This window comes from Argentina silus (assembly GCF_951799395.1).
Source record: "Argentina silus genome assembly, chromosome: 14".
In the NCBI taxonomy this organism is placed as follows: Eukaryota; Metazoa; Chordata; class Actinopteri; order Argentiniformes; family Argentinidae; genus Argentina; species Argentina silus.
Window position 1 is genome coordinate 14,792,986 of NC_139668.1, and position 130,807 is coordinate 14,923,792.

A 130,807-nucleotide genomic window follows, 5' to 3' on the forward strand; every position below is an offset into this window, starting at 1 on the left:
ACAGAAAAATCTAATATAGAAGCTAATGTTGTGGTCTTGAGGAGAACCCTTTGTAGTCAGCCAATATGTAATCATAACTTTGACAAGTATAGTATAGGAAGTGCTGCAACACCATACATATTTTATGCCTTCATACCGATGTCTTACAAATGCACAGGTAAAGAAACAGATACGCCGAAAGCATAGCTTCCGTTTTTTTCAAACGTTATGTCAGACATTAAGAACCCCCCAGAGGAAAGGCGTGTGGAAGGTAGTCTCAGGAATGTAAAGAGCCTGTTATGCTGTCCACGTATGGATAAGATTAATGTTTTGTTGTCCTTGCAGACAGTTGCTACGGCTGCCGAGAGATGAATGAGCTATGATGCGATGTGTCTTTCTCTGGGCACAAGGATGCTTCCTGGGGGATGCAGCAAAGAGGCTGGCTCTAATTGGACAGTTCTTTGTCATCAAACATGGGCTGGTCTTCTTATTATCAGTCCAGGCAGATTCTCTCTTTGTGAGGATAGGGATGCAGGCAAGCATCAATGAATAATGACATTATCCTTCACCTCTGACTCCCCCATGTTACCACAGTGTTTTGCAGCGGTCACAGACCATATGCAGGCGGGCTGCCTATTTTCCGCAGATGAGAGAGAGACAATTTGGAAAGTACACACCTTGAATCTTGACCTTTCTTTTTTTGAAGACTGAGCAGTGTGTGCACTAACAATGTATTTTTTCCTTTTCCTTTTTTTCTTTCTCTTTCTGTCTGAATGGTTGGAATCCCGTATATGCAGAGGCAGGCATTTGTGTGTGTGTGCATGCATGCGTATATATATTTTTGTCATTTAATAATTTAATAATAATTAATTTTAATTAAGTTATTTTTTGTCTAATTTCTGTCTCACAATGTACATTTTAGACTAGCCACAAATAACAGTTCTTTGTTGGGGGTTTTTTTAGTATACATTTACAGTGCCAGTATTCAGACCCCTTCACTTTCACCCCTTCACCAGAATGACAAAGCGAAAACAGTTTTTCAGTATTCAGTATTCAGACCCTTTGCTATGACACTCTTAAAATGAGCTAAAATGCAAAAATATCATCCAAAAATCACTCAATAGGTTGAATTGATCTTAATCTTAATGCAAGGATAATAGTTCATGTAATTTTGGAATTTATATCTTTGTTTTTATAGGGTCTCTGATTTGCATAGGAATCAATTACACATTGTGTAGATTAGAATGTCACTGCCAACTCAGCAAATTTCATAATTTTCTCTTGATCCTGACAAACTACCCAGTCCCTGCCAGTGACAAACATACCCATAACTTGATGCAGCTACCACTATTCTTCACACGAGAGATGCATAGCATGTGCTGGATTTGCACCAAACGTAATGCTTTGAAGTAAAAACCAAATAAACACATTTCCAGCCAGTTTCTTTACTGTGTCAATTGAATTCATTGTTGCAAACACAATCTTGATTATAGACCAATTTTGTAGAGTGACTGAGATGATGTTGTCCCATCGACTGTGCTTTTTCCTCTCCACCATTCAACTATGTAGATTTTTGTAAGTCTCCCCAGGCCTCAGGGTTGCATTCCTGAGCAGTTTTGTTCCTCTCCATTTGCTCAGTTTGTAATGACAACCTGATCCACACAGTGTGTAATTGATTCCTATGCAAATCAAAGACCCTATAAAAATAAAGATATTAATTCCAAAATTACATGAACTATTATCCTTGCATTAAGATGGACTCAGTTCAACTTATTGATGGGTGATTTGTTGAATACATTTTTGCATTTTAGCAAATTTTAAGAGTGTCATAGCAAAGGGTCTGAATACTTATGTACATGAGGTATTTCTGTATTTCAATTTTAATACATTTACTGAAATTTCTAAAAACCTGTTTTCACTTTGTCATTCTGGGGTATTGTGTGTGGATTGATGGCAAATTCTTTTAATTTAATCCATTTTAAATTGAGTCTATAACACAACAAAATATGGGAAAAGTGAAGGGGTCTGAATACTTTCCGAAGGCACTGTACGTCAGACGTGTGTGCGCAAGTTAGAATTCCACCCTATGAAAGGTGCATGCAGAAATGAAATAAACAGTCTGAATCAATCAATCAATCAAATGTATTTGTATATTGCTTTTTACAAAAACAATTCTTAAAGTGCTTAACAACAAGAAACATACAAACAATATAAACAAGAAATACAATACAAACAATATGAACTAACACTGAACCATATACCTCCAAAAAGCAAGAAAAGGAAAAACTCAGCATAGCAGAGAAAAACACAGGGCACAGTGGCAACAGTGAACGCAGTCTTAAAAATTGTAAAACACTATTAATTCACAGTTGAATTTAGTAGGCTATTCACTGGAAAAATCCATAGTGAAGAATAAGACTATAAAAGGAATAATTAATTAAAGTATATCATGTCATACTATCTGAGGCACTGCACACCTATGCTCACCATGTCTTCTATTGTCTGATGAAAGAGAGAATTTTCTTGACTTGACATCTTGTGAGATGTCTTGTGGCATTGCCCTTTTTATCAGCATGAATACAAAGTACCTTGCATTGCTATGGATTTGGAAAGCAAAAGTATAGCCACATCTTCGATACTTCTCTTGCACAATTTTGGATTACATACATTTAATCATGGACCAATGATCTGAATCGGTGAAATACAGAGTGAGCTATCCAGATAAATGTGTATTAATCACACCACTCATGTATTTTACACTAATCCTACCTCAGGGGCCCATTGTGGAGACGCAGCATGTATTACATGGCCTATCCTGTCCCTTTACAAAGGCCTGCAGGACATTATATTCCCAATGGAGCTGGAGGCCCTTAGATCATAGAAACAGAATTCATAAGATGCACATTCCCATTTAAATCAATATTCTTTGGTAAGTGTACTGGCGACCATCTTTGGTGTACCATTTGATGATTTATGTTAAAATGAAGACTACTGCATGACGGAGTATTCATTTTAACGTACATTTATCCGCGGGCCTGTATTCCCAGCACCATGAGTAGAGACATGGTGGTGTACGTGTTTCTTGCATTTTGAAAAAACATTTGCTGATTACCATGGCAATTATGTGTCATAATTCCATGCCAGCCATATTTGGTGTACTAGCAATATTGTCATGCCTCGGAGGGCTATGTCCATTCTAGGAATTCTATTTCTCGGGCCTCAGATGTCCTCCTGGGGGGCAGCTGAAGAGGAGTGATTAGTTCCTGGGCTCTCAGCTCAGGGCCCTGGGCTCGGGACAGCAGGATGTGCAGAGAGGAACACAGTGATCCTGACATTTTCAACATGGCCGTGGATCCACTTAATGGCTGGCCCTGTGTCAGCCGGCAGCAAAGCTCCCAATCGATGATTGCTTCATTAGTTAATCTGATTGAGTGTGTGAGTGGCCAGTGGTCGATTGCAGGTTAGTTCTGTCTCTGCGAAGAGTCAGTGTTGTATTGATTTCATTGTTCTCTCTGTAGGAAGCTCAACTTTTTTCAAACTCATCCTCATACAGTATACTAACAGAAAAAAAAGCTTATGTATTTCTGTATTTCTTCCCTTTGAAGTCCTTTGTGCCTCAATTATACTTAGGTAATCAATAGAAATTATGTGGGAGAGACAAACATAATTTCTTATGTCGTTCCACCCAAGATTCCCAGACTCTAATTCTGCATTCTCAATCAGTGCTCCGTGTTGTTGTTCAAAATGTCTGCTGCACACTCTTGTCTTAGTCTGTCATGCTGCTGCTGTGCCTCTGGCTGGGTACCTGTTCAATGCCTAAATGTAACTTGCTGGCAGCCAGAGAGGTGGTGAAATTATTCATGAAGACATACGCATGTCTGTGAAAAGCAGAGGCAGCTGTCAGCTGTCAGTAATGTTTCTGCCTCAACCCAGCCTGCAATTATTTGTTGGTTTGTCAGCTAATGATGGCACAATGTTGGAATCAACAGTATTTACGTTACTCATGCTGCAGGTTCACACTGACAACAAACCAAAAAAATACACAAATGAGTTTTTGAAAAATGTGTGTGTTTAGTTAAAGGCCCACTAAAGTGAAAATTGTCATTTCCAGTTTGGTTCGAATTTTTGCTTCACCACATCAAATTTTGATTGAATGTTGTTGTTTCCAGTACTATTTATGTAAAAGTCTAGCACTGCTACTCTCCCTCAAATGCTGAATGGTAAATACCATTCTAACTACCTTAGGGGATGTTTCAGCATATGACTATTATTTGACTCTAACAAGTCCCAACATATTTTTAAATGCCTTTGAGGTTACTGTTTAATCTCCATTATTGACTCCAAAGAAGCAGTATACAGTAATGTAATGACAGATGTACAAAATAAGGATTAAGCTTTAGGTCGTGAATCAATGTTTCATAAAAAAAAGGCTTTTGCTTCTAATCATTCATTTCTATTTCAGAGAGAGCCAAAAACAAGAAAGCATTGGAGGACATTTGCCTGCTAATCCTCCATCTTTGACCCAGCTGTGCATCTTTGTTTGACTTCTGAAGTGAATACGTGGAAATAGACTCTAACTTTCTTTTCGCTGTCATTCCCTGGAACACATTTCAAACAAAAACAGAGTTCTTTGAGAGAGAGAAAGCAGGATGACATTCTATTAGCAATTTAATCTCGAAAGCAGAGGCAGGGAGATACCAGCCAAACCAAGATAAAGCCTTCTGATAGATTTGAGTGAAAAGGGCATGTCAAAAATATCAAAGAGATGACACAGGAGAAATATGACTATTTTTCAACCACAGACCATGCAGCTGATGAGTTTGAGAGAGCTGTCATTACATTTAGAAGTACTTTTTTCTCTTCAAGGAACAACATAGCTTGAAACCACTTTTCTGAGCCTGTGATTTTCTTTGTTTTTAAGCTTTGCATATCAGAATTATTCCCATGTACAAGGATTCTGTGACACTGACAGTGAATCTTGTCTTGGCTCGAAGACATTGTTTCTGGCACTACAGGGAATTCTTGCGTGTTTGAGCTGATCAACAGCTGTAAGAGTGTTGATCAACCTGATAACTGAGGAGAAATAAATCTTAGGTATAATGACTTCCAAATAACGGCCAAAGATGATTGGAAGATGAAAGGTAATGCCAAGATATTCTACGAGGTTTGGCCCTCACAAACGGCAGTTTCAAGGCTATATAACTTTGAAAGTTAGGTAACTTGCATATCAAAAGGTAATTTTGTTTTGTTGTAGTCACATGAGGAGTGACATGAACCCTCTGGGGAAAATGACTGTACACGCCCATACCTTACCTCCAACCGCTCTTTTTTACATCCAGGTAACACCCGATCCAGTTCAACATTCTGCCAATGACTCAGTCAAACAGAGGGTGATATAGAGATTGGTTAAACACAGAGAGTTTGGCCTGGGGGACAGAGAGAGCCGAGGGGAGGTGAGTAAAGCCTTTGACATTTGAAAGGGGAGGGGGGGTGGCTTAAGCCTTCAGGGCTGTTACTAGTAGAAATACCAGTTTTGTGTTTCTACAACAGTACAGGAGCTGAAGTCTGTTTGGTGTGAAAAGGGTCCCAGCCAGGCTGAGGTTATCTCTATGGACCGCCCTGGGGCACTGCATAACAACGTGATGGCCAGCGCATTCATGCGCTGACTGCCACTTACGACCTACGAGAACACAATCAGAGGAGGCCTCCCTCACACGTTGCCTTGAAACAAGCTAACATTAGCATGGCAATCACTCATGTGGTGCCTATAACAATGCATGCAAGCACTTCACGGCCGAAAGAGACAGTTAGCCTAGAACACAACTGGCTTTGGAAGAGGGAGATAATATATAAGACGTCTCTGTGTTTGTCATTGTTGAGTGTGACGGTTTGAAAGAATGTAAACAGCACTTGCCTGGAGTCTTTCCTTGGAATTCAACTTGTGATGTGCAGACACAGAGCGCATATAGTTGTACACGTGTGTATATAGTATGTGTACCCAATAGCATGTTCTCTACTGCTAATGTACTGTATGTATGTCTAAAGTACACACACGCCCTAGGTTACATTTTGAAAACTTGCTGTTTGCATTGTGTTAAAGCCTTTCCATACTCATCCATCATTTGAATTCATCTGAATGCAGTACCTTGTGGTGACAACCATGTTTTGAGATCCCAAGGCATTTCCACAATGAGGCATTTTCATTGATTCCACAATGAGGAACTGCATAAGACATCACCGCTGCTAAACAGACATGGACTTGAATGGCTCATTGAGCCTTTCGGCTATTTATCAAACAACAAACGTTTTGCAGTGCATTTTGAAGAAGTGGTCACACTTCAGAAATCAAAATGGAAATTAATCTTGTTAAGTGCTTGCTGCATGATTTTAATTACCTTTTCGTATAAATGTTTTCTGGTGTGAGTGAACACATGGGGGTGTTAGCCTATTGAGTAATCCAGCACTTGATATGAGCCCTGGTGTCCCTGCACTGGAGCCGTCTCACTCCCTCCAATGCCTCCAATCAACAGTCCATTTGAAACAATTTAGCTTTGTGGCTTATTTTATCCGTTAACATTAATTTCACATGGAGATTATCTAACTGTGCCATTCAAAACTGCTCTGGTGAAATTTTATGACCTCTTTTTCACAGGGGTTGATTTGTCTCTGTTAACTTTACAAAGGAGTAGATAACAATATCAATATTCCTGAGAAGTGCCTCATCATGACCCCAATGGCAAGGTTGTTTTACAGCAGGGTAATATTTGTTGAATAAATATTTGTTGAAATCTAGACAGCGTAACAATGCAATAGAAACTGGTGAGTCCAATTCTATGTAGTTAGCGGAGGAACACAAACAATGACTAAGTCTCTGGAATATTATTCCAGATGCACTCTGTGTATTGTATTCCTACGTTATAATATTTTTGCATGTACATATATATATATATATAATTTCCATGTTTTACACTGATTGTTACAGCCGTGATAAGAAGCCCTGTAAACAATGCCATGTAATGGCAGTAAAATAACTCAACTATATCAGACACCCCGACCTCAGTTCCAATAATCGTAACCTACTGTGATATAAAGAGACATTACAGTCTCCTCTTTCATACTGTAAGTTTTATAGTCTTTTATCAGATGTACTTTTTAATCTCTTTAGAGTGTTGTTTTATCAATGAAAATGATGTTTTGATTTGACTGTAAAAGTCTAAAGTAAAAAAAAAAAAAAAAAAAAAAAGTGTAAAGTATAAATGTTTAATATGTTTGCCCTGTGTGGCTCTTTAATACAGCTCCAAAACGTCATTTTACAAATTCAAAAGCTACTTGTGTAGCAACTACAGTATATGTCCTCTGAGGGCTGTAATCCAGTCAGCAGACAATTGTGGGACAGATCTGGTTGTATGGTGCCAGGAACTGGCAAGTAATATATGGGTCAGACCTGGTCCAAACGTGGGGGGGCCAGGTGAGATTTGACAATATGCTATGGGCCAGCTCTAGTATGAGGAATGTGGCCCTGATACGTTCCTGCAGTAACTGGGCCATCTTTGGTCTGAGTGTGGTTGAACAGTACTGGGGAACAAAGTCGTACCTGGGCCACATCCACATGCTGGCGAAGATCTGGTCTTTTCATGGCAAAGATACGGCTCAGGAAATGCAGCCAGAGCCAGCCCATATCTGGCCCGGGATCAAAGTTGTACCTGGGCCACATCTGGATGAAAACAGACGTGGGCCAGATCTGGGCTGCTATTACTCTGCTGACAGGGAATTGGGCATATGTCCAAATAATTCTTGCGAATTAATGTTTAAAGGAAAGAGCATCTTATTTACTTTCCTGATTACGTTACATTACGTCTCAGTGTGCCAAAACACCCCAGTCAGAATTGCTGTCAGAACTCAAACTTTGTCAACAAAGCTCAGATTTGTGAGAGAACACGACAACAGAGATTGTTTATATGTGCAACATCTAGATCGCTGACCTACAGGAGCTTTGGAATTTCTAAATGCAAGTTTTGGTGCTTAATGAACCAAGAAGCTTTGTTCCCTGTTTAATCTCCAAGCTGAGCGATCGTAGCTGCTGGACTTACAGTAACTAAATAACAAAATAGTGCATTGCTACAATGCACTATTGCACTATTATTTTTTTATACAGAATACACAGTATTTGGCTGCTATTTACTGTCTTTACTGACTGCTCTTTTTGCACTGTTTAAATTATTTTTATTGAATGTTTTACTTTTAGTATGTGTTATCTGTTGTGCCTGGGCACTTTATCTGTCTCACCGTGGGAGAGTGAGAAACGTCCTCTCGATTCCTTTGTATGTCTTGACATGTGAAGAATTGACAATAAAGCCACTTTGACTTTGACTTTGAAAGGTAAGCACTTAAAAACCATTCGGGTCGATCGTCAACATGGGTGATATATTTAAAAATGAATGTTAGTGTCCACATCCTGAACCAACCCTTTAATCTGTCACATGCCTTAGATGTTGTCTGTTGACCAATAGTGACACCACCTGCTAAGCGCCTGTCATTCCATTTGCCACAGCAATTTAGAGTATAGCATAGGTTTGGCTGTCAGTTTTACATGGATTGTCAATCCAGCCCAACAGTATTGTCTGCATTACAAGCCTAAATCTACTCATATTGTCATAAAATAGAACATTGCAGCAATGTTATCCCTTTTCGAATCCGTATATGACTTTCGTAACTATGACATCATTGTTTTCACAATAATAATGCTATATAGCCATTGATTCTTGAAGAATAACATAACATAAATGCCTCATGAGCTTAGTTCAATTGTCTTAACTATACAGTATATCATGATTTGTGCACTTCCCTCTCCTAGCGGATCCTAGATTAGATTAGATTAGATTCAATTTTATTGTCATTGTGCAGAGTACAAGTACAGAGACAATGAAATGCAGTTAGCGTCTAACCAGAAGTGCAAAAAAGCAGAAAAGTGCAGTGTGAACAATATATACAGGTAGTGCAGTATATGGGCAGTATAAGTAGTGCAGTATAAGTATAAGTATAAGTAGTGCAGTGTATGTATTAGCAGTAACATTATAAGCAGAATAAATAGAATGCAGTATGAACAGTATAAGCAGCATATGAGCTGTATAGGCAGTGCAGTATAAGCAGTATAACCTCGTCCCCACGCTTTTGTGTACAGTCCAGATAAGCCTAGAATATCTGCCATATAAGCCTAGAATATCTGCCATATAAGCCTAGAATATCTGCCATATAAGCCTAGAATATCTGCCATATAAGCCTAGAATATCTGCCATATAAGCCTAGAGTATCGGCCTCAAAGGAGTCTAATCAGTGGAGAATAGGGGAAAACAGGGCTCTGCAATTGGATTCTCCATTGCATTGATCATTGCCAATGTAAACACTGTCCTGAAGTCTCTATACTGAAATCTTACTATGCTGGTGTTCGTCTCTGCCAGCAATCGCAGCGTGTATCCATTTATCATGCAACATCTTGGCTTGATCCTCCATGATCGACAGCAAAGGACGTAACACTAGTAAAATGTAATTGTCTGGCCCTTGATGGTGGTGGTCTTCGGCTTACATAGAGCACAGTGTTTGGCCATGCCTGGTAGATAAAGATGGTAGATTAAGCTTCTCTTTTGGAGACTAGTTTTCTTAAACAAACCCTCTGTACATCGTTTATTGATGTTACCGTGTGCAGTTTGCACACTCGTGACAGAAGTGCATCATAAACTTCTTCTGAAATGTCCATGTTGCATAGTAGCATACCGGGGCAACGTAAACATGGGGAGGTAAGGGGAAGGTGTTGTTGAAGATGTTTGGTTGATAGATTAACCCGATTAAGCCAGTGGATATGCGCCGTCCGTTTTCAACGGTCTTTCTGTTGGATTAATGAAGGCCAAGTTTAATGTGTTGGTCCACCAGACCTCTTGGGAAGGAGACTAAGTAGATCCTAACTTAAGTGCTTAATTAAATGTGTGTCAGATATGTGGTTGTAGTTCAGTTGAACAAAAACAGAGATGTGTCATGTTGATAAGTCAGATAAGATAAGATAAGATAATTCTGGTTTTACGCACTGTTTCTCCTGCCACCTTTGTTCATGTGAGAAGGTGGATATACAGTGTCCTGCCTAAGTAATGGGACAGTGAATATTTTTTTCTTCTCTTTACTCCAAAAGTTTGGCTTTTAAATCAAATTATTACTATTAGGTTAAAGTAGAGATTCTCTGCTTTTATTTGATATCAGCACGGCTACCGAATCACTTTCACTTACAAAATGTGTACATACGCCATAAACACTCTTCAGGATTTTTAAAAACATGTTGTCAGCACGACGTGCCTGATTAGGCCATTAAATGTGTTAATTTGAGTCTCTCACCAACACAAATGTAGCTCTCAGGTACCTGGAGAGCAGAACAAATCCTAGATTGTGCGATTAAACATCAGGTACTCTTTGAGTCTTGAGTTATGAGTGACATGTTTCAGGCAGTAACCCCCCCAAAAAATCTACCGTTTGAACAAAATGTTTTGGAACATATGCTTATTCTGTATTAGCCCTGTGACCTCTCTAGCCAGCACATTTAGTTCTAGCCCATACATAGCACACCTGATTAAACTAGTCAACCCTTGATCAGTTGAATAAGGTGTGCTAATGTGGGGTTAGAAAACTGTGTTGGCTGTGGAAGCTCCATGACTGAAATCACTGCTGGTTTACAATTCACTTTTCCACATCTACAATGAGAGCATCTGCCCAGTGAGAGAGAAAAGCATTTTGTCAGAAGAATTTTTGCCTTATATATCACCTGTGCCTCTTGTAATGTTCAAAATAAAGTTGGAAATGGTGCTGAGTATGTTGAAGTAAATGCACGCTAAAGGCAAAGCTGACACTTCTGACATGAAAATTTGCTTGCCAAAAAACTCATTTTTGTTGGCCTCTCCCACCACAAGAACAATTTGCATTCTTTGCCGGTGTTGTGTCAGATCGTGTTCCCTTGTCAGATAGTGTGCCCAGTCTGACAGAAAGTGTTTTTTTTTTTTAACATAATCGAATGACATATTAAACATAACAATGATAGTGGCTTACACTTTGTCCTTCAAAGCAGTTTCATGATGACTTATTATTGATACCATGAATATTAATGTTATATTAGTCAACTTTTGCAAATATGATGAATTACTAATTCAGTGATGATTGCCATGTTATATACCCTTGTTCATCACAGTTTTGTAAATATTCTAACATTGATTTTGATATTCCCATGAACTTGCTTTATTGGTTAGATTGGCTCTATTAATATAATTATGTATTAAAATATGCATATTTTTCATCTGTAAGAGGTTGCTGATGCTTGCAGATGACATATTATAGATTACATCTGTAATCTTATATCATTCAAGTCAAAAGTTTTACCTTAGATACCTCTTAAAACCACAATTAATACAGGGGGAACACTATCTGACAGGGGAACACATACTGACACGACACCGGTACCTCCCATATACTGAGCGTTTGCCTAGTCAGTTTCCCTTTATAAAGTCTAAGTCTCTGAAGACCCCAACTCAGATCCCAATTACACCAAACCCCAAACCTCTAAGGCCTTGTCGTCATTCAGTCTCAATCATTCACACCCTGTGGAGAAAAAACAAATAGTTCTCGTTTTATTCCTGTGCAGTCAGGCATCCCTCTATGAGAGAATATTGCTTTGTGCTTAACTCCTAATTAAATTGTATTCCGTTTTTTCTCTCAATATATCCCCTCCTTGAAATCGTTCCACAGGCTGATCGATTCTCACCCAATTCGCACAGTAAGAGGTATGTTCACCATGTATGTTTTTGTCTAACTAAAGTCACATCTCTTTCACTTTAGATTCTTCATACCCTTGATGTTCAATCGCACAATCTGGGATTTGTTCTGCTCTCCAATGGTCATTTATATTCATAGTATATACTCATTGATTCTCTTAGAATATTACTTATATATGCTAAATCGCCATTTGGCTGAAAAAGTAATTAAGGATAGCGCCTTTAAGCACAGAGAAGATACGCTGCATCAATGATTAGAACTCAACCCACAAGTTGGTGGAATGTCGCTGACAGGATGATACTTTACAGACTCAAAAATAAATCAAGCTGTCTGCATTTATAACTAGCCATCCGCTCATCGCTACCTCAGTTACCTTATATGACACACCTCAGCTTCGAAATATAATTCAAAGCATAAGAAGTAAAGCCAGAATCACAGTCTAGGAGTATTTATAGCGCTGTGCTAACCTGAAAGCTGACATCCACTCAAACCATTTAAATCACTTCAAGCTTATATTTGTCAACATATCATATTTGATGTGTTGTGTTGTATAGTGCTGAGTCTCATAGTGAAGGTGTATTAATTTAAACACCTTTAATTTCATTGGGATTCAGGGGTAAGGGAGGGGCTGTGTAATCTGCACACATTCGATTTTCTTACCTATTAGCATCAGAATGTAAGATGTCATGTTAATTAGCCTCTTTACCATTAGGAGTCACAATAGACACTAGCAGCAGTGAAGACTATAGTGTCTGCCCACACCTCACCCTTTACCCTCACCCCCCCCCCCCACACACACACACACACACACACACTCATGACACAGTTTCAGGTATGGCAAGAGTTAGAGTTAGCAAGAGGCTAGTGTGTCTCCCAGTTGCCTATACAGTATTTTATTGGCTTCATACTGTAAATGCCAAAGTCCAAATATGCACCTCATGCAGTGCAAGAACTACTATGTGTGTGTGTGAGAGAGAGAGAGAGAGAGAGAGAGAGAGAGAGAGAGAGAGAGAGAGAGAGAGAGAGAGAGAGAGAGAGAGAGAGAGAGAGAGAGAGAGAGAGAGAGAGAGAGAGAGAGAGAGAGATGGATGTGTGAATATGCAGGAGGGGTGTTCACAAGAGCCAGGGGTGGATCTTGGGCGGAGTTGCTGCACAAGCCTACCTTCAGTCACCATTCATTCGTGATCGCACATTTCAGATTTCACCTGTTACCCGAAACAAGTGAAGGAGCACATGTTCTACTGTAGTAACTGAACACAGTTAGTGAGTATCTCAATATTAACCATTTAGGGCACGAGTAGAAAATACGCTATCAGATATTTCTAAGAACATAGTAGTGACTCGTACTAAACAATCTAAAACAAGGATCTTTGACATTCGCAAGGATGCACTTTTCTGCTAGCTTCGTGGGGACCCTCATCATCGCGGTCGCATGTCAAGGTAAAATCAATATGTCATCTATCGTTTTAAATACTTTGTTTTATTATTTCATGACATTTACATTTTTCTCAAACATCTATATCTTCTTTACAACTGTTCACGTGGTAAAACGCATGGGGGTCTTTGATGATCTGAAAATGACCTGACTATCATTCTGATGAGCTTTGTGATGATAAATCATAGTTTTCCGATGCATGAGTATTTTGACACCATTGCGCACATACTGTAACTGTAATTTGTATTAACAGTAGATCCTATTGAGTCAACCTCTGGCCAGTGGCTACTTAGGGGCGAGCGCACAGCAGGTTGCGTTCATGTGCTCCCAATTTGGGATAGTTTATCCCATCGGTATTATAATAGTCGGCAATAGTTTTAAGGATACCGTAAGCCGATGCGATGTATTGGTGCTGTAACGGAACTAGGGATAGGCAACTCCTTCCCCGAGGTGCGTCATTTTCAGAGAGTTCTTTATTAAACATAGCCCAGAGTCTGTAGCAGGCTAGATCTTATTTGATGACTAGTCAACTGCATAGCCAAAAATCTTTTGTGCCCTTTAGGTCCATAGCTCTGTTCGTGAGGACACCCCTCCTCCTCCACCACCCTCACAATGTGCTTTTGTGTTCTAAAGGGCTCTTGAAAAGACCTCAATGCTAATATGATATTGGTATGACATATTGCAACCTTGCATCTTCATATTTCGAATGGTGTGTGTTATAATAGTGATTTGAAGCATTGCTTTGTTTAGAACCAGGTATCTGACAGTAAATCTAATTGTGTTCCATACACCCTTTTGAAACACAAGATAAACATAATGAACACGTGTTAATCTCAGGAGGCCCTTAAAGCAGGAGTTATTTCAAGCCTAAATGCTAAGGGCTACCTTTTCCCCCAAAGTAAATGGGTGCAAGTGAATGAATGCCGGAGAGGAGGGGGGTAAGGGGTTAATTTTATGGTTCTATAGGGCCAGGGCTTGGTGGGTTGGGTTGGGGGTTAGGGGGGTCAGGGTTGGAGTAGGAGAGTAGAGATGGGAGTTCAGTGGAAGGAGGGAGGGGGGATTTGCGGATTTTGAAATAGAATTATTGGTGAATGATGATGCTGTGGTGTTGCTTTAAGCTTTACATGCCTTTTTTCAGAATAAAACTTTATCTTACCAACCAACAATAACAAGTGTGTACCGTGTGTTAAATCGCTTAGTCTCTCACCATTTAACACAAACTGCAGAGAAGCTCGGAATAGTCCTTTGGGAGGGGAGAGGGAGCGAGAGGTTGATCCCGCTTACAGTTCCTCATCTCACGAACACCTCGTCACATGACAGTGATTCCTGCCAGTGTAAATTACAGCACGTCTCACCTGTCACTCAGTCTTAGGTGTTTTTGAACTGGTTGAAGAGCAAAGTGAAAAAGAGCGCCGCCATGACAACAGGAAGTCACATGTTGTATGATGTCACAGTTACAGGTTGTTGCAGAGTTTTCCCCTTAGGGTGGCCCTGTATGGTCCTCATACACATTATTTGATGAGTAAACATGATGTTTGTGGGGAGGTGGATCTTAAATGGTGAAACCATGTGTCTGTATGTTTATACTACTGAATACATGATGAGTTGTCCATGTGGTTATGCATTAGAGTATGATATTCTAACAACCACCATTCAAACAGTAGTTATCTTAAACATGGTGTTATCTTAAACTGGAAATATGGTTTCACTTTTTTTTTTTTATCACAACAGCTTTTATTAAATGTTCGAAATGGGCTTCAGATTCAGAATAGTCATCACTTAGTAATACGATACAATGTTTATTTTCTATTTGTTTTGGAGGGAAGGGGCGCTTAGAAAAACATGTTTTTTTTCAAGGCAGTTCCTCTGGCTCAACCATTGACGAGCTGTGACCCCTTAGGCCAAGACCAGATAGTAGTGAAAAACAGGGCTCTGAAAGAGCTTTTAGAACAAATAGTCTGGAGAGATGCATCTGTTTTTTGTTCCCTCCGCTCCCTCCACCCCTCCCCCACCCCCACGCTTCCCCTCCTTGAACAGACACCACTCAGTGTCACACCTGGTAATACTCGTCAGGCAAGTGGCCCTCTTCATCTTGCTAATGGACTAATCTGGTCCCTGTTCTCAAGGGGGACAACGCTGTTCAGTTGTTGTTGTTTTTTAAATCTATTAAATTGAAGGTTCTACTCAGCCTATTTCCTGGTCTTGATCAAGGAATGTAATCCTTTGTCTCGATAACCCGTTTTTTAGCCCTGACATGACAGAAAAATGGTATGATGATAGTGCAGGGGAAGAACACTGGGCTGATATGTAGATTGAGTTTGAGGCATTTGGGGTTTTGTGTGACTGCTTTTTGTGTGACTGCTTTTTGTGTGGCTGTGTGCTCGTCTGGTCTTGTTTAGAGGCGGATCGTTCGGGATGCTTGTGGTTGTTCTGTTTCTTTGTGACATCTTATGCAATGTGACCCTTCATGAGAATTGGAGTTGCATGAAAATCATAGCAAAGTGAAAATCATTGTCATACTTTTGACAAGAATAATGTACCCAGATGTTATTGGTAAACAGATGGTGTGGGGATGGAATAATATCTCACAATATGGCTAGAATCTTGTTTTTTAGAATCTTTTTTTTTTTTTTAGTTTCTCTGGCTTTATATAACAAACATATAGCCAGCTGTACAGATTCTCATCTCACACCAACAGAATTACATTTCCTTCAAAAATCACGGTCTGTAAGAGCTGACATACAGTGCCCTCCCTAAGTAATGGGACAGTGAAGCATTTGTTCTTCTTTTGGCTCTATTCTTGGTTAAAGTAGAGATTCTCAGCTTTTATTTGATGGTATTTGTGTACATATTGGTTTCACCATTTAAAAATGACAACAGTTTCTATACATAGTCCTCCTATTTCAGGACACCAAAAGTAATGGGACAATTGGCTTGACAGGTGTTTCTGGTTAGTCAGGTGTGTTCTGTCACATCATTTGTGCAGGCATAAGAGAACTAGCAATTTCCCCAACACCCCCTAAAAAGAACACACAACCCCCCGATAAAGGGTTTCTCTTACTGTTTTTGGCAATCTGGGGGGATGTTTCCTGGTAAAGCAATTATACTCCTGCAGCTCCTTCTTTATTTGATTATTGGATTTCATCCAGATGAGGGTCACAGAGGCGAATTTCTTTTTAATCCACTTTAGATCCTCTTATGGAGAAGGTTGGGTTAAAGAGGTCAGCTAAATAGACGATCCCTGTTCCCAACACAGTTGTTCAGGGTTAGGTATAGGGTGTCACCATGCTTTACTATTGTCAGGACCTTCACAGCATAGCACAGGTGGAGGATAGGCCTTTGTCTCTCCATGGTCCAAATGAGGGCACTGCTGTCTTTAATGATCCTTGTCAGTGTGTCTCTCTGTCTACATATCATTAAGATAACTGCTTGTGAAACGGGCCATGATTTATCGAGCCATTTGAAATAGAATTCCAACTTTACTCCTCATACTACAAGTTAGAGAGAGACCATACAGCTCCATGAATGATGACTCCATAAATCATCCCTCCTCCTCAGTAGGAATGGGATGTGATGAACACATTCAGCATACCAGATTAATTCACGCCCAATTCTATCTCTTGATTTCCCCCTAGTATTTTTCTCAGCATTCACTCAGGCTGAATTCCTAACTTGAGATCCTCACGCGAAACTCAATGTTATGGTGCAAAACTCTCATTGACCTCAGTAGTGATTTACGTAAAAGTCAAGAGTTACATGCGCAGATCTCAAGATAGAATTTCGGCCTCAGCTCAGAGAGAAGTGTGCTTGGGAGTCACTCAAGAAGCATTTATTGTGAGGAGTGAGAAAAGTCCAGAATAGTGTTCTGTTTCAGTCCTTCAGGACTTCCAGTAGTCAGACAGACGACAGTGAGAGAATGTAACCCCACCACTGAACACAGTGCATTTCGTTATGTAAAAGAATTGATTAGACACATGGTGAGGAGATGTACGTTTTTTTGGGGGTGGTGAAAATGAAAGGACTTGTGTGACAAATGCAATCAGTCACCAGAAATGACTCGCTGGAGAAAAAAAGTATTTTGTCCTGCTGTGACAGTTTTACACACAAGGGTATCAGTAAAAAAAAAACAGCACCAAGGGACTCTCAATTACACCATGGTGACGGCTCGCTCCACTTCTAGAGGGGAGCGGCAGATATATTCTGTTTCAACAGTAACGATTGAGATTTACCTCTAATCCCCCCCCTTATCTGAAAAACCCACGACTCAGCTTGTATTGTCATTTGTTAGACAGGTTAAGATGGCCTGGGTGGGTTTTTTTCACTGGTTTTTAAAGGCTGGTGACTTAAGACATATGACTTGTTTTACATATAGATTACATTTTCAGTGAGACATTCCTTTTTGAATCCCAAACATGTTGGAATTTTCAGGAATTCCACAGGACACCAACCAGAGTATTGGACTGGATGGAGATACCAGCCTCAGAGTTCCTATCTTTTTTTGGTGTCTTCCACTACTCACTTTCCAACAGCAATCTCAGCCCTGCCACTTACACACACACAAAGAAATGCATTATTTTCTATTCCAAGGGAGGGAGTAAGTCTCATTGTTTCAATGTTAAAAAGAAAGGCTTTACAACAGGAGAGCAATGACTGTGCTCTATACACCGGCTCCCTTCCCTATGCAGGAATTCCTCCATTGAAATGCATGAAGGTACCATTGGTTTTGGGTAAAAGCCTTACAGCCCACTAGAATCGGTCAGCCCTTGTTTTGGGACAAAAAAGTCGGGTTGTTTCTCCCTATTGTTATTCATACCGACTGCCCCCTGCTACTGCATGAGTCCTCCAGATCCCTGCCGACTGTATTGTGAATCAGGCTTTTTAAACAAATGCGTGTATGATCACGACTTCTCCTGCCGACTCCTCTCTTTGTCGTGAAGACGGAACAGCACACACCCCTCCGGATGGGCCCCTCCTGTCTTCTCACTTCTCTTATGCGCAACCCTACCAGGGGAAAATGTCCTCCAGACCCATCCTAAATGAGACAACAGTCTTAGTTAAAATATTCTATTGAAAGCCTTTTTCCCTAGTGGGACAGTGAAAGAGGCATAGCTAGAGCTCACCATTAACTGTGTTTCATGCATGAATGAATGAATGAATGAATGAATAAATACATAAATTCATTCATCATTATTTTACACATTTGAAATACATACTTAAGGGATTGTTAACCCAATTGTGTCTGTCTGTACACTAGCAGTGGAACCAGTTTTGCTGAGCCTTTCATAACATTTCCATAGCAGGCACAAGTTGTTTTTATCGCCCCTGTCCAGTCTATATATACATGCCTACATTGACTCAAACTCTCACAAAAAAACTATTATTCCTTCAAAGTATGTTTTAGGACATACATTATGAATATATTGTCATGGAAATTATTATATTTGCTAGAAAGAAAGAGGCTTCATAGTCTGGTTGTAGAACAGTTTTTCACTACAGCTACACAGACATAGGATGGGACGCTAGAGTACTGAAAAGTAGTAAAAGTACTGTTGTCATGTAGCGTATAAGCAATGCCTCTACAATATTTAGTTTGAGGATGATTAATGTAGCCATATGTATGTAAACAAAGTACAGGGGAGAACGCTAGTGGTTGCTAACTACACTTTCCAGTGTTGTAGAAATGTAATGAAACGCAAAGCACAGATTGTTCCACTACTGTTATTCATGTAAGGTATGTGACATGATAACACATTATGAAAATTGGGTGAACCCCTTTAAATTGCTTCAACCATGTGAAATCGACAACATACACATTAAAAATCATCAAAGATAAAAAAACAGACTGATTTCCATTGTGGTTTGGTAGTGTGGCCTAAAGACTCCCCATAGGAACAGCTCATTTGTGCGCGTGAGGTGTTCAGAAACTCTTTGTTCTTTGAACTTAGCGAATTTCTCTCCTTCCTCACAATGCCTCATGCTGGCTGTAAAGGGACAAAGCGTAACGGTTTGTCCCATTATGCAGACCCTATATAGCCACACCCCATGGGAGCTGCAGCAGCAGGGCCTCAAACTGACCCATCAAGGGGTCAATGGTGAAACCTCCGAGATTTACACCCTCCATAAAGTGATTATTGCCGCCTATTTACACGAGGCAAGCTTAGGGTGGGGCTGAGTTGGATGGAGCAATTGTATTAAATCCATTTCTGACTTTCTCTCTAAAGGTCCGATAGTGGACTATTGAGCTGTCACGGCTTTGTCGGAAAGGTAAAGCACACAATTGAACCTCTAAGGCAGCCCCGAATAAAATGACGTACAATTTGGTGCATCAATTCATTTTAAACTCGGCCTCTGTTAGGTTCAAAGACATATGGCAGCAATAGTGACTGGTCTGTCTGTTCATTCAAATTCTTCAACTGCAATTTTTCAGCCATGAAAACAACAGTATGGCTCTGTGAAGAGTCCACACAAGTGTTTTGTGTCTGTGTTTGACCTCAGTATCCTTCCATTCCATTTTCAAAAACTGTTTCTTTGTGAGCTACTGATGTCCCCTCGTCTGTCCTGTGGTGCCCGAAGCTATCTATGATTACATGCTGCTTCAGATGAACTTGCAGCAGAGAGAGAGAGAGAGAGAAAGAGAGAGAAATATATCTTCACTTTCACAAGGGACAAACACTAACTGCTGCATATCTCTCTGGTTGAGATTAAAAGCCTGTCACTTTTGCCTTCCTGGGTATAAACTCTGGTGAAAAACAGAATATTCAGCCCCCTTCCAGCCCCCTCACATGTCAGGAGTGCAGAGTCAAGAGTGTGCCTTTGAAGAGTTCTTATAGGTCCAAAGCATGTTGATCCTCATGCATTAGATTCCTGTAAGGCAGGTGACAGCTGGTTTTTTAGAAGAGTGGTATTTTTGCTGACACTTAGCGTTGTCTATCTGGAATTTAAAGTGAGGTGTTAGTTACAGATGTATGTAGAGTACTAGTAGCTGTGCACCCTATGCAAACCTAAACCAAATTGCTGATAATAATTTGTTATGAATCTGTTTCAGATTCCAAATATATGAATCCTAAATGGTCTTACCATGTGATTTGATGACAGTTTTAGAGACAGTTGCTGTGCTTGAATGCTAGACTCTAGATATTCACTGTTATACTGTGTTTGTACCTTTCATTCTGGCCTTGAGGGGATGTACTTACGATATAATACTCATAAAGTTTTCTTTTCAGCACTGTAATGAAAGGATAAATCTTTTTTCCTAGTAGGCTACTGTTAATAGCATGTTTTCTTAGAATCGTCTCTAAATACATAAGTAAAATGCATCACCAGCGGCAGGCACTATTGTACCACTTAAAATTCAATTTAGTCAAATGATGCCCTTTGCATGGCAATTATGCCACTGTAGATGCAATTGGTGATAAGTGCCTAGAATTAGGTGTTTTATCATAATCCACTACTCTGCAGTATTCTTACGCCTCCATTGTCTACATGCAATTGGATGCAATGTCTAATTGACTGATGGGTCATATTAACAGGTCAAGTAGCCCTGTGTTCCTGCACAGAATTTCTGAGAAGTATTTCACCTCCCATAGGTGCTGTTAAACACTGACACTTACCCTCTTTGGAGACAACCTTAGCACAGGAATTGCAACCACAGACAGCATGTGCTGAGAGACACTTAAGAACTTCACAGGAACATGGCTGTCGATCAGCAACATTTCAGGCTCATGATAAATGATTAAATGCATTAACTCATAAATGATAAAAAAAAAACTGCTTTACTGAAGACTGTTGAAAACCCCTCCACTGTGGGTTGGAGAGCTCTTGGACCAGGCTTGCTGCATTAGAATAACAAGTCATATTAAAACACTCTAGTCTACTCTGTCTCTGAAGTTGTTTTGCTTGAGAAACATACTGTTTGTAATACAGAGCAGGATTATGCTTTGTATAGGTGTCACAAACAAATTCAGCTTGCATAGTTCCCTGTCAAATAAAGGCAGCATCATTCGAAGTGCCGGTATATGAGAGCGAGGACATTGTAAAATAAACTTCCAGACATTTCATTTTGAGTAATGGAGCTGCCATAACCCATTATGAAATCGTTTATTTCTTCACCTGCTGCCTGTTAATGCATTAGTGTATAAGCAGTCAACATGGTGAGGGGAGGATATCTCCTTTCCTAATGCAATGAATGACAGAGGTGATTTCATTTCATTCAGGGATCATGCAATAAGACGTTTCAGAGAAGGAAAAGGCACAACAAACATGGTAGTCAGATTAGTTTGTGTGTTCTTGCAGATAAATGGTTATGGCATTTCCATTCGCTCTCTCTCTCTCTCTCTCTCTCTCTCTCTCTCTCTCTCTCCCCCTCCGTCCCTCCCTCTCTCTCTCTCTCTCTCAGGAAATGGTAGGATTACCTGTACCATGCTCCAGGGCAGGCCATTGTGTGTGTTTGTCCATAAACATAAACATAGTTGACACTAGGCAATGCATCTCACTAGAGAGCATCACAGCCCCCTGTCTTTCATAACATGCGCTACTAGTAATTGGATCACTTTGTCCACCCGTTGCACCAGTCCTCTCATATGTACATACATTTCTCATAGTCTTTATTTGTATTTTCGTGTTACCTTGTAATACCAGAATACAGAATGTTGCTGTTGTTTGTTTTTGTCCGTGGGGAGAATGCTCTAGAATGTTTTGATATGACTTGTTATTCATTCAGTCCAGTAGCTCTCCAAACCTCAGTGGTGGGGTGTTCAACACTGTTCAGTAAAGTGTATATATATATATATATATATATAGATATAGATATATATATATATATATATATATATATATATATATATATATATATATATATATATATATATATATAAAGAATCTTTTATCATTTATCTTGAGCCTGAAATGTGGCTTATCGACATCCAGGTTCCCTGTGAAGTTGTTGCGTGCCTCTCTGCTGCTAGTGGTGGAGTAAAATCTGCTCATTATCAGGGGAATCTCTAAAGCTCCTGTTCAAAAGCACCATGGGGTTGAATATATACGGCGCACAGACAGACAGGAGGGGGGGTCACTAGTGAAAGACACGTGGCGCCAGACTAGATGGGTCGAAGCATTTATGTTGATCTATGCCTGCTCTTCATGTCATAATGGTCTAGGACCATATAACGGCCAATGACTCATCTCTGTAGTGACTAATGAAAATGTGTTATGCCAAACAAAGGGGGGCGAGCATAGAGTTACATCTTTAAAGTGAGATCTTCTTCTTCTTTCTTCTAGAGTTCTCATCTTTAAAGTTATCTAGCCACAGAGAGAGAAAAAAAAAGAAAGGAAGGAAAATATGGTGGTATTTTGCAAGTGCATTTTGTGCAGTTCTACATAGTTTTGAAGGTTTGCTTATTATATACTTAAGCCACATCAGCCACGCTTACTCCACATGAGGACATGTCCCCCCTATTACTAGTGAAACCTATGCCCATGTTTTTTTGACAGTAAGCATTTCACTTAGGCAATCATTGTTGCCTTGACATTTGCAGTTCTAACCCTCCATGCAATCCCATGCATTTCCTTGACAAAGGCACATTTTGCTAAAATGAACACACAAAAAGAAGTTGAAAAAAAATAACCATGCAGAAAAGCCTATTACATTGTGCTGTCAGGGAATTCAAACAAGTGAGCTTTTAATCATATCATATTAAGTCAGATACTAAATTAATTATCTGTACAATTGCCTATAGGGGAACAGTTTTGTTCACTGAAAGCTCGCTTAAATTGAACATCTCCTCTGCATATTTGTATTATGTTGGAAGCCTTTAAGCAGCATGTATATAAGCCCGCCCCCCAGAGGTGAACAAACTGCTCAACCAGTTTGAACCAGTTGGGGGTTTTTTTTCAGTCAAAACTTCCAACCACTGCTGCCTCTCCTGCAAGGCCAGGCATGCCGCCAGTGATCGTTGAGTTACTGTGTAGTAATCCTCTTGTAGTGCAGCGTCACAGTGGGGGTTTTCAGCCGAACTAGCATGGTCGCTTCTCCTGTTCCAGAGGCACTCTCCAGAGCTCTTCAGTGGGATCAGTCTGTTATTGGACCTGCATAGCGTCCCCTCTATCTCCTTTATCTGAGTGTTTATCTCTCTCTGAGGGAGCAGTGGAGGGGGGGATCCAGGCTTAACACTGATCTTAGGGTTGACAGGCAGAACCTTTTGGCAGCCGAGTCCAGGATGGAGCCAAGTGGAATGACTGGCTGGCTGTGACCTGGGGGCGTTGGGGAGGTTAAGGCTGAACAAGCTCTCCTTTGAGCAAGTCGGGTCATCATGAGGCCCCCCATGACATGCAGGGTCAGCACTCGGGTCATCAGTGATGGACGTTAGTCACACCTGGCCCAGGTGAATGACCCCCACACACAGATCCCACAGCACCAGAGGGGGTGTCTTTCACTAACGCCCGCCAAAGGATAACACAGTCTTCCGCCCTCCCTATTTGTTTTCTTTTAAACAGTGGGCTAAAGTGGGAGGCGTTTCAGTTTATTTAACCGCATGCCGTGTGTCATCTCACTTGTTACACTTTAACTGAATCAGCGTAAACATCGGTTTGTCTGTAAGGGACACTGCCAAGACGTAAGAAGCAACAGTGCCTTTTTTTTTTTTCATTGATAGCAACAGTAACTAGGAGTGTGATGTCCCCCTCCCCCCACCATAAATCCACTAGACTTTGGGAGAACTCACTGATGTGGCAGCCGTGGTAATCTTTAACCTTTTACAGCGAGTCCATCACAAGATACGTTGGTATGCCAATGTGCAGGTATTGAATCCTCTGTGTGTATTATCTGCATTCCTCGTTGCTGCTTCTCTCTGTTATCTGGTCTGTGTTGCCTTTTGAGAGGCTTTAAGACCCCCCAGTGTTAGAACAGAATGTGAAGCAGGACACTAATTCAAACCCTCATGCCATCGTAATACCAACCAGGTTGTAATGTGCCTTATTAGAATGGGAGAAGGTAGGCCTGGTCTCTCTCACAGTGAAGGGTTAGAATGTCAGCTCTGCCATTAAGAGTCTCCACAACACACTGGGACTACTTACTCTGGTAAATGTGAAAGCATCAGCTCCTCTTGCTACATGGCAATTAGCCGGAGATGAAAGCCATTGCATTGTAGTCAAATGAGCAAATGGGAATATTAGTATTTGCCAACATAATAAGACGTACATTATTGATATGGCAAAGTATAGGCCAATAATTAAACTGCAGGGTGTTCTGGCGTGTAGGCACCCATTCGTCATTCATTTTGCATTGGGGAAATGTCAGCCCCCTTGCTTCTTACAGGACAATGTCTAACGACGCTCTTTGGGATCAATAGCTGGATGCTGTTTTGTTAACCCACAGATAGAGAAGTGATCAGCCTCCGGGGCTTATAACCTGACTCACTCTCTCCACATCCACTGTCCAGTCAGAGCTAAAGCTAGGGGTGGGGTTGGGTGGGGTGGGGTGGGGGCTAGCTACTAACTTCTGGTAGTGGTGTGTATAAAAGGTTTATTTTCCCCTCAACAGAGGCATGTTATGGCACCATATTCAGATAGCATAATTTCAAGGGGCCCCTTTCAGGCCCAATGGAATGCAAATGTTCAAAGCATAGCAGTGAGTGGGGGCTAGGGAGAAGGGAGGGTGGGCTGGGGGGAGAGGGAGGGGGGGGTTCTGCCCCAGGGACAGCCGAAGAAGCCTTTATGGTTCTAGATAGCATCTTGTTTAGCACCAAGAGTGTACTGAAACAAAGGTTTCAGGAGGAGACACGGGTGGTGAAAGAAAGGTGCCTGAGCGCAAAGTAAACAGTAGAGTAGAGACTTCTATCTATGTTCCATCCAGTCATAGGAGAATGGGTTAAGAGTCTATAGCCCAAGTCAGGTTCTCTCCTGGTCTCTCATATATCCACTCCAAAGGGGCTTTTCTTGCCACTGTTATATATAATAGACTTGCCATGGCTTTGGGGTCTTGCCTTGCTTGTGAAGTGGTCTGTTACAAGCACATTGTTGAAAGCCCCACGGGCTACTAATGAAATTGAACTGAATCGAAAGTTGAATGTTGTACCCCAGCACCCAGGAAGGGGGACACTGACCCCAGAAATTGTGCATCGTGCTCTACTGCTTGCATGCCACTGTAGCTTTGCCTCAGGCAAGGGAGTGCTGGAGCTAAGAGTTCTATGGCTAACAGTACGCAAAGAAATCACCTTTTGTCTGATGCAATACCAGTTGAAGAGCCATGTTGAGGGCAGGAACTCTTTAATGTTAAACATCTTGTCTTGGAAGTGTCAAGTGACCAATTTGAAGTTTCCTAATAACACATTTGATAGAGCAGCCAGACCATGTATGTCTAAAAGGATCAATACAAGTATGTGATGGTGATATATTACTGAAAGACCAAAGACATGGGAACATCAGTTCAATTTCTGCAGCAATAAACAGTCACCCTTTGAAACTGTTTTTTTAGTGAACAAGCCAGATAGAGAACACAAAAAATAAATCTCTTGAAATCTGTTCTCCTCCTCATTGAATAAGGAAACTAAGATCTGTAATGTCATCAAGTTAATTCCGATCCAGACTCCAAATCACGTTCCGCAGTAATGACGATGCCAGGACTATTAGTCCTCCCACACTGTTCTCTCTCTGTTGTTTAAGTAGTTCCAAGGAACATGAATTGCTTCCGTAACAAACATACTGTAACTCATATACCATAAGAGTGAGGTAATCCCACCTTCTGCCGAAACAGCAGAATGAAGTCATTACTAAAGACCCGGAGGCAGTGAATTAGATAAGGAGTTAATGGAGCTAGGGGAAGTGATGTGGCTGGGTTTTGTTAATGGCCTGACATTGGGTTTATTAGCGGGCGGTTAATGGGGAGAGGTTGGTTGATCTTCTGGGTCAGTACTGAGAGCCTCCAATGATCTGGTTGGCCCATCCGTCGTCTGGAAAGAGACATCCCATAACCAGCCCTCCCCTGGGGTCTCCTCCCCTGCACCCCTCAAATACATAATTCACAACATAATGGATGGGATTGCAGAGTGCACTTACCCCGCCGAACCCAACAGAAGGTTGCTGTTTTTTTTGTTTTTTTAAAGCAGTTCCTGTACCCTTGCAGTTCATCCAGGCAGATGTAATTAATTAATTTTTTCATAGAGGTTTTTGTTTTTGTGTTTGAGTGCATGGAAGAGGACATTTGAAAGACTAATGAAGCCACAAGATCACTTTCAGGCTCATTACTTGAGTCATAGCATGCCTTGTAATGTGCTTTATCTCTTCCTGTCGGTCTGTCCCACATGCATGTACATATTCCACACCCATTTGTTCTAACGTTGGAGACCATCCTAATTGTCCTCTTTACTGTACAGCAGAATGGGTCTATACAGTCCTCAGTGTGCACACCATTTTCAGAGCATTTGTAGTTGGCAGCAGAAGTGTTCTCGATATATTTTTTCGGTTACACACAGCTACCGTAGAGCTTGAATGCTATTGAGAGGGAACATGTCTGATGGGTCTATTTTTATTCTCTGTGACAATGGGACATGCTGGAGGACTACTCTCTGGGGAGAGCAGGTGGAGGGAAAACGAAGCACCTGTTCACAAACAATGCACAGGCTGCTGGGTAATTTGTTTGCCTCACCTGGTGATGGCTTAGGGCTCAAAGTTGGCAGGAGTAGTGAGAGGCTTCATATTGTCTGTCTGTCTCTGTGTGTTTACTCTCATAACAAAACGCACATGATGAGTTTGATGAGAACTCACAGAATTTAGAACAGACTTGTCAAATGTGTTGATGTTATTTGGGTAAAATAATGGATTGTCTGCGAGCATTTTTCCATTTGATTCATAATCATTAGTGCCTACCTACTGCAACCACTGCTACAATATCAGAAGACTGTCAAACAAGCAGGCTACATTACATCACAACAACACAACAACATCATTTCATTGCAGCAGAGCAGTTGGAAGACTACTTTCTTGTCCTTCATGTCCCTTGGTCTTTCTTCCTCCTTTTTTCTTCCTCCTTTGTTTCCGGAGTATTCCCCCACTGCAAAAAGCGGGAAAAGGAGGAACCTGATCTTGTGTGGTGGCAAGTCTGCACAGGTACTGAGCCTTCCTCAGGAACTGTTTGGGACGGAGCTGACAGGAGACGGAGTATCAGTCATTTAACAACAATGGGCATCTGGCAGGTGGGGGGGCTACATTTGAGCCATGAACCCTGAGCCCTGCCCGTCTGCTGTCTTGGGTTTAGGTATTGACTGTTTTACGGTTAAGGGATACATGTATATAACACTACAGAATCAAACTCTATAACATTCTATAACTCTAACTGAATTCTATTCTATTTCCATGCTTAGCACTTTAGCACTCTAAAACCAAACTCTACACCTCTACATAGTGTGCTACAACTGTACAACAAGCTGTAACATGCCCTCATCACAACTGCAACACGAGCCATACATTTTCAACCAATGCTGATTTTCTTTTTTTAAAGGTCACTCTTTTTGTTTAGTCACTCTCCTTTCAGAGCCGTTTGTTCAAGAGGGTACACCTTGGAGTGACTGCGAAACAGATTCTCTGTGTGGGTTTTGATGAGAGAAGAGATCAAGTCTTCTTTTCCAGAAACAATCATTGACATCATGACATGTTGACGTCTCTTTCCTTCAGGATCAGAAGCCGATTGGTCCCGTCGTATTTTGTTTATGCTTAAGTGCAGGAGAGGAATCTCTCATTTCTCTCTGTGCACAATTGTCCCCCTTGAATTCACATTCCGTCACTGAACAAAATCCAGAGCCCCCAGCTACAGTCAAGTTAAAGGTTTAATTTCATTGTTAGTGGAAAACTGCCAGATATTGCTATGTATGGTGTATTATTCCTTTGGACGTTTTTCCTAAAGAGCATGACAGATGGAGTAAGTGAGCCCTGGAGAACAGTAGCATCTCCGACAGACAACATGCCTGTCATTGCCTTGTCTCACAGAGCATTTGCAAACACTATTTTTATTTATGTTTTCATTTCCATGTAAATCAGACAATAAAGTTGTAAACATGGATTTTGCTTCCTGCTTTTCATGAAGAAAATATGAGAATGCGGGCGTGCTGAAATAATATTTCCACCCTCACATTCTGTGTCTGAGCACAAAATGCTTCTGTCATCATCACCCTCAGACGTAGAGATGTTGACCTGAATTGATAAGAAGCCAGCTTAAACCAGTCTCCAAAACCTCAATGCGTGTGTTCTGTTTTCCCACAGATTTTCAGTTGCCGTTCCCTCATGTGGTTAATCATTGACTTATAGCTATACTGGAGTAGTCCTTAGCCCACATCCGGGTTTTTCATCAGAGACTCTGGGGATGGCATCAGGCAGGAAGAATGGAAAATAGAGAGCACAATACTGAACGCTGGCCCCGTGCTCCCGTGGTATAGCCTGTATAATGCATTGAACAAAAAGCGCCTTGTGTGATAAGGATGTTGTGCAAGTGTGCTGTCAGTCATCCATCAGTGAGATGATAACAGCCCTCCCGTCAGAGAGAAAGAAAAAGAGGTGGGGTGGGGGCGGTGGGGGGTGGGGGGGGGGGGGGGCGAGGGGGGGAGCTGCGTGTCAAAAACCTGCTGAACTGGCTGCACCACGAAAAACAACAGGAATCAGTTACACAACGATGCTCGAATACAGATTTGAAGAAGTATGTCATTCATATACAGTATGAGGCTACAGGACATGAGGCTGTGCTGTTAAGCATTGACCAAACAATATGTATGAAACATCACAGATATCGCTCTGACAAGGCAAGTCAAAATAAATCATTGATACAAACCTACAGTAGCTCACTCTGGTTTTTATCTCAACACTCTTGACATTCCTCTGATAATGTTTGGTCAGAGCAGCTGCCAGGAAATGGTAGACTTCTCTATGGTACTTTTAGGCTTAGGGATGATAAGAGTTTAGAGTTTGTTAAATTTCAGTTCACTTCTCACTCCAAACTCTCATGGGATGCCGAATTCAAAATGCAGCACTTGTTTAATAATTCAAGCATATGGGAGGGAAAAAGCAAAATGTCACGCAGAGTTAAGTCTCCTTTGATTTTTGCAGCCCAGACAAAGTACAATTCAAAGTACTATTTACTATAGGAGTAGGCCTTTCCCCAATCATTATTGATCTATTTGCAGTGGTTCTTCACTGCTCTCTCACCACTGTGTTCTCAAAGTATTTGCCATGGAGCATTTGTGGACATGGTACCATGGGATCCCCATTCACAGCCCTAATAAGTCTGGGCTTATTTTACGTTTGTATCACTCGCGAAGAGATTTGTGGTACAGGAATAGAGAGGGAGATAGAAAGGGAAGAAACAGAGGGAGAGAGGGAGGAGAGGAGAGAGGGAGCTGATTTCCCTGGTGAGCGTGTATCTGAGCTGTCTTCAGCTGTCTCTCCTCAGGGAGAGAGCCACCTTAATCAGGAACATGAAAGTATCTCCTGTTGCTGCTGCTGCTGCTCTCTCTCTTTCTTTGTCTGTCTGTCTGTCTGTCTCTGTCTCTGTCTCTGTCTCTGTCTCTGTCTCTGTCTCTGTCTCTGTCTGTCTCTGTCTGTCTGTCTGTCTGTCTCACTTTATCTCTCTCTCTCTCTCCCACACACTGTCACTGTCCTTTGTTTGATCTTCCATTTCCACTGTATGCAGTGTTAACTACTTTCACATTGAACCTGAGACTTTGATAAGCACAGAAATTTCTCATCAAAACTGATCTGAACTAATTAAGGCTTCAGAGGACTTCGTTTGATAAGATTACATAGTTACACAGTATGTTTGTGTGACGCTGCACTCCTTATAGAAATGGAAATGTACTGTAATTCTATTTAATGTAATTCTATTTAATGCAGTCTGTTAAATGTTTAGTATGAAAAACAGGTGATGTCATTTACAATTAAAACAGAGAGAGGGCTCTAAAGGCTACACACGGCTAACGCAGTGTCACATTGGTCACCTACTCACGTTGCAGAGGCTTACCTTATCCTAACAGCCAGCAGACGCTTTGTCCTCTGTAATACAACGTAAATACAGCATATGCGATTAGCTCTCATTGTGGTTCATTCCAGTCTTGGCAGGTAAAGGTCTCCCTTTAATACAAAAGTAGGTGAACATACCTTTATTTGACTATTCAAAAATACCAATTTGAATAGGAAATATAAGCAATCCATTATCCATTGGAAATATGATAACCTCACAACTGCTCCACTTGAGGCTCTGCTTGTTTTGTTTTCTTCTTGGTAGTTTAGGACTTGGATTCTAGGGTTAGGGTTAGGGTTACAGTTCATATCTAGAACAGTTCATATTCACAACAAATATAATAGAGGGTTTAGATCTCGCGAGACTGCACATATGCGTAGCAGTCACTCACCTTTTGCACCAAGTCGACTAAGTTCAAAATTACATTGTCAATTCAACTCAAATGAACTCTCTGACTTGGTTGGAAGTTACTTTGAGGAGATTTGGCCAAATATTTTGAACTTAATCTACTTTAGGTTCAAATCCCCTATCACTCCCTTAGTTTTTTTGTTAGTGCTGGCTAAAGTTAGCTGAAGTTAGTTGTGGCTATTCAAACAAATCTTAATCATGGATTGTAGTTCATCCTGGCCTATAAACTACTTTCAGTGTAAGGAACCATCTAACTATAAGATTGTGAAAAATCAATTTTAAACGCTGTCTTTTTTTCTCAGATTGGTGGGCTAACATGCTCTGCTTTGTGCTGTGAAAAGATTGTAAGATAATTGACAATGTAAGCCTAAATCAATAAGCCCAATGTTCAATAGTAAAAAAAATAAAAAACTAATATTCACACCCCTCTTATTATTTTCCATTCAGTCTATTTCTCTCAGACTGTCTCCCTCTTACTCACAGACTGCGGACAGAAATGAATGCCAAGTTTTCTGAGTGGCTCGCAGAGGTTAGCTCCCAGTAGTAGCTTCCTAGCTGCACTTCTACTGCACTTCTCCTTCTACTATCTGATTGAATGTGTACTGAGGCTAGATGAGGATTTTGGGCCATTAGATCCCATGTGGACACACAGGCTGCAGGGTGTAGTGGTCATTCTGGCCTGATTTGCGCTGAAGCAATGGTAACCATGGTAAAAAAGCCTTTATTCAAAAGTAATTCAAATTCTGGGCACAGGAAGCAAATGAATACACCTCCATTGGTGGCTTACTCTGACCAGAACATCAACTCTAGCAGGTCATTCTAGTTTTTCATTTGGAAAAGTTAATGTAGAAGCATTGTTGCCACAACACAATAGTCATATTATACTGTGCTGCTGCTGCTGCTGCTGAGAGGTTTTGGATCGAGTTGTACCCCCGTTTTAATGTGAACAAGACAGTTGAGTACTTTTTTTTGTTGAGGAAATATCATGTGTTGCCTACTGCAATTAATAGGTTCACAAGGTACTGTGAAATGTTAAGACTCCCTGGTTTTTCCAGTTATTTATTGGCTCCTCGTTGTCGTGTGTATAATGTGTTGTCATTGTTCCCCCTCACCCCAAGCTGAACTCTGAAAAGGTTGAAATCTTAGTGCTGTTTATGACGAGCTGAGAAACACGTTGTAATCAGTTGCACCATGACGACCTCTCTTTCCCTCAACCCCTCAGAGACTACCCTCTCACCTCAGTCAAATCCCTCTGCACCACAGCCACCCCCCACCCCCACCCCCACCCCCATCCCCTGTCTCGCTCTCATGCTAGACTTTGTCTCCACGGCAACGTTTTGTACAGAACTGAGAGCGGGAAAGGTTGTGAAGTAAAATGAGGCTGCAAATAATCAATTCTAAACCAGTTGGACTACCCATAATGCATTTAGTTTTAAAATCAGGTTTACAATATAGACAGGCATTCTCTCAAATAATAGGCTATACACAAAGTACTCAAACATGTGAACGGAAATGATTCTACCAAAACATAACATATCTGTAGAAAAATTGATTTGAGTCAAGACATCTCATGCTGTGATTTCTGTATTTCTCAACTGAATGAGAAAATGAAAAATATAATATGTGTTTTTCTCGCTTTTTCAGTGAGCGGTCTGAACACAGTTATTGGCCAGTATGGGGAAACCCTTGAGGTGCCATGCCAAAAAGGAGACACCAAACCAGAGGACATTTTCATCACAAAATGGAAATATGTAAGTTGTTACACTGTATTGCGATACTTTACCTGAGAAAGGAATGATACTAACTCTGCTATTAGAGACAAGTATTATGTCTGTGTGCGTGCCAACTCCAGTGCCCCTATGCAAACACACTAGCAAAGGGTATGTGAGGAAAACCAGGTATGAGATTTTAACTGTGCAAATGAGGCTTGTGCGGTAAGAGTCCGCCTCAAGCGTTAAAAGCAGGAGTGTGAAAAAAACCAAGTGTTTACCAAGTCCTATAGGCTTAGTTTATTTTGCTCAGTGAAATGTATAAAGACAAAAGTATTGCAGTGGCGCTCAGTGAATACTTTGAAACACAAGCAATTATTTTGTCTTTCCAGGATAAGGGTGATGGGGTTTATGGAGATCTGCTTGTCAAGAAGATTGGTCAGAATGTCTCTGTCACGGCCTCCGACGAGTACAAGGAACGTGTCAGCATTGACGAAAACTACAGCCTGCTGGTTGCCGCGCCAACACTGGACGACCAGAAGACTTTCACTTGCATGGTGGTGGCCGAGGCCGACATCTCGGAATACCCGGTTCATGTGTTGATCCACAGTAAGTGTGCAGTGGGGCAGGAGGGCAGCTGTGATAATGTGGAAGACCAGCCGTTGTAACACAAGAAGGCATCCACGATAGTACAACAGGCTACAATCTGCCGAATTGCAGTAGAATTCAGAGTTGTGCAATGTGATATTACCTTCAACGAATGTGAAGTAGCGTTTTAAAACTGCCTGTTTTAAGAATATTTACTGTGTTCTGCAGAGGCCCCATCAGGACTGGAGATCACAGGCAATGCTGAGGAGCTGGATATTGGCAAACTCACCACGGTGAGGGGTTTTATCATGCACATTGCTTATACCTACATTATATCAAGCAGCTTTATCAAGGGAAATCCCACACTGGAGTTGAAGTATCTCGAGGCATACCAAAGAAAGGACCAAATTGCTTGAATGATGAGTTCTTTGAAGTGATTCCTATGAATTAGTAAACAGCAGAATATCCCTCCTCCAATTAAAAGATGATGAAATGGCTTGGGGCCTTTCATGGGACATTGGTTATAACATTAGAGAGTTCTTAAAATGCTGTGTAGAAGCACAGATAAGACATCGATTTGCTGAGATATTCGATCAATTAAGCAGATGCAGACTTTTGATTCAGCTAAATGGCATATATGTATGTATATAGATATAGATATAGATATATATAGATATATATAGATTCAGCTAATTGCATGATGTAATGATTTTGTATGCCCGACAGATAGTCCAAAACGCAAGGATTTTTGCAGCTTTCTCACTTTGTGATCTGTTCCATTTCCACAGCTAGGGCAGTGCAACGCTCTAGATGCCAATCCAGCTGCCGACATCACATGGTTCAAGAACAAGAAAGCCCTGGTGGCTGATGGGAAAGGTACTGTAGGCCTACATACGTACTCCTTCTTCTGATGTTTTATTTACAGAATAGAAACAAACAATTCAAGATGTGTGAAGATTTGACGTTGGTGAATGTATAGCTTTTTGCATGTTTTGTGGGAAACTCAAGAAGAATGTATTGAATAATATTACGTTGTCAGCTCTGATTCCGTACCTCTCTGTATGTGTCTCTGGGGTACACAGTATGTCAGTGTGTCTTGGTGATCATTAGGGATGTAAAAAAAAAGTGGTGAAGGCTGGAGAAAATTCTTAATGTGAACACAAACGTTAAAATGTAAAACTGGGAAAACTATTCACCATCAAAGTCAAAGTTTGTAAACAGCATTCATGTTTGTTTGCTCTCTGTTATATCATTGGTGATCATGTGAGGGTTTATCCGTGTATCTTTGACTGTAACAGTACTAATCAATGTTGTCATTTTAGGGATTGTGATCACTGCCTCAGTGAAGGAGGATCTCACCACTGGCCTCTCCAGTACAACCTCTGTCCTTCAGTACACCGCTGTGAAGGAGGACACAGACGCCCAGTTCACCTGCGGCGTCGAGAGCACAGATCAGGTGTCCTCACCTGTCACCTTCACTGTCATCTGTGAGTAGCCAGAGAGCCACCAAACTGCCCCCACTACCCAACTGTCCTACAGTAATTCCCCTAACTGCCTAAACTGCCTAAACTGCCTCAAACTATCCAAACTGCCTCAACTACCCACCCAAGTGCTCCAACTTCCCTAACTTTCCCAACCACTCTCAAGCACACTGGCTGTCCAAGGTAGGCTATTGATCTGCTATCTGCCTCAGCAGCCAGCCCCGAGTGTATCGACAACCAGATTGCTGTTTTATTTTCAGCATGCTGTATACCAAAGTCAGATAACTTGTACCTCCATAGCTCTTTTCCTCCAGCTCAGGCAACAATAATGACACTAATTTAAAAATGAGATGAAGATGAGTCTGTTGTGAGAATGATTCCGAGTGTAGCGTTGGAGGGATGGCTAGGTCGATGTTATTCACTCAAGATGGTTAAATCGGACCTGGGAGGCAGGCAGGATCCTGTCTCAACTGAATATGGGCAATTTGGCCATTGAGGTTTTGAAAAAAAGGTTTTGAAAAAATAGCTTTTGTCTAGTGCCTCAAAGTGCGACTTGGGGTTGGAGCGACTCGACTGGGGCATTCAAAAGCTGCCACAGGAACATACTCAGATATAAAGTGTATAGCCTGCTGGACTTCACTACAGTCAGTTCACGTGGTTGGTCTTTGAAGTGCTCATCAGGCCTGGCTCTCCAGGATCAGCAGTAATGTGACTGTCCTCCCCTCTAACCCCTGCTCTTTCTGTCCATTTCTCTCTCTCTCTCTCTCTCTCTGTCACCCTCTTTCTCTCTCTGTGTGTGTCCCTCTCTTTCTTGCTCTCCTGCTCTCTCCCCACAGACCCCACTGAGAAGGTCACTCTCCAGGTTGTCTCTGAGGGCCCTCTTATGGAGGCAGACAATGTTACCCTGAAGTGCATGGCTGATGGAAACCCGCCTCCAACCAGCTTTAACTTCCACATCAAGGCAAGCTCTCATTAGTATCTCATCTTCATCGATTTCCCACAAAAAACAAACAACCCTCATACCTTCCAGCTTATGTCCCATTTATTCCCACTCTTTTGATCTCATGCCCCCATGCAGCCAGTGAGGTGCTCTTTAACCCGGTCAATCCTCCAATGTTCCACGTTCTGTCCTCCTCAGGCTCTGAAGAGCTGGGTTGACCTGAAAACATGTCCATGCAAGGCCCTTTAAATGTATCCTTGTGTCTTTCAAGGGGGACGTGGTGACAGTGGAGAATGCAGACACTTACATCCTGACCGACGTCACACGTGACAGTACCGGTGTATACAAGTGCTCTCTTACTGACAATGCCAAGATAGAGGCCTCTGAGAACATCACCGTCAATTGTAAGTCACCATTCACACTACATACATTACAGCTACATGCCATATACCTTGTATATTTTATATTTTGATGCACTATTTCCTTACATTTACATTTATGGCATTTAGCAGACCCTTTATCCAAAGCGACTTACAACAAATATTTGTCTAAATAAGTGAATCATCTATCCATCAGTCATCATAAGAAAAAGTAATCTATGCTATTTCCCCAACTGAGATACAAACAAAAAAATTTGTGATGTTGCCAGCAATCCATGGATTCACGGAAATAAAAGAAAATTAATTAGTAATTATCTAATTCATCATCAATTAATTTTCAACCCTAGTAGATCAGAAATACCCATTGTCAGAGTAGGTTTCTGTTCGTAACCATATCTCTCAGAAGAGAGACATACAGTAGAGTTTGTTAGAGAGAAGACAAGCCAAGCATCTCTGTGAGGTGGTAGCGATGTGAGAGCTTAGGTCCTTTAATGTGTTTAATAAGCTGGATCAATGAGGACGTGCTGGGGCTTCTGCAGGGTGCTGATATGGTTTTCAGCAGGAGTGCTCTGCCCTTCTCCTCAGGGCTGTTAAACTGCCTATTATAGTGTCCTCCTGCCTTTCAGACCTGGATATGAGCCTAAGCCCCTCAGGGAAGGTGGTTGAGAGTGCCGGAAAAAGCTTAGCTTTGACCCTGCAGACCGCCGCATCTGGAGAACTAAAGGTGTCCTGGACAAAGGTAAGAGGACCAAACCAAAGACATGTCCACAACTGTTTCCCAGATGGACTTCATAGCATTTGGTACAAATATACACGTCTCTCAAATAAAATTATTTCTGTACAGAAGAACACCGTCATTCCTTCTTACCTAATTAGAGTTCGATTTACTAACCTTTTTTTTTTTTTTTTTACAAGAGAGCTAAAAGAGTCTGTCTTTGTTGCCTAGATACAATTAGCTGTTTACCAAAACATATTCAAGTTACAGTTATATAATGAATATGGGCTTAAAGTGCAAACTCTCAGCTTTAATTTGAGGGTATTGACATCCAAATTGGAGGAAGTCTTTAGGAAGTACAGCTCTTTAATATGTTTGAGTTGAATACACTCTGAGAGAAAAAGATCGTACTGGTGAGCTCGGCAATACAAAAAGGCCTGAATGTCCACGGAAGACAACAGTGGTAGATGATCGCAGGATCCTTCACATGGTAAAGAAAAACCCCTTCACAACATCTAGCCAAGTGAAGAACACTCTCCAGGAGGTAGGCATATCATTATCCAAGTCTACCATAAAGAGAAGACGTCAAGAGAGCAAATACAGAGGGTTCACCACAAGGTGCAAACCATTCATAAGCTTCAAGAATAGAAAGGCCAGATTAGACTTTGCCAAAAAACATCTAAAAAAGCCAGCCCAGTTCTGGAACAGCATTCTTTGGACAGATGAAACTAAGATCAACCAGAAGGCTTGGAACTGCTCATGGTCCAAAGCATACCACATCATCTATAAAACACGGTGGAGGCAGTGTGATGGCATGGGCATGCATGGCTTCCAATGGCACTGGATCACTAGTGTTTATTGATGATGTGACAGAAGACAGAAGCAGCTGGATGAATTCTGAAGTGTTTAGGAATATACTGTCTGCTCAGATTCAGCCAAATTCAGCAAAGTTGATTGGGTGGCGCTTCACAGTACAGATGGACAATGACCCAAAACATACTGCGAAAGCAACCCAGGAGTTTTTTAAGGCAAAGAAGTGGAATATTCTGCAATGGCTGAGTCAATCACCTGATCTCAACCTGATCGAGCATGCATTTCACTTGTTGAAGACAAAACTAAAGGCAGAAAGACCCACGAACAAACAACAACTGACAGCTGCAGTAGGCCTGGCAAAGCATCACAAAGGAGGAAACCCAGCATTTGTGATGTCCATGGGTTCCAGACTTCAGGCAATCATTGCCTGCAAAGGATTCTCGACAAAGTATTAAAAATGAACATTTTATTTATTAATATGTTAATTTGTCCAATTACATTTGAGCCCCTGAAAATAGGGGACTGTGTATAAAATGGTTGCAATTCCTAAATGTTTCATACAATATTTTTGTTCAACCCTTTGAATTAAAGCTGAAAGTCTGCACTTCAATTGCATCTCGATTGTTTCACATCAAATCCATTGTGGTAGCGTACAGAGCCAAAATTATGAAAATTGTGTCACTGTCCAAATATTTCCGGACCTAACTGTACGTATTCTTGGTTGAAACTGTGTGATGGAAACTACTAAACGGGTGAATTGTAAGATTACATCACAATTTGTAATTTTATTGTTATGTTCTACCTTTCCAGGACAACAGCAAGCTTGAAAAGGAGCCCAAGTTTGACAAGCTGACATACTCTGATTCCGGACTCTATGAGTGTGAGGTCTCCATGGGCGCTCTCATCCAAAAAGCTTCATTCGAGCTGATTGTTCAAGGTAAAGACATGGGCCATTCTCTTCATCGTTGAGGGTATGCACATAGTTAAGTGTTAACTCCATGATTGCGACGCCTCACGTGTTACCAGCATATTCAATGCTGATAGATTATTTGTATTTGTTCGTCGTGGTATGAATTCATTATTAATATACAAATGAGCGTGAATGCCATAAAGGAGACTGGCACTAACAAATGCCCAGTGATTCTAGATTCTGGCTTCACTCTTGGGAGGGGCTATCTCCATCTTAGCAGCTTCTGTCTTTTTCTGTCCATGTGGTATGGCTTCTCTTCTTGTATGGCAGTGTGCGATCATTCTCTTGTTCTGGCGTAGCTGAGGAGGTGCGTCTTTTTGCAGGTGCTCCAGTCATCAAGAGGCTGACCAAGCAGCGTGGCGAGGACGGCCAGCACAAGGTCCTGATTTGCGATGTTGAGGGCTCCCCTAAACCCAACGTGGCCTGGAGCATCAACGGTACCTCGGTAAGAAGACCTCCACACCACAGGGGGCACCCTATCAAGCTCTGTATCCAAAGTGGTTTACCATCCAAAAACACACATTTATAAGTCCAACGCGATGAATTCAAATCATTCAAACACGCCTGTTGATGTGCACGAGTCTGTTCTCGAAATGCATCGATCTCACGCAAAAACGACCGGTGCATCTGAAACAACCCCGGCGGTGCGTCACCACATGAACACAAACAGAATACGCACAAATTCCAGCCGTCTTTCCGGATGTGTCACTGCAGGTATGACAGAGGGCCTCTGGCCTTATAAAAACGCTCAATTTAAGCCTCCTTTTATTGGAATCTGTCAGGAAGCCAGGGAACTCTGGGCAGTTTACTGTCAATGAACCTCTGGGTGTCTTTGTTGCGAGACAGTGCTTGTGGTACTTTATTGTCCACACTGTTATAAACAGAGGCACTTTATTCCATAATGTCTTTTCAGGGTTCGTTCTATGTTTCTTGCTTACCAACTTTCCATCTTCTCATTGAAACATTTCTGTTTGACAATTTCAAAATGGAATGGTGTCTTCCTTGATAAGCTCATTTTCTCAGATGTACACCAGGTTTATTATGCGCTAGTCTGACATGAAGACAAAGGCTCTGAGTTTTTTTGCGGGGGGGGGGCAGGGGTTGGGCGGCATCTGTGTGTGCACAGATAGCAGAGCTACACAATGAGACACCATGCAGACGTCAATGTGGTGTGCTCAGGTTTGCGTGTGTGTGTGTGTGTGTGTGTGTGTGTGTGTGTGTGTGTGTGTGTGTGTCTGCATGCGTGCATGTGTGCATGCGTGCATGTGTTTGCGTGCGTTGAGCGTGTGGGTACACGTTGTCATGGGTCATGATTTATACACTCCAAAGCTGGACTGACCTATCCTTCAATTACTATTCCATGGCTGAGTCACTCATACAAAAACACAGTAGTTTAGTCACAGCCCACAAAGCAGCGCATCTAGGGACAAAATGCACAGTTCATTCAAAGTGTATTCTTTCCACTCTTATTGTGTGATGAAGCGCTTTCTAAAACCTGTTGACTGAGTTCAAATGTAAGCTTAGTAATGGTTATTTACATAGCAGGCACACCATATTGTAAAAAGGGTGTTGGCTATTTGCCTCTCCGTCTGGATTTTTTTCCCAAGTCCCCTACCCGACAGTCTCAATGCCCTGTAGTTTGAGCCCATATATTTTTCTTTAAAATATCCAACACTGTCTCCTGGTGGTAATAGTTGGAACTACACATTGTGATTTTGATCCTTTAAAAATTCAATTAATCGCGACACCTCGAATCTGGAGAGTCAGATTTACTGAGACTAAGGTTCAATCTGCCATGCACATTCCAAAACATCATGAACTATAATATTCCACATATTTGACCATATGCCTCTATATGTTGCCAGTCTTTCAGTTACAGTTAAAAATACTATAATATAACAATTGTTAGAGATAATAAACAAATAGTACGTCGCTCTCACATATGATGTCATTTTGACAGATCTCAAAGATATCAGAGGAGCCATCATGTGATAACCATCATATGCTAACAGCTGTGTCTGTGTCTGTGTCTGTGTCTGTGTCTGTATCTGTGTCTGTGTCTGTGTCTGCGTGTGCCTGTTTTCCCCTTCATTCTCAGCCCGAAGAGACCCCCTACCTCAACGGGAAGACAACAAACAAGCTGACCATCGTGCCAACAGTGAATCTAACTGTCTCTTGCACTGTGTCCAATGAACTTGGCGAGGATATCAAATTCATAGACGTATCATCCTGTAAGTACAGTATGGTGGTACGCCCTACAGTCCCCATGCCCTATCCTCTTCCTCCCTCACCAAGGGATAACTCTCACTAACCCCCTCTGTGGGCTTGGTCTGTCACCTCACTCAAACTCACTATCTGTGTGTGCATGATGATTAGACAAAACGTCTAGAAATGTTTTGAGTATGGAAACCGGAGACACTGGGACCTATATTTCCTGTTCTAGCCCACCTAGAACATGCCACTAGGCATAGTTTTCTGTGCACACTATGCATGCTCTGAGATGACTCTACTCTGGCTGGCTGTTCCTGCAGGAATGTCAGTAGATGAACCCGGCCCTTATAGATCACTCATCTGTGTCTGGAAAATCATTTCTCCCTTGTTTTTATTCATCTTCCGTCACTTCTGGTCTGTTTGTCGGGATGCTGGTTTCTCTATCCTTTCCCCCCTCTGCGTCACACAACCTCAGTTTTGCATGCAGGCAACCTCCACAACACGTGTTACGCTCAATTTAATTCAAGAGTCACATAGACAATAATGCACAACACTCACCAATGAAAGTACAGTGTACTTACTTGATTTTTGGGTTGGACGTTAATATCATTCTATATCTGATTTCAGTATTTGAGGAGGTCAGAATGGATAAACAAGGTAAGTTGTTATGGATTATGGCCTTCTTTTTAATTTCCTGTAGAAAAAAGACATTGGATTCCTAGGCAGAGAGAGGGATCTACTATTTAATTGTGCATTCTTGCCATCTGGGTCTATGACATCACCTCAGATTAGCAACACTCAGAAATCCCCTTACTCTGCTGAATCCCTGTTAAACAACCAATAAACTCAACTCTAATCAAGCTTTATTTTTATATCACGTTTCATACACAAATGCAATACAGGGAAAATAAATAAATAACTACTTTCTTATTAATAACATGTGGTGCTGGTGATGTAGACACATTGGTAACAGAAGATTAACATTGGAATTCAGAGGATCAGAGGGAGTTGAGCTACCAGCATCCTGACAATATATCTCTCTATGTTATCCATTCTTTCATTTGTCAAACATATTTTTATCATACTTTCACAAGAGAAAGACAGTCATGGCTTTTGGGTAGACTGGGTTTGCATACTGTATGGAGCCTAGTGACAAACTCTAAATTATGGACAGAAAGTAGTCATGTGTGAAGAACAATCATAGTCATGTGTGATGTGGGTACATACAATATGTATTCATCCATGCATTGTTTTGACAAAAAATGTTATGAAATGAGTTCATGTTTTCTGGAACGTTCTCTTTCCAAGTCTCTGATGTTTCTGTGCTTTGTTTTTGCCTTTGCAGACAAGGCAGACGATGGCGACCAGACAAAGGTGGTGGTGGGCGTGGTCATTGGCCTCCTCCTGGCCACTGTAGTTGTGGGCCTAGCCTACTGGCTGTATATCAAAAAATCGAAGTAAGATCAACCTTTCGGACTGTCATAATTGAGTTTCAAACCTGATACTAACCCAAATCAAGGAGAGTTTTTTCTAATATTAGCCTAAAACTACTGCTGAACTACTCCTAACTTGCTTGAAATATCATTATAAAGCAGCAGTAATTATTTTTTGAAAGGAATAGCATTTACCAGTGTGGACAATTTATAACAGGTTATGTAAGCAAGTTATGTTGATGGATTGCCATTATCTATGGAACAACATAGCTAACAAACTGTATTGTGTTCATAGGCAAGGAACCTGGAAAACTGGAGAGAAGGAGGATGGGTCCACTGAGGAGAGCAAGAAGCTGGAGGAGAACAGCCAGAAACCTGAGGTGTAAAGATAACAACTTGGGGATTGAGAAAGGTAAATTAAACATACAGGCAATGCACAACCATAAATCAGGGGCATTATTATTAACACTGTGCAAAACGTAGATAGTAATCATTCAGGTTGAATTATCTCTAACATGATACTGTACACTGCTTGACAACTAGCTGATGGCATTTGAAATAATTTGCACCAACAAATGTTTTAACGCTATAACATTTATTTATATATTTTTCTTGCAGTGAGGAAGCGGTGACAAGAAACTTTTGCACACCTCTGTTAAGATTTGAAACGGGGTTTTGAATTGGATGAAGACCATTTGGATTTGGATTCAGGGAGTTATTTCCCAAAAAGCATATCCACAACATTTCTTTTTTCTTAATACTGAAAAAACAAACAGGCTAAATTAACGGATATGCGTTGTAGATAGCGGTAACTTGTCTGCACTAAGGATATGTCAACTTTTCCATTATAATAGTTATTGTTTCAAAAGTTGGGTGAGAGGGATTTGGAGAAATTGAGAAAAATGCCAATATAAATGTTTGGCTTTGTTTTAGTTATTTACTGGTAGAATTACTACTGGACCAGTTGCCTTTTCTGTCAGGATGTGTATGTTGCCCTATACCTCCCTTACCCTCAATGTACAGTACCAGGAGGATCTGAAATGAATGTTCATCATTGTTGTTCATCTCAGTTATACATCATCATAACTGAACACCTCTTCTTTTCAAAGTCAACACATGAAATATGTTTTAAATAGTACACAAGAAATTATTGAAAGGGCTAAAGGCTATGAATGGTAATATCAAGATGTATCCTCTCGCATTGCAGGGAGCAGGATATCTGTTGTAAAAAATTATTTCATGAGATGTTACATGGTTTTTCTTTTTTTTCTTTTTTTTTTCTTTTTTTTTGTTGTTGTACATTTTACCTTCAAGGGTATCAGGAGATTGAATGAACCAACACACTCTGAAACGATCGGCATTTGTCAGTGTGTCACGTTTAGTTTGGACATAACCACCACATGACAGAACATGTCTTGTCTTAGTTGTGCTCATAGTGTGTATTTCTGTGCTTTCACGTCAGATATTTGTGGAAAGAGAAAAGTTGTCGAGCTGTACACTTCACAACTTAGGTCAGGGTTGTCTTTGAGCATTTACTGAATCTGTAAATATATCAGACTTGGATGTAATTGTGATTTTATTTCTTCTGTTTCGCTATTTATATTGTTCAAGGTGACAAGTTTAGCGTTTCTGTATAAGCAATTATTCTCACAAAATTCACCACTTAGATAAGTATTGAACAATTGGTAGTAATTACTTGCAGATATTTGAAAAGATAATAATTCTAAAGCCTTCTGTATTAATTTTAGGGGTTAGAAATGAGATTTCCCATGTGACATCTCAGACTGTCAACCTGCTGTTTATTCCCTATGTTGAAGTTAATGCAAAATCATCTAAATTAAAAAAAGAAAAAAAAAAAAAAAAAAAGACCAAAGAAGGTAAATATTGCCATGCAAGTATTGTAAATACTAACTTTTGTTTTTGTACTTTTGTTTAAAATAAAGTGTACATTTCGAAGAATGTCCAGAGAGAATCTTGTATTTGTTCTTGAGTCATTCAGCTGTGTATGATAATCAATGGAAATAATTCAAATGCTATTTCATTCATGAATTGATCATGTCAGGAACAAGTAACAACATTCTGATTTTACAACAGCGGGACATTCCCATTATAGCCCCCTTTTGAATTCCTCCTCCTTCAGCGTGGACCAGAGATCTATAGTACCACAACATAAACAGGGACAAACACAGACATGCACTCTGCAGCGTAGTCGTAGTTACACTTCGATAACTGGTTCAAGCAGGGATTGAGACACTGTAAGCGTAATCCACATAGACCATTAAGATAGAAGTTATGCTGCCATCCTCTGGTCAAAGAACATACCAAATCATCATTCAGAAACCCAAGAACAACCATTTCATAATCCATTATAATATGACAATCTGATGCCTCATTTACAAGTTTAATTGATTAGACCCAGGTTGCCTATATTTTACCATATTAACAGGTTGCAGGGATATCATATCCCTTTAACATAGGCCTATGCCTCTAACAGGGATAGGTTTCTTGAAAGTCTAATACTTCCAGCTTCGCAATATTGACAAAATCCAGCTCTCCCTTTCCCGCCCTGCTGCAGAAACACTTATCCACTCTTTCACGTGCACCCACCTGGACTACTGCAACCCACGTCTTTTTGGCGTCATCCCCTGCTCCCTCAGTCAATTACAGATGGTCCAGAACTCTAACCCTGTTCTCCATGACCTCCACTGGCTCCCTGTCAAACACTGTATCAACTACGAAATCCTACTCCTGACCTACAAAGCACTCCACCAACTGCCTATATGACCTCCTACTCCCCCACCAACCCACCCGGTCACTAATGTCCTCCACTGCTGGTCACCTCATCATCCCCAATTCCGAACCTCCACAGTTTTGGTGAGAGGGCATTCTCCAAGGCTGCCCCAGGCTCTGGAACTCACTCCCCCCATCCATCTGTGACTCTGAATCCATCACCATTGATCGTGTCATAAAACCCACCTTTTTCCCTGGCCTCCACGCCATTGATGCCCCTTTCTTTTTTTCTTCTTTTCTGTGGAAATGAAATGCATGTTCAATTGGATTTAAATCTGAAGATTGGCTTGGCCAGTCAAGACCTTTCCACTTTGTGCCCTTGAAAAACTCCCTAGTTGCTGTGGAAGTATGTTTTGGGTCATTGTCTTATTGTATGATGTAGTGCCATCCAATTAATTTTGAGGCTTTTGCTTGCACTTGAGCTCTATCTGTCCATAAGGACTTTTTCCGGAACTCTGCAAGCTTTTTTTTCTTTTGAATAATGTTCCAAACGGTTGATTTTGGCAAGCCTAAGGCTTTGACTATGTTTCTGATATTTGATTCTGATATTTCAGCCTAATAATGGCTTCCTTGACCATTGACACCTCTTTGGTCCTAATGTTGACAGACACCAATAGCAGACTCAAAGGCAAATGCAAAGCCTAGAATCAATATTAGAAATTGACAGCTCTCTTATGCCTGCACAAATGATGTGACGGAACACACCTGACTTACCAGAAACATCTGTCAAGCCCAATTGTCCCATTACTTTTGGGTACGGTAAAATAGGGGGACTATGCATAAAAAGTGTTGTAATTTCTGAATAGAAATTATTCTTATTGTTTCACTTGTGATGATTGTGATGAACAGTTGATTCACTTACTTCAGACGAAAGTAATTATTGTAAGTCGCTCTCGATAAGAGCATCTACTAAATGACTAAAATGAAACATTTATATGAATAATTATTTTCTTCAGCTCCCACCCTAATAGAGCTTTAATAGGCAATGTGAAATGAAAGGAGGCTGTTCTCCACCAAGCCTTACTCAATGAGTTCTGGCACGGGATAGCACTGCTCATGTCGGCCCCATAGTGTGAAATAGGCTTAACTAATCCTAACAGGCTAGTAGCCTTGTACTTTATGGAAATTATATGTGCCAATAGAGGTTTGAAACAGCAATTTTTGGCTGAAACGGCTTGATTCAGGCTTGTTGCCATCTTGAAATGAAATGTATAAGCCCTCCTGCCTTAAATGTACAGTTATTCTCTGGAAGTATCCCAATACGTTTTATAGGTCATTCTACAGAAATGGTGCCGATCAATAACAAAATATTCAAAATAATTAAATGTCCAGACTCTTGATATTAAATTATATCAAGTTTGTTCTGATTTAGCCTAAATCAATAAACAACATATTGATTTTCCAATGTTATACATAATCAGTGTTTTTATACTACTTTCTATTGCGAGTTTATGTCCCTAGCCTTGGGTCAGAAAGATTACGTTGAAAAATAAAGCAATTAAAGATTTTTGTAACCTTTAAATCTATGTCCGATCAATGAAAGATCTTGATCTGTTGTGATAGGAAATCGAAATATGAGGATACTGTATATGTTGCACATTTTGAGAAACAAACTCTTAAAAATGCTGTCCCCAGTTTTGAGGTCAGTACCGAAACACATTGTTTTTAAAGCTCCAGATTAAATATGCCATAAGTCACAACCTCAATAATATGACCAGAAGAAAGAGGTAGCATCCCTCTCTATTGTGACCAAATGCTGATTGGTGTAACTTAAAGCATTTTTAAGAATTCTACAGATGAAGTCAGAAAATTTCAATATGGTTTTATGAAACTTCACAACATGAACAGGTTCCATTGCCAAATCTATACACATATGGATTTTCTGGATTTGAACATTGAATGGATATCTGTTAGATAAACCAGAGAAGTAGTCATATATAAGAAATAATTGCTTGGGAGAGTGGAAATTAGATGTTTTGTCACAACCGAAACGTCACTAGTGATGGAAAAATATATTCAGTCCCAATTTTAAATAGATAACTTTAAAGGTTCATAAAAACCCTTGTAAACCACATAAATGGTCCACATAGATGTCCCACAGATCATTTCTAAGCTATTCTAAGTCACATGTTATAGCACCTGTTATAGCACCCTTTATAGGTAGGAATTTGCATATGCTGTACACTACAGTTAACGACTCTTGGGGCATCTATGTTGGCCTTGAACATTTTGTTGCAGGAGTGGCACTGATTCAATAGTGACAGATTGCTATATTTTGTCTTATTATATATCATAAACGTAATAAATATCCACTTGTTTGGCTGATCAACATATCTATGAGTCTAAATAAATCTTAAATCATTTAGTTGTTGTCCTTCCATTTACAGATAATTTGCATCTATGTGACACAATAATTCAGTATTGCTACTCGACTCATTGACGGTTGCTGAGAGATACAAAAGTCAATTTCCATGTATTTTTTCTGGTCCTCCATGCAGATTGTAGCTAAACCAATTCTTGATATGATAAACAATATTACCATATTTCAAGCACTGTTGTCACAACTGTAACCATGATGTCACTACCAAAACGACGGATATAATGAAAATAAATTGGTGACAAATTCACTTGAATTTTCAAGAGGATCAGTAGTTATATTATATTAGTTATATTCCATAAGAAAATGAGTCGGTCATGTATCAAAATGCTATAAAAAAACACCTCTAACACATCATGTTGAATCATGTTAAAGATCTTGTTTATTCTTTATTTCAGATGTTTTTCATACCCCCAATTTGCACAATTTCTGTAGAATGAATGAAAGCCAGTGAAAGATGATTCCAGCCTTTTTGTTTTTCTCAGACATATATATACAGTATACAGTATGTATATCCACATAGACAATGACGGTTGTAACAGAAATACACACAATTTACTCGTATACGTCTGAGACACTTCATAAAATATACAGCACGATAATTTTCAAAGATCTTATTCTATACACATTGGAACTCACAATATGAACAACTGATTTCATTTTTATTACATTTTTGATTAAACATCCTGTTTTTTTGAGTAACCTGGGAGAAAATGTAAATTTCTTAAGTCTCTTTTAGTTTAAAACATGTAGGATAGTATGAGCCCATTTACAAAATGACATTTTTTGAAAAAGAATATTGAAAAGTGTGATTTTTATTAGAATCTCATGAACCTTTGATTATGACAAATAAAGTACTTCAATAAAACATAATGTTGGCCTACATTAAAATATATTTTGAGATGAGATAACCCCTTTACTGACTTGACTGTGGTAAGGCCCAAAAAGGTCTTCGCTTGACCTGTCACTGATTGACAAGTTAGCAACGTTGGATTTTATTCGTCATTTGTTCATCCGGGGATTTTCTAATTTGATTGACAGTTGCCATGGTAACAATTCAGGCCATCGCCATTTTGTCAGAAGGATTTTTTTTCAGTTCTTTTCAAATCTTCTCCCTTCCCGCCGGAATAATAATGCAGTCACTGGATATACCGTTGACTTTTGCGATGAAAACAATGCGTCGAATGGATCGGATTAAGAAAATGAATGATTAAGCTTAGTTTGAGCATTTAGGCGGCGCCACACTAACTCAGTTGTCCGTGTCCCTGGTCTACCGGGCCGGTTCACTGCGCAGGTTTGGAACGCGCGCCATTTTGTGAAAATTGACATAAAATTCTTGTCCAAAATAAGCGTATATCCGAGGACACGATTTTTGTTTCGCATTTTTGGGATCCTGGACATTTGTTGTTATGATTGCCTACGCATTTATTTCCTGTGCTGAATTTGGAAGAAAACGTCAAATTTGAATGTAGCGAGCAAACGTTTATTTAGCGGAAGCTACAGAATCCTGCTAGCTGGCTAGTTAGCTAGCCACATTCGTTTAGTGAACTAGCTAGTTAGCATGCGAGGTAGCTAGCTAGCTAGCTACTAAGCTAGCTAACCTTACTGCTAGTCATCAGCTGATGCGAGTCGAAGTGGGGTGGCTAACTAGCTAATGCTGTTGGTGTGGAAGGCGTTTGATCGATAAGAAGTTAGCTAGACCACGACTTGGCTGACCATTTTTTACCCTGGCTGGCCAGAGGAGGGGGATTTTCACCTTCGCGTTACAGAGGAATTGGGTTGACTGGCTAGCTAGCTGTCACTGGGGGCGAAGAAACTCAAACTGGATACATTTCCGCATAATACAGATTATTGGACTTTAAATGAAGATCGTGCCATCAGAGGTGAGCTCTTGAGTAACTAAGCATGTCAATCTTCTGTGGGATAAAGCTTGCTTAAATCTTGTGTGGCATGCCAGTAAGTGAACTTTAGCAAGCTAGCTTCTTTACTTACTGGCTAAACTAGCTGATCACTTGCAAGCAATCATTGCAGCGGCCGGATGGAGGATGATTGACGTGAATTCTTACTCACTACCAGTTGACGTGAATTCTCATTATCGGGAGTTGGCTAGACATATCCTTGTGCTCTGATTGTTAAGCTTATAACTTGGCCCGGCTAGCTAGCCTACCTGTTTGATATAACGCTAGCCAATATAGCTGTTGTAAGCCAGCTAACATTAGTGCCAGTTTGCTAATGTATTATCGTCGGATTGTGTTAAACTAGCTGAATTCCTCAAAGTTTAGGAGTTGGGAAATGTGTATAGAAAATTGTGCTTGACAGCCAACGTCGGCGTGGTATAACGTTATTGGGATTGTCTATTGGCTTGCAGCTTGCTAGCTATGGTGATCTAACCTTAGGCCCATACAGCTCGTTGAACACATCGTCACCGCACTCGCTGGCGAGAGGACTCATGCTTGCCTGCCTTACTAAGCTCGTAGGGTAGCTAGTTCGTTTGTCATTGTAAATGGAGGCTTTGCCACTGACGTTTTTGCAAGTGAGGTTAAGGCTAAAGTACCCTGATGATTTGCTTTCTTAATTTCAACCATGACGAGAAACACTCCATCAATTGTAAGTACGTGTAGCTAACTAGCTACGGGACACATTCGTTATTTTGAATTGATGAAATGTCAGCCTGCCCTCAATGTGTGTATCTAGCTAACGGAGGCGAATCATTTTATTGAAAATGTTTTAGAATTGTCCTAATCATTTGTCAGAGGATAAGGCTTTGGATTTATATCTTCGTGTATTCGAAAATGAGACTGCTGTATTCGCACCCATGTAGGCCTGTTGTATGCCTTGATGAAAAGAAGCCAGGAAAGGAACTGTTCATAAGTCGGTCCTGAAAACGGGGAATGTTTCAAATGTTAATTATGATTTATACCTCATTTGTTTAGGCCTATACATTGGCACAGTTGGAACCCTGTCTGAAGTTCACTATATAGCCTAGCTTAGCAAGATATGCATATCACAACATTGTGTTTTGTAATTTTGAGTCATACAGTTTTGTTTCAGATGGATTGTTTGTACAGCAATGCAATTGTGCATAATCATGCTTTGCAAGTGGAATATGCATCAATATCTAGCTATTCAATGTCTGATCAAGGTGAAATTGAACAGATTGAACAAGTTACTTCTCTTCATGTATTAGGGTAACATTTGACATTGAGTATGGACATTCTGAGAGGAGATATCCAGTTTAACAAGATCTATCCACACTATCCACAACAATAGTAAAGTTGATTTGACATGATTGTAAGGATGGCATCTATGCCTCTTCGAACCATGTTCCTGAACTTGAGCATCTTGTATTAATATGATTATTTGTCTAGGCATTGTGACTCCCTTTATGTAGTCATTCAATCTTCAATTCAGTCTGTTCTGAAAACTTGAAATTAGTAAATGTTCCAATGCATATCTTCTCAATTTATGAATGTGGGTCAGCACTTGCCTTTCGCTATCCCTTTCCCCCCACCAAAGTTTTAAACGCTTCGTGAAAGTTCTGCAGATCCCACCCTAAAATGCACAATCATAATGATCTGTTTTTATTCTTTGTAGTGGGTTGTGGTTTGCTGCTGGACTCTCCTCCCAGGATGATATGACATTTTACAGGAGACGATGCATCCAGGTTAGAAGCTGCAACATCTCAAGTCTTTACTCTTTGGTGGGGAGGGGGTAGTTTCTTTACTCTTCTTCTTTTTTCAATTAGCTTATTTCCTCATTGACAGGCCCCAACCACATCCTTGCATTTATAAATTAATCTACCTGCAAACGCCAAACAAAATCTCAGTTTTCAGTATCATGTGTTGGTATGTATCACATAATACTGGACATGTATTGTCTGAACTATGCAAACATATATTTCCACCCTAAATGAAACTTCTCCAAATAGATATGTGTTGCGATAACCCTAGATTAGTTTGCTATGATTTATTCCATGTGTTCAGAATTCAGTCTCTTTCAATACTTGATTACCTCTGCCTGGCTATGTTCTCGACCATTACAGTGCATGCTCCCAGGAATTTCTGTTGCATTATTAAGCTTACAATTTGGATATGGGATTACATGAAATGGAGTGAAGTTTAAAATAGCACCATGCACCTCAATATGTCAGCCAAGAAAGTAGACGACAAAGAAAGAAATGACAGTAATCCTTACAGATCAGTCTTTTACTTTTTGTGCGCTTGAACAACTGGTCTAAACCTCGTCATTTAACAGTGACTTTAACAAGGGCAGGTGTAAGATGACCATCCATTGACGTTTATGCCCAGATGTAATAATGCTGGATATTACAATGACCAATTTAGAAACAACAATACTGTACTGCCTTTCGTGAGTATCAGGATCACACTATCTTTTGTTTGACACCTGGGATCATCCCCACAAATCCACTTTAGATGTGTACTTAAAAATATTATCATTTTGACTAGGACCTGTTAGGCGTGAAGCAAGATTTCTATAATTTTCATTTCCAAATTGTCTTAAAATGTAACTATGTTCTCTCAATTTCTGTTATTGGATGTATGTTATTTTTTTTCCTCCTCCACAGCTGGGTCAGCTCTGTTTCTAGCGCTCTCAGATGGAGTGCAGGTTTTGGGCTGTGCTGCTATTTTGCTGTCAGGCTCTAGTGTGTTGAAAGCAGCCTCTAAGTGTGCCAAAGTTCAATTTTATTTCTTGTTTATTTCTTGTTTTCTCATTGGAAAATGGGAGCAGCTCTGCCCTGGCAACAAAAGTAGGCTATTTGCATACTGCGTTGTGATTGGCCTGTGCATTGATGGGCTTGCCAAATCACGCTGTATCTCTGTGGTGATAGGCTATGCTAATTAGGTGCTGTTGCTGGGATTCTGAATAGTGGTTACTGTGTAGCACTGGTGAATTGTGTTGTCTGGTGAGAGATTCTCATAGATGAGCATTCTACTTAATCATTTTCTGATTTCTTTTCACTTAAAAAGGAAGATGATTCACAACAGAGGGTATAATAGATGTTTTTTTTTCTATTCTTTATCTAAATGTCTATATTTAATACCCTTTTTCATACCAAATGACCATATTTAGTTAATGGACATTTGCTATAGATTTCATTTTTTGCTTTTCCTCAATGCAGAAAGATATAGGCTAGATACATTGTAATATAAACCATGGACTCAGTACATTCCAGTAGGGCTTGTATTTTCAGCACCCTCTCATGGATGTCTGTACAAAAAACATGCATACATTGAACTATTGCAGGAATTAACAGCAAGAGATTAGTCTTTTTTTCATCTTTTTTCCTTTTTTTTTTTTGCATATGGTAAATATCACAGAATACAGCATGTAAGTATGAATGCATGACCATCCTGTTTCAAGAGAGTTGATGATCATTGTTGGTCATACTGCACTGTGAGGATTCTAATGGGTATTCTAAAGGGTGCCCAGGCCAGTACACTACACTCCCAGACCTCTTGAAGAGGAATTTAAATCAATTTGTCACAAAAGGAAACATGCACTTCACTGAGAGAAAGTCAAATTGAGTAATGCACATCACTACTTCTGGATAAATGAGTATAAAGTCCTTTTTTTATTTGATTTAGTTTCACAAACTCATGGCAGCGTTCTCTTTCAGGAGGAGAGACTTCAGCATGCAAACCTTCGTCCGTCCGGCTTGCGCCCTCTTTTTCTTTCCACGCTGCTGGTCTTCAGATGGCTGCTCCAATGCCCCATACGCACCAGCAGTACAGTGACCGCCACCAGCCGAGCACTGACCAGTCTGCTGCGGTCCTACCGTACAGTGAACAGACCCAACAGCTCACTGCCAATCAGGTACAGTACACCAAGGAACATTACACACGCACCTGCCAATCAGGTTACAGTACACCAAGGAACATTACACACGGACCTGCCCATCAGGAGTTTGTCATAATAACAATAACTTAATGCAGAGACTACATACATATACTCACACCTACCTGCTAAATGAAAAGTAGAGCGTGTCACTCAAAATCATCATTCTTGTTTGCTAAGTTTAAGAAATTATCAAGAGATATGACTGTGGTTTTCCTCTTATGATTGGTTATTGCAGAGGCACATGCCCCAGTGCTTTCGTGACGCAACTTCGGCTCCCCTGAGGAAGCTTTCCATTGACCTTATCAAAACTTATAAACACATCAATGAGGTGAGACCGGCCATTCTGGGTTTTGATAATCACAATCACTGTGTATTACAATGAGTATGTCACGTTGTATATGTCATGTTTCCATGGAGCTAGTGTAGTCTATTTTCTCACGTCTCTCTTGGTGTCCTTCGCGCCTCAGGTGTATTATGCAAAAAAGAAGAGACGACACCAACAGGGTCAGGGCGAAGACTCGAGTCACAAGAAGGAGAGGAAAGTCTTCAACGATGGCTACGATGATGACAATTACGATTACATCGTCAAGAATGGCGAGAAATGGATGGACCGCTATGAAATTGACTCCTTGATTGGCAAAGGGTCATTTGGACAGGTAATACTTCCTTTTCCTGGAATAGGAGTACTTGTGTATGTGTTGTTTTTGATTAATATATTTTGTCCAATGTGTGGATGTCTTTGATCTCGCATATTGTTCAACCTCCATGGCCTGTAAGATTAAAAACTACAAAAATCTTTTTGAATCGATAACTTGGGCAGTGCGAGTAGGGATCAACATACTGATGTGCGCAAGTCTATGTTTTATGTTGAATCTATGTTTTGTTTTAATTGACACAGGTTGTGAAGGCTTATGACCGTGCAGAGCAGGAGTGGGTTGCCATTAAGATCATCAAGAACAAGAAAGCTTTTCTCAATCAAGCTCAGATCGAAGTACGCCTCCTAGAGCTCATGAACAAACATGACACAGAGATGAAATACTACATAGGTAATGAACTCCTCTCTTTCTATCGAATGACAGCCTACATCTCTATGGGGCAGTCTTTGCTTTCTCAATTTCTCTTGATTGTCAGCCTCTGTTGACTGACTGGAGATATCACTTTTTTTCCCCTCTCCTAATTTAGTTCACCTTAAGCGCCACTTCATGTTCCGGAACCACCTCTGCCTCGTGTTTGAGATGCTGTCGTACAACTTGTACGACCTGCTGCGGAACACAAATTTCCGCGGCGTCTCGTTGAACCTGACCCGGAAGTTTGCCCAGCAGCTGTGCACAGCGCTGCTGTTCCTGGCCACGCCCGAGCTCAGCATCATCCACTGTGACCTGAAGCCCGAGAACATCCTGCTGTGCAACCCCAAACGGAGTGCCATCAAAATAGTGGACTTTGGCAGCTCCTGTCAACTGGGACAGAGGGTATATATCTACAACTTTCTGCCCTGTTCATTTGTTTGACCAAAAAAAGTGTAAACCTGGTTGTGTATATTGCTTCGGCCAAGTAGTTGAGCATACCTCTTATTTTCCTCAGCCAGATGTTCTTAGCTGAGCATAATAAGAGCATATCCACATCAACGGATGCTGCTCTGCAGAAGAGAAGGGGTGTGTGACTCTGTCTCCTTTCTCAGATATACCAGTACATCCAGAGTCGCTTCTACCGCTCCCCAGAGGTGCTACTGGGAATGCCCTATGACCTGGCCATTGACATGTGGTCCCTGGGCTGCATCCTGGTGGAGATGCACACGGGAGAGCCCCTCTTCAGTGGAGCCAATGAGGTATGATGCACTTGACTAACTGGGTCTGAAATAATCACTTAAGTCAGTGCCAAGCTTTAGAAGCTATGATTTATGTTTACCACTGTAATATATAAGTAAAACTACCACCTACAATACTAGCATCTACAACATTCATTTTGGTCACTGCAGATTAGTAATACGCTCTAACCTTCTGTATTTCTGAACAACAAATTCTCAGGTGGACCAGATGAATAAGATAGTCGAAGTTCTTGGAATCCCGCCCAATCACATTATGGACCTAGCCCCAAAAGCCAGGAAGTTCTTTGAGAAGCTGTCGGATGGCACATGGAGTGTTAAGAAGACCAAAGATGGCAAAAGGGTGAGTGTCCTACGGTGGCCTGACAGGGTCATCACTGTGAGAAGTGCACACGGAGCAGCCGTCCACTCGCAGTGTAATGTTAAAGGAAGTGAAATGACGTGGCACGGTCCCTCACTCGCCAGCCTTTTTGTCATGCAGCTATTTCGTTGCTGTGCTGATGCACCGATGCCTATAGAATAGCTAAAGGGTTCTCCCGAGGATTTTTTAACAACATGGTGCAAGATTGCATTATCAAAACTGAAATTTGTTTTCAGCAGCATATATATATATATATGAAGGGACCACAAAACAGACAGTAAATATAAAAACACAGTAAACAAAAAATGAACGTGAAATGAAACGCACCCATAAGACACTAAGTGCAAAACCACAAAACATGCAGTGCCATATCATAACAACACTATTATTCACAACTAGGAAACAGCGATTGTAACGTGCAAAAGAGCAATACATTATCCACCAGCAACAGACGACAGCGAATCATTAACACGTCTTATAGCTGCTGGGGTAAAAGACCTGAATATCTATGTGGAGCACCTGGGTAAAATGTGGTGTCCACTCACGGTGCTCTGCTGCTGCTTCAACGTAGGGGGGGTAGGCCTCCTGATTTAACTATAGCACATACAAATATTGCTGAGTATACCTTTTAAATGTGTGGATGTATGAGGGTTATGAAATATGGGGGTTATGAAATATCCTCTCTTGGTCTTGTGTATAATATGGATTCAGTTGATCCTGTGAGTCCCTTTTCTTGAATGTCAAAGGTAGCTAAGCTTACACCCTGGACCTCTCTCTTGTGTACCAATCCTTGAGCAGTATAAGCCTCCAGCCTCGCGGAAGCTCCACTCCATCCTGGGTGTAGAGGCCGGGGGTCCGGGAGGCCGGCGTGCGGGGGAGTCTGGTCACGCTGTCGCTGACTACTTGAAGTTCAAGGACCTGATCCTCCGGATGTTGGACTACGACCCCAAGAGCCGCATCCAGCCCTACTACGCCCTGCAGCACAGCTTCTTCAAGAAGACTGCGGACGAGGGGACCAACACGAGCAGCAGCGTGTCCACCAGCCCCGCGCTGGAGCAGTCCCAGTCTTCTGGAACCACCTCCAGCACCTCCTCTAGTTCAGGTAATAGAACCTGGCTCCACCTTTGCAAGTCGTACTTCTTTGTTTTCCGTTGAACTGCAGTCGGTCTCTGAATCGTTGGTTTACACCGCACTGGTGGGAAAGCATGACTTTGTGTTTCTTTTTCAACATCAAGTTCTGTGGATTTCTGTATATGTTCAAGCTTATCGTCGCAGTAAGACAGGTTTCAACCATGACAGTGAACAGAGTCGGTCAGTGAAGGGACACTGACCAGGTTTGCCCTCGGCAGGCGAGGGATAGACAACTGTGAACAACAACCTACATTGTTGCAACTTATTTTTGTGTGTGTGTGTTTTATTGACATATCAATGAATCTATTATTCGTTTTTTGATAATTCTTCAACCAACGGTCGTGCTTAAGTGAGTTACCTTGTTACGGATGAGTTATTTTTTTGCCTGTAGGAGGATCTTCTGGGACGAGCACCAGTGGCAGAGCGAGGTCCGACCCTACCCATCACCACCTGCACAGCGGAGGGCACTTTGGCGCGCCCATGCCGGCCATTGACGGTGACACCCTCTGCCCACAGGTGAGTGAACCAGCCCTGCCAGATCAAAGTAGGGCATACAAACTGTGCCTTCTCGCTCATCGGAAAAAGCAATTGATTTGGAAACTGGACCGGAAAAACAATGTCAATATATCAAAATCATTTAAGTGCTCCCTGAATCAATCTTGTCAATCATATGTGGTAGTGACGTTGTTATGGTTTGATGGTATGATTTTTTTTAAATATGACAGACAGTTGTTATTGAGTAGCTACACATTTGGTGCTTTATTAGCTTCTACCGTCACAAGCTTTGACTAAGAATATGATGGCATTTGACTTTTGTTGCGAGCCTTTTAAAATCATATGTATTGACCCACTTCTATCTCTCTATCTGGTGTGCTGCCAGGCAAGACAGCCTTACCCTCCTCCCATGGTGTGGGGAGGCGGCGTTGGATCAGAACCGGTCGCCGGAGAGACTCACCCAGTCCAGGAGACCACCTTCCATGTCCCCCCACAGCACCCCAAGGCCCTGCACCCCCACTCCCACCCCCATCATCACCACGGGCAGGTGATGGCCACACGGCCTCGCCCACGCCACTACACCTCGCCCACACACAGCTCCTCCACACAGGACTCCATGGAGGTGGTGCATGGCCACCTGTCCATGACCTCCCTGTCTTCCTCTGCCTCCTCTTCCTCCACATCATCCTCTTCCACTGGGAACCACGGCAACCAGGCCTACCAGCTCCGCCACTTGCCCACTGGTGCCCTGGACTTTGGTCAGAACGGCGGGCTGAGCATGGGGCTGGGCGCTTTCTCAAACCCGCGGCAGGAGACTGGCATGGCGGCTCACCCCGCGTACCCCATGGGCACAAACACGGGGCCAGCCCACTACCTAGCGGAGGGCCACCTGGGCATGAGGCAGGGCATGGACCGGGAGGAGTCTCCCATGACTGGAGTGTGTGTGCAGCAGAGTTCCATGGCCAGCTCGTGACTGCACTGACGTTTGGCTGCGTGTTCCCCCCCTGTGCGTCATTTTTAAGGTGGTGTTTTTTACTACAAGTGTGTCGAGAACAAAAGCTGCTCACGTCAGAAGGGAGATATCACTGAACCGCTTACTACAGAGAAGAAGAACCTTTGTTAAAAGTATATATGTAATTTCCATCATTTTTTCCTTTGGCAATCATTAGGCACATATTAATATTGCAGAATTGTCATAGTAAGATTGAGACCTCCATCTGCCATTTCACAAAATTCATGTAACAAGTAAATCACCATCTGGTATTATGCGGCAAAATCTTCTGATGAGCATTTCTGGATAAAGTTTGAAGCTGTTTTACAGGTAGCTAGCTTGTCAGTGTTGAAATGCTAACACATCCTCTTAGTTCAAACTGTGGAACATCTGACATTTCTGTTCCACCGGTTGTTAATTGTTTTACCCTTTCTTAAAGTGAAATTTCACAGAAGAGCTGCTTGTAAAAACCCTGTAGCTTGACCAGGAGAGAAGTATTTGCGGTGATATTTCGTGTTGTCGGTTGGTATTGTGTAACTCTGTGAGAGGGGAGTACATAGCAGTGGAGTTCCTACAGCCTGCGCTGGCCCAGTGGAGGGGTGACCCTGCAGGTGGATGCCGACACCGGTCGGGAGGGGGGGGATTCTGAGAAGGGGGGAAGCAGAACCCCTCAGGCCCAGAGGTCTGTCCGTGGCCCTGTGTGCTGGGACCCACCCGAGCAGCGATGTGCTCGGGAGACGGAAGGATCAGGCCCAGTATGGGGAAGACAGTCAGTGGCTGGCTCTGAGATAACCCTTTGGCCTTATGACTCATGGACTTGGAATGGGACAGAGCTGGACATTATCATTTGAATTAAGATGGCTTTCTTCTATTTTTATCTCTAGACAGCCCTTAATTCTTTAAGGAAAATAAACAACAGAAAAGGTCATTAAGAATGATACATTTTTGAGGCCTTTCTCTACAAAGATTTCTTCATCAACCGGGCCCCACATTAACAGGGTCTTTATTGTACACACCCACCTCCTAAACATAACTTCCTTGAAATCTTGTTCACAGATTAAGGATTTCGCAGTGGAAAGAACAATCTGTCCCAGAGTCCCTTCTTTCCTTTTTTTGTTACTTTTTTTCTTTATGCATGTAGTTCCTCATCAGAACACCTGCACAAAAGTCTCTCCATCCTAAACATGGAAACAAAAAAAAACTAAAAAACTAAAAAAAAAATTGAGTTAAGTGACTGCCTTTTTTCTCCTCAAATTATGCTGTGAATTTTACAAGAATTTATTTTCCCTTTGGATATTTTTTTATACCAAAGCAGTTGTTTTATAGCATATAGGTGTCTGTAACCAATAATGTAGCAGTTCACCACTTTTGACGCAGTTTATTAAGATCTTATTTGAAAGTCAATACAAAGCAGCTGCAATATATTGCTTTAGCAAAACTGGAAACCGTTGTTGAATTTAACTGTTTGCCACCGTATATTCCGAGCAGATTTGGTTGCAACATTTTACCAAAACTGTTTCCATATTAATTGGTAGATTTAATTTTGGGAGTCTTTTTAAACCTGGGTATGTTAAGAGACATTGGTAGTTACTCTGCAGGCTCCAGAGTAGCTGGATAGAAGCTGATGGTTCAAAAGAGACAACTGCATTCTATTTCTATTTCTGCATCCCCCCCTCCCTCCCTCCCCTCCCTCCTCCTCCTCATACTATTTCAAAGGGTTTTGCTGCCTTTCATACATCATTTGGTCAACATGCTAGTGTCTGCCATACAACACAAAACAATTTTAGTCTCATTTTTCTGGCAGTGTAGATACAATTGCAGTAAATCCATGAGTTTGTTAGATTATTTGGTGTGATTTGGCGGGGCAGCTCCTCGTGAGCTTTGTTCCTATTCAAAGGGAAAGGGTGCCAGTCAGCCCTCTTGTTAAAGTCCTGATCATACATGCTTGGCCTAGGCAGACATGCATGTCCTTAGAACTCTACAGTTAATAACCAGAAAATTTGGTTCATTTTATTTTATATCAGGGATTTTTGAAGTGCTTATTCTTTTTTCTTATGCTTTTTTTTTGTCAACTGAAAAGGTAACTAGACCAAAGTCCTGCTCATAACAGCCTTCTAAGTTTAACATGCATACGGCAGGACATCATTTTATCGTCATAGTCCAGAGAAGAGACCATCACAAGAAATCATGTTTTGGTATAACTTCAAAACAACGATAAAGCTACCTGTAATGAGATATTGGTTTTATCTGGATGTTTAAGGTTAATCACAATCATTTCTTCTCATACCCTTCATGATTTGAGAGATTAAGAAACTGCCAGTGGTTTTGCTGGCACTCATACTGGTACTAAACATTCCAAAATATAGATTGAAGGAAGAAAAAAAAACAATAGAAATCACTCCAGAGTGACACTAAGTGTGCGCCTGTTCCAGATCATGCTGATTGACCTCTGATCTAGAGCAGTTGTCATGAAATGCAGCCCCTTTTTAATAGTTGAAATAGAATTTATGTATATATTTATATTTTTTTAATAAAGGAAGTATAGAACTCACTACCTTGCTCCTGCTGGTATGTTGATTATGTTTGTCAATTTGGTGACCATTCAGTGGGCAGGACCTCCTCTGTTTTCTTAGTCAGTGGCGTAACATTGCCTTTAGGCAGAGGTACTTGACTACATCAGGACAACACTATGAGGTAGGGTTTGAATCAAACAGGGAAAGCTAGATCTTCAAACCTTAATAATTTTCACAGGGTATATTGTAAGTGCATGTACATCCACAAACCTTACTTTTTGGTTATATGAGAAGCACATGATTGAAAACGTGGTTCTATTTTTCCATAAGGCTATTATGTTTGTGGATTTCACACAAACGTTTGTTGAGTACTTGTTGACATTATATCCTCCACCCTACAGAAGCCTAAGTCCTCTGATTTCATTTAAATACGTTTTCCTTCATTTTTGATTTCACATTTTATCACACCTTTTTTTGTACATGCAACATGCACTATAAAACTGAACAGCATGGGGAAAAGGATAAGTCCATGTATCCACAGATTGTAAGATCTAGTCAAGACTTTGCTGTGTATATGACAATGCCCTTTGTATTATATTAAGACAGTCTTATGTATGATATATAAAAAGAAGTTAATTGAATTGTTCTGAGCCTCTTTATTCCTCTCTACGTCTTCCCAAAACTAACAGTATGGATGTGGTGATAATGTGGTAATATTTGATTACTTAATACCAAAACGATCCTATCTGCTCGATATATTTTTTGTTTTCGTAGTACACTGACGGTTACACTCTGACTTGCACATCCATTCGATTAGAAAATGATCTAACAAACTCATTCGATTAGAAAATGTCTGTGATTCTTGAATGAGCGCCCTCCACGAGGATTTGGAAAGTGAAGCTAAAATGTGTGATTTGGATGTGCAAAAGTACTTAAAACAATGTCACCTTTATTTAGGGTTTTTTTCAAACCTACCTGCAATTTGAGAGAAGGAACTGCGTTTTAAATCAGGTCTTGGTGACTGAATGCAGGTGACACATCATTGTTGTAAGTCCGGGTAGAAGATGTTTCTGAACGTTTAGATACATTCTGATGCAGCACGATTCATGAGTGGGAACGTTACAGACTCGGTTACATCAAGATATGGTGCTGACGAGAAGTTAGCATGTTTCTCTCACATCATGAGACAACTAATGTTTGTTACCCACTTCATTTTCATCATTGTGTGTAGTCAATATATTATTTGTCAACTAAAAGTAATTTCAATTACTAACTTATAATATATATCGTTCGATATGGTCTATTTCTGCGCCGTGGCTCGTTGGTCTAGGGGTATGATTCTCGCTTCGGGTGCGAGAGGTCCCGGGTTCAAATCCCGGACGAGCCCTTGATTTTCTTGAATGTGCATTAGCGCGATGCTTTATTTATGAATATACACGAGAAGTTAGAAACTATACACAAATCCTGCGTCCGAAAGTTGTCTATGTAGTTCATGTTATTCCATATAACTGTTGAACAAAGACATTTTGTATATACTCATGTCTAGTATTTTCGGTCTGTAGAAAATTCATGATTTCTATACCAGTCCTTCAAGCCAAAAGAGAGGGCTCGTCCGGGATTTGAACCCGGGACCTCTCGCACCCTAAGCGAGAATCATACCCCTAGACCAACGAGCCAGATGAGGTTCTACCGTCGATATATAGGAATCTATTCAAGTTTGGAGCGTGGCGTTATGGAGACAAATAACATTTATTGTCCCGTGGTATCGACATTTATTTGCCATTTTGAGCAGCTTCGGCTCTTTAGTCTCGTCTTGAATCTAAAGCCAAAGCCGGGGACGTGGTTAAAATTGCGTTCGAGGCAATATTTTCAGTTTAGGGGGTTGTTATGGGATTCAAGACCTTCAATAAGGTCGAAGATTTCCATCTTTAATAGTTTCTGCTATGATTAAATATGGAGAAGCGGCGATACACCGGCAGAGGAAAGCCACTTGATCGCTTAACCAGAGATTTTCTGCTTCGGCTTATCATCTTTGTCTCTGGGCGTAACCAACTCTTTGGCGTAACCTGTGACGGAAGCAGTCCCCTCTCCTCTCCCCCCCTCGCCTGGACTGTTGATCCTCCAGGCCACGCTAGCACTGTTGCGCGCTTTTTAGCTGACTAGCTATCGAATGTAGTTGAAATTATTCAAATGCAACATAATACGAGTTCTGAAACACATCTGCAACCTGAGGAAGATTTATGAAGAATAATGCCGAATTTTTGCGCGGCACCGAATTGCACCAGGAAGAGCACTCAATCCGATTTGGCTTTTTTCAGATTTCCAAGGGATCCTGAAAGGTACGTAGTCGTAGCTAGCCAACGTTAGACCGAGCATCACTAACTGCGTACTAATGAGCGGTAGCCAGCTATAATGTTATTTATCGTTTTAGTTGCCAATTTAACCAGATATTAGCATTAGCCAGCTAGCTACCAGAAGGCACGCTGACGACGGCTACGCACGCTGATTGGTCTCGACGAAGTTGACGTCGAGGACTCGGGGAAACCTACTCTCCTAACTCTGTTTTGCCAGGCGGGTATCTCAAGACTCATGCAGTTGAGAAAGTGACATTTGTTTTGCATACCTTGCAGGCTGGAAACAAACACTGTGTTTTGAGTTAGGCCATACCAGCTAACCCCTGAACATTGTTGGCGTTCAGATTGCTACCGCTGTATCTAATTCGCAGACTGACATCCTCTCCCCTACATAGCGAAGATGGTTCGTGAAGTGTTTCTAAGGCGTGTGTTGTCTATGCAAGTTTCACAATATCACCTAGCAGTTAACCAATTCCTCAAGCATTATTGTGTGTTTATTTTAGATGTAGGCTCTGGGTTGAGAACTGTCGCCGGGCGGATCTGGAGGCGAAAACGTCAGACCAACTGAACAAACACTATAGATTGTGTGCCAAACATTTTGATCCAGCGATGGTGTGCAAAACAGTAAGTACTGTACTGACATAAACACATCATGTCATCTCACTTTGCCAAAAAATGCAATGCAATGCATAATTTTCTGACATTATTTGACCTGGAGAGCTCTTGAACTGTATGATTTAATGTATTTCAATATTATTTTTATGAAAGTTCCCTTTTCTGTTATGTTATTTTTCAGAGCCCTTATAGGACGGTACTGAAGGACACTGCCATTCCAACCATATTTGATTTAACAAGCCATCTCAAGAATCCTTATAGCAGACATCGCAAAAGGATCAAAGAACTGGTATGGTTACTTAATTTGTTTCTAGTAGTCTACCCCAGAACAGACCTGGGTGCTTTGGGAGTGTACAATCAACTGCAGCTCAATGATTTAAAAGTATTACACATGTATTTGTCTCAGGTTGTTGGCTCTGTGACAGTAACATATAGTAATTTTAAATGATCAAAGTAGCAGTAAACAAAATATGTTTTGTTGACCTTATTCAAATAATGTCTTACAGACTGAAGAAGATATAAGGAAGATTAAAGAGAGGAGATGTAAGTAATTGTATGCCATCGTCAAATCATTGAATCCATGCATCTGCTGAATATTATCGATCTAATCTCTTAGTTTTTGGTCCCGTCTGCAGTGGCATCGTCTATTGAGCAGCTTCACTCCAAAAAAGACAGTGAGGCGACAGAGGACGTCAGTGGGACCAACGAGGATGAGCCACAGCTCTCTCCAGAGGAAAGGGAGTTCCGAGATTACCTGAGATCTCTGTTTGAGATAGTTGTCATGCTAGGAAAGCAGAACATCCCATTGGAGACTAGTGTCCCGGCTGGGGTGGAGAGAGACCCCAGTAATTTCCAGGCCCTTCTAGAGTACCGCATGAATGCTGGAGATGAGGCCCTGCAGAAGCGCTTTGAGGCCACAGCGGTGAATGTGGAGTATCTCACCAAGGTTCAGCAGATCCAGCTCCTGGACGTCTGTGAGAACACAGTCAGAGAGGAAATCCTCATGGAGGTGAGAGAGAGCCGCTTCTTCTCGCTGGTCACAGGGGACCTGGTAGAGTTTTCTGGGGAGATGGTGGAGTTTTCAGGGGAGAGACACCTGCCTGTCTTCCTCCGCTTTGTGGATCAGTCCAATGCTCTCAGGGAAGAGTTTCTAGACTTCCTGCCGTTCGAGGGGGAAGAAGCAGCCCTGGCAGAAAGGCTGGAGGCCCAGGTGACCGACAGGTGGGGGCTGAGCATGGAGGACTGCCGCGGACAAGCCCATGTGGCCACCGGGACCTCTGCCACCAAGATGAAAGCTGTGGCAGTCAGACTGATGGAGAAGTACCCAATGGCGTTACACACCCCTTGCTCCACCTGCTCGTTGAACATCCACCTGGCCAACAACCTACCCTTCCCCAGCGTTCAGGTTGTCATGGCAACCCTGAGGAAGATCGATGCCTTCTTTAGGAGTTCTCCCATCTTGCAGGCCGAGCTGGAGGAAGCCATTACTGTTTACTACCAGGGCAACGATGAGAAAGGAGCAGAGCTGAAGCAGGCCTGTTGCTCACACTGGACCGAGCAGCACAATGTGTTTGATCTGACCATAGACATATTGGAGTCCCTTCTGCTGTGCTTGGACTGCATCCGCGACAACCAGGACGGCCAGTTCACTGACGCAGTGGCAGGGGACGCCTACTCCATCGCAGAGACCATGGCTGACTTTGAGTTCATCGTTACCCTGGTCATCCTGAAAAACGCTCTCTCTTTCACCAGAGCTTTTGGCAAAAACCTGCAAGGGGCAACCCTCGAAGTGTTCTTCGCCGCCAACAGCCTAACAGCTGTCCTGCATTCACTTAATGAGGTCCTTGACAACATTGAGGTCTACCATGAGTTCTGGTATGAGGAGGCTGTTAACCTGGCCGCTTCATTGGAGATTCCAGTGAGGGTACCAAGGCTGTTCCTTCGGAAGCTGCGGGCATCTGACGTGGGCGACATCCTGCCAGAGAGTTACTTCAAGGAGTATGTGACGGTCCCAGTGATCCGCGGGGTCCTTCAAGAGGTAGGAGACATATTATCCCAGAACAACATCAAAGCCCTTAAGTGCCTGTCACTGGTCCCCGCCATCATGGGCCACATGAAGTTCAACACCTCGGAGGAGAGCCATGCAGACGTGTACCGCAACGACCTCCCCAACCCAGACACGCTCCCTGCTGAGCTGCACTGCTGGAGGATCAAGTGGAAGCACAGAAGCAAGGAGGTCAGTCTGCCCTCCACCATCCACGAGACCCTTCAGCTCTCAGACGTCAAGTTCTTTCCCAACGTCAACGCCTTTCTGAAGGTCGTGTCAACCCTGCCCGTCCTGAGGGTGGAGGACAGCGGCTCTGAGACAGCTAGCAAACGTCTGCAGACATACCTCACCAACACACCTGTCAAACACAGGTGCAAGAGTCTGGCGGTGCTCAACATAAACTCTAACGTCAAGAATGACCTGGATGTCATGGTCGACAAATACTGCAGACTTTACCCTGAAGATGAGCCAGAGCCTGAGGCTGAGGCTGAGCCAGAGATAGAGACAGAGACAGAGACAGAGATGGACACTGTGAAGAGCGACATAGCAAATTGAGGCAGTTATTTAGATTCAGTTAGGGGTCTAAGTCCCAATGAGAGACATTCAAATGATTTTGTCGTTTCTGTCTTGTAGCTGAACTGTGTGTTTGTGTGGACAGTGACATTAAAGTCTGGGTATAAACTTGAGATGTATTTTTGGGGCATCATTTTGTAATATTATGAATACAGGTTTCGCTAATTGTTTCGTTGACATTAAAATATTGCATTGATTTTCTCAATTAATTACTTCTTTGTGTGTTGATATACCACCATATATTCTATAGGAGTTAAAGGGGCACTTCACAATGTTTAAAAAGGAACAGAAGCAAAAAAAGAAGCCAGTCTATGTAGCATCGGTCATAGTCATATACATCAATTCTACCCCCATGATGGACTAAAAACTGTACAAAAAAACCCAAACAATCTTCAGTCCGAGTCAGTCCAAGAACAGAATGATTTACAAAGTTAGGACGCATCTCCTTTCCCTGACAATTTGAAGGTGGGGTTTTGGATGGCACATCAAACTACACGTCCCAGAAACAAGTGTCATTCTCAGTTGCATTTTTTAAAATGAGGATGACAAGAAAACGTCCTCTGAAAACGACACCTATGATGTAATCCGGTGTCATTTTTTTAACGAATTAAGTGATTTGAATGGCAAGCAAAGTAGAAGTAAACTATTTTCATTAGGAAAATACAATAATAGTAGGCTATACCAGGATGAACAGAAAAGCACACTCATAAACTAAAAAAAAAACAAGTTTATTAAAACACTTCTCTGACAATTTGCTGAAAAATAATGCAATAATGAAAGAACAACATTTCTTTCTTTTAATTGTGATTTAATGAAATACAAAAATGGTGTTCTTCATAAAACATATGGCCACTCAATTTACAAAATCAACTATATCAGTTATTTGGTGAAAAATACCATATATATTTTATATGAAATGTATTTGACTCTCTAACATATATATTTCACGTAACACTTATTAAATCAAACACAATTTTCTCTTGGAAATATCTGACCAACACAGAGGACCTCACTCCCATGTAAAACCCAGGCTTTGAGTAAGGTGTCCAGTGGTGAAGTTGTGCGGACTGGGAAGAAGCTTGGGTTGTCTTTGCTCCTTAGGGAGATGTGTTCAGTCGTAAGGGTCCCTGAAACCCAGGCTCCTGTCACAAATGAATATACATGTATACATGATGACTATGAATACATGATGACTATGAATACATGATGACTATGGCTATGATGGCATTATGAATGATACCATGACGACCTAGAGAGACAGGGTGAGGTGTGTAGTGGACCAACTTTATGTGTTATGTGCGATTGTGTTTGAGTATGTGCGTGCATGTTTCATGTTGTGAGGCTAAATTCATGTAGTGAGCCTATATTGTGTGTGTGTGTGTGCGTGTGCGTGTACATGTGTGAATGTGTGTGTTTCATGTGGTGATGTGTGTGTGCACATGTCATGTAGTAAGGTGTGTGTGGAGAGGTCCCCACCTCTCTGGAGAGCGCTCCGAGGCCAGATGTTCCGGGGGGCTGTGGTAGGAGCGCTCAGGGGACCAGGAGGGCCGGGGGCTGAGGGAGCGGCGGGGGGCAGGAGACAAGGGCCACAGGCCAGAGGGGGAGGAGGACGAGAGGCCCTGGCGACGCAACTCCTGCACTGCCCTCTCCCTGAGAGGGAGAGATAGAGAGAGAGATAGACATCACATATACAGGCATAGAGAGACAGACATACAGAGAGTTAGAGAGAGACAATCAGTCAGATGGACACAGAGAGACACGCAGACCTTTCAAAGCGCTCAGTGGAGAGCTGTCTCTTGGTCATCTCAAGGTCAGCTTCCAGCTGTGCCGACCGAGTCCTAAACTGAGCCACCTCCCTACTCTGAGAACTCCTGAAAGAGAGAGAGAGAGAGATTCAGTTATGCAGATAGTAGAGGTTATAACTGAGAGGACTGTCACAGCTAAAGCTGCCTACACAGTTTTATTATGGTCCGATTGGTCACATTGGTCACATTGGTCACAAAAATGTCAAACATGTTCTGATATTGATCAAGAGGTCACCGATCCAATTTTTTCCTGATATGTCCCAAATGAACTAGGAATTTCTTACGGTGTCCTGATCAAGGAATTCATGGCGAATATTGTGTAATGTGAAAGCAGCTTAACTATCAACGTGCAGACACAGTCACACTATCTGATGTAAAACAGTGGCATTTATGAGAATCAAATCATCAGGGATGACACAATTATGACCTATCTATTCTCCTATTCTAAGGATGAGTCTGTACAGGAGGATGTAGAGTACTACTAACGCCTTGCTGTCTGCCATGGTGAGTTTGTCCCTGAGCAGCTGGATCTCTGTGTGTCTCTCCTGGGAGCTGAGCTGTCTGTGCAGCTCCTTCTCTCTGGTGGACACCAGCATGGCCTCCAGGCTCTTCATGCTCAGACGCTCGCTGGCCAGCTGCTTACGCAACAGGTCCACCTCCGACCGGTACGCCTCCAGCTCCCTCTGCAACTAACGTCACACACACGTACAACATACAGGCGTTTAAGGACAGTTGCACAATGCATACATACTGTAAATTGAACAGACATACAACTTAGCGCAGTAGGGTTCCATATCACACAGAGACAGGCAGGACTCACAGCCTCCTTGCTGCCGTCCAGTTTGACACAAAGCTCCCTGGTCTTCTCCAGGTCTGTCTGGGCGGAGGTGCGCAGGCTCTGGGTCTGTCTCAGCTCCTCCTCTGTGTGCAACAGACTCCTGTTGACCTGGGACAGCTGGCTGCCGCAGCTCCGCTCTGAGCGCAAGGCCTAGGATGTACACCAACACATGGGCTCATGAAAACGACTGCATTAGAATGTCTTAATATCCATAAAGCCATTATCAGCCATTGAACAAAGACGCCTCATCACATAACATATTATGTGATACATTATAAGGACATTATAAGACATGCCTCTTTAGTAGTGTTACCACCAGGGATGAATACTACTGCTCATAGATAGTTGAGAATATACAAGGGCTAATAAGAATATTACCACACAATATAAGGCTAATGGCCTATGTACACACGCTTTCAGGGATATACAGCAAATGTGCCTACAGATAAGGGGTACAAACAGATAAGGGTTGATCATAATGATCAAAATAGTGTTTTCCTGAAAATGTGTATTCTGAAATCAGAATTTCCTTTTGACTTTTCTGACCACTGTTTTTTGATTTTAAAGTATTAGTGGCACGTGTGTGCATCCAAAGAGTGATGCTAGCCTAGGACTGACCTCCTGCAGGCTGGCCTCCAGAGCCTCCACCTTCTCCTTCAGTCTTCGACTCTCCATGTCTGAACTCATGAGCTCCAGTCTCATCTCGCTCACGCTCCCCTCAGCCTGCCGCGCCTGCCCCTCCCAGCTCTCAGCCTGGGCAGACGCACGCCGCCGGCCCTCCTGCAGCTCCCTGCACTCCCGCTCCTGGTGGTCACACACACACACACAGACACACACACACACACACACAATATCAGAGATGAAAATCTATGTCTCCAATCCTACATACAAACGTGCTGCCAATAACAGCTGAAACTGAGCTAAACACACTCACACACACACACACACACTCACACTCACACACACACACACACTGGGCTTTGGCTATCAATGGGCTTTGGCTATCAATGCCTACCCAACTCCAGTCCAAAAATGTTGATCGCTTTCAGTAGGCACAAAAGAAAAAGATAAAAGTTGAAAAAAAAAAATGTATTATGATTGGACAATAAGAGTGCTCTGGAACTCAAAGCCACTGGGTGAGAGACATGTCACAGTAAATCCATTGGTACCTTAGTGGAGAGCAGGTTCTCAATGCGGGAGATGTCAGCCACATAGTCCTGCACTTTCCTCTGTAGGTCTTGTACTTCCAGTGCTAAGTCTTCGGCTTTGAGCTGCAGGGCCTGAGGAGCACAAACCACAACCACTAAAATAGATCTGTATTTTACAAACAGTCAGAGAGATACAAAAGAGATAGGCCTAAAGATTAATTTATACCTTCACCGTTGATATCCCTGCGGCTTTTCATAGCGGACATGGATTTGCATTTATACCTTCTGCGACATCCACAGAAGGTATACAAAACAATGGACAAAAAAAAAAGGAAATCTGCGCAGAAAAATTGCGGGCGCAGAAGGTATTAATCAGCCATGGCCAAGACGCATTCCCAGCCTCATGCTCCAACCAGCTGAGCCATTTGTACCAACTAAATGGTCATCTCTATATCCATGCATTTCCATACTGAACATATCCAAACATTGGTCATGTCCACATACTACTGCACAGATATGAGACTAAAAATGATCTTGTATCATGTTTTTGCTATGGTAGTCTTTGTGTGTGTGTGTGTGTGTGTGTGTGTGTGTGTGTGTGTGTGTGTGTGTAACCTGGTTGTCGAGTCTGGCCTTGTCCAGTTCCTCTCGGAGCAGCGCGCTCTCTCTCAGAGTGGCCTCCTTCACCTTGGTAACGGCCCCCAGCTCCTCCCCCGCGTCTCCCAGCCTCCTCCTCACTGCCTCCAGCTCACACTCACGCCCACTCAACGTCTCCCTCAGACACCTGAGGTGAAGGGAGGCGGGGGGTCAGAGGTCCCCTCAGTCCCCACGCATCTCAATAGTCTAAAACAGCTTCCTCTCTTGGTCTTCTTGTCTTCATCTGAACTAATGTGAAAAAGACGAGAACAACACTTACTCTGCAGATGTTTCTAACTCCTCAACCATGAGCCTGAGACTGCTGATGATTTTCTCCTGAACACAACAACAACAACAACAACATGTAAAGCAAACTGTAAAGCAAAAATGTACTCACACTGAACAAATGTGTCAGAGTTTATATACAGTTGCATGGTTTAGTTTCCTACTTTGTCATCTAGCTGGTTCTGTGCATTGTCCAGCAGGTCACTCTTCTTCTCCAGCTCCACCTGTAGGGAGTCTCTCCTCATGTCCAGCTCTGCGACGGTGGACTGTAGACTGCTCACCTCCTCTCGTAGACCACACACCTGCCTCAGCAGGGAGTCTGATACACAACAGCAGAATACAGGTGTTAATGCTCACTCCTCTCAAACACACACACACATGGCCTGGTTGCAACATACTGTATAGGCCTGGCTGCTAACATTGGTGTATTCTCACCGTTCTTCTCATCCAGCTGTTTGTTCTTCTCCTGGGAGTTTTGCAGCTCTCCGATCCTAGAGGTCAGTCTGCGCTGGCTGTCGCTCAGGGCGATCTCCGTCTGACTGTTTGACAGTCTGAGGTAGCGCACACAAACACATGCACCCGTTTACCTCTGCACAAAATGTTCGTCAGAGTAAAGGGGTAGGGGATAAGGGAGTGGGATGCTGCTGGTTCATATCTGACCTGAGTATGTCACACTCGTTCCTGGTCCTGCTGAACTCCTCTTCCGCTCCTGCCAGCTTGTGGCCCATTGTGTGCACCTCCTCGTCCAGCCCCATCATAGACTCCCTCATCAAGGCCAGCCTGTTCTTCTGGTCCCCCCGCTCCTGCTCCAGCTACGGCCACACAGAGGAGTACCATCAATCACCACCAGAGAGTGGCACATACACATATGACTGCCTCATGTAGACATGCAGAAATATGTTGTCCATGTAGCTCACAATACCTGCAGCACCTCTGTTTCAAATCCTCTGCTCTACCACTTCCATGAAGGCAGTAACAATCAATTCAGGCTTAAAGTTCACACTGTGTGTGTGTGTATACATGCGATGCCTTGGTGTTGTGCAGTGTTCTGGTACCCAGGCTGTGGTGACTCACCGTAAGAATGGCTGTCTGCAGGTCCTCCACTCTCTGCTCCAGATGGGCCCGCTCACTGATGGCCGTCTCCTGGGAGATCTGAGACAACAGCACTGTCAACAACAGCCTAATTATAGAATCATAACCAAATCAATAATCCTTGGTTACTTGGGGATTCATTGTAATAAAAAGCCTATCCACCAAGAAGAAGTAGGCTAAACAATTTTGCTTCATAATTTTTAAGAATATCAACTGATACCAAGTAACATAGTACCACACAGATGTCCACACAAAAATCGCCTGCTGTGTCACGGGTTGCTTGTCTCTTGTCGCTTGTTGGCGTGTCTGTCTACACAGATGCAGCACGTAGGGTTAATCTATTAATTAATGTATCCATATGTCAATTCTAAGTATGACTATGATGTAATAAAACAATTATGTAATAACTCACGTAATTGTAATGCCATACCTAGCTTTCCTATTGGTTAACAACTGTTTCCGACAGAGTTGTCGCTCTACTCTGAATAGAAGTAAAATAGAAAAGATTTCAATTTGGTTTTGTTGTGTCGCTAGCCAGTGTCGTGTTGCCGGGGGCCGGTGTCCAGCCGTGTCTCCACAAGTCGCGGCTTCTCATTGAAAATGACTGATATCCGGGCGCTTTGTCACGAGCGATGGTGTGAACCCCCTTTTACCCTTAATTGTTCTTAATTCCAGGTTACTGCTAGCATTTCTGGGACTGGGAGGTAGTGTGGGGTATACAGTATACACTGTACAGTGTTGCTGACCTTGAGTCTCTCCCTCAGGCTGTCCCTCTCTGTGCTCATACGGTGGAAATCGAGCACGGCCTCATCCCTCTCCGCCTCCACACGCTTCAGGATGCTATGAGCTGTCACACTGCCCTTCCCCGCCCGTGATGACTTTGACCTCATCACTTCACGACGCAGAGACGCTATCTCCTCCTGGGCCTGGGGAGGGGGTGAATAGGGGGATAGTTCACAGCATAATCAGTTGGTTTCAGTTCCTAAAACTCCACGCCATCTGTTGTGTACATCCCTCTATATGCATAAGCAGAAATCTGCAGACCTGACTCCCAAATGAATGGGGAAGATAGGCACCATCTAATACCATTCTATTAGATTGTGTCAATCTTTCCCATTCGTTTAAGACTGAGGTAAGAACATCTGACAGACTGACTTCGGGGTGAACTATCCCTTCAACAGTGTCACTGACCTGCTGGTAGTGCATGCTGGTCTTGTCTCTGTCTGCGGTCAGCACCTTCACGTTGGCCTGGATCTCAGACAGGTGGCGCTCATACTTGTCCAGCATGCTCTGCATCTGGTCCCGCTCTCTAAGGACCCGCATCAGCTCAGAGTCATAGCTGCCTCCCTGCCCAGCACAGGAGTAAGTCATGTAGCTAGACAAGTAGCTTACTTAATGTAATATAATACAGTATATATGCCATATAGCTGACGCTTTTATCCAAAGCGACTTACATTGTAGTGAGTGCATACATTTTTCAGTATATATGGTCCCAGCGGGAACCGAACCCACAATTTAAGCGTTGTTAGCGCCATGCTCTACCAACTGAGCCACAGAGGACCACAGGGTGGTCTTACTTAACCATTTCTGTCGTGAGTTATGTCAGTTTTCAAAAGAAGATGGATATCATGACACATTACTGTTGTGATTGGCACAATAGAAAATCAGGGAACATAGCTATTGGTCAATTTTAACAATAACAAAATTAATGGAAAAATCTATGTCTGTAGACTGTGTATAATAACAGCCTTATGGTGGAACAGGAAGGTATGTTAAGTATCTCTCTTCAACTGGCCTGTCCTTACCTTGACGGGGGGCTGGCGGGTGGGGCTGCGGCTCTGGGGGGGCCCACGGCAGGGGCTACACGAGCGCCTGCCCTTCAGCATCCTCTTCAGCCTCTCTACTTCCTGTCTGTAGGGGTCCCTCTCCTTCTCTCACGAGACCAAGGCTTTCCCCTGCAGCCTCTCTCTGTGTCTAGGTCCTGCTCTCTCTCTGCAGAATAGCAACGACACACCCCATTACACCATCATCCCTGTATTTGTTATAAGGAATACAATGTATTTATTACAATAACTGCCATCTGTGGTGTTCTTTCTCTCTAATAGAAGTAATGTTACTCTGCAGGCTTTCAATGACGTTCAACAAGCAGACCAAAAAGAAAAGTGACTCCAATATATTCACATATATCCTACTTATACACATAATCACATCCAGTTTCTGGTACTATGTGGTCTCATCTCAGGCTCCTCAGCCCACCTCAGCCTGTTGTGTGTGGTTCTCTGTTGTCTCCAGCGCAGTGCCCTTCTTCAGCTGAGTGAGTTCCCTCCTCCACCTGCTCCTTCTCCTTCCCCCTCTCCTCTCCCTCTGTGGCTACTGCACCTCAGCCTGCAAGCACCACTCCAATAATTCTGACACACAGAGGGACAGGATGGTGTGAAAATGAAATGGCCCAGTTATCAAAGTAGCCAAAGAGGCAAATACATAGTAGCAAAGCCTCTGGTGGTAGCAGGAGCAACACAGTTGGTGGACTGATATACGGCAGACTGTTCTCAACAGTACCCGTTGTCATGGCAACCAAGACCCTTGTTACATTCTTAACACAGATTTGACTTTGCTAAAAAATATATTTGAGTTCAAGTTTCTTATTTGGAAACAGGGTGATTTAAATCTAATATTACAATGACAGTCTTACCGAAATAAACAGGTTATATTGCATTTCAAACAGTAGTTTGCAAAGAGTAAATAATCAAAAATCAAAGCAACTAGGTAGCTAGCAAGCTAGCTAACCAGCTACATCTGCTTGTCTTGTCGCTTGCAAAGTAGACCGTGGCATTTTGATAATAAGTTTGTTAGCAAAAGCGTGCTATTTACCTAAAAGTCGCTAATATGAGTTCACCAGGTGTAAACAAAAACAAATCATGATTAAGAGAGATCTTTGACTTACTTGTATGGATGAAATAGCTAGTTTGCTGGCAAGACAGCAATATTAAGGGATACAAATCAGTGGCTCCTAAACCGCTTTTCCTCGGGGATAAACGTTCTGACGAATCACATCTTGGCATTCGTTCGGAATTCCAGACGTCACAACATGGAAAGCCAATCAGCAATTTACGTTTGCGTCCGTTTCCTTGACAACGTAGCGTACATCACTACACAGCCAGCAACACGTGCTTATAATGTTTATAGAAGATGAAATAATCTATTTTTAAATAGGCAATTTAATGCCTATTTAATATGCTTCAAAACGGCATTGGCCTTCTCTTAAAAAAAAAACCTGTCATATCAAAACTGTGCTTGTAGGCTATGCCCTTGCAATGATAATTACATACAGTATTACAGTTTACAGTTACATTTGCATTACAGTTGCATTTACATTAATTTGCCTGGTGAGGACTAGTGAAAAGTGAAAAGCATAATTTCCTCAAACATTCCAAATGATAGTCTACTCTGACGAAGTCGGTATAAGCCCGATCGTCCCTGCATATTATCATGTATCCTGAAGTCACTCACAAATATTTAAAGTTTATCACGTTTAGTGTTGCCTTTGTTTGTACTTCATATCACTTACATGTATTCTATGTCATTGTGTTGCCTACCATTAAGTTATAATGTTAAATGTTCCTTTACGAATGTTTATATGTGAATAAGAGCAATATGTCGACTTTAGACAAGTGTATGCAATGTGATAAATTCAAAGAGGAAGAGAGAGAGAAGTTATAGCCAGCTTTTGGCTTAATTATGACAGGATTTATTGTAGACGGACAACCCTCTCTGGAGCTTGCCTCTGCAGCTGGGCTGGAAGCCCCAATCAGGTATGCTCGACCATCAAGTATCCTATCTCACCAGTGAGAATCTCATATTTCCCCCAAGAGCTGGTGGGCATGTGAATTCTGTTCAACATTTTCAACCATACAGGCCATGTATTATTATTTTTTTTATTAACTTTCTCTTTCTGCAGGTATGAGATACCAAGTTTCATCCCATTCATGGCTGCTGTACAGAAAGGCATCATGCTTTGTGTCTCCCACTCCTTCTTACCACTGCCTCTCCCCTGCCTCTCCCCTGTCACTACATTACACTGATCTATTAAACCCCTGTTTTTCCCCCAGGACACTGCTCTAACATCTGCCTCTCCCCAGTCCCTCCCAGTATCAGGGACAGCAGCGGGAACTCTCCAGTGGTGGTGAGTGTGCGTGTGGGCAACTCTGTGACTCTGGAGTGTGGTTCCAATGCTGCAAGTAATCCATAAAAGAACTCATTCCAAACAGTATTATTGATGGTCTTGATTTAATTATACCGCTGGGTGATGCTGTGAGACCATGCAGCCTCGAAATCTCTACAAACCATTGCTACTTTCTCCAGCCCAGTGGGTGGCGGTATCACAGCAAGTGTCATCAAATAAATCACCGAAACGAAAATGTCACGCGAGGAAGAAATTGCGGAAGAGAACTCAACAGGCGTGTGGGTCAAAACGTTGTTATTCTTTCTTTTCTGTTTTTTTGTGTGTTTCTGTAGCAGAGCCCATTGGTCTGTAAAGGGATAACCAGAAGAGGTAAAACAACAATGATTTTAAGGACATTTTCGCATTTGCGTGCACAAACCAATGCCTGTTTACGATGGGCTCGAGTCAAGAGCACTTTGTCATCTGTCATTAATGAGGCTGGCAGGTCAGATCTTATCCTCAAGTCATTGTCAACAGATATTTACGAAAACTTAGCACTGGAGGACTGGATACACGATCACGGTGACCTTCAAAATCGGAGTATACTCTTGCTATGGAGGAACGCCCCAGCGGTGGTGATTGGGAGGCATCAGAACCCATGGCAGGAATGCAACCTTCAGTTCATGAGAAAGAAAGGGATACCCCTTGCCAGACGACGCAGTGGCGGCGGAACTGTGTTTCACGATTTGGGGAATGTCAATTTGACCTTTTTCACATCCAGGAAGAAGTATGACCGTCAGAGGAATCTGCATGTTGTTACTAGTGCGTTGAAAGGACTCAGGCCAGACCTGGATGTATGTGCAACAGAGAGATGTGACATCTTGCTCAATGGGCACCACAAAATCTCAGGGACAGCTGCCAGGCTGGGAAGGACTGATGCGTATCACCACTGTACTCTGCTGTGTTCAACCGACAGGACATTGCTGTCTGCGGTGCTGAAACCTACCTGCCAAGGAATCAAGAGCAATGCGACCCCAAGCGTCCCATCACCTGTGAAGAATCTCATGGATGAGGACCCAACGTTAGACTGTGACACTATCATGGAAGCCGTGGCATCCCAGTACAATGCAGAGTTTGGTTTCAGCAGTCCTGTAACGCTTTTGGACCCGAGTAACAAGGTATCCTTGCCTGGTATCCACGAAATGACCCATGAACAGCAGACATGGGAGTGGACATTGGGGAAGACCCCCAAGTTCAGCATCTGTACATCTTTTGAGTTCAGTGACAAATCGTATAACATAAACGCAGCTCTAAACATGGACATCAAAAACGGCATAATAGAATCGTGCCACATTGAGGTCCCCTCGGACTGGCTGCCACTTGAGGTGTGTCGAGAGTTCTGCTCACTTCTGACCGGTGGGAAATTCTGTCCCAACGAGACGGCAGTGCTTACATCGGCCTTGCTGAGGACAACCCCACAGAGTGAAGAACTCGAAACAAAGATTCATGATCTGTACCAGCGTGTTGTCTCGATAATGTGAATAAAGCATTGTGATGTGACACTTGATGTCCAGCGTATTTTTGGGAAGAATGTGTCAGCTGGGCACATTTCTCGATGGTCTTACAGCTTACAACTTTTGATTACAGATAATTCTATCATAATATGTCCTTCGTTATCAACTGTGGTCAAAATGTTAGGTTTTAGGTTAAGAAGCACTCTGAAACGGAATAACGAGAATAACCTGGATACATAAAGGTTAAATACATGTTTTTATAAAAAATCAAAGTATACATTAAAGTGGCAACACTCTTTAGAACATATTTTTTAGGACTCAAAGACTTTCAAGTTGCTACAATGTAACCTTGGGTTTTCAACCCCGACAGTTTTTTTGTATAGTCCTGGTAACATAATATAACTATCACTGGATCTCATCTGACACATAAGAAAACTAAGGTTACAATTATTATATGAAATGTGTACATACATATCCAAACACATGGGATCATTACAAAATCGGAAACAAATTGGACTAGGTGCCTTTGAAAACTTCCTTGTTAAAGTAATTGTAGATTCTGCCTGCACAAATCTTGCGCAGTGCATCCCACTTTGTCAGATCGCCCCCATGATACATTTGCCCCTCAAACAATGTAGCATGTTAGTGGGTGTGCGTTTTCCTATTTCCAAGTCAATGTAATATTGTTGTCATATATTGTTGTGTCAGAAAGTTAATGTTCAAAAACAGGCAACGAATATACTCTCTGGTATACATGAAATCCATTCAATTCCAACGCAATATGTAGTTCCTGAACATGTCTTTTAAAGAGCGCTTGCGCAATTTCCCCTGTGAGCACTGAGCAAGCTGAACCATTATGTGCTGAACCGAGCTGCATCAGCGAACAACGAGGGTGAATAGATAGATAACAAGGATAATGGGGAAGAAACAGAAAAAATCGGGCGAAGACAGGTGAATTATTATTTAGTCTGTGTGTCATATGATTTGTAAAACGTCCTTGGGATTTGGGGCGAGAAGCGCGGAAGTAGAATGAGAGAGGGTTTTAGCTAGCATTACAAGCTAGCCATAGCGCATTAGCATTGCCATTGATGATAGCCACATGAGTTTCATGTGGCGGCAGATTGCTCTTGCTAGGCCTCCGTCTCAAGGCAAGCTTGCTCATAAGCTATCCTGATAGCGCTTGTTAGTTACTGTGAATAGTTGTCATTTAGCTATTGTATGTCTAAAACATAGATAGCATAGGTGTAGTGACACAACGTATTATTCTCGCTTTTAGCCACAGATGACACATTTTCATTTACTCCAGTCTTCTTGCTAGATTTCTACTGACAGCGCAGAGCTAGTTTATAAGTCACTGGCTAGCTGCTGAAGTTAATTCTATGTTAGCGTGCTGTCTAGCTAATGACAGTTAGCTACCGGCGGAAAGGAACATAGTATCTACTTCTGTCAATATCCGAATGGCTGGTAATATTGTTGCAATAGCCCTAAACATGCCCTGAGAAAATTGCATGTATTCTAGGCCATGCAACCATCTTAGTCCAGTAGGTAAATAACCCCTAAAAAATACTATACTGTTCACTTTTGAAAGTGAGCATGAAAATTGGCACACTTGCATAATTATTCGCGCTGTACAAAACCTGATATAGTGCCAATTAAGCCTGGAGTTTTCTGAGCCTCTAGCACCACCTAGACGTTAATGACCAACTTTAGATGCTTGTTGATTAAAAATTATAAATGTTATCAAGAAGCTGCATCCATGGAAATGTATATTAGCTTGAGAGAGCAGTTGGTGATTTCGTGGAAGCACCATGCATTGGTGGTTGCATGTCCTCGAATACATGCAATTTTCTCTCGGGCATGTTCAGGGCTAGTATTGGGAGGACTTTGTTGCTGTCAGTCTTGTTGCAGCATGAGTGGGGGACCTCCACTCTGCATGGCTATGCGCCTGGCCTGCAACATCATCCTTTTTCATTGTGCTATCAGAAAGGGCCTTCATTGTCCCTACTGTCACCTCACGCCTGTATAGCTTGAGTATCCATTGGCTTTGTCCATGCGAGTCAACAGGGTCACTTGTGACTGATACCCCCAGATAGAAGAAGAACGATTATTGTGTTGTTACAGTGTCATAATGTTTTGATCACACAGATTCTTTTATGGTGGCTTGACTTGGAAATGGAAACTTGGAAATGGCATTTATTGCATAATCAACTGTGTGAGAAATGTAAAAAATGTCTGTCACACATTTTGAGGGCTTAAGTGAAAATATGCTATGTCAATACATTATTTTCTGCTCTGTAAATTGGATGCTCCATTGTTGTCAGGCAAGGTTCAGCTCTCCATGTCAGCTGTAAATGTCATGCAGGAGTAGGAAAGGAGATGTGGCGAAGCTGCTGCATGTAACTGAGATGCACCCATATCTGGCCTCCCTGCCTATGGACTTTGTTCTTTGGGACAGCATACTGGGGACTATGTATCATCATACCCCATTGTAAACTCCTCTCTGCCATATCTTCTTAAAGTGGCTCCTGAGTGGATGAGTGGGATGGATTAGGATCAGTGTCGGGAATAAACGTTTTTTTTCTAGGGGGCAAATTTTGCCCCTGTTGACTAATTTCTTGTGCCATTTTGTCAAAATCCGGTGCATTTTCTTAAAGGACCGTGAATGAAAACACCAAGCAACACCAAAATATGAACAATTAGAATTCTGTCGTTTTCTAGTACTCTTTATGTAAACATCTAGCTCTGCTACTCTCCCTCAAATGCATTTTTGATGGGTGTGATTGAAGAGGCTTTGCATGCGTCACCACAACCTGCTCATGTTGTACTCAAATAGGATGTGTGCTATGGGTAGTAAAACTCAAGAAAATAAACCGATTATATAATTTGTTTACATTTTACATCCCTCCCATTTTAGCCAGCACTAGCAGTACACACATTGTCAGCTCCTGGCATGTACAGATAACAGCTAGATGAAACTGGCAATTTAGATGTTGTGGTAAAATGCAGCAAGACCGTTCAGAATACAAAGTTAAGAAAATGATGTATTTTGCCAACTGCAAACAGAAATACTGCATAAATCCACGTAGGGGCCCTGTAGGCTACCAACGAATTGGTCAACGTTACAGCCAGCTAAAAAACATTGAACCTAGGAACGAAATTGATTACTCTGGGATCTAGCCTCCTGACTGACCTGCTGTAACGGTGATCTCTCCCCGCAGTACCCTGAACAGCTGCGTGCTCCATTGACACACTGCCTTGAGGTCATGAGGGTATCAGGGCTATGGCTAACTTCACTCCTTATAACTGTCATGGCCATGCTACCTGTTCGTCTCCACCTTCCGGTTGACTCAAGACTTGAATAGTCAAGTCAACTCGGTTCAACTCTTTTCCACCACAACTTTTCCCCAGGTTGTTCTAAATTAGAAGGTGTATGAGAATCATGGTAATCAATGAGAATCAAATTACCTGCTGAAATCAGCTGCTTCCTGGAGGTTTCATCATGACCCATTAAAATGTGCTGAGGTCAGTTAGATTTGTGTGTGTGTGTGTGTGTTAACTGGGGTTATGCCCAGTCCCAGGCCTCTAGCAGAGAGGTGCTTCTCTAAGCTGCTGATGCAACAAGCATGCAAGGAGAGCCCGCTCTCTATATAGGGCTCGGACATTCAAGAGGCTGTTTTGTCCTCAACTCAAAGATCCGTGGCATGTGCTGCCTCAGGTAAGGGGCTGTTAGTTGGTTTATGTGAGCCTGTGTGTTGAAGGACTGTGGTTATGGTGGTGGCAATGCATATCTAGAATGGTCAATACAGTTTTGTTTTTTATTTTAGCTTTTATGTAGGTTCTTTATTCCGAGTTTGTTTGTAGACTCAAATATGTTTGTTTGTTTGTTTGTACACTTCAGCACAGTGCTTTTATAAGGTTTACAGGATCTTTATCTGGAGATGAGAGTGGAGGACTAGAGAAGGGATTGCATCTGGACCGTGTATATTAGTGTCATGTGTGCAGCTGGTCCTCATGACTTGTTCTGTTGTCAGATGTACGGTTCCCAGAGCTGGGGTCGATATCTTGCTTCTGGTGTCAGCTTGTTTACTTGAAAAGCCTATTTCTGTAAAATTAGATTAGATTTAAGGCTGTTTTCAATGACACAGTGCACACATCCCTTGTCAGTTTTCAGAATTCGTTTTGTATAAATTGGATTATAGTGTGTATTTTTATTTGTATAAAGTTCATGTATGATTTGCATTGTTTTGTTTCAGTGCCAAAGATGATGGCATTGACATTGACGCCCTAGCAGCAGAAATTGAGGGTGCAGGAGCAGCCAAGGAACAGGGCAAAGGAAAGAAGAAGAAGAAGTCGGCAAAGAAAGATGACTTTGAGTAAGTAACGCTCTCTCTCCTCATCAACTGCAAATTTCATGGATAGAATAATCCAAGGCTTGTGGTGGTAAAATAAACTCAATGTATGTCCAGTTTAGTCTCCTGTTGACATGGGTACAACAGCTTCCCTCATCCTTAGTGTTTGGACTTTTACAGTGAAGACGAAATCCTGAAAGAGCTAGAGGAACTTTCTCTTGAAACCCAAGGAGCAAAATCCAAGGTACTGTACACCCTTCTGCATTTGTCTGCGTATGTTATTGGATTTGTCCAGTGTGCTTGTCGTGTAGTCTGTTGATCTCTCTGGACCCCTTGGGAAACTAGATAACCAGATGGAGATGTAACTACAAGTTACTGAATGTCAATCTGATTGCCTCCACAGAAACCCGACACCCCAGACGAGCCAGAAATCGCTGAGCCGGCACCGACCAAGGCAGAGAAGAAGAAGACGCGGAAAGGCAAGCAGGCTAGCCTAGAAGAAGAGGAGGGTGATGAAGAGGAAGTTTCGGGTACGGGTGACCTGGAAACCAACGGTGGGCAGAAGGACAAGAAGGCGGTTGCGTCTGCCACTGATGCTCCTACTGCTGTTGGCTCGGACTCAGAGGATGAGGGCTCGCGAACCCGCCAGAAGCCCAAGGGAGGGAAGAAGGGCGGATGGAGGGAGGCCTCGGATGAGGATCAGGATGGAGGTGCAAGGAAAGGAGGAGGCAGTGGTGGTGGCGGCGGAGGAGGGGGAGAGGACGATTCGGATGACGACGATGAGTCACAGGCCGGACGGAAAGCCCAGAAGAAGAAGAGGAAGGACAAGGCCAAAGCAGACAGTGAAGATGAGGAAGAAGAGGAGGGAACCTTCAAGATGAAAACGGCGGCCCAGAAAAAGGCAGAGAAGAAGGAGAGGGATCGAAAGAAGAAAGAGGAGGAGAGGGCCAAACAGAAGAAGCTGAAGGAAAAGGAGAAGGAAAAGGAGGAAGAGGAAGAGAAAAGTACAGAGGCTGCACCTAAGAAAGAGGCTGTACCTAAGAAAGAGGATGTAAAGAAGGCTGAGCCAGAAGACCCCCCCTCAGCAGAAGCAGCCATGGCGGAAGAGACAGCTGATGTCCTAGGAGAGGGTGAGCTTTCCAAATAGCCTCTCTGAATTTGTCCACAGCACATAACATTAAGTTACCCTTAGAGCCAACAAGTAATTACCCAGTTGTACACGTTTATATACATAATGTGAAACATGAATTATATAAATATTGTCCTATCACTGTTTCAAATTAGTTAGAGTGTAGAAATGAAAAATCCATGTAATCCCATGGTATCCGATCAATCACATGCAAAGTGCAACTGCTTAAAACAATAGTAATAAGGTCCTAAGCTTTTGTGACCCAGGCCATTAGATGATGTCTGTTGAGCCTTTTACACATTATGGGGCCGACCCGAGCTGTGCTATCCCGTACCGGACCTCGTTCAGTACGGCACGATTTAGAACAGCCTGCTTCCATTTGACATTACCCGTTACAGCCCTGTTATGGCAGGAGCTGAAGTAAGGGATTGTGCATGAGTGGAAAGGTGTGGTTGGTCAGCCTCATTGCACCCTCTGAACACGGGCAGGTTTAGACATCATCACGGTTGCCCACCCCTCAGCACTGGTACTAGCAGGCTGACACCAGTTATCTTGTAGGGCCAGCTTGGTAGGCTGTTAATAACCCAAACTGTGCTCCAAAAGGTTGTGTGAAAGGGAAACGACCTGTCCTAGCACAGTACAGCTTGGTACCCATAGTCTGAAAACGTTTTGTTTTTTTGTGTTGCTTCAGAAGAGGCAGAGGGAGACAAGAAAAAGAAAGACAAGAAAAAGAAGAAGGGGGAGAAGGCGGAGAAGGAGGAGAAGGAGAAAAAGAAGGGACCGAGCAAGGCCACAGTCAAGGCCATGCAGGAGGCCCTGGCGCGCATGAAGGAGGAGGAGGAGCAGGCCAAGAAGGAGGAAGAGGAGACGATGCGTCGCCTGGAGGAGATGGAGGCTCAGAGACTGGAGCAGGTTAGTCAGACTCGCAAACACCAACTGACATTTCGACACTTAAGTTGGATCCTCATTGAAACATTGTTAGAGCAAAGGACCCCACTGTTTTAATGTCATACAGATGCTTGAGAAATGTGAGTCGTTTGAATCTACTTACACACAAACCATATTGTCTTAAACTCACGTTAGTTCATATGTGGGGAGTGGTTAGGCATGTGCCAAGTGGAATGCAGCAATGCTGACCTCCCAACCCTGAACTCTGAACCCCACAGGAGCGTGTGGAACAGGAGCGCAAGGAGAAGAAGAAACTGAAGGAGAAGGAGAGGAAAGAGAGACTGAAGAAGGAGGGCAAACTGTTGACCAAGGCCCAAAAGGAAGCCCGGGCTAGGGCTGAGGCCACACTCAAACTTCTGCAGGCTCAAGGTGAGTACCAGCATTTAGTTCAGGGGCTATTTGCAACATTGGGAAAAAATCTGCAAGCCTCAAACCCCCCAAATGATTGGGAAGATTAGATCTAATTCCATCTAATTATCCTGGAATAGGAATTGAAGTGCCATCCAAATTGTCAAAAAAGAAGCCAGTCTACGGAGACAAGAGGAAAAAGAAGCCCACAACAGCACAGACTCCAGAAGGTAACCCTCGTCAGAGTATTGAGATCCACTTAGCCTGTTTTAACTACAAGATCCTATACTGTATCTATTCCTCTGTTAGTGCCTCATTCCTTCCTCTCCTTCTTTTCCTACTCAGAGACTTCAGAGGTGATTTCACCCACATCAGAGATGGCCGAGCCAATCACTGGCGAGATGGAGGTGGAAATGCCCGATGTGGAGCCAGGTAAAAGACAATTCAGAGACTAAAACTGTCGTCCAAATGCACAAATGCCTTGGTTGTCTGTAACACCTGGGTTTAAGTTCATGTGTTACTTCATGTGTTACCCCCACCACCCCCCCACCCCCCCCTTCTCTGCCCAGTGAGTGAGCAGAAGCCAGAGGCTGCCGTGGATGACTGGGAGGCCATAGCCAGTGATGAGGAGAAAGGTACTGTAGCACAGTATGACTGTCAGTCAGAGTAGATCCCCTACCTAAGACTCCTGGTGCTCAATCTGAGACGCAGGTAAACGTTGAATCAACACATCTGCTGGCACTACAATCAATCAAGTTGTATGTGTTTGAAATGGCTCCCACTTCAACTCCCGCAGAGTTGAAGAAGGTTCACATCGAGGTGAAGGAGACACCAAAGCAGCCCCAGCCGAAACCCTCATCACAACCTGCGGAGAACGGCAGTGAGGAAGAGGAGGAGGATGACGAGGAGGAAGATGATGAGGAAGAGGAGAAGAAAATAGAGACTCCGCTTCCACAGCCTGTGCCCAGTAAGAAGAAGGGAGGGAGGGAGAGCTCAGACTCCAGTAGTGGGAGTGATTCAGACGATGGGAGAACCAAAGAGGAGAGGCTCTACGACAAGGCAAAGAGGCGCATTGAGGTATATACACACACACACACACACACACACACACAGATGTACATGTACACTCATCTCACACATCAACACACAGATGTATTCTCTCACTTATGCTCACTCACTCATACAGTATATAAAAACACACACACAAACTGTAGTGTGTAACATACTATCGTGTCCTTCACATCACCAACACCAACTCTGACTTGACAAAGATTATTCTGACCTGATCCTCATCCTGCATTCTCCTGTGTAGAAACGGAAACAGGAGAACATCAGGAACACAAACACGGACAAACTGCGCTCACCTGTTGTGTGTGTACTGGGCCACGTAGACACAGGGAAGACCAAGATCCTGGACAAGGTGCGTTTGTGGGCCTCATCTGATTCTAATGTTTCCATCTATGGACCTTCAGATTGTTTGTTTATATTTCAAATAAAACAATGTTAATCTTAAAGAAGTAAACTACATGTTAGAGCCTATTACTTTGAGGCAGAGTATGGGTATGACTGACCTGTTGGTGGGTTCTGTCTTTGTGTGCATTTCAGCTGAGACACACGAATGTCCAGGACGGAGAGGCGGGGGGAATCACCCAGCAGATCGGAGCCACTAACGTCCCTCTGGAGTGCATCATAGAACAGACCAAGATGGTGAAGAACGTGAGTACCCTACCTTTCACCTCTGCTCACACATCTACAAGCGCTGATTGGGTAGGGATGTGGGGGGGGGGGGGTGTAGTCTTGCACTTCCACACTCTCACACTATCTTCAACAGCTGCTGTGGAACGAGACGAGGTTGTGTGGTGTTGACACAGAACATCACAGTCTACTCCAAAGGATACACAGGGGTAGTCAGTAGTAGCTTGTTTCAGCAGTGCACAAACAACACACTGTCATTGGGATGAATGTATTGTCATTGTTTGAATGGACAGCTGGGGGTTGTAACAAGTTCAATGTTTCCTCCCCAGTTGGACAAAGACACCATTAAAATCCCAGGAATGCTCATCATTGACACTCCAGGCCACGAGTCTTTCAGGTAAACCCACTCTGTGTGTGGGTGTAAGGGTGGGGGGGGGTGTTTGCATGTGCCTATGTAACCCCTCCTCTCTCCTGTCTGCCTCCAGTAACCTGAGGAACAGGGGCAGCTCTCTGTGTGACATAGCCATTCTGGTGGTAGACATCATGCATGGTCTGGAGCCTCAGACGCTGGAGTCCATCAACCTCCTCAAGGAGAAGAAGTGTCCCTTTATTGTAGCACTCAACAAGGTTGGTCAACACGTTTATTGGAAGAAAACATAATATATAATTTAAAAAAAGAATAATAATCACATGTATGATTCAAACTGTATGCTTTCTATGCATTCTGATGTGTCCTCCAACCCCGTGTGTCTCCCCCTATCCTCTCAGATCGACCGTCTATATGACTGGAAGAAGAGCCCGGAAACAGATGTGGTCACCACGCTGAAGAAGCAGAAGAAGAACACCAAGGATGAGTTTGACGAGAGGTCTAAAGCTGTCATTGTGGAGTTCGCCCAACAGGTCAGTGGCCAATCGTAATACAGTGGACTCTGCTTCTAATAATTATGGATACAAGGTTCAATGTCTTAAGAGTGGAGTGATGCACTTGAAATATGGATTATAAACATACATTATAATCAGAATTATAGTTGTATTATAGTTTATAGTTGGTTATATGGAGGAAAGGGTACCACTTGACTATTGAGCGGTACCTACTGTGTCAGCCCTATAAGTGAGCTATTGTGGTGTGCTTTTCCAGGGTCTGAATGCGGCACTGTTCCACGAGAACAAGGACCCCCGCACCTTTGTGTCCCTGGTGCCCACGTCGGCCCACTCTGGGGACGGGATGGGCAATCTGATCGGTCTGCTGGTGGAGCTGACCCAGACCATGCTGGCCCGCAGGCTGGCCCACTGCGACGAGCTACGGGCTCAGGTTATGGAGGTGAGGCCCTTACATCTCACACTGTCAGTGACGTTACTGTTAGGGGTGCGCTGGAGTCGTCATACTCGTATTCACATTCGTATCCATTTATAGGACTTTATATATATATATATATATCGTATCTGGATGGTACTTGTGATTTTAAATGCTTAAATTGAAGGGGCTGTGGCAGTCGGTAAGAACTGATATTAGCGAAAATAAGGGTGCGCTTAGTGGTGTAGCACACTAATGCACATACCACAGAATCGCAAGGTTCCTGGTTCAATTCCGACCCTTAACACGTCTTGCATGTCATCCCTCCTCTCTCTCCCCCATCCTTCCTGTCAATCTCTACTGCCTCTATCCCAATAAAGCAGAAATGCCCTAAAAACATATTTAAAAAAACAGTAAATGTGGTGTTGTGTTGTCCTCAGGTTAAAGCTCTGCCTGGGATGGGCACCACCATAGACGTGATCTTGATCAACGGTTCTCTCCGGGAGGGAGAGACCATCATCGTCCCAGGGGTAGAAGGGCCCATCGTCACCCAGATCAGAGGGTTGCTGCTGCCCCCACCCCTCAAAGAGCTCAGAGTCAAGGTTTGGAAACAATATCTGGATTCTATTTTTTCCTTTCCCACCAATACACCCTCTGACTTTTGGTATGAAAACTTTCTTTAACTTTTTATTTTACTAATGTGACACTGAGATGAATAGGATAGGTGTACGCAATAACCTGCTTTCCACCATACCGAACCAGGAAGAAATAGTCTGAATGATGAACTTCCTACAACCTCCATAGTGCTTTACGCTTTCAAGCCAGCAACGGAGGCATGATGTAAACACAAGTGATAGACAGGTGCTTATGGATGTAAACAAACCAGGCAGTAGCTAATTCAGGAACAGTAAGCCCTCTCCTCCCTAAAGCTCCTTGTAATTTTCAAAACCATGTGATTACCCCCAAATACATCACTCGGGTATCTAGCTTTTGATCTACAGAACGCATTTGTAAGCTGTTTTCACATGCCCACAAGTTCGTAAGGTACAAAATCTGTGAAGTGTCCCTTTTAAGGAATGTGGATGTGACCAATACCTCTGTATGTACCCTGTCCTGCAGAACCAATATGAGAAGCACAAGGAGGTGTGTACTGCCCAAGGGGTGAAGATTCTGGGGAAGGACCTGGAGAAGACCCTGGCAGGGCTCCCTCTGCTGGTGGCACACAAGGAGGATGAGATTCCTGTGCTCAGGGTAAGACCCATAGGAGTCTAAGTTCCTACATCCCCAAAATTGTATGAACTAGAGGAAAAGTTAATGTTAAGAATTCTTTACTTCACAAAAACAAGTACACACACACACACACACACAATTGAGTTACCATGTATGATTGTCTCCCTGCAGGATGAGTTGGTGCGGGAGCTGAAACAGACGTTGAACTCCATTAAGTGCGAGGAGAAGGGTGTGTACGTGCAGGCCTCCACACTCGGATCCCTGGAAGCCCTGCTCGAGTTCCTCCGCACCTCCAAAGTGCCTGTAAGATTTGGACACACGCATATACACTAATTCGCTCCCTCCCTCCCTCCCTCCCTCCCTCCCTCCCTCTCTCTCACACACATGGGAACACGTTCACCACTTTCAGAATCACCCTGTTCCCCACATCAGACTACCATATTTTACAGAGCTAGCATGCTGTATGCTCAACCGTGTTGTGCTCTGCTCCTTCTGCAGTATGCTGGCATCAACATCGGCCCTGTCCACAAGAAGGACGTGATGAAGGCGTCCACTATGCTGGAACATGACCCACAGTGAGCGACAAGTTCCACCTGATTCACTCCTTTTCACCCCTCTCCTCCCATCTCTCTATTATCTAGTCTTGCGGTGCTAGATTCCATAATGTCCCATTTGCTCTGATATGTGAGGGGAAAGTCTGGAGCTCGAAACCAGTCTTTGATGTACTTAATTGACGGAGACGTACTGTAGGTAGACATTACAGGCGCTAGCTCCGCTATGTCATGATGCTAGATAACAATAAAGAGCACATATTCTATCTACGACATAGTTGACTGTTCAAACCTGATCCTGTCTTTGTCCTGCAGGTATGCTACCATCCTGGCCTTTGACGTAAAGGTGGAGAGAGACTCTCAGGAGATGGCTGACAGCCTGGGCGTGAGGATCTTCAGCGCTGAGATCATCTACCACCTGTTTGACGCCTTCACCAAGTACAGAGAGGACTACAAGAAGGCCAAACAGGAGGAGTTCAAGTACGCACTGCTAGACTGACTTTTAAAGGGCGTCTGACCAAAGGATACACACCAGTTTTTATTTGAGAGAATGACAGTTGCTTGCTGATGCTCGCGAGAGGTGTGGATGAAATGGTTTAATGGAATGGGAGCGTTAAAGAATTTTGCACTGCTTGCATGTCGTTGGCCCACACACATGGCTAGGGTAGTGTCCGTGTAAGCCCATCAGAAGCAGGTCCCCTTACTATCTATGAACACTGGGGTTGGGGTTTAGGTGACTTGGGCTGTGTCTAGGTGATTTGTATTGTGACAGCGTATCTCTCTGTTCCCCCATAGACACATTGCTGTGTTCCCCTGCAAGCTACGCATCCTGCCCCAGTTCATCTTCAACTCCAGAGATCCCATCGTAATGGGAGTTAATGTGGATGCTGGTGTCCTCAGACAGGGTACCCTAGTGTGTGTTCCCAGCAAGGGGGTGAGTTTGTTTGTGTGTGTGTGTGTGTGTGTGTGTGTGTGTGTGCCCCCCCACTGCCCAGCAAGGGTTTGTTTGTGCATGCTGGTTTGCATGTGTGTATGCCTGTTATGATATTTTCGTACATGCATGTATAATGGAGCATCTTGTCTAGGATGTGTATGAAGTGGGAGATGTGGTAATGCATTAATAACCTATTCATTCCTTCTTCTCCCTGCCAGTTTGTGGACATTGGCATCGTGACCAGCATTGAGATAAACCACAAGACTGTGGACAGTGCCAAAAAGGGCCAAGAGATTTGTATAAAGATCGAGCCCATCCCAGGAGAGTCGCCTAAGATGTTTGGCCGACATTTTGAGGCCACAGACATCATCGTCAGTAAGGTATGGTCACAGAGAAGGGGAGGTGAAATTATCATTACAAAATAACTGTTTTTGTCGCTCACAGTTTTATTTAAATAAGGCACCGTGTTCCATTTGGTACCAGGCCAGTCTTAGTAATTGAGTAAGATTTATGATTTATTTTAAATGTATTAGAAGTAAGTACCAGAAATGACCAGTTAACATTGTATCATTACAGGTAAATACCATCTGAAACAGGACTGTATTTTACTGGTATTTTACTGTTAAGTGTTACTGAGGTTTGAATACTGGTCTATGTATTAGTCCTGGTCAAAATTGCTCTGTTCTGCAGATCACGAGAGCCTCCATTGACGCTCTGAAGAACTGGTTCAGGGACGAGATGACAAAAACTGACTGGCAGCTCATCATGGAGCTCAAGAAGACTTTTGAAATCATCTGAAAGGAAGAATGAAACACACCTCCATCTCTTCTGGTGGCCACAGAGTACTTAGAGACACACACACACACACACACACACACACACATACACACACACTCGCACACATCACACACACAAAACTGATCATGTGACACCTGATCAAGTAAACACTCAAACACACTTCTTACATTACACACGCATGCATACATTCATAAATGGGAAGAGCAGTATAGGGTTGTACCCCATCCCCCCTCTCTCCCCCCAATCCCCCTCCCCCTTTGGTGGGTGGGGGAGTGTGATGTTTTGGGAGGAAAAAAAGAAGCAAGTGTTTTTCTGTGAGAAACCAAACTATTTCCACTGTTGTAAACAGTGACCGTTTAGACAGCATTGACACACACACTATTCCAACGTGCCTGTTCTTCATTATTACCTTGAGTTTTATTTTTCATTTCACTGCTCTCCCTCTCCACATCCAGCTGTTGCTTGAGTCCTGCCCTCTGTTTGCACGTGTCCAGACTAGAGTGAGACGGGAGAAAGGGACGGGGGAGCACAATTTCATAGACAACTCGGTTCCAGATTTAGAATTTTATTATGGGCGCCATATTGGCACCAAAAACTCCAATACAATAACATTCCACCCAAAGTGCAAATTAGAATGTCATTGTCCTGGATCGTTTGGCGTCAACATGCAGGCAAGTTTCCCCCAAACCGATCTTTGGCTCTGGGGTAGCTGGGCGCCGCAGGGGTGGACAGCTATGAGGGAGGGGGCATGCTTACCAGAGATTTTAGACGTCTGAATAATATTGCATTGTCAGTGTTTTCCTTTTCTTGAATGCAGTTATTTTAATGGTCCTTATAAAGAGTCCCTCTGGCTCTCCAACATTACCATCAACACCACTGGACACCCACCCTGTCTGCTCGGCTCAAATGGTGCCTACAGACATTTGTTTTTACCATGAATGACGTAGGTGAAATAAAAAGGCATCCCTCTACTTGAGTTCGAATTGTAAAAGAGAAATGAAAATCAACACCAATAAAGAAATGGCATATTTATAGAAATGGCAAATCCCACCCTCCCGCATTTTCTTGTTGTACATTTTTTGATGGTACAAACTGGTATGGATTGAAAATTCTATGAAAAATAAATCTTAAGTGCTACTTGCCCTGGTAGAGTGCCCTGTTTTAAAAATGCAAATATTCGTTGTACGTCAATTACATGTCTTCAGTATGATTTGTTAGTCTGTGTAGATCCTTTCAGCAGGGGGCGCTAGAGTTATGATCGACACTTTTTTAGGCCCTTATTAAGTACCTCATCGGCCCTGCGAGACTAGGGACCTTTACCAATTGATCATGTATTCGATCGAGTATTTTCACTCAGCAAGAGGTGTTTTCTTCATAAAGCTTAAATTACCTAATTGATAATGTGAATAACCATTGCGATTTTCTGGTAAAATAATCATACAGTTAAGTCTATAGTGTCTACATTTAAATATAATATGGATTTTATTATGGGAAATGTCTCTTCCATTCCTGTCCTACAGTAGTTGGTGTTGCCATGGACGTAGTAAGGATGTGCAGTCCTTCCATCTACCTTACATAAACTCATGCTAGGCCTCTCGCAAAAAGTGGACAGTCACAAAAAAAGGTGGTCTCACTAAAACCAATACTATCGCCATCTATGGACCGGTTGATGTATAGCCTGTCATTATATATAGTTTTTTATGTATAGCCAAACTGTCCATTTTTAAATGTATGATCAAAGCTATTTGATGGTGGTTAAGTCGTTATCATCACGGAGAAACAGGGAATCAGGCTCATTGAATGCCTTCATTAGTCCAAACTACTACTACTGACAATAAGACCTGAGTAAGCCCAGAAACTAACTTTCTTGTTTCGCTTCTCCTGCTCCATCACTCCTTCTTCATCTGCATCTCGGTAAAAATATTGAATTCTTGAATTTCTTTAAAAACCGGTGGGATCTATTCATCATTATAAATGTTGTTATTATTATTATAATTATTAATAATAATAATAATTATAATAATAATAATAATGCTTCCGTGGAGTGTTTTCACAATAATTCTGTTCATATTTTAATTCCTATTGTTCTTGTTTTTCAGTACACATGCATAGTTTTACCATTGACTACTATGCATTCATGGTTATTCTAAGTATTAACATTGTATCATACCTGTAGCCGTTTATCAGCGCCATGACCATTTACAGTATCCACCACTGTTCCATTGGCAGAGTTGCGCGCGGTCCAGACACTCCATTCCTCTGTCCATCACCATTGTCTCGGAATCTTGGAGATTTTCATTTATATGTGTCAGCTCTGTAGGATTAATATGTTTTTGATATACTGTGTCACAATATACTGTAACATTTTATGCTGTTTTGCATTTGTCAAACATTACAATTCGTTGTGGTTTTGTTTTTGTCTCACTTTATTCACTGCTTGTCTGCACAAAAGCATAACATTTTTCAAATAAGGTATTAATGTAGTCCTTGAGCCGAGTTGTAGGCGACAAATTAAAAGGAAGAGTAGGCGGGGCTAGGTTTTACTGAGGGGCCAGTTTAGACAGAGGCTCTTCTAGAGAGAGACCAGGCTCCCTCGACTCCAGCTGGATGCTGCTCCAACAGAGCCAACAGGGGGAGAGGCTCGAGCTGTCATAGTTTACATAGGCTATGTGATGTCATTTGTTGGATGAGATCGCGGCAGCAGCAGTCGGTACAGGTTGAGCGACCAAGAGAGAAGGGCAGTTTACAGTTTAAAACGAAGCAAATATAGGCCTACAACTTGGGGAAAAGATGTGTTTACGTCTCCATAATAATGCTGCTGTCATTTATGAATATATGTTTGTAGGCTATGTTGAATAGGACGACTTTTCCCATCATATTCTGTCTTTTAAAAACATAATTGGTTATAGTGGATGTGAGCAATGAATTCGGCAGAACAAACGGTAACATGGCTCATAACATTGGGGGTCTTGGATTCGCCGAAAAAGACCATATCTGACCCTGAAGGATTCCTGCAATCGTCTCTCAAAGATGGGGTTGTCCTGTGCAAGCTGGTGGAGCGATTACGGCCAGGTTCTGTCGAGAAAGTAAGGACCCATCTTTTAGCTCAGTACCCTTTCTCTACTGTGGTCTGTTATTAATATTTGCATTTATGATAGCCACATATAAATGCTCTGAAATCCGCACATTTTCAAGTCATATATACAGCTGGGGTTATTGTCCGGAGTAGACTAGTAGTGAAATATCCGGCCAGATGTCACTCACTTGAGCGCTATGCCTTAAACGAGACCCCATTCATATTCTCTAACAAACACTCATTCACTGTTTGCCAGTGTTATTTTCAAAGTAACATACGAATTGTCAAAGAAAATGTGAGATTTGTTTGTTGCGTGCTATGTTTCAGCTGATGCAATTTCTCCAATTTGAACTCTTAAATAGCCTACAAATAATTCAACAGGGCCTCTTTGGTTTGGATGGTTGATTTTTTTTGTCTTTAGATAGATTCGCAAGAGTGGGCCGCTGTTGACTATCAGAGGAAGACCCCTCACTTTTAAAGGAGTGTTTCCCTTCAGGATCACAGGCAGCACAGCAGGCATGTTAGGCTCGTCAGCAATGAAACAATATAGCCATCATGATTGAGGCTACATTTGACATGTTTTTTATTTAAATGAAGAATTAATTAATGACTGTCAATTATTTGCTAAATGAATATATTGCAATGTATTGCGCGAGTTATCTTGCGCCCTCTCCTCACACAAAGTTTACACAGGCCCGCATGAAAATGGTGTGAACTTCAGTGAGCTAATTGGCCTAGACCCATAGTTTCCAATTACATTTCTCGTATAAATTCGTGGGAAACTGCTTATATTCAATCCCACTATAATTCCTTATAATTTCAGTAGCTCAGCCTGATTGCAGAGTCTGCCTAGTTAACCAGAGCCCGCCTAGTCAACCAGAGCCCAGGGCTGCTATTTGCACTGCAGGAGTTATTCCATTGCATGCAATGCGATTGAATGGTGGAATATATCTACTAAACGTCATTTCCTCTCCTTCTAATCCTACTTCCCGACCAGAGGGAGTATTTAGCAGCTTCAATTTAAGAAGCTGTAGTATGTATGTGACTTCACACTTATAACAGTAGGCTACAATATTTCTGCCAAATCGAAACGCTTTGTAGACCTCTAAAAACCCGGGTGTACGGGTCGGGATATGTATCATTTATCGTTTTCCCCCTTCACAGATCTTCCAGGAACCAAAGAATGACAGCGAGTGTCACAGTAATGTCAAGGAGTTTTTGAAAGGCTGTGGATCTTTCCGAGTGGAGGTGAGTATAGTTACAGTAACCTGCTACACAGTGCAACTTGTTCTTATCTTTTACCGACCGTATCGTGCTCTACCAGAGAGAAATATAACCATACCAGTGTAGACTGAAGATAATAATACAGTTAATATGACAACAAGAGAGGCAATCGCATTGTCACACACACGTTTTTATTGTATCCAGTCAGCAACAGGCTACACTTGTGACAACAACAACAAAATCAGCTGGAAGTACGTGGTTGATGCTGTATACAGGTTCTCTGATGTTATCCACCTTGTTATTTCATGGGTGGACTATTTTGTTTACTATTCTGTTGCCTAACAATTGTCTCGTAGTCTGTGTGGATCTAGCAGCTATTTACATTTCATGTAATAGTGTTGTCCAGTTTAATTTGATGTTTCACACAAATACTTTGTGTACACAGGAGTCATATACACTGTAAGGCCATACTGTCAAAGGTCATATGGTTCCACGGACACTTTATTGCACCATTTACCAGTCAATCTTTCCAACACATACTGTATCAACCCTGAGCTGATGAACGAACAATGAATGGGTGCACTGAGAATGCAATGCGCTGTTTGTCATGGAAACAAGATTTGTCTGGAACTCTACCTTCCCTTTCTGAAATGTAGATAACTAAGGCAGGTGGACATGTAAACAGGATTTACATGTTCCCCCCCGATTCATATCAGTCTGGCATTACAGACAGAATAGATTTTTTTCAAAAGCACACTTGTCTCCTGCTCTACCCCACTGAATTTGAATGGGTAACTTAAGCCAATGTTTAACTTTTCCTGGATGTTAGAGGACAATCGTTGTAATGTTGTGGAGTGCCAGTGTGCTGGAGTTTCCTTTTGCCATATGGCATGTCCTATTCCCAAAAACATCAACAGGTCCCTACTTGACATAATATATTGCATTGGGGTGTGTGCATGACTACACAGATCATCATTATGGAGTGCATCATTATGGTCTTTATGGAAAGTCCCATATTGTGATGACGGCATAAAATAAAAGAACGGTGAGAAATACAGGTATGAAGCATTCACACTTTAGAAACAGACTTATTAGTCGGCTGAAATTTGCATTTGGGAGTCAAGTCTCTTGTCTCCACTGCTATTAAAAATAATATTTCATAGTATTGTCTAAAAAAAGTCAGAAGGAGAATGTTGAAGGCTGAATTTGTTGTGGTTAACCAGCCATTTGGTCAGAGGAGATTTTATCCAGTGAAGCTTTGCAGCTAGTTCGCCCTGGCATTACTGTGATGAGAAAACAGATAGAGTGTTCCTCTGCTGTGTGTGTTAACAATCTTTGAATCCATGTGTGTATGTACTGTATACTTTATTTGGAGTGATGGAGTTATTGCAGAGAGCGTATACCTTAACATTTAGGCTACAGTGCATGTCAGATTGGCTATTCATATTGACATAGTACGGGCGGATCCCATTAATTACTTAACCCCATTGACTCAGGGAGATAAAGAGCGTGGTGGTACAATATTAAATGGCACACATCGGCCCAGTTCCATTACATCCTGTAGAACCTTTCGCTTTCTCCTCCTTTAGAAATGTTCATATCTCAAATGACTGAAGGGGCTAGGGGCTGAAATGGAGCCATCCCTCCCTGTGCAGCCCTTGGTTTGGCCCTTATCAGGGCTTCTAGTTCATGCCTTGTCTAGGCTACACCCTGCTATCGACTGCTCTCAGACCAGGCATTAGAAGACACCTCATGGAAACCCTGTGTGAGTCACGCCAATTTTGAGAGCTGGACAGTTTTAGCTGATGGCTGCCAAAACACAGCAACACAACAGTCCAGTAGCACCTAGCTCAGTGCTCTGGCATCTGTGTGTCTGTCTGTACTCCAATGTGAACTCTCATGCCTGACTGAATCAAGTAATGCACTTAATAAAAAATGGAGGGGATTCTGAACGGGGTGGGAGACAAATAATTAAACTAACATGTCGACCAACCAATGGATATTTGCGATGCTCTTTGGCCTTCCAACGGTTCTCCACTGGCCTCGTAGGATATCCTGAGCCTCCATCAGATTGGCTTCACCAATCCAGTTTTGTCAGATCAATCAAGTGGTCATCAATAAGTGTGTCCAGTAGGGATTAGGGTCTAGTGGCTGTTTTGGGACTAGTAGGCATATGTGTTAGTTAAAGAACATGGCTGCATGATGTGGAGAGATTAGAGGTGGAGCTCAGACTGGGGTAATCCGGCCAGACTGGCCTGGGGCAGCAGGGGCGAGGGTATAGAGGGTGGGGTTGGGTGGCTGGGGGGGAAGGGACACACTGTGCAAAGCGCCACCATGCAAGCAACTTCCAGGGCCGAGGAAACCCAACAGTTTGCTCTGAAAGTGCTGTAGTCGTTATTGCTGACCTGTATGGTTACTCAGTGTTGGAAATGAAGATGGGCCTAATGCCTTGACATTTAAGTTGCCATTTTATGTGCCACTGTGCGTGAATAAAGAGGTAAGCCTTCTTGATCAGAATGGAATATTTGCCATGCCAAAGTACGGAATGGAATAGAATTTAATTGGATTTGAATAGAAGGATATTTGGCCTATCTGGGTGTTGGCCTGGTTGTGCAGTACTGCCCATACAGTATATCTCCAGCTGTGGAACAGTCTCCTCGGGACATTAGGAAGCTTGTGAAATCCTGTATTTGTGTTTCAGAGTTGTCTGATTCTGTAATTAGTCACTCACCGTCACCCTATCCTGCTAAGACACCTGGGGTTTCCCTGTGGCTGTGCTCGTGGAAGCTGAATAAACTATGAGAATGAAACGGAGCATTAAGATAGACAGCACATCAATGAGCTCTCCAAACTGGAGGAGAGCATGGTGTGTGTGTGTGTGTATTGTGGTAGCTCAAGTGTTTGTGTGTCCCATGCAAGCTTGTGCATGCATAAACCTCCACCAAAGCGGTGCCCTGCGAGGCTATGGAGCTTCTCTGTGCAGTGTGATGTTGTCTGTCAGTAGTCTTTTAGTGCAGTGACATTCACCAGTCCTCAACCCTGTCTGGGCCTCCACACTGTTGAACCAGTGACAGTAACCAGCTCACTTGAGCATGGGGAAGGGGCACACATAGCTGTGTCTGGACTTGGAAGCGTCACGTCACGTTTTCTTATCATCACAATGCCTTTACAGCCTTGTATGCATTTGAACTCACTATATCTATTCATGTTCCATAGTGTTAGGTTTGATCAGTTTCATTGGTCTTATGTTTTACGAAATTCTCTGTGTAAGTCCTATAACCTGGTGAATGAACCTCCTGGCCGAAAGCAAGCTGCGATGTTTTCTCCCGAGGTTCGTCTGATTGATCATGCCCTTCTTCTCTCTCCTCTCCCCAGCCGTTTGAAGTCAGTGACCTACTCCAGGGACTCAACTTCACCAAGGTGCTCAACTCTCTAGTGGCGCTGAACAAAGCAACTGAGGGTGAGCGATCTGTGTGTCTGTGTGTGTGTGTGTGTGTGTGTGTCTGTGAGAAATTAAACCCTGGTAAGTCCCATATTTGCAACTCTAGATATCAGTGGGGGGTTGACACTGAGTGTGTGTCTCTCATCCCTCCCTCTCTCTCCTCCATAGATGTACATGTAGGCAGTGACTCTGTGTCGACACGTCACTCCTCGTTGAGGATAAAGTCCTTTGATTCTCTCAACACACAGTCTCCCCACGGACGCTCATCCAGAGTCCTACAGAACCAGTACCGCAGCCTGGTGAGTCACAGAACACAGAACCTCATACTGCACAGGCGCTGTGAGACCCAGCCCTTTAGAGCACTCACTTCGGTCTGGTTAAGGTTTGTTTTTAGAGTATTGCACTTTACTCTCACTTTGTTCATGGATGGTCTCTCTAACCCCCCCCCCTCCCTCCCTCTACAGGACATGTCAGAGAATGGTGGTCAGCATGTGCTGGTGAAGGCACGGTTTAACTTCCAGCCGACCAATGAGGACGAGATCTCCTTCTCCAAGGGTGACATCATCAGCGTGAGCCGCCAGGAACAGGGCGGCTGGTGGGAGGGATCTGTCAACGGCAAGACTGGCTGGTTCCCTAGCAACTATGTCCGGGAGGTCAAAAGCAATGGTGGGTGTCGGTGACGGGTCAGTGGTGTTGGAGCTCAGCCCTATTCAACTCTATAACAACGTTATAACATCAACTATGACAACTTCTAACTCCCAATAACATGTCCCATAGTTGGATAGAGGCAGTGACATCTGGAAGTGGTCTCCCTGGTTACCTGTGGCACAGACTCATGCAATTTGGTCCAGACCGTTGATTTATAATATCTATGATTTAAATCCACACTATGTATTCATTGGGGTCTCCAGGAAATACACTCTGTCATTTCCAGAGGCTATTCATCAAAAAAACTAATTTTGTGCAGTATGCAGTTCCATCCTGCCTGAAGACGGATGTGTAAGTTATGAAATGAATGATTAGAATGGGGATCGCAGAGTCAAGGAATGCCAGCGGACACTAAGCTCACTAAGAACTGGACCAATGCCAGAGGCTTATTCAATGGGGCTGATAGAAATGTAGTACTGTACATAGAAAAGTCATGCCTCACTTATCATGCAAATAAGATATTTGTGTATGTTCCATTCAGTACATTTCTAAATACAATGCCTTAACTGTTAACTGGTCCTCACAGCTGGGTAATGTTGAATAAGAACAATGAGAACTAGATGTAAACATGTGAGTCAGTGTTTGTGTTCAGCCAGTGTATGCCACTATAACTGTGCTGTGACATCTGGCTGGACAGGAAGGAAACTCCAGGGCCAAACAAAGACAGGAAGACAGAAAACAGTCCAGGGTCTTAGCCAGAAAACAGACTTCCCCTCCCCATGGCTCACAGCACTACCTGCTGTACACTGCTGCCTACATAGTACCTAGCATAGCTCACAGCACTACCTGTACTGCTACCTACATAGTACCTAGCATAGCTCACAGCACTACCTGTACTGCTACCTACATAGTACCTAACATAGCTCACAGCACTACCTGTACTGCTACCTACATAGTACCTAGCATAGCTCACAGCACTACCTGTACTGCTACCTACATAGTACCTAGCATAGCTCACAGCACTACCTGTACTGCTACCTACATAGTACCTAGCATAGCTCACAGCACTACCTGTACTGCTACCTACATAGTACCTAACATAGCTCACAGCACTACCTGTACTGCTACCTACATAGTACCTAACACAGCTCACAGCGCAAGAAATGGAAAGACAAAAGAAAGACAGTGACAGAGGGAGAGATGTCCCAGATAGAGACGGAGAGAAGTACAGTGGAAAAAAAAATACATTTCTCTGTTTCTCCCTGCCCAAAGGTAAAGCACTTTAACATACCGCGTCCCCATTTCCGAATAGAGCCTCTGGTTGCTAGCTAAATAAACCCAGCATCTTCTGCTGCACCAGGCAGGAGAGTAGGGCTCATTATAGTTGTATAGAAGCCAATCGACTTGAAATGTTTCTGGGGGTGCCTGCCCTAGCTCTTGTTTTCACTCTCCTCTTATATACCCCCCCCCCCCCTCTCTCCTCTTCTCTTCTCTTCTCTTCTCTTCTCTTGCTCACACAGATAAGCCAGTGTCCCCCAAGTCTGCGACCCTCAAAAGCCCCCCGAAAGGCTTAGACACAACTGTCATGAGCAAAACCTATTACAATGTGGTGAGGATTTGTTTGTGCTTAGTCCTGCTCCAGCTAAAGACATTGATTCCTTCCCCCAATTACTGACCTGACAGAAGTGTGTGTGTGTGGTGTGTGTGTGTGTGTGTGTGGTGTGTGTGTGTGTGTGTGTGTGTGTGTGTGTGTGTGGTGTGTGTGGTGTGTGTGGTGTGTGTGTGTGTGTGTGTGTGTGTGTGTGTGTGTGTGTGTGTGTGTGTGTGTGTGTGTGTGTGTGTGTGTGTGTGTGTGTGTGTGTGTGTGTGTGTGTGTATTGTAATGTAGGTCGTTTCTTCCATCTGACTGGCTGCTGGGCCAGCTGTGCCCCGGGGCGGTGAGGTTGGCTGTTATGCCTGTGTCAAGTGATAGCGCACCGTCATTGTGCTCTCAAAATGTGTGTGTGTGTGTGTGGCAGCGTTAGGGTGACTCAGTTGTCTAGATCAATGACAACACACACTGACAGTCTGTCATCCCCTGACAGTGATAGGGGCCTGCCAGAGCGTCCTAGGAGGCCGTGCAGGACTGGCTGCATTATTGAGAGGAACCTATAATGGAGGGGGGTCTACCTGTAGTGGCTTTATCTCTCAATCTCTCCCCCTCCATCTGCACTGACCTAAAAACACAGTGTTGTGTGTGAGAGTTTTGAAAATCCAGCCCTGAAAGAAACATGAGGGATAATGCTAGCCTTATCCTGGCTGCTGACAATCAGTTGATTGGAGTGGGTTTAACCCTTCACTAAGTCAGTACTGAACCCAGCCTGTAATGAGGGACTAAAAAGCACAGTATTGGGGATGAATAGCAGTGTATGTCCCTTGCTTTTATACATTAATGGCCTAACCTCTTATATGAAACTTCCAGAAGGATTCTTAGATGAATAATTAACACAGGATTCATGTTGTTTAAGAAGGTCTGTCAGAGTGCTTTCACCATTCTACTTTGGAGCATGGTTTGTCTGTATGTCTGTCTGTATGTAACCTCCACTGTGTCATGTCCATCCAGGTGCTTCAGAACATTCTAGAGACAGAGACCGAGTATTCTAAGGAGCTCCAGAGCCTACTGTCATCCTATCTGCGCTCACTACAGACCACAGAGAAGTGAGTGTAAGTCAGGGGAGGCTGGTGGAGGCAGAAATCAGAGGACGGGCTCATAGTAACGCATGGAATGGAATGAGGAATTCCTCATTCCATTCCATGCATTACATTGAGCCTGTCCTCCGATTTCTACCTCCATCAGCCTCCACTGGAGTGTGTGAATGTGGTGTCAGAGGAATGGGGTGTGTTTTGAGCTAAGGAATAACGTGAACTTGACTGAATCTTTAAATGCACCTCTCTCCAACCTTCCTCTCCCCGCTCCTCTTCTCTCAGGCTGAGCGCTGCAGACATCAGTCACATCCAGGGGAACCTGGAGGAGATCTGTACTTTCCAGCAGATGTTGGTTCAGTCCATGGAGGAATGTACCAAGTCAGTCGAATATGAAATCCATTTATTTTATGTCTCACTGTCTCTGTGCTGCCTGTTGAACAGTGTTTACCAGGACAGGGGTCAGAGAATGTCCGCAAAAACATCCTGTTAGACAAATCGAGCTGAAGCCCCACCTTAACAACCGACACTGATCTGTAGCCAGTTTTGTATTGTCCACTCTAATGGGCTCTAAAGGGTTTAGGGACTTCTGGGAGGACACATTGTTGCTCAAACAGGGATGTTGTAGAGTGGGTCAGACATCCGCAAAGACTTTACATGGATCACATTGACACCTAGTGGTACATTTCAGTATTGCTGCTTCATGATGATCACAATCTGAATGCAAAACCATTTGAAGGGGTTCAGAATGGTCCATGTTGATTGTTGGTATGTGCCCCCATGTGTGTAGGCTTCCAGAGAGCCAGCAGAGAGTAGGGGGCTTCTTCCTCAACCTGATGCCCCAGATGAAGGGGCTCTATGTGGTCTACTGCTCCAACCACCCCTCTGCTGTCAATGTCCTCACAGAACACAGGTAACCAAGGGGTGTGTGTGTGTGTGTGTGTGTGTGTGTGTGTGTGTGTGTGTGTGTGTGTGTGTGTGTGTGTGTGTGTGTGTGTGTGTAAGAGAGAGAGAGAAGGGGGGGTTATGCAATATGATTCCTCATAGAAATAGTTTTGACATTTAGTTTTTATTTTAAAAACATATGTTTGTGTGTGTGCGTGCGTGCGTGTGTGTTGCAGTGAGGAGCTGGGGGAGTTTATGGAGGGCAAGGGGGCCAGTAGCCCAGGTATCCTGACTCTGACCACAGGCCTCAGTAAACCCTTCATGAGGCTCGACAGATACCCCACACTTCTCAAAGAACTAGAGAGACACATGGAGGTGAGTGCGGGAGTGTGTGTGTGTGTGTGTGTGTATTTTAATCTGTAGATGTATGTCTGTTAGCCTTTGTTTGTCTGTGTTTAGGCATATTGTATCAGTGGACACTGCTCTTTGCACATCTGACAATTATTACCACTACATTCATTGCACCTTTGCACTATTACTGTAAATGATTGCTGCTCCATACACTTGACATTGTATTACTATTGTTATTATTACAGTTACTACTGCTGCTACTTACACTACACCCTTATGCACTACTATTGTCACTGTTCTATTATCACTGTATTATATTGTACTGTTGATTCGTTGATTGTTGTTGACTGTTGTTGATCGAGGAGCAAGATCGCAAAGCATTTCACTATATTGCATTACGGCTGTATGCGATGTATGTGACATACAATTTGATTTGTTTGTATCTATGAATGCATGATATTTTGCCTTCCTGGGCATGTGAATATAACTGCATGACTGAGTATTTCTTGTTTCTTGACTGATTGTTTCTGTGTGTAGTGTGTGAGTGAGTATCTGTATTGTGTTAAGCCGGATTCCTTGTCTTGTCTTCTCCTGTAGGATCACCACCCTGATCGGCCAGACATACAGATGGGGATGACAGCCTTCAAAGGCCTCTCTGTGAGTCACATGCACTTCAAGCAAAAAACTGTGCCTCTGAAATTAAATGAGTGGTACTGTTGAATTTAAATCTCCGTCTCATGATGTATGCTGTATGCAGTGGGTGATATGAGTTAGATTGAAGTGCCTCTCTCAGGTTGATGATATAGCATTCAGTCTTCTGCTGTATGCAGTGTTGTGGACAGTTGAATTGACATGTCTATGTCTCTGGTTGATGTATGCAGTGATGCTAATCCTGGCTGAGGGTAAAGCCCTTGCCTGGCGCTGCTGTTTGGCTGTGCTGCTCTGTGGCTTTGTGCCCTGGCTTATCCATAGTGTATGTGTGTGTGTGTGTGTGTGTGCTGCTAGGGGGTTCGCTATGGGGGGGGGGGGGGTGTAGCTATAGGAGTGCTGTGCAGGTCCCCTGTTAATTCCTGCTGTGGTGCCTTTGTAAAATCCTTCTCCCAATACTGGCACAAAAAGCCAAACACATGCCCTTTTCCCTCTCTTCTCTCTTTTTCCCTCTCTTCCCACTCCACTCACATCCCCCTATTTTTTCCCTCCTCTCCTCACACTTCTATGTATTATTTCCAGTGCTGTATCTTCCACACACAACCCCATAGCTCCTGCCTGGACTCCAAAGTCTCTCTTTCTTAGGAACACCACCACTCATGATGTAAACACATACTCCGATGTACACAGACTCACCCCCCAACGTACTTGCACAATGTCTTAACATAATGTACAACCAGACACACACAAAACACACACACACACTCACACACACACACACACACACACATACAATTGCCCACACTCACACAAACATCACCACAGCATCAACTCAACATGACACACATCTTAGATGCTTAATTGTTTTCTTTTATTTTCTATCATGTCTAAAGAAATGAAAAAGATGTGATAGAGTGAGGGAAAAAACTAAATAATTAATTCCACCGTCAGGACAACAGAAGTTTCTGAAAAATACAAAAGTATTGCTGTTAGTGGAATACACTAAATTCTGTCTTGTCAAAAATCTCTCAGCTGGTGTCCCAATGTGCCTGTATAGTCCACTGTTATGTGTGACGAGGCTGGTGCCTTGGTTTCTACTCCAGCTGCAACATATTTTTGCCCTCAGTCCACTCACTTACCTTGGAATTCTCCTGACTGTTAATCCACTATTAATTTCAGCAAAGACCATTGTCCAGCCTGTGGAGAGACATCTGAGGGAGAAACATAAAGAGAGAGAGAGGGGGGGGGGGTTCTGCTCAATGCAAATCCATCAGCCTATCAATTAATCTACAATCTAATCTATTGAAAACCAGTTTTCTGTCATCCCACCTTTACATTGCGCTCGCTGTCTACTCTGCCGAGTGTGGCCGTCTGGTATTGAACTCGGGTCTGTTTGCCTTCGGAAAAGACGGGGAAACTGTAGAGAGAAACAGAGGAAAGAAAGTGCAGACAAAATGAACAAAAAGAAACACCGGAACTCAAAATGATATCTCAAGTAACTGTGTGACGGGACTCTCCTGTTCACTAATTACCTCTGCACTGTGATTGGCTCTTTTTGCTGTGCTCCCATGTTCTCTTCACTTCTTCCTTTCTTTCTTTCACTCTTTCGCTCCTCGTCTTCACAGTATATTCTTCTTTGCGCTGACTCTCCTTTATATTCTTGGCATCTGTCCGTTATTCTTCGTCAGTCTGGGGGACCTTTTTTTTTTTTTTCATCACGCTATATTTTGGTTGTTTTCTGTTGTCTTTCAAAGCCGTAGTCCGACGCCCATTCCATCATTATTGTATGTTTTTCTTATTTTGGAAGAAGACTACGGGCCAGGAGCGTCTGTAACCTTTCATAAGCCTTCATCACTGTGTTACAGTACTTGGTTTGAGGTTACCTTTGACTGATGTTGGCATGCAGTGTAATATGCGCAACATTGATTGGCTGTAGCATAGTGAAGAAGGCTTATTGTAGGTTGCAGTCACTCCTGGCCTATAGACTTTTTCCGACATTAGACCAAAATGAAAGAGCATTTGGATGAACTATCCCTTGAATAGCTGCCTTATACTCCCCACACAGTTTTTCCTCTCCATGTTTTTGTTTGCTTTCGCTCGTATCTTCCTCATCTGCCCATGTGTCATCAGTGTGGAGATCCACTTTCTTGTTCTCCTCCTCAACTTCATCTTTCTGTATTTCCACTTGTTGTCTTCTCATGTTGTCCTCTATTCTTCTCCTTCTCTCCGTCTCAGTCTTCTCATTCTGCTGTCTCCCCTCCACTAGCTCTCCCTTTCTCCTCCTCTCCTCTTTCTTTCTTTCCTCTCTCTCGGTCATTCTGTTTTCCTTTTTCCTCTTTATCTCTTCTTCCTCAATCTCCTCTATCACCTTCCCCACTCCTGTTGTCTCCTCTTCTTCCTCCTCCTCCTCTCTTTTTTCTTCCATCAATCTCTTCAATTCAGTCTTTCTCTGTCTTTCCCTTTGCTCTCCTTTCTGCAGATCTCTCTTTTCCTTTTCATGTGCTTCCTTCGTTTGTTGCATGACATTTTTAAAGTACATTTGAAGCGTTCTATCCTCCCTCTCTCTTCTGTTTTCCGTACTCTGTCCATCACGCAGACAGAGTTTCTTCATTGGCATGTTTTTTGCTGCCTTCTCTCTTCTTTTCTCCTCCATTCTTTCCTCAACCTTACGCGACAGTTCTTCTTTCAGACTTTCTTTCTGCTCCCGGGTCCAGTCTTGCCACCACCTTACATCCCTCCGCTCTGATCTCTCCATCTCGTACATCTCCTTTTTCCTCCTCTGGATCACCATCAGTTTCTGAATACTCTCCCTCTCCTCGTCCAGCTCTCTCTCGTGATCCCTCGCTTTCATCTCCTCCACCATGAATTCACCTCTCTCCATCTCCCAGCTCTCCTCCGTCCCTGTGTCCTCCTCCCCCACTGTAACTCTGGTCTTCCGCTCCTCAATTTCCCTCTCCTCCTCTCTCTCCTCAATTTCCCTCTCCTCCTCTGTCCTCCACTGATTCAGTGACACTCTCTTCACCTCCGTCCTTATCTTTTCTCCTTCAGTCTTCCTCTCCTCCTCTTCCAGCCTCATGTACTCCTTCTCTCCACCTCTCTCTCCATTTCTCCTCATGCCTTTCACAAAGACCCGGATCTTGAGTGGTACTTTCTTTGTCAACAGTTTGTATACTTTTTCTAGCTTTGTTTTCTTCTGCGGTATCAGGGCCATTTCATCACCAAAACACCAGTCTTCCTGACCAACACTACTCGATCCCTCCATAGTGACTGCTCTCTCGAGTTTTTGGATGAAAAGTAGCCTCTGTGATGCTGGAAAATTAGTGCAAATACTTCAAGAAAAAGGAAAAACAAACATAAAATGGAACTGTTAAACAAAAACAACAACTACTTTATAAGAAAAAATACTTATAATAGGAATACTAATTAGGCTTTCTACATATGAAAACATTCAAAGATATCTTACTTACCCGTCTAACCTCTTCACAACGATGTCTCTGTGCTAACTGCTAAACTCTAACCTTCTAGAATATCACCTGAGAACCCTATTATGACATCACGACTCACTGTGACATCAACTCACTCCATTCCATGAATTTGAAAAAGTAGTGTGTTATGTGTAATGCCATTTGAGATTTGACCTACAGTAGGTTAACATGACAGCCGGCGTCAAATATGGTTCTGAGCCTTCTTGTGTCACCACTTGTGTGATGTCACTGTGTTACAACATATTCTGGCTTTGTTGTACTGTACCTAACCCTAACCCTAACATAGGCCTTCAATAAAACCACATACAATGCTCTCAATAATGCTGACATTTTAGTGGCAAATAAATGTGATAGATCTTACCATAAGACAGCCCAAAGCAAAAAGAAACTGTCTGTTAGCAAACAATTATCCAGCCTTCTCTTTATTCTACCAATTTATTAAAAAGCAAACAAAATGTTCATGGAACACTAGCAAGTCTTTTTAGCTGTATTCTTTGAGTTCATGCCTAATACCTCTAGCAAAATACATATCAATGCAAGTTTTTCAGAAACAATTATTACAAATACATAGAAAACATAGAGAAATACATGCTGCTTACCAATTGAAATGTTAATTCACACCAAGACAAAACTTACACAAATTAGCAGGACATTATATCATTTTGATAATAATCATTGCCTTTTCACTGACACATTTAGCACATTTGGTACAGAGGACTTACCAGTTGCACTGTCTTTCTCCAACTACCCGACTCCCAGAATGTTCACATACCCAAGACCCTATCCCTATGGCAACCCCTGCATGATGTCATCCTATGTAACATCACATCATTGTGACATCACATCAAGCTGTAACGCATGTGTTTGTGCCTATGGGGTTGTGGTGTAAAGTTTTTGTCTCTAGTTAGTAATGCAAGGGCTGCATTTGATAAATAGCTACTTTGAAGAGACATTCTTCACATGTTATAATACATTCCAAGATATAATGAAAACAAAGGTTTGGGGTACAGTAAAAACAAACTTCCACTGCCATTAGACTCCCCTCACAGGTGTATCATTCCAGTTCCCAGAATTAGCCATGAATCAGTTTTACAATCAGTTTTAACCATCATTAACAATGCTTTTTATTTTTTTATTTTTTTTATTTTTTATAAATGACCGCCACAGGGGCAGCTGTGGAAGACACTTTGATACATATTTATATCTCTCCACTGGATGGAAATCATTGCCCATTGAGTAAAATGCACAGGGCAGATTTCTTGTCTTATTTCTTGACACTAACTGAGGAGTCACATTGCATATCATTTTAATCAGTAGATACTAGAGAATAATATATATATTCTCCTTGTTTACATGCAAAATATTGAAACTACAAATTCTGGTAGTTAACAGATGGTTGCTTCTCAAAGAGACAGCGGTTGAAGAAAAAGTAGGTGACATCCAGAGAAGGCAAGAATAACAACACTTGAATTCAATGAAGAATCGTTCAACTGACAGACTGTCTGTGTGTGTCTGTCTCCATGCTGACAGGCGAAGTGTCAGGAGGTGAGGAAGCGTAAGGAGCTGGAGCTGCAGATCCTGACTGAGTCCATCAGGCGATGGGAGGGAGAGGACATCAGAACCCTAGGCCCGGTTCTCTACATGTCCCACACAGTGGTACAGAACCATGCTAGCCAGGTAACATCAGACTTGACTTGTATGCCTGGTTCCAGGTACCGTAATACCAAAGGTTGTTCTGTCATAATGACCCTGGCATATTGTGTGTGTGTGTGTGTGTGTGCATGTGTGCATATGTGTGGGTTTCAGGAGAAGAGTGAACGCTACCTCCTGCTGTTCCCTCATGTTCTCCTCATGTTGTCTGCCAGCCCTAGGATGAGTGGATTCATCTACCAGGTACTTGTCCTTCTCTCCCTCTCTCTATCTATCTGTATATCTCTCTCTCCTTCTTTGTAAATCCATTGTATGTTTTTTATGAAGGTTTCTGACACACTTGATTCCTTTGAAGGGGAAGCTGCCATTGACAGGGATGATCATCTCAAGGATAGAAGATGGGGAGAACGCCAAGAATGCTTTTGAAATATCTGGTAGATAACTATGGTGTATTACCTCAATTCAAGCATATTGCTAATACCCACTGAAAACAGAATCTTGAGACTCTGTCTGTCTGTCTGTGTTTGTCTGTGTGTGCGTCTGTTTGTCTGTCTGTCTGTGTGTGCGCACATGTACGCACTACAGGCAGCCAGTGTGAGCGGATGCAGGTGGTGTGCAATAACCAGCAGGACCTGCAGGAGTGGATGGAGCATCTGCAGTGCCAGACCAAACACACACCCTCTCTGACCATGCCCACTGTCAAACCCCAGTCCGTCCCTTGTCATACGGTAACACCTCTTACCCCTCATGTCCTTCTCTCACTTCAGTTTGTATGTGCTGTCTCTTGAATATTGTTGCTGTTTTGATCTAATATGTTTTCTATTTTCTTCTCCCTCTATCCGAACCCCCCCCCCCCCATCTCTCTCTTCTTCTCCCTCACCATCCCTATCTCCTTCTCCTCCTCCCCTCTCCCCAGCTGCCATCCCACCCCCTGACCCCCTCCAGGCACTCAGAGAGCCGGGGGGTGACGGTGGCCCCTGCCTACCACACCCTGCCCCACCCCTCCTCCCACGGAGCTCCGCACAGCTCTCTGATGTGGGGGCCATTGGAGCCCCCCAACACCCCCCAACCCTGGAGCCTGAGCTGCCTGCGCCCCGCACCCCCCCTCCGGCCCTCCGCTGCTCTCACATATAAAGAGGTAAAGTACAGAGGAGGACCCTTGCACAAAGTAGACACATGTATACACACACACACACACACACACACACACACACACACACACACACACTTAGAGGTCCATACACACACCTTGAGAAGGCATGATTCTCATGTCTCCATTTCTCTCTCTCTCTCACCCAGGATCTCAGTAAAAGTCCTAAGAGTATGAAGAAGCTGCTACCCAAGCGCAAGCCTGAGAGGAAGCCTTCAGAAGAGGACTTCACTGTCAGGAAAAGTGGGTCTGAGCCTCGCATGTTAATGAGAGAGTTCCTCTCAACAAACCGCTAATGCAAGGGTCTAAGAAAAGATGGACATGGACCTGTCTCTCACTCCCTGCTCTTATCCTCTCTCACTCTCTCTCTCTCTCTCTCTCACTCACTCACTCCACCCCCCCCCCCCCCCCCCCACACACACCCCCCAGGTACGGCAGCTCTAGAAGAGGATGCCCAGATCTTGAAAGTGATTGAGGCCTACTGCACTAGTGCTAAAACACGGCAGACACTCAACTCAAGTAAGTATACAGACACACACACAGAAAAATTACATGCACTAAAATCAAACAAGACTACAACGCCAAAAAAAACACCGCCTCCTTGTTCACTGACCCAACATACTTGTGCTTGTGGAGAGTATATATTTATGGTGATACAGTTTAACCTACCGCAATAGTAATTTTACCTGTCTGTTGTTGTTTCTGTACTAACATGACGCATAGTTAACATGTCCCGTTAGGAGGTTTACTGCCCTCTGGTTTTCTACATATGGAATAGTTCTTTATTCAATCTGTTTCACGTTGGAAATTAGTCTTCTGCTCAGTTCGGCTCTCAATGCCTTTACAGTAATTAAGTATCTTAATCACCATCAATATGCAGTTTTCTGCTGTAGTGACGACATGTAGGTCATTGCTAATCATAGTTTGTTTGATGTCTTTTGTTTCTTAACTCTCTTTTAACAGTGTTCTTCCTTCCTCTTTCCTCTTTCTCTCCCTTGCGCTATTCTCTCCGTTCTGTTCCTCCTCCTCGTCTTATTGGTTTGTTTGACCGTTTCTTTCTATACCTCCCACCACACTGTCTGTCTTCTATCTGTCTATTTATTCTACATTCTTTAAAAACATATAATTATAAACCCCTCCCTCCACAACCCACCCTTCCTATTGTATCCCTTTTGTATTATCCCCCCACCCCCATTTTGTATGGTTTGACCCACACCCATATTCCCATTCTGAATCGTTTGACCCATTCCCCTGTTCCCGTTCCATATGTTTTGACCCATACCCCCCGTTCCCGTTCCATATGGTTTAACCCACCCCCAGCATGGCAGGGTACTGATTTGATGCATAACCATGTGCTGGCCGATGTTGACCGGTCCAGTTTGGACTCTACAGGCTGCCGTATCAGTGTGTCTCGAGGAGCTGAGCCGTGGTCCGATGTATCAGAAGACTCGGATTATGACAGTGTTTGGACCGCCCATAGTTACAGGACCGGTTCCGTCTCTCGTAAGAGCTATCTGTTGCTCCACCTGCTGTATCTCCCATCAGAACCAAAACACCCCATCCCCCTCCCTCCTTCTTCAGTTGGTTTGGAAAGACGCTGGCATTGTGTCAAAAGGGTCTTGTGGTGACCAGGATCTTATCCTCAAGCCATCCTCGCCTCATAGAGAAACACAAGAGGAGAAACAGAAAATGCCCATAAACTCTCTGACCCTAACCGATGCCCCCTCCCTCCAACACAAAGAGAACAACTGCTCAGCCTCCCATCTGTTCCCCTCTCTCCTCTATTCAGAACCATTATGAGTTTCAAAGAACCTGGCATTATGCTGCATCCATTGAATTGCCATAGATCAAGATGAGACAGACTTGGGTTGGCAGGTGAAATGTTCCTACCGCACCTACCTTACTCCTACTACAGCAGATGGGACTCTGGCTGAGTTTCCATTCTACGCCCTTCTCTCTGAAGTGTGCACTTGCTTACTCCACCTCATGGATTTACAACATTAGATTAGTGTAAGAATTGGACTAGACTAGAGGGAGTTGCCAGCATATGTCTGACCCCAGTCCATGCCTTTTAAATCCATGAGGAGGAGTGAAGGGCTGGTAGAGAATAAAAGCATTGTGGTGGTTGGATATTCTCCCGGACAGAAATCCCTGCATGTCTTTCTCTCCTCTCCTCTCCTCTCCTCTTACTCTAGCTGCAAGGTCACCCCAACCACACTGTCAGTCATGCAGTACAACTAGCCGGCCAATCAATCAGTCAGCAAGAGTCAGCCAGCCAGCCAGTCAGCCATCCCACCTGCGAGCCATTGAACTTACCTCTGGCTATTCTCTGGTTGTTTTACCAGGTTCCAAGAAGGAGTCTGGTCTGCACATGCTCTTCCCTGAGGAGGAGAAGATCATTGTGGAGGAGACCAAGAGCAACGGCCAGACTGTGATCGAGGAGAAGTATGACTAATCTCTTAGTTTTGAGAATTTACTCCTGGTTTTAACTGCTAGTTTTCACACATGCTAAAGGTGGTTGATTGGGCTTCATGGATGGATGGGTGGTGGTGTGTTGTGGTTGGGTTGACTAACCTTTGGCTTGTCTCAGGAGTCTGGTGGACACAGTGTATGGCCTGAAGGATGAAGTACAGGAGCTGAAACAGGTGAGTGTTCATACAGTAGTCCTCTTCTCCCCAAGGCCAGTGGTCAACATCTCTGGTCCCATAGCGTTACAGGGTGTTCAGGCTTTAGATCCAACCCAGCACTAACACCCCTGATGCATCGAATTGAGGTCTTGGTGGGAAGTTGACTGAGTTGAATCGGTTGCTTTAGTGCTAGGCTGGAACACAAGTCTACACCCTCCTTAGCTCTGCAGGACATACCTGCCAACACTCTCTTTGTTGTCCCCCCACAAGGACAACAAGAGGATGAGGAGGACTATAGAGGAGGAACAGCGGGCACGGAAAGAGCTGGAGAAGATTGTGAGGAGAGTGTTGAAGAACATGAACGACCCTACCTGGGATGAGACCAATCTGTGAGCGGCCTTCAGATAACACTGGAAGTGGTTCAGCTCAGCCGTGACTGTGACCACAAAGCCATGAGACCGTGAAGCTGTGACCCGAGACTGTGGAGGATCTAACCCTGTCTCCTCCTGTTTGGAGCTGTAGAGATCCAAAGATAACGTATTGTTCTCCAATGAGTCTAGAGATGGTGATGATGTCACTGCCTACAAGACCTGGGTCAAATATCTTCCGTCAAATAGTATTTGTGGTGTGCTCGATTTAGCTCAGAGTTTTCCCGTTTGGGACTACTCCATTGGTTCCATGGTAGCAGGCAAACCTAATGAAGCGCAACTCTAGTGTATTGGCCTAGGTCTGTCGTCCACCCTGCTGCTGAGCTCCTCTTGATGTCCCTCCTGGAGCTTTTCCCCTTCCCCTTTTCCCCTTCCCAACATTCCTTTGAGCCTTTTAGGAAGCTATGGCCAACACTCGGAATGGGACATAGTCTTGTTGCTCATTCTGGATTTTTCCAATGGAAAACTCTGCAATACAATTAAACTGGAACGTTTTCAGGTGAATTTGTGATATTTGATTATGATTTTATTTGATTTTTTACATTATTTTGAATTACCTCATTTTGATTTCTTACTCTTGTTTTACTGGCTAATGGACTTTATTTGTTAGTGATTTTCTACCTTTACTTTTGACACTTATGATTTGTACAGAAATTAACCTTAATATTTCACTTAATGTCATGAAATGTGCCTTGGGAAACCTTTTCCTTGTTATTGCTTACATTTCTGGCAAGCTCTTAAACTCGTGTCACGATTGCAACCAAACTGGCTGACCTTCTGCGTAACTGCATGCTAACATCTGACTAGTTCATTCAGTGAACAGGAGATCGTGGGAAGATCTTTGATCATCGCCTGAATGCAAAATTAAACTTGATTGCATCCAAAAACCCATGCATTTTCTGCAGGGGATAAGTTGGTACCAAGATAATCGCCAAATTTGTTTTGATTCCAGACGTGAGAGATGCCTTGTCTGAGGTTCTCTACCCCAGCATATCTGAATTATCAACCTATCATCTTAGATAATAAAATAATTAACATAGGAATCGTTTCTCACTTTTCACATGAAATTTTTTCTAAGGACGAAGTTAGGTCACACAATTCTGATAGGTAGATTGATCCTATGTTGGTCAACCACAGACAGAAGGGGTTTGATCAAATACACATGGTAAACTATTTGCAAGCAGGCACATTTTATAATTCGCCCGCTGTCACTCGATTAGTGGCATGAAATTGGCTAAATTATGAGAGCTTACGTATTATTTGTGATTGTCACAATCAGTATCACATGACATCGTTAGATTAGACAAAAATAAATAGATTGACGAACTCAGCCATGATGCCCCATTTAATTCACAAATTGACAGTTACATGGGATATGATGTTGGTAGGATCTCTTTCACTCCTGTAGGCTATCTGTTTTAATAAGAGACCAGCATGCAATCTTCCTATTGTCAAAGGTGCTTGCAATTTGATGCAATGACTTTCCGAAAATATTCAAATGCAATATTGACTCAAATTATGAAGACTAATGTAAACTACTTATCTGATCAATAAATTATATTGTATGTGTAATTTATGTACGCGTGTGCAGCTAAAGTCACTATCGTCTTACGATAATTATATAAAACCTTCCTCTATTTATTTCACCTTATTCTCCCTATTCACCCTTTTCAACTTGTATCATTGTCTCTGTGAATTAAACCAGTAAACTGATCCTCTAACTGTCTCTTTTGTTGTGTGAAGTGCTGTCACTTTAATGTCAGAGGATCCTAATAAGGCCACTCACAGCAGTGTGGACTAGGGACATTAGCAGTAACTGTCCTACCCAGATGCATCACACCCTTCTCACAGCTGCAGGGAGGAAGGCAATACGGCGGCCATCTTTGGCCTCACTTGGGTTTCAGTGCTGTATTGGCAGGTAAGGGTTTATTGTTGGGTTTCATGCTTCTGTTGGCAGGGTCAAGCTATTGGCCTGAATCTGGGCTATTCTCTTCTCTGTGGAGGCAACCATGTGACAAAGCTGCTGTTTTGTGGAAGGGGTATTCAAACGTTGAGAACCCCTTGACGCCTGTGCCCACCTTTATCTTGGCATAAGCCGCACGGTAAGTCTCTCACGTTAATTCCGTCATTGTGAGAGCCCTCCTGCCCACTGCATCTGCCTATTGTTCTTCAGTAATCCAGGTTTCGGCTGGAGGGAGAGAGACAGACAGAGAGGAATGGAATGAGTTGTTGGCTGTGTGAACCGTCATGGAGGAACACTGTAGATCACGCTGTAGAATGAGAGGACTCTGCATACTTTCAGGAATGTGGACAGCAAATTATTTCCATTATTGAACATTCTCTCTAACTCAACTTCTAATTGATGCAATGGACTGCTAGTTTATTGAACTGAAGTATTCTGGTGCAGACCAATGAGAGTGGGGATAGGGCTGTAGAGTGGTGAACATGAAGGAAAGGAGGCCTTTGGAGAGTACTGAAACGTAGCTGAAGAGATGGAGTACAACACGGGTGTAACAACGATGTATCCATTCTGTAGACAGATACGGACGTCTTACTGTTTACCCGACACCGCTGCCTCCAGTCCCACACTATTATAACAAACAAAGAGTCCAAATCAAAGGAACCATAAAGGCTCACAGTCCACAGAGACCAAACAGGCATTGTGGAAGATTTAATCGCTGGCTAAGACCCAGTCAGAGCGAGGGGATGGAGCAAGGCTTGCCTTTTGTTTGTGCAGAAGCCAGGGATGACATTTGGAGAGAGAAAGACACCTAGCAGACATTTACATGAGGACAAAGCTGGGAGCAGCCAGCCAGTGGTGGTAGCATGACCACGAACAGGCAGAGGGAAAATGTTACCTGGCCATGATTAGAATGGTATCTCCACACTGAGGTGTGGACACAATGGTTTGTTTCTATGTGCTGTTGTCCGTGTCATAAAGAACTGAACTGATGGGGATCTAGACTGCATCCTAGGCTGTGTCTCAATAGTCTCCGCTGGTTTCCTCTCCTTGTCTCCTTTCCTCCATGGCCACTGCTATAGCAGGGTTGTGAAAGGTGAAGTAGGTAGAATGGTGATTACTTCAATCAATGGTGATCTTGAGAGAAAGGAGTTTGTTTCAGATTACTTTAAACGTTTGAGTATAAATATTGAGGGTCAATTTCAATTATAGGCCATGTTAAAATACTGATCTGAATACTGAGTACTGATCTGTACAAAACCATTGGAATACAGTTGCCTCCAGGCATACATCCTGTTTGCCTTCGTGACATGGCCTCTGTCCAGTCCTTGGATTGTATCACTAGACATAAACAAAGAAACCAGAGAAGCAGATAGTGAATTGAAAAGTGACGATGCTTATTCAGTCCCCTGTTACTGCAGCAGATTGAAGGCTGTATAAAGATGGCCTTATTAAAGTGACAAGGCAATTTACTTTCTTTATGGAGCGATGACTCTACTTCATTGACTTACAATAGAAAGAATATAATTTTGCAGATGTTGGTGGAAAGGCTCAAATGTCAGCTCTTTTCACAACGCCAGGCTGGCCTTGATCGGGAATGAATAATTGATAAGTCACCTTTGTCTACTTTTAAATATTCTTACATGAATACAAAGGAGCAGAAAAATATAAAAGAGCATCTAATTTTATCTTTTAGCCCACAGATCAAACAGTGTGATAGCTTGAATGTGCTCCACAGGGTTTATAATGAGGCCGGTAACAAGGGGACATTGTGTACAGTAGCTTGGAGTGAGTCTCCAAGGGAGGAAATAACTGAATGATTGTTTATGAGCTGAATCCGTTTTTTTTTTTTGCCAAGCGTCTGTGCCAGGGCAAATATCACAATGGGTCAAGAGATATGGTGATAGCTTTACCAAGAATTTGCATTCACCTGTCCACCTGGATTTCGGTTGAAATGGAGAGGAAGTGAGATAGATGCACACCTAGACTTACGGACATAACCGTAGGTGAAGCAGCTGGCTGTAGAAGATGGAGCTACAGTTAAATGGGGACAGCCCTAACACACACACACACACACACACACACACATACAGACCTCCAAAAGTTCCATCATCCTGTCAAGAACAAAATAGTGGAGATGTGAGCATGTTTTTGTCATGACAGTAGAAAGCAAGTCGCCATTAGCTGCCCCTACTGTACCTGCCATGACTGTTAATAACACCTCTATGCATGTCTTTTGAAGGAGCATTCCAGTATAGTGGTGCGGTGTACTGTAATTATAGTCCTGTCAGCTCCCTTCAATGGCCTATAGGAATAGGGCCCATTGTCCTGTTGAGTACAGGAGACCTGTCTGCCATCGATAGTTCTGTTCAGAACGAAAGTGACATGAAGTCACTGTGGCCATTCTACAATGAGCCTCGGCCAATTGAAGAGCCCTAAAACCATCAAGGTGTCTTTATTTTCTGTGGCCAGGATCAATCACCACCCCATGTGCACAGTAAACACACACACACACACACACACACACACACACACACACTCTCTCTCTCTCTCTTTCACTCTCTCTCTCTCTCTCTCTCTCTCCCTCCCTCCTTGTTCCTGTCTTCTTTATCCTGGCACTGTTCAATGGCTAGTGATCATTTAGATTTGACATGTATTGTGGAGACAGAGCCAGTCCCTCTCTCAGTCTCTCTCTCTGTCTCCACAGCCCAATCATTAATTTCCAGCCTTTGCAATTTTCCAAAAAAGAGAGAGAAAGGGAGAAAAGACGACAAAGGACAAGCAAAGGCTGCATGCTCCTCTTAGGGTCTGTTATTGTACAAAATAGCCGTGCAATAATTTTTTGTCAATGGTTTACTCTAAAAGCTTTCCACGTCAGCTCTGAAAAGAAAGCAATAAAGCCCTATTCAATGGGCATGAATAAAAAGAAAAATCCTTTGGGGGTTCGACCGAACGGCTCCTTTCTTTGCCTAGTAATCAAATTGGAGCTGAAATGAAATGGAGTTTTCTTATGAAAATAGCCTTTGTTGCCTGGAAGGCTGGTAATTCATAAACAATACGCAGGGCCTTTGTGTTGATAATAATATATTCATGCTCCTGGAGAAGGGTAAAAGCCGGAGCGACAGGGCTAGACTGGGGAACTGGATATAAAAGGCAACAGGAGCTGGAGGAGCCTCCACTCCTACTGCCAAAGCTGTGAGAGATGGTTACTGCTGGGCTTCTCTCTCTCTCTCTCTCTCTCTCTCTCTCTCTCTCTCTCTCTCTCTGTGTCTGTCTCTCTCTCTCTCTCTCTCTGTCTGTCTCTGTCTCTCTCTCTCTCTCTCTCTCCCTCTCTCTCTGCTCTCCCCTCCCTTTCTTCCATGTTTCTCTCTCCCTCCTTTTCTCTCTATTCCCTCCTTTCTCTCCTTTCAATCCTTGTTCTCTCTCCTCTCCTGTAACTTGCCTTTCTTTCTCCTCTTTCACAAGGTACAGCCGATATTGATTGGAACAGAACTTTCTCCCTCCCCAGAGAGAGGAAGGTGGAGGGTGCTGTATGTGTGTGTGTGTGGTGGCTGGACACCCAACAGGTGTGTTTGGATTACAGTCCATACCTGTGGAGAGATGGATGGAGAGACAGCCCCTCAAATGGGAAAAGGTGTGGAGGCTGGGGGTGGGGGGGCATCTTAGAGGTGTGTGGGTGGTCGGTGGTGGGAGGGCTCCCACTTAGGGATGTGTGTTCCTGGAAGCCTGAGACTCTCTTGCGTACACACACACACACACACACACACACACACACACACACACACACACACACACACACACACACACACTCTCGCTGCTGGACTTTGTGGCAGTCAGGGAGAGAGGATGATCAGTTTTCAAAGGGATGCTGTCACGGCAACAGGACCAGGAAGAGACTGGAGGCAGAGGTGGTCTGAGTATAAACACCATACATGTTCCTTCTCTGGACGACCAGGATGAAGATCATTACATTACATGATGTGAGTGCTATCTCCTTGTCTTCTTCACAATTGTATTTATTTGTTTTAGAGCTTAATTTTACTAGTTTCTTGAGGTGCGTGTGCGTGTGCGTGTGCGTGTGCGTGCGCGTGTGTGTGTGTGTGCGTGTGCGTGTGCGTGTGTGTGCGTGTGTGTATTAGAGAGAGAGAGAGAGTAAGAGAGAGAGAGAGAAAGATTGATAGAGAGAGAGGGAGTAATCATTTTCACTTTACAACTACGGTTACTAAAGTTTTACGATGGTAAGATATAGTAAAGACTGATATTCTCAGTCTTTATTAGCTGTATTAGGGGTATTCTAGGGGTGGTGATAACCAGGTGGTCATATTGTGCGTATGACCACTTTAAGCCACCAGCTATGAGGCATAATGATGTCTTATGGAATTTAGGCGCATATTCAGCCATTTTGAATTGGGCTGAATATTGCCACCTAGAGAGCTATTACACATTATGACTCATTACAAGACATTATAAAGGCTTGTATGCATTAAACAAGTAATAATGCATCATACAGATGTTGGCTGTGTTAACCAGAGTAATTCTTGTTTTCCTACAGCCTCCTTATAAGATGTATAAGAAATCTAGCAGGTGTACTATAACAGGTGTATCTGTTTTGAATACTTCAATACTACAGCAGCAATGTTTGTGTAAAATACTGCTGTAGGTTGTGTTCTACAAATGCCCTCCTGTTGTGGTTTAAGTTGTGCACTGGGAAGAGCGCGTATGATTTAGAGCTGGTTCGCGTCTAGTCCTAAAATGCATTCTGTGATCGGACCTGTCCACATTCATGAGGGTTCGATCACAGTGGCCAGGTATGTACACCTGCGGGACACACTGTGATCATATTTGATGATACATTCAGAGGTAGGCGAGGATGTATTCTGAATGATATGCATTGGGCAGGTATGGGCACATTGGGTGGAACATGAATTTGAAATTCCCTCATTGAGTTTGTTGTCACCCTGTGTTGGTTTTGACCTCTGGAATCAAGTTATCTGGAAGTCATTCACATTAACACCAGTTACAGTTCTGCCTGAAGACCCATCACCGCCACAAATATGCTAATTGTGTTAGTACTGTATGGCGTGTTATAGACGTCTTTGGTGTCTGTGTGGGACCAAACTTACCCTATTGGTTACTAAATATATATTTGTAACAAACACTTGTAATATCTAGCTGATATCTGTAAATAAACTGATTCCTGACAATTTCCTTCCGGCTGCATTCAAAGGCTTGCAGGTGAATTTTCAGATATGAGAGAGAGGGACAGAGGGAGAGAGGGGGAGAGGGAGAGAGGGGGAGAGGGAGAGAGAGAGAGAGAGAGAGAGAGAGAGAGAGAGAGAGAGAGACACACACACACACACACAGAGAGACAGAGAAAGGCAGAGAGAGACAGAGAGAAACAGAGAGAAGGGGACAGTGAAAGGGATATTGATTGTGAGACAATCCTGATGGCTCTCTTTCTTCTGCCTTTAATAGGATCACCGTTCTCTGAGGGGGTTGAGAGGAACAGGGCATTGAAAGAATGGAGAGAGGTGGAGGGGAATGGATAAACAACAGACGGAGGAAAAGAAGGGGAGGAAAGGAGGAGAGGAAATGAATGCAGGGATGAGAGAGGGTAAAGCAGCTTAGGAAGGTAATCACAATGTTGAGAGAGAAAGAGAGAGATAGACAGAGAGAGAGAAAGAGAGAGAGGGGGGGGGTGTTACTGGTCAGAAAGGAAAACAAATAAGCTGGCTTCCTTTACTCTGAAAGACTGCTGAGACAAGTTGTGTGTATTCCTCCACAAGCATCTGTGATGTGGAGAGTGATAAGTTTAACATAATGAACCGATTTGAGAAAAACAAATGGAACCCCTGGAGGCTGGAATAATTAAATCTGTCTTCATACCAGGCCTTTCTGATATCCTGCAGTTGTGACTACTGCATTTTGAAAAGTGACCACATACTGTAGCCTACTCTTGACTGCCCTCAGCTGGTGAGTCAGGGTAAATAGCTATCCTCTCCTCGTCCACCTCCTTCCATCTGCACTGCTGTGAAAAACAAGAGTGTTTAAAACGTAAATGTAGATTTCCAACCACATCCAAATGTTGCGATCACTTGTATTTTCCTGCATTCAACCATCATTAATTCTCTTGTCATTCTCATACTAAAAATCAACTTTTGTCTGTCTTGAGTTGCTCATGCTCGATGCTTGTAGAATTATTTTATAGTTTGGACAGTGACTACAGCTTCAGGCCAGTAGGTGGCAGTGTTGTTAAAGGAATAACAACCTCCGTTGCAAATTATACAGAGAAGGGTTATAATGATCCATCCACCACTTGTCTCAGTGAATGAACTGAAGAGTCCTTCTTTATGTGAACCTCAGTAGAGTGCAAAGATGATCCCTTTCATTGTGACTGAGACCGACTTGGTTCCAATCTGGGTCATCTGTGTGCCACAGGACTGTGTTAGCCCACTGAACTAAAGCCAGGGCATTGGCTTAGGGAGCTACTGCAAGTCTTCAGGCCTAAGGCAAGGTAACGCGAGCATGGTCTGCCAAACTAGATCTCTTACAATTCACCACCCTTCTACCTCCTCCTCAAGGAGCTAATGCAAGCCTTCAGGTCTGAGGTGACTTGGAGCAAAGTTACTCTGTTTCATGAACAGAACAAATAAATGCACGTTTCAACCACTGGGGGTCACTTAAGATCTTCCGTAACATCAGGATCTACCATCCTTGTATTGGTGGCTGAGCAAGAACGCTTCTTTACTCATTTGCCAAAAACCCAATGACAGAAAATGGAAGAATTCTGACTGTAATATTTGTAGTTCTATGCTTAAAACAGGACAAATATTTGTGCTGAATGGCAAGACTTTCTGAAATCCTTAATAGTTTTGGTAAATGATTGCTTTATTTCAATTAAATGTATGAACCTCTAACATAGCCATACTAACCACACCTAAGTGGTTAGTTCAATATGTTTATATCGTAACATGTTAATTCTACAGACACCCATAGTTTGTTCCTTGTATTGAGCTCTTAGCAATCGTATGACAGCAACAGGGACAGCCAGGCCTAACAAAATGCTGTAAAAAAAAAAAAAAAAAAAAAAAAAAAAAAAGAAGAAGAAAGAGAGAGAGAGAGAGAAAAAAGACATTTGGTATAATCCGAGGGTCATTCGTTAAAACTCCTAAAGTGGACCTCCTTTTAATCCTGTATATTAATTTAAAAATAACTATTTTAACTGTCCTCTCTTGAACGAATAAGACAGACATATGTGTTATGACCCTGCCACCCCTAATGAGTTCAGTTATAGAGCCATTAGCTTCCGCTCTTGAACTAAGTACAGCCAGATCCTATGTTTCTCCTTAGAGGGGATTTCAGTCCTCCTTAGAGGGGATTTCAGATTCTTTTAGACTCAATATGTTGCATCCAGAAGAGGAGAGAAGCACAATGATGAAGGCGCTAACCTTGGAGAAGGCTTGTGCCTCTATAACATAAAATCCAATATAGTTTTTTTGGCGATTTCTCAAAGAAACGGCTACCGATAGCAGCAGGAAGTGAAACACACATGCAACAGGCTGCCTTTTGCATACGTGTTTGATACCCTTCCTCATTCTATTCCATTCATTACAATGAGCTTGTCCTCCGATTTCTACCTCCACCAGCCTCCCCTGTTTTGTACCCACGGGCTCCACACTGTTACAGTGTGACAAATGTATTCCCTTCAATTGTCCAGAATTGCTTGCTCTCAAGGCGAGAGTTAGCAATGTTTGAGGCCAATCGCACTCTTCATTCATTCTGCATAAACATATGAACAGACAAACCGATTACAGTGAACAGTCTCCAGCAGGTTTTTAGTGCTTTTGCAGCCAAAAGCTGTAAACAAATAACACACTCTTCTCCGCTTCTAGTTAACCCTGACCTGAACAGCAAGGGGTGTCCCCAAGGCCCTCATTCTGTTTTCAAGCCGCAATTCCACGACGCAAAAAAACCTCAAATGGTGGACTCCAGCAGGAATAAATGGGGTATTTCTTTTGGCACAATTATCCCAGTGGATTACCTTTTACCTCTTGTGGAGCCTGAAGGCCTACTTCACAGATCGTAGTCATCTGATTCTGGGGTCTGCAGTCTACTTGCTTTTTTGCTTTTGAGGGCCGAGGCTACTCTACCCCATTCCATTGTAGACCTACTCTCTGAGTTAGCATGCGAATTTTGAATACCTGACCGATTATTTTTGCCAGCTTTTTTTGATAGTCCTGGAAGTTGAAAAAAAAAAAGCACAAAGTGGAGTTCTAAAAGGCCTGAAACAGCGAGATGCGCTCTCCTCCTGTCAGGGGAATAGGGAATGACTCAGCAGGACCTCAATGGCCTGTTTCCATGACAGCTTTAGTTACTAGTGCCCCCCCCCCCCCACCCCATCGTGTTTTTGCCTTTGATAACTGGTGGATAGGCAGGTGCCCGAATGTCAACTGCTTACTCACTGGCAGACAAGCAAAGCGCTCTGAGACATTGTTGGGAGCGGGGGTAGGGAGTGAGAGTGTGCATTTTTGGGACATTTTGGAAAATCGGTTGGAAAAACAGGTTGTAGCCTACTATCAAGTCCCTTTAAAATGGTGAATAGATTTTATTTTCATCCTGTGTTTTTTCTCGTTGTTCTGGTCGGGCAAAGAGAGAAACTGACCATCAGGACGATTGACTATAATTCCTAACCATCAACATTCATTTTGATATTTAGCTCATTACTTAGGCCTTCCTGTATGAGGAAAGCAAGTAGCTAGGTCGTTGGAGTATAAGTGCATTAGAAAAAATATTCAATCAGTGTAATGGTCAGCCCAATTATATTGATTTTGGAAAACGTATATAGTTTGCATTAGCAAAAGGAAATTGAGTGCCATTTCCTAGTCTCCACAATCTATTTGACATTGAGAATTGAGCTATGCAGGTAATGTCCTGAATGTAAATTACGTCTGGGAATACCAATTCTGTTTCCTTTATTATGCCAAATCCAAAACCTTGTACGAGAAGGCAATTTTCAGACTTACAGTAGGCCTACCCGGAGAAATACATCTATGAAATAATTGCTATCTTTTATAGTTTGACAGGGATGAGCTGTTGCTGTCCACTCTTTACAAAATTAGAAATACCTTTGCTGTACAGACTTGCTGCATTATATGAATTTCCAGCAACAAGTCAGACTTGGATGAAAATGAGCTCAGTAAGACGTATGTGTTGCCCAGGCCACGGAATCCACAGCTCAAAGAAAAGCTCTTACATTGGGAAACCACAGCACTTTTTTTTTCACTTGAAAAATGATCACCCATGGACCCAGCAATATCATCAACACTTACTGTTACTGATTACTTCTGTCGCCTTATTTATGTCAGAAAAGCAAGTAACAATTTGGACAATCAACCCTGTATCATGTGACAATCTACCCCATGCTGGGTTTGGTCGCACGCACACACATACACACACACACACACACACACACACACACACACAGTGAAAAATATACCCCAATGTACAATACGTAGTCATTATTTCTGCATATAACTGTAGAGGAATCAAAAGTGGCACCAATAATATATCCATGTCATTGGTTATTATACACTATGTGATGTTTGCATCCATTTATAACCACTTAAGCCAAAGACATCGTCTCAAATAATTTGTTAATCCATTAATTGGTATGGAAAAGCATTTTGAAGATGTACGTTGTGTTCAATATATTTTCTAAAACATGCATGGAAATCGTGTAAAGTAAGCCTTTGTGTTCCATTGACGTTGGGGCTTTCACTCCGTACTTGCTAACGGCTGTCTGGAGCAGCCGATGGCGAATGACTGTATTATTTTCCCTGAAGTGTGTTATTTCCCTGTCATGCCCTGATGGCAACTTGCCAACAAATGTGACAGAATAAGATCATCCTGCTGCACTGGGTTGTCTAAGAGGGAGGAGGGCTAGACAGAGCTCACGAATCAACAATCAACTGCTTCCCATCAAGATCCACTCACACAGACAACCATTTCATATTTCAGGGGTCGTTAAATCATTGCATTTGCCCATTTGTTTATTAGTGTTGTTATGTATTCATATTTTTTTATTTCATAGACGTTTCACCACAGTGACTTGAGGGCAGATTTACTAAATGTGTATTGGCAGGAGTACTTAGGCAAAGGACTCAAACGCACAACTCAGAGACAAAAACTTAAATCCAATAGAATAGTCTTCAGAAAGGTTTGGTACACAGGTAGGCAGTCAATGAGTAGACAGATAATCCAGGAAGGGGGTAGGCAAAGCAGGGTTTGGTACACAGGCAGGCAGATAATCCGAAAAGGGGTAGGCAAAAAGGCAAAGTCAAAAACACACTTGGAGATCAAAAAGCAGGAATACTTATCACTAGGAAATGCTGGGACTGTGACACGAAGGTACAAAGACGAACTGGCACAGAGACAGGGAAACACACACTAAATACACAGGGAAAGATGATGAGGAACAGGTGAAGCCAATCAGGGCGGGGTCGACAATCACACAGGCGGGAAACACACAAGGGCAGGTGGTGAAGTGTCTGAAACGAGAGACAAGGTGAGGAACACAAAAATAAACAACAAACAATAAATAAATAACATGAAACAAAGACAAACATAAACTAAGAAACAGGACGAGACGTTACAAAGTGTTGGCTCTAGTGCAGCATTTGCCCCTGCAATTTCCCAGAGGCAATGAAACAAGAATAGAAAAAAGAATATGGTCAATACTGCATGCGAGCCAGCGCAGTATAGCTGCTTGGCTTGGCTCACAACAGTGTGTAAAGGGTAATAAAGGTTAGGACAGAGAATAAGAACTGGTTTATTTAACTGTTGCTTTGTCTTTTGTCTTATTGAATTTAGCACTTGTATAAATGCTTGGTGAAGCTGTCCCATCTTGTATTGAGTTCCTCTCACAACGCCTGTTGTGTTATCTTAATTTACTCCTGCTGAAAAAAAAAGAAGAAAAATATAACATCATTGTGTCCCTGGTTGTGTAGCAGAGCAGTACAATACTCCATTGACTTCTCCCGTCAAATTAAAGATTTGGAGATGTGGAAAGTGCAGCATTGAGATGCAAGTTTAATTAAGATAATTATCTTACAAATTAAACACAAACTCCTTCAGCTCTAAATTACTTGTCCTTTAACTTTGGCAGTACAACTAAAACGGAAGCCAAGACTTCTTTGTGGAATTCTGGGGGCCATAAATTCTTTGTGTCCCCTGAAAGGACTGATAACCCATTCACAAACAACCACTAAAGCATTTGATAGGCTAATGGGGAATAGTGTTAGCTGTACACCTTTGTAATTGGACATCATAAATCTGGAGGAGGTGACAGGGTGGAACAAAAGCCTCTTTTTGTCTACGTGTCCCATCCACTGCACCGCCCGTATATCCTACCACGTCTGAATGGGGCTATCAATAGAGGGTGATATTTATGTTACAATTGAAGATGCATGGCCATTGGCCTCCGCCCATCGATCGTGGCCTTCCTCACTGCTCCTGCTCTTGACCAGGAAATTGGAAGGCAAGCGCTAGCAGTGGTGCAAGGGGGCCTCTCTTATCAAGATCCTTCATGTAGCCCATGCTGTCAGCAACCATTAACCTTGCCTTTGTTATCTCAGCCATGGTGATTAGCTCAAAGCCCTTAAAGCTCTATTGATGTGCTGTGCCCCATAGAAATAGAATGAGGAGAACGGACACGCTTCTAAAAACCCACAGGATTTTTCACGGTCCACTATACAGACACATTAGAATTTCCAGTCGTGGCTTGAGAACAAGAACACTGAGAGGTGACATTCATTCTGAGGGATAATGTGGAACATGGTCCAGATATCATGGGATGTTGCACTAACTAGAGACCTGAGGAATTCCTGACTTGTTTTTTTTCTCTTGTGGTTCCATCCCTCAGCACCAAGAGGATTATATTAGTGCCCTCACAAACCATGTGTTGATACATAGGTTACAGACCCATTACACTCACAATACTTTAACCAGAATGCGTATGTTTAAAGGACGATTCCAATCATGCAGTGCCGCTTTGAGGAAGTTTTGAATTACATGTTGATAATGTGACAGGTCAGGTGGTAAATCATTTCCCAGGTCCTTAACTATAACAACAAGACATACTGTATTGACAAGTGATCACGGATGTACATACTCAGAAGGCCAATGTCTGTTTTTTCTTCCCTCTAGTGCTTCTTGCTGCTATGACCTTTAACAGTAACTGACCAGTCCATTTAAAAGGGAATGGCTTTAAAATGGAATATCTATTCTACTGATTGTGATTCTATGGCATGACCATTCCCTTTAAGAGCCTGAGGGGAGTTGGGGGCCGCTGTGCGTTATTGGAGAGGAGCAGATACATCTGCTGAGGTTGTGTGATGTATTAGGCCGATTGTGTTACAAAGCAGTTTTAAAGTCACCTATTTGTCATTTCATTCAGGGAAAAGTCAATGAGTGGATGCTAATGAATGTAGGGCAGCTGTGTCCTCACTCTCCAGTCTTGACTTTACCCCTATCTGATCGGCTACAGAGACTACAGGTTACGTAACCCAGGTTGTCTGAAGGAGGACAAGCACTCTGCGTACCTATTAGCTGAAGACCCCTATACAACCCTGCCTGGTACAGACGGGTCTCCCTCATCTCCTTCAGAGGACCTGGGTTACGTCTCTTTTTTTTCTTCATGTTTTTAGGGCATTTCTGCTTTATTGGGATAGAGATAGTAGAGATTGACAGGAAGGATGGGTGAGAGAGAGGAGGGATGACATGCAGGATATGTCGATGGCAGGAATCAAACCAGGGACCTTGCGATGATATGGTATGCGCCTTAGTGTGCTACGCCACTGAGTGCCCCTTTGGGTTACGTTTCTAACATCTAGTTCTCTTTCTGTCGGTTTGGTTTGACCCCTCACTATGGGTTCCTGCAAAGCGCCCCGACTGCCTGGTCCGAACTGGAAACCAGTACGGATACAAGTATGTACTCCGTCTACATCACACAGTCTCCAAACCAGTACTAAGGACAGTGCGGGCCACAGAGGGCACAGTCATGCCCAGGCTGTAAACCCTTTGAAACGTATGTGGAGAAGCCCATACGCTGGCTCTGGCACATATCTCTGAAACAGAGGCATCCTTGGACAGGGTCCATGATGCCACCGACCCGCGGGATGAGTGCACCCAAACGCCCAAAGGGGGGCTGCTATCCCAGAGAACTGTAAGCCTCAACAATGGCCCCCACAATCCAATGGGAGTGCCACTATGTAGACACAGCCCTACCTTTGGCAGGGTTTACCAAGCAGGTGAACAACCGATCACAAACACGGGACGGAGGGTGTTCACAACGCTCCTGCTCCGGAGAGAAGAAGGTCAGGGTACGGAAATGGAGCGGTATGCCAGCTTGGCTGCGGCATGTCATAGCGGGCAGCTTCAAACAATTCAAAAAGAAACGCGAGCATACCGAGATAGCCATTGACCTGCAAATGCCCCCGGCCTGTACCAGGCATAATTGTATGGCCGTCTTCAGCGAATAGGTACACAGAGTGCGTGTCCCATCGTGAGCGGTCGAATGGAGTTGACTGAAAGAGAACATCACTCGCTTGCTACTACAGACACACAACATGCAGTGCAGTCAAGGACTTAAAAGTACAGCACCATAAATAGTTTAAATGTATACACAGACATACAGAAACTCTGACCACACAGAAAGAATGTAGCCCACAATAGTCAAACACATCCACTTCAGGAGTGGCAGTGTTGAACCTATAAGCTGTACCAATATTTGTGTAGTGACCATCACATATTTAAGTCCTTCTGTTCCTCTCCACAGACAAGCACTGGCAGTGAACAGCTCTCATGTTGAGTGGGACTGCCCTGTTATCACCTCACCTGAGTGGAGAACAATAATGGTTAGTGAGTTTGATAATTGCAGCTGTTTTACAGAAGAGCTACTGTATAGTCCCCTCTCAATGTCTGCCTTCTATCAATTTGAGGCTTAGCATTAGTGAACAGACAGCCTGGATTTGGAGAATGTTGTAATTCTGGATTTTAAAGTTATGTAGCATTTACTCTTCCTCAACGGACATACGGTACTCCATAGGAGTCCTAAAGTAATGATCTCTTCTCAAGAAAGGCCGATATTTTTGTATACATTTTTTTAAGGCACTGTAGATTCTTCTACCATCTTATAATGCCCATGGAGTCCAAAAAGTATTTAGTACACTGCATGGCTAGTTCAATCCATGTGGAATAGTTGTGTGATTTTGAGAAGAGTTGCCAGACATCCGGAGAGGATGACAGTTTTTGATGGAGGGATTACATACAGTATCTGAAAAGGTCTGTTTTGATACTATTTCACCCATGATGGTTTCTTTTAATTCACATACATTTGGATTACGGTTGAATGAGGGGGTTGTGTGTGTGTGTGTATGTGTGTGTGTGTGTGTGTGTGTGTGTGTGTGTGTGTGTGTGTGAAGCTTTATGTCTGCATAAGTGGATCTTACTTTATTAAGTTCTCATCATGTTGGTATATAATGGGTATTTATTATGCATTTACTATTATACCTTCCTGTATAGCGTGTGGAAAATAACCATGTGGATAATTTTTGAATCTCTTCACTGTAATTGTAGCCTGTCACTATTCTGACATATGTAGAGTAGGCATATATTCTATAAGGTGTGTGTGTGTGTGTGTGTGTGTGTGTGTGTGTGTGTGTGTGTGTGTGTGTGTGTGTGTGTGTGTGTGTGTGTGTGTGTGTGTGTGTGTCTGGTTCGTATGAGTTTGTAGGTTTGTGCATATGTGTATGTAGTCACATGCAGATGTAGAGGAAGCCACATTTGTGCGTAAATAGAGAATTGACGAATCAGGCACTCTTGTGTGTGCATCTCAAATCAGGAAATGGGTGAATATGGCTTTGATTGGCAGGATTTGGTAAAGCATCATATCACAGACCAGAGATGGTGAAATGGTGTCAGCTGTCTCTCCAACATCACATTAGGGGGCTGTGTGTGTGTGTGTGTGTGTGTGTGTGTGTGTGTGTGTGTGTGTGTGTGTGTGTGTGTGTGTGTGTGTGTGTGTGTGTGTGTGTGTGTGTGTGTGTGTGCGTGTGTGTGTGTGTGCGTGTGTGTTTACAGTAGGTGGATCGTGCTTCCGTGCTCTGAAAGGCCTTTGGGTTCACTCTTCAGATGATTTTAGATTATGAAGAGCGACATTATGAGCGTATCACGTTTCACAATGGCACAGGAAATCACAGACAGAAAAAAAATGTGTGCACGTCTTCCCAAGTCTCTCAGGTGAAATGCCAAATATTACACACAGCAGCCCAGATTTAGTCTTGTTTGCTCTCTCAGACTCCCCAGCTCTCTCTTTCCCCCTGTTCCATTCACACATGCCAATTAAAAAGGGAAAGAAAAACACCACTGCTGCCTTGCAAGTATTACTTATCATATTAATTAAAATCTGGTGACACAATGACGCCAGCAGCTGTGGAGGAAAGCGAGGGAAATTAACAAACGTTTGATTTGTTGTGTTGCTAATGTGACACTTATTATACAGGTCAGGGTAAAACAAAGCCACAGCCCCAAATATGCTAATGCTGGCGAGAAGACCCAGGCAGTTGCACAAACAGTGGGCCATAGTTGAATATAACATCTTTACCATTCTCTACAGAAAAACATCCACACATATTCATTGCTGAAGCAAATTATTTAAAGGCAACACTTTAGATTTCAGGGTTGCTGCTAGCAGATATTTGTGTTTGTACATTGCTGCTGCTATCGCTAGTTATCTGTTTTTTAGTAAAAGTGTTAATAAGAGAGAGAGAGAGAGAGAGAATAAAAATCTAAAAATCTATTTGTTTGTATTGATCATCATGGCGTTTTTGAGGACAAAAAGAGCAAGAGACAGAGACAGACAGACAGACAGAGACAGACAGACAGACATGCTCCTCTGTGAGGAGAGAATCCCTGAAATCACCTGAGCGGTGTCCTGACCTCTAATG

The 130,807-nt window shown here is 42.8% G+C and overlaps 7 protein-coding genes across 10 annotated transcripts; 6 read left to right on the top strand and 1 right to left on the bottom strand.

The window, feature by feature from the left end:
- The first annotated feature begins 12,996 nt into the window (after positions 1 to 12,996).
- Positions 12,997 to 43,824, top strand: LOC310815468 (CD166 antigen homolog A-like). 2 transcript variants are annotated; one of them, XM_083685256.1, is made up of 16 exons: positions 12,997 to 13,224; positions 32,268 to 32,374; positions 32,725 to 32,941; positions 33,149 to 33,213; positions 33,709 to 33,796; positions 34,243 to 34,407; positions 35,238 to 35,362; positions 35,613 to 35,745; positions 36,348 to 36,460; positions 38,060 to 38,186; positions 38,543 to 38,664; positions 40,318 to 40,450; positions 41,058 to 41,087; positions 41,776 to 41,887; positions 42,159 to 42,275; positions 42,482 to 43,824. In XM_083685256.1, the coding sequence occupies exons 1-15, from the start codon at positions 13,170 to 13,172 to the stop codon at positions 42,247 to 42,249; spliced, it is 1,683 nt and encodes a 560-aa protein (XP_083541382.1). In that variant the 5' UTR covers positions 12,997 to 13,169; the 3' UTR covers positions 42,250 to 42,275; positions 42,482 to 43,824. The 2 variants fall into 2 exon arrangements, with proteins under 2 accessions (XP_083541382.1, XP_083541383.1); XM_083685257.1 differs by having other exon boundaries at positions 42,486 to 43,824.
- Positions 43,825 to 48,104: 4,280 nt separating this feature from the next.
- On the top strand, positions 48,105 to 60,843 carry dyrk1ab (dual-specificity tyrosine-(Y)-phosphorylation regulated kinase 1A, b). Of its 3 annotated transcripts, none has more exons than XM_083685233.1 (12): positions 48,105 to 48,913; positions 50,625 to 50,694; positions 52,669 to 52,865; positions 53,125 to 53,217; positions 53,357 to 53,545; positions 53,788 to 53,935; positions 54,072 to 54,358; positions 54,568 to 54,714; positions 54,914 to 55,054; positions 55,871 to 56,174; positions 56,595 to 56,719; positions 57,084 to 60,843. In XM_083685233.1, exons 2-12 carry the CDS (start codon positions 50,685 to 50,687, stop codon positions 57,669 to 57,671), a joined length of 2,229 nt encoding a protein of 742 aa, XP_083541359.1. In that variant the 5' UTR covers positions 48,105 to 48,913; positions 50,625 to 50,684; the 3' UTR covers positions 57,672 to 60,843. The 3 variants fall into 3 exon arrangements, with proteins under 3 accessions (XP_083541359.1, XP_083541361.1, XP_083541360.1); XM_083685234.1 differs by lacking the exon at positions 48,105 to 48,913 and adding an exon at positions 49,545 to 49,637; XM_083685235.1 differs by lacking the exon at positions 50,625 to 50,694.
- Positions 60,844 to 62,337: 1,494 nt separating this feature from the next.
- thap12b (THAP domain containing 12b) lies at positions 62,338 to 65,996 on the top strand. The gene is made up of 5 exons (XM_083684423.1): positions 62,338 to 62,541; positions 63,060 to 63,180; positions 63,353 to 63,460; positions 63,678 to 63,714; positions 63,807 to 65,996. Exons 1-5 carry the CDS (start codon positions 62,453 to 62,455, stop codon positions 65,771 to 65,773), a joined length of 2,322 nt encoding a protein of 773 aa, XP_083540549.1. The 5' UTR covers positions 62,338 to 62,452; the 3' UTR covers positions 65,774 to 65,996.
- Positions 65,997 to 66,902: 906 nt separating this feature from the next.
- tsga10 (testis specific, 10) lies at positions 66,903 to 73,517 on the bottom strand (the record flags this gene model as incomplete). The annotated part of the gene is made up of 16 exons (XM_083684209.1): positions 73,401 to 73,517; positions 72,787 to 72,942; positions 72,342 to 72,521; positions 71,578 to 71,655; positions 71,164 to 71,315; positions 70,939 to 71,054; positions 70,668 to 70,822; positions 70,499 to 70,554; positions 70,198 to 70,366; positions 69,604 to 69,714; positions 69,053 to 69,238; positions 68,417 to 68,584; positions 68,083 to 68,285; positions 67,558 to 67,662; positions 67,268 to 67,441; positions 66,903 to 66,933 (listed from the first exon to the last, which is right to left on the bottom strand). Exons 1-16 carry the CDS (start codon positions 73,479 to 73,481, stop codon positions 66,903 to 66,905), a joined length of 2,121 nt encoding a protein of 706 aa, XP_083540335.1. The 5' UTR covers positions 73,482 to 73,517.
- A 2,514-nt stretch (positions 73,518 to 76,031) lies between these two features.
- On the top strand, positions 76,032 to 77,298 carry lipt1 (lipoyltransferase 1; the record flags this gene model as incomplete). The annotated part of the gene is made up of 1 exon (XM_083684210.1): positions 76,032 to 77,298. Exon 1 carries the CDS (start codon positions 76,159 to 76,161, stop codon positions 77,296 to 77,298), a length of 1,140 nt encoding a protein of 379 aa, XP_083540336.1. The 5' UTR covers positions 76,032 to 76,158.
- Positions 77,299 to 78,107: 809 nt separating this feature from the next.
- On the top strand, positions 78,108 to 92,412 carry eif5b (eukaryotic translation initiation factor 5B). The gene is made up of 24 exons (XM_083684462.1): positions 78,108 to 78,222; positions 81,525 to 81,644; positions 81,801 to 81,864; positions 82,024 to 82,750; positions 83,441 to 83,661; positions 83,916 to 84,066; positions 84,186 to 84,275; positions 84,391 to 84,477; positions 84,615 to 84,680; positions 84,842 to 85,122; positions 85,358 to 85,465; positions 85,651 to 85,761; positions 86,070 to 86,137; positions 86,226 to 86,367; positions 86,509 to 86,640; positions 86,879 to 87,061; positions 87,475 to 87,636; positions 88,154 to 88,285; positions 88,436 to 88,567; positions 88,763 to 88,839; positions 89,131 to 89,295; positions 89,611 to 89,749; positions 89,968 to 90,129; positions 90,440 to 92,412. Exons 1-24 carry the CDS (start codon positions 78,188 to 78,190, stop codon positions 90,545 to 90,547), a joined length of 3,663 nt encoding a protein of 1,220 aa, XP_083540588.1. The 5' UTR covers positions 78,108 to 78,187; the 3' UTR covers positions 90,548 to 92,412.
- Positions 92,413 to 93,468: 1,056 nt separating this feature from the next.
- arhgef7b (Rho guanine nucleotide exchange factor (GEF) 7b) lies at positions 93,469 to 114,556 on the top strand (the record flags this gene model as incomplete). Its single annotated transcript, XM_083685147.1, has 21 exons — positions 93,469 to 93,633; positions 94,788 to 94,871; positions 98,223 to 98,307; positions 98,458 to 98,588; positions 98,754 to 98,955; positions 100,458 to 100,546; positions 101,540 to 101,634; positions 101,905 to 102,000; positions 102,410 to 102,532; positions 102,741 to 102,879; positions 103,453 to 103,512; positions 108,519 to 108,665; positions 108,795 to 108,881; positions 108,994 to 109,072; positions 109,224 to 109,366; positions 109,555 to 109,776; positions 109,938 to 110,031; positions 110,218 to 110,307; positions 112,134 to 112,233; positions 112,379 to 112,433; positions 112,686 to 114,556. The coding sequence occupies 21 exons, from the start codon at positions 93,469 to 93,471 to the stop codon at positions 112,806 to 112,808; spliced, it is 2,409 nt and encodes an 802-aa protein (XP_083541273.1). The 3' UTR covers positions 112,809 to 114,556.
- Between the last annotated feature and the right edge of the window lie 16,251 nt (positions 114,557 to 130,807).

Excerpts from the sequence above, each read along its gene's own strand:
- LOC310815468 (XM_083685256.1), top strand. The coding sequence starts at position 13,170 with ATGCACTTTTCTGCTAGCTTCGTGGGGACCCTCATCATCGCGGTCGCA. Across the intron at positions 33,797-34,242 it reads CCTGGTGGCTGATGGGAAAG|GGATTGTGATCACTGCCTCA; the intron begins GTACTGTAGGCC and ends TTGTCATTTTAG. Across the intron at positions 40,451-41,057 it reads ATTCATAGACGTATCATCCT|TATTTGAGGAGGTCAGAATG; the intron begins GTAAGTACAGTA and ends ATCTGATTTCAG.
- dyrk1ab (XM_083685233.1), top strand. Across the intron at positions 54,359-54,567 it reads CCTGTCAACTGGGACAGAGG|ATATACCAGTACATCCAGAG; the intron begins GTATATATCTAC and ends CTCCTTTCTCAG. Across the intron at positions 56,720-57,083 it reads GTGACACCCTCTGCCCACAG|GCAAGACAGCCTTACCCTCC; the intron begins GTGAGTGAACCA and ends GTGTGCTGCCAG.
- thap12b (XM_083684423.1), top strand. The coding sequence starts at position 62,453 with ATGCCGAATTTTTGCGCGGCACCGAATTGCACCAGGAAGAGCACTCAA. Across the intron at positions 62,542-63,059 it reads TTTCCAAGGGATCCTGAAAG|ATGTAGGCTCTGGGTTGAGA; the intron begins GTACGTAGTCGT and ends TGTTTATTTTAG. Across the intron at positions 63,715-63,806 it reads GAAGATTAAAGAGAGGAGAT|TGGCATCGTCTATTGAGCAG; the intron begins GTAAGTAATTGT and ends TCCCGTCTGCAG.
- eif5b (XM_083684462.1), top strand. The coding sequence starts at position 78,188 with ATGGGGAAGAAACAGAAAAAATCGGGCGAAGACAG. Across the intron at positions 84,067-84,185 it reads CAAACTTCTGCAGGCTCAAG|GAATTGAAGTGCCATCCAAA; the intron begins GTGAGTACCAGC and ends ATCCTGGAATAG. Across the intron at positions 89,296-89,610 it reads GCCAAACAGGAGGAGTTCAA|ACACATTGCTGTGTTCCCCT; the intron begins GTACGCACTGCT and ends GTTCCCCCATAG.